The 131,833-nt window shown below is 43.0% G+C and overlaps 5 protein-coding genes across 6 annotated transcripts; 3 read left to right on the top strand and 2 right to left on the bottom strand.

Annotated features, from left to right (window-relative positions):
- Positions 1–45,602: 45,602 nt before the first annotated feature.
- hscb (HscB mitochondrial iron-sulfur cluster cochaperone) lies at positions 45,603–52,451 on the bottom strand. Its single transcript, XM_028413887.1, has 6 exons — positions 51,956–52,451; positions 51,775–51,871; positions 48,818–48,907; positions 48,576–48,720; positions 47,527–47,574; positions 45,603–47,349 (listed from the first exon to the last, which is right to left on the bottom strand). The coding sequence occupies exons 1-6, from the start codon at positions 52,303–52,305 to the stop codon at positions 47,255–47,257; spliced, it is 825 nt and encodes a 274-aa protein (XP_028269688.1). The 5' UTR covers positions 52,306–52,451; the 3' UTR covers positions 45,603–47,254.
- A 2-nt stretch (positions 52,452–52,453) lies between these two features.
- On the top strand, positions 52,454–62,121 carry LOC114441106 (volume-regulated anion channel subunit LRRC8A-like). Its single transcript, XM_028413886.1, has 4 exons — positions 52,454–52,623; positions 53,167–53,290; positions 56,565–58,683; positions 58,813–62,121. The coding sequence occupies exons 3-4, from the start codon at positions 56,572–56,574 to the stop codon at positions 59,086–59,088; spliced, it is 2,388 nt and encodes a 795-aa protein (XP_028269687.1). The 5' UTR covers positions 52,454–52,623; positions 53,167–53,290; positions 56,565–56,571; the 3' UTR covers positions 59,089–62,121.
- A 646-nt stretch (positions 62,122–62,767) lies between these two features.
- Positions 62,768–64,558, top strand: ppil3 (peptidylprolyl isomerase (cyclophilin)-like 3). The gene is made up of 6 exons (XM_028414642.1): positions 62,768–62,847; positions 63,117–63,191; positions 63,372–63,465; positions 63,547–63,614; positions 63,701–63,819; positions 63,902–64,558. Exons 1-6 carry the CDS (start codon positions 62,803–62,805, stop codon positions 64,026–64,028), a joined length of 528 nt encoding a protein of 175 aa, XP_028270443.1. The 5' UTR covers positions 62,768–62,802; the 3' UTR covers positions 64,029–64,558.
- A 115-nt stretch (positions 64,559–64,673) lies between these two features.
- LOC114441510 (3-oxoacyl-[acyl-carrier-protein] reductase FabG) lies at positions 64,674–67,785 on the top strand. 2 transcript variants are annotated; one of them, XM_028414475.1, is made up of 9 exons: positions 64,674–64,762; positions 64,897–65,067; positions 65,235–65,413; positions 65,996–66,089; positions 66,183–66,252; positions 66,325–66,361; positions 66,673–66,736; positions 66,815–66,985; positions 67,682–67,785. In XM_028414475.1, exons 1-8 carry the CDS (start codon positions 64,739–64,741, stop codon positions 66,971–66,973), a joined length of 798 nt encoding a protein of 265 aa, XP_028270276.1. In that variant the 5' UTR covers positions 64,674–64,738; the 3' UTR covers positions 66,974–66,985; positions 67,682–67,785. The 2 variants fall into 2 exon arrangements, with proteins under 2 accessions (XP_028270276.1, XP_028270275.1); XM_028414474.1 differs by lacking the exon at positions 67,682–67,785 and having other exon boundaries at positions 66,815–67,493.
- A 485-nt stretch (positions 67,786–68,270) lies between these two features.
- On the bottom strand, positions 68,271–121,389 carry col27a1b (collagen, type XXVII, alpha 1b). The gene is made up of 61 exons (XM_028414473.1): positions 120,950–121,389; positions 119,700–119,767; positions 113,767–115,070; positions 110,529–110,582; positions 106,447–106,500; positions 104,215–104,268; positions 104,087–104,140; positions 98,330–98,374; positions 96,096–96,149; positions 94,945–94,989; positions 94,290–94,343; positions 93,078–93,122; positions 91,369–91,422; positions 90,680–90,724; positions 90,299–90,352; positions 89,915–89,959; positions 89,730–89,783; positions 89,335–89,388; positions 88,497–88,550; positions 87,982–88,035; positions 87,855–87,908; positions 87,721–87,765; positions 86,772–86,825; positions 86,481–86,525; positions 86,274–86,327; positions 85,360–85,413; positions 85,146–85,199; positions 85,006–85,059; positions 83,398–83,451; positions 83,195–83,239; positions 82,772–82,816; positions 82,544–82,597; positions 82,006–82,059; positions 81,866–81,919; positions 80,924–80,977; positions 80,746–80,799; positions 79,177–79,284; positions 79,036–79,089; positions 78,707–78,814; positions 78,578–78,631; positions 77,366–77,419; positions 76,414–76,470; positions 76,275–76,328; positions 76,142–76,195; positions 76,015–76,068; positions 75,875–75,928; positions 75,687–75,794; positions 75,500–75,607; positions 74,734–74,841; positions 74,607–74,660; positions 73,139–73,201; positions 72,921–72,974; positions 72,788–72,823; positions 72,279–72,296; positions 72,143–72,178; positions 70,607–70,633; positions 70,445–70,510; positions 70,128–70,296; positions 69,924–70,033; positions 69,294–69,512; positions 68,271–68,417 (listed from the first exon to the last, which is right to left on the bottom strand). The coding sequence occupies exons 1-61, from the start codon at positions 121,000–121,002 to the stop codon at positions 68,271–68,273; spliced, it is 5,100 nt and encodes a 1,699-aa protein (XP_028270274.1). The 5' UTR covers positions 121,003–121,389.
- Between the last annotated feature and the right edge of the window lie 10,444 nt (positions 121,390–131,833).

Here is a 131,833-nt window from a genome sequence, read left to right on the forward strand (position 1 = left end):
TGTACAGGAACAACTTTGAATGCAGAAAGATCTGTAGTGAGTGTAAAACTCTTTTATGAAGTGCACTAATGAGGTGAATCTTATTGATTTGCCTTATTAAAGGAAAACAGGTTGATGTAAAGAGAAGCAGGCAGCTTTGAGGAGGATGTTTAATCTTTGAGAAAACCTAGACTGATTAGACTGCACTCACCATAAAGAATGTGTGTCCACTAGCGTGTCACAGCAGGACCTAGTAGGTGGTTAACACTATAAAAACAAGGTGTCATAAAGACGATGGAGATCCCTCACTGCAAAAGACTCTATTCCCTTTCTGCAGTTAATGCAAAGCCATTGTGAACCCATAATGCACTGCAGCACACTTTCTTCCCACGCGTACAAATCCACTGGGACACCGGAACTCTTTAGCTGAGGGTCGGCAGAAACGGGAGAGGTGTTAGCAAGTTTCAGATGAGGCTCGGAGATGTAAAATGCAAACGGGTGGAAGATGTGCGAGCGTGACGGAGATAAAGGCGGCAAACCACTGGAGCAGGTGTTAATTGGATACATCTGTGCACTGTTTTCTTCCATCCTCTTGAGTGCTAAAGCAAGGGAGCCAATGCCGCAGGAGTAGCCGTGGCAATGTGATGGCTGTGAACCGCAGCGGGGCGTTGATTATGCCTGATCCTGGGGGAGACGATGGCTGCAGCAGGACGAGGCTGTATTTAACCAAACGCTCTAAATGCAGGCCCGGCCTGTTTCATGTGGCCGCACTCAGCCAGTGTGTTATTTTTTTATCATGGCCCTAACCACAAATGTTTTTGATGACACTGACTGTGACCATGACGCCTTATCACTGCACAGCTCTGTTGAAAAAAAACATCTTGAACACCATATTTAAGGACAAAGCACATATATAATGATAAAAGTATGACCTAAAATGTCATTTGTGAACACAGTATACACAATTTCTTGATATAAAGTCATTAGACTTTGTGCAAAAATCTGAATCATTAAAGGTAGGGTAGGAGATTTTGAAAAACTCAGTGAGAGTCAACCAGAACTCGAAAATAAACACACGCCCCTTTCTCTCGGAGCTCACCCCGAAGCCACGCCTCCCAATCACATGGACGCGCATTACCTGAAGACGAGCTGCGGTCTGTGACTTCGGCCATCATGCACGTACCTCTCTGGTGCACGCAGAGCAGGAAGAGAGTGACAACCAGCCAATACTACGCGCAGGGTCCACCCGGAGGATTGGCTGATGTTTTTAGTGTTTTATAGCTTCCACAGATGATTCATATTCTTTGTTTTTATCCGAAACTGCCGAACTAATCGGTTGCTGTCGGAGTGCAAAGAGAAGTTCTCACACTAATTTAACAAAATGTGCATCAGAATGAAATCTCCTACCATACCTTTAAAGTCAAAAGAAGGTTGAAGGACCCAAATGCAGACAGTGACAACAGTAACAGTAACAAATTTGGAAAAAAAAATCCCCAAAAATCTCAAGCTAATAAGAAAAGAATCAACTTGAAACTAACATAATACGACCACAAGACTTAAAGCTAAACAGGAACAAACAGGAGATCAATAATCCTGAAACAATAAAATTATAATTATTACGACACACACGAGTGCAGTAAAAACACACTGCAAACCATCCACGTTACTGTGTAAAGGCTGTCGTCACAGAACACGTGGCCAAATCATGAAATGATGAAGCATCAAAAAGTTGGTGTGAGGAGGTGGGGAAGGTGATGAGTGTATAACCGCTCCTCAGTGAGAGTCTGTGGTTCACACTCCCCCCAACACTGTTACTCTGTGTTAAGTAAGGATCATAAAACATCCATTCATAAAGAAATGTGCCCTTCTGCTGCTGCTTCAAGTGACATGTGAAAGGCTAAAAACATGTAAAACAGACAACAGGATGACAAACAAAGGAGAAGCACAGGTATGAACACAGAAACTGACAAAGACACAGCAGGGAGGCGCAGGTTTAAATCAAGCGGCAACCTTCGGGGCTCAGACATGAAGCCCATGCGGAAGTGTCAAAACTTCAAATTCACGCTGCAACCACTGGGGGCTGGCTCCAGCAGCGAGTCATTTCCCATAGACTCCCATGTTAAAATGGCCGACTTCACAGCAGAAATGAACATGTTTACAGCCTGGTACAAAAAACCACTCTGGTCTCAGGTGATAGGTTCTCTTCTAGTGTCAATTGTACGGGGGCTGAATTTGTTTACAACTCACTCGTTTCAATTGTATTCGGAATTAAAATTATGCATAATTATGGGCGTTGACGCTTGAGTGACAGACAGTTGACGTATCACAGCGTGAGTTTCCTGCTTCCACGATCGCCCGCCCCCCTAAACCCCGCTCGTGCCCCCCCTCTTTGTCCATACTTGGAGTTTTGGCGGACGTGACGCTGTCAACATGGCGGCGGTCATCATGTCCCGGAACCTCCCACTGAGCCTCAAAAAGGCTCTTCAGAAACAAACGGGTGACGTCACGGAAGCTCTGTCCATAGTTTTTACTGTCAATGGTTTAAATACACAAGGTGAGGGTGACGACACACACACACACACACACACACACACGTGGTAACAATGAGCAGGCAATTACAGTACAAGGCAGGGAAAACAAGAGGAAGTGAGACACACAGAGACACACAAGAAAACTTGATTTTCGAAACAAAACAGGAAGTTCAACGGAGACAAAACTGATGAGACATAAGCAGACTACCTCAAAAACAACAGAAAAAAGTAGTTAAATTAAACTACAGATCACAACACAGACTCCCAGACATCTGAAAACACACCCAGGTCCAGAATAAGGCATACGTTTTATACATGCTACGTTTTTGTCCCTTCACTTAGCATCTGTCCTCATTCCTCTGGCAGCTAATGTCCATCAGTTACCCGTCCAAACCTGCATCCCCTCCATTCAGTGACAACCTGCAATGACAAACCGTTACAGCACTAATGCCTCTCCCATAGCAACCATTATTTCAGTCTAACAGCAGCACTCTCTCCCTGGATACCTCCGTTATTGTCTGCAGCGCTGCAAGCAAAAATAATCAACGACGACTGTAAGGGTGAAATCGATACTCCTCACTTGCAAGCATGCAGGGTGGGATTCAAACATTCATTTTGCTCTGTTAATCAGTGTGAGTTTGTGCAACAACCGAATCCCATCAGAGGCTCCCAGTTGCCACATGTCATCCTTCAGGCTGCAGGAAATGGATGTGCTTCATTTCGCCGCCCATAATATCTGCAGGGGTAACCGCTGCTCTCCCCAGAGGGCATGTGCTGCTGTATTAAAACTGTCCATCGTCTTAGCGGCCATGTCTCTTGCCTTTTCACGCGACCTACCAGGAGCCCCCGAGAGCCGAGGGAGATAAAGGTTCACTGCGAAGAGCCTGCTCACATATTACTCATCACCACAGCCAAAAAAGAAAGTGGCTGTTTGAGTCAGTTTCTGCCGGATAAAGTCACAGAAACTTGATGAAATGGCACCAGCAAGGCGAGGGATTGAAGTCAACATATGTCAGGAGAAGGAGGAAAGAATTAGTTGCTTTTCTTAACAGTTTTTTTTTTCTTCCCTCTTCTCCCGCTGGGTTTTTGACTTTATTAAAGTTCATGTTTGAGCATGAATATTACACTGATACTGCTTCGCTGACTCTCTGTATCAGTGACAGATGATTTGCTGAGAACATGAAACCGTCTGAGCCGCCTAGGTCTGAGGGATAGAAAATATTCATCTGTCTGAACAGTTTTTTTTAAGGAAAACGTGGAAAAGTATTCAGTGATTAAGGCAACCATGAGCAGGTCACTTTTTACTAATACACGTCAGGTCTCATATCCCTGAGTCGTAACACAACACCACGGGTGAACGCACCACATCGGTTTCCATGTTACACACAAGCAAACGAAGCAGAGGAGGTTATTTTTTTTTATAGGGTGAGAGCTTTCAGCACACAAACAAGGCAGCCTGCCTGGCTCTGCATTCATTTCCAACTTTTAACAGCAGGGTGCACCTCAAATGTTTGCTCATTCACCTCTATTGTTTATTCATGCAAGAGAGCATGCTTCACAAATATAAAGAGAGAGAGAGAGAGAGGCGGCATAAACGCAACAAGAAGAGTGAAAATAAAGGATCACATGGTGCCTGAGTGCATGTATTTAAAAACATGTACCCAGCCTTATTAACAAATGTGTTTTCACTAGAAGGAGTACTGCGGCGCAACACCAAGCGGCAGCAGACCAGCTCAATCTTTTCTTATGATCTCTCCTTTGATATTTTCTCTTTTTATTTCGACATTGTCCTTTGTAAATTTTTTTTTGTTTCATCAATGTTTCCTAGGGAGTAATGGATAGCATCTGATAGTCATCTATAACTCTCACAGCTGCCCTAAAAATGTCATCACAGCACCACCACATCTCCCCACGGGCCCCTAGCTGCACCAGAGCCTTCGTCTTTCGCTGTGCCCGCTCCTCTCTGCCTGCCTCACCCTTTCAACTTGTGCTGGGAGCAGAGGCCCTCCAATGTTTTTTTTTTTTTTTTTCTATCTCTTTCCAAGTGCGGCACACATGATCAGACCAGTTTTTTAAACAAAGGCTTCAAACTGATGTAACTTAGTTCTTTGACTGGATGTTGCCTTTGTTGTCGATGCGGACATAACACAGAGCGTGTTACTGATCCATCACACGGGGTAGACGTTGAGGCAACAAGATTCACAATGACTTCCAAACAGGGATTTATCTTAAGGCTGGTTGTTGGAAGCATCCTAATGAAAGTCCTGTCGAGGCTCCTGATCATATCGCTCAGGATCACTAACCTTTTTCTAACACTGTCCTCCGTCTTATTGTTTTTTTTCTCGCTGCTCCTGCGCCACCAGCTTCTCCTCTGACAACTGCAGCACATCACCCTCTGCAGTGGGAGGCGTCCTGCCTCGGAGTGAACCATCTAATTCCTCTTGTGGTAGCGTCAGGATAGATTAACTGGTAGGAGTTTACCTTTCATCAGCTTCAAAACTCAGACACATTTGTACCGTTTTTTTCAATTCTTTGAAGCAAAAGCGCCACATGTTCACAATTCCCTGAGGTGATCATACGTATTTTTAGCAGAGAGTAACTATTGTTCCCAGAATAGGTTGATGATGGACATACCCCTAATGAGATACCAGCCTCGTTGTGAGGTTGTGTAGTTTTTTTTTTTCCTCCCCTCAAACCGTGTGTGAGGCTGGTTTCCAGCACAGACCCAGTAGGATTCCAATTTATCCTGCGCAGCTTGATGTCATTGTTCGATCAGCTCTGTGAGAAATGCGCCAAGGCTGACTGATTCTGCCCTTCATCAAGATATGCAGGAATAAAGTTGCAGCACACTGAGGGGTCTAGGTATGTCATGAATAGGGGATTCTGTAAATAAACAAGCAAGTTCGGTTAATTCCAGTCACGCTTGGTGGCGCAGGAACGTAAAGGCGTTAGATGTCCGTGGCTAGAGGAGAATCTGGAAGAAGCAAGAAATAGAGAAAGAGAGAAAGAGAGAGAGCAGAGAGGGAAGAAGTGCAGCTGCAAAATCACCTCAGTGGCCCTGATTTGTCTTCCAACCCATCTCTGTGGCTCCCTCAGGAGAAGCCTGTGCTGCAGTCTCTACCCTGGTGTTTGTTCTTGCTTTGTTCCCTTTCTCCTTTTTCTCCGTTTCTCCCTCCTCCTGCTCGTCTTCCTGCGGCTCTTCAGATTCATTTCCATCTCGTACGATGCACATTTTAGGGCATGTGTGTTCCCAGGTCATATTGAAAAAAGAACAAACTCGGCCCCAGAGATGGAGAGCTTTCCTTTCAGGCATGCACACACTTGTTCAGTCACTCATATGAAAGCTAATTAGATTTGGAGAAAAAAAGGCAAAAGAAAGTGACTTCCAGTTTAAATCATTAGTCATCTAATTTGCTAATATTGGATTAGGTTGTAGCATAATGCTGGAACACCTCCCTAGGTATCCCTATAGAAGGACATCTACATCGAGCTATGCAGTTGTGAGCTTTAGCCTCCATATGGTGCATTTCAGGGCTGAATAGGAAGTTGTAGTGCTCTGACGATAAATTAGATGCTCAGTTGGTTTTTTATGTCTACATTTTGTTGTTTTAAACAAGAGTGTATTCTCAAGAGTGTGTCTTGTTCACAGCACATGACAAATTTTCAATTCCCCCTCCCTGAGATGTATGAAGAGCAGATTGAGCTTATCAGTGTGACCCAGATGGATGGACGACAAGCGGTGCAGAGGTAGGTCTTGTTTAATTTCACTGAGTCATGGCCACCAAAGAAAAATGCAGACATTATAAAAGAGATAGATCAGGCTCACAAGACTTCTGGCTCCCCTGCGAATTCACAGATAGCTGAGGAGAATCCTGTTAAGATCCTGGCAAATTACACTTTCAGCTAGCCTCGAGGAATGTGCTGCTCCAAAATAAGAAACGTCTTTCTTAGCATTCAACCAGGATACATGATTCATTGGCAATACAGCATAATGACTCTTACTGCAGGGGACTGAAAAAAAAAATGCTTTGACTATGATGCTAACCTGTCCTAATAGATCTTATTGCGAGCAGCCTCTTTGAGCATGCAACTGAGATGAATGGGGTTTAGTGCAAATTTTGCTTTAGGGGAGCAACACTCCGGCAGGCGGGTGTGTTGTTCCGTCGTCTTAGTTTGCTGTTGTGTGAAGTGAAGACAGGGTTCTTTTGGGAAAGAGTGTTCTTTTGTTTGACTCAGGGGCAAATAACCTCTGACACTAATGATGATATTACTGAGACACTACAAAAGGAACGGTGCAAGCTCACATTCTCCTTATCTGTGCACCACAACTCCCACTGTTTGATCACGGCATATTACAGACCGGCGACAGAATCACTGTGGTTTATTTATTAATTGCACAATATTGCATCAAAAAATAAGCTCAGATGTTTGAGCTAAATAAAGCGATTCCTTCAAATAAATAAAGGCTATTTTTAAACTCCAGTTCTTAGGAACACAGGTTTTATATATATATATTTATGAATGTGGTTAAATTAGCTAAAGCAGCTACAGCTGCACACCCTGTATACATAGCAACTAAAAAAAGTATAACCTTTTTAACTACTAATAAATACACAATAAACAAATAAATGTTATGTACAACTATATATGATAAATATAATGGCTCAATATTGCATTATAACATGTTATTACAAGATGTTTTGTGTTATTACAATATATAAACATGTTATTATAAATAACTTCCTTGTTATAACAATTTACTATTATTCAAGTTCTAACTTGATAAATACTTTGTTATAACAGTATTTTATTGTTATAAACAGTTTGTTATAACATATTTATACGTTGTAATAACACATGAAACATGGTATTATTCTTATTAGCTACTAATCAGCTTAATATTGCATCAACTACTAATTCAAAGTTCTCCACTGATAACTGCTGACAAATGTGTGGCCCATAAACCCAAAACAATTAGCTAAAAGAGGGTTCAGTTTAGGGGGGATCCAAACACAGGCAACTAAAGGCAGAGCTAACACAACAGAAGGCAAGCTGTATTTAAAAGGGAAGCAAGTGAGCACATCTAAAGTTCAGAAATCCAAAACCTCCACAAAACCCAAAAACCCAAACTTCAAGAAACCTGGTACAAACAAAAGAGTGAAAAGTTTAACTGAAAACTAACCACAAAGACGATGACTTAGGAGGTAACACAGAAACAACTTAGGACAAACTGACAGAGACAAAGGGAAGCCGGGACATAAATACAAAATGTTTAACAAGACACAAGTGAGCACAATGAGGGCGAGGCAGCTGCAATCAAACACAGGAGGAAAACACACACAGATACACAAGGAGACGACAGGAAGTAAAACCAAATCAGGCCAAAACCAGAAAACAACTAATACAATCCTCCAAAGCAACAAAAGAAATGAGCCAAACCAGTACACAGAACAAGCCCAGGGATCATGGATTCATGGAACAACATGTGATTGAAACATGAATGAAAATAAATGTACACATTTTGTGGTGTTCCTACTTTCAAAATGTATTATCTGTACGTCTGTGTGGAGGTGTGGAGTGCTTCCTGTGTGGTGTTTGTGGAGTGCTTCCTGTGCCTGTGTGGGTCTTCTCCGGGGCTTTACAGCTTCCTCCCACGTGCTAAAGGTTAACAGGCCATTCTAAATTGAGCGTATGTGTGAACGTGAGCATGAATGGCTGTTTGTCTCTGTGTGTTAGCTCTTTAATGGACTGGTGACCCGCCTCTTATCCAGTGTCAGCTGGGATAGGCTCCAGCCCCCCTGCGACCCTCTGCAGGATGCAGCGGTTCCGGCTAATAGATGGATGAATACTTCTTCCACAACTGGTCAACACAAAATAAAATGTTCAGGCTTATAAATCTATATAGAGAGAGACCCCCGCAGGAGAGATGACGGACGATGCGGCACCAGTGCATTATACTCTCTGATTAGGTTAGACCACAGACTACAGGAGGCAGTTAATTTTCAGCAGAGCTGCAGCATCATCTGCCTCAGCTACACATTTATTTGAATAAGCCAGCACTGCCGAGCAGCATGCAGCACTCAGTAGCAAACACCAGCAATAGAGGTGTGATAATGAAAGTAAAACAGTGGCTGATAATTCCTGTAAATTGTTCCTGATCCCACCAGTGCCTCATCCGCCAGAGCTGCCTTCCATCTCGCTCATCAAGGCTAATGTAATGTACCAGGCAGAGAGGAGCACAGCCTGTCTCGGGACGGTTAGTGCTGCACGGGTAAATATCTGAGTTGCACTGCTCTGTTGACAGCACAGTTACAACAAGAGGAGGCACAATGTTCCACATCTGTGTCACCAGATGTTCGAGACGGGGAGCAGATATTTAAAGCCCAACTCATTTCTGTGATTTTTTTTTTCTCCCATTTGACATCTTTCTTGAAAAACAGGATGGAGTTTTATATGTGATAAGTGATTTTTGTTCAATTAAGTCTTATTTCCTGCTCAGTTTTGATGTCAATGGTCTGATGCAATTGTCATTTCACAACATCCTCAATACACAAAGGTGCTTTATTGAGATATTTTCTTATGGTGACTTTCATTAGGTTTATTGGGAGAAAAGTAGGGGGCCATGGATTAGACCTTGTTGAACACCACATTTGTGCATTGCAAGCAGTGGAAGACGAGCTATAAGTAATAATTGTCCTTTCTAAGTGTAGCCGTTGTGTGTGTGTCAGGTAAGGTGAAACCCTGCAGTGCTGCTCTGTGAATACCAATGCTGCTCTACAGGATTCTGTGGTCAATAGTGTCAAAATAGCTGCACCGAGGTCAAGTAAATAAAATGAAAACCTCGGTCCGTAGCCCACATGATGTCATTAATAACAGCACAAATTATTCAGAGTGAGATGTTGTTGAGTTATTGCTTTAAACTGACAACAGATTCCTTGAGTGTTAAAAAGCCATTTCAGAAACAAAAGCATTGAATTTAGGTTACCTCTGTCAGGTTCTGCACTTTTAGCTTCCTGCTACATTACAAAAGTGATGCTGCCAGTCTGACAGCAATTATCAGCCACAGTGGTGTTGCATCTGAAAGCTGCACTAGCTCAGCACCCAGGGGTGTACAAGCTGGAGATTAGGATTCTCCAGTTTTTAGGGCTTACACGAGTTCTGACGCAGTAATTGAAAGGATGATGAAGGCAAAAAAAGTCTTTTTTGGCAATAATTGATCTTAATTATAGTCTTTCTAAAATGTGATTTCCATTGTGTGTCAGTGAGAGAGAGAGAGAGAGCGAGAGAGAGAGAGAGAGGGAGATCACAGGTGTGGACGCTGGGAATGAAAGGGATCCGGTGTGATAATAGGTTGAGAATGGCACCTTGGCTCCCCAAAGAGCCTGTCAAAATGGCCGTTTTATACTCTGACACTCACACACACAGCTACCCTCACTCACTGCCAATGTATTGAGCACTGAAAGGAAGTCATTAAAACGGCAATCAGTGTTTCTTAATTACTAGGCACTGGTGAGCGATATTTGGTCGGGGGGGGAGCTGAGGGACAGTATCTAAACATTTGGCTCCTTTTTTTTAGTCAATTATGAGGGCACAATGTTAAAGACTTCCCTCCTCTATTTTGACTCTGTTCAAAAACAGACTTGATGAGTCTGCCTGGCCATCCACAAGCCTTGTTAAGTCCAAACACATCAACAGCTGAATCTCACTTTAATTTAAGCAGGGCCTTACTTTCATTTTCTCTTTGCTAAATTGCCATCAACAATTGTTTATAGGTCTAAGCACTAAGTCCAAGCTGCACGCAGCACCAGCTTTGAAATGTCTAGATACGCCTACTCAATACATGCAATAGGCATTGCATTCTTGCAGAAGAGGAGAAATAAGTCCTGACTTCACTTGCAATTTAATGAGCCAGTTTGATTGAATATAGCCTGAAGGATAGCTGCATAATTAGCAGGCATGTCTTAAATATGGAGATTCTGCAGTGTTGCCTCTGTTTCACTCTTACTGATAAACAGAAAATCTCTCTTCACACTGACCACGGAGAAGGAATGCGTGTGTTCACAAGGACGCCATGCACTGACAGTCAAGGACACATTCACATAGAGACTGTATCCATGTCTCTGTTTCACACTTGGTCTGCATCAACAGGCACAGCAGGAAGTGTGCCCGTCCGCACAGTGCTTATGTCCTGATTAGTGGTGGCAGTTTCTGGGAGTGCCAGAGAAGACAGCTTGGAGGGTTTGTTTGGAATAAATGCTCCTCTCCTGAACGAGAGGTTAAGAACCCATTCAAATATTCTCTGAGTGAGCGTGATCTCAGCTGACAGAAGAGATTTAGAGCACCGCTACCTCCAGCCTCAAGGGCAAGGGAGGCGAGGGTGACCACGCCGCTGCGAGAAAAAGAGGCGATCAGGCACACTGAAAACAGACACTAGTGCTATAATTCATTTCTTATCTGGATGCTACAGTGTCAGTTTAGCAGAAGATGGAGATTTCAACAATTACAAGAGTGTGGAATCATTAGCTTTGTTACAAAAGTATATAGACACTCTGCTTTAAGCATAGACTGCATAATAAGATGGATGACATGGCAGAGAGGTCAAAAAACCTGGATTGCCCCCTGGTGGCTGGCAGCAGTATAGGTCATAAATCCTGCCTCATCCATGTTAGTGGATGGGACATGGAGCCAACCACAAACTGAGATGGTTTGTGGCCTATTTGCTAGTTTCTAACACACTGATCTGTGTTTAAATGCTCTATTTTCCCATGCATTTGTATTTAATTGGTTATTGCTGCATTGCTGCAAAGATACAAAACAAGAATAGAGAGTGGGTGGGTGTTTGGACAGATCCACAATGCTGTGGCTTCACCTCCCCACCTCTACTGCAGAGACACTGACTCCAAAATGGCGTCTGCCACATCTGCAGCTGATGTTTGTTTTCATTATTGATTGATTGTCCATAATTAATCAGAATCAGAATCATCAATGTATTTTGACATTTTCTAGTCAAACCAGTGAAAATGTTCCCGTTTCCAAACTAATTACCAATTAACCAATAATTGAAGCTTCGGTGCAGATGCTGAGGATTTGGATGATAACATTGTGTTTTTATCAGCACAAACCATACTGGAAAATCAATGTTTGGAGTTTAGATGTGTGTCCACATACTTTTGTCCATATAGTGTTTTTGCAGCTTATGTATTTTTATACACGCAGGCCTTATTTTCTACAGTAGCAAATCATTTAAACATGGTATTTTTTATAGTTCATTTAAATTAGTGTAGCAAGTACCCTGTGGCGGTGGCAAAAATACACATAATGACCCCCTGCTGCGTATCACGGCCTTACAACACCACAGCTGTAACATAAACTTTGATTTATTGTGGCAAAACATCACAATTTCAGAGAAAGAGCTTGACCTACAGAGACCTCAAAAGAGCCTTTGAACCTCTATTGCCTCTTGGTTTTAGCTCTGCTGCCTGTTGTGCTTTGAGTGCTGCTGCTTGAAGTAGCCCTTGTCTCAGCTTGTTTACTCTCTCTGTCTATTTTTTTTTCCAGTTGCTTCGGATTAGAATGAGCACCAGTCGTCTCTGCACATCTGTTCCCACCATGAGGTCATTTTCACACACAAAAAACAATCCCAACACCTCAGTGTCTGAACTCCTCTGGAGATGAATACATGAATGTCCAAACGCTCTAAAAGATGCTGGGAGTCAGCTCTGTTTTCCTGCCCATTAGGCAAGGTCAAGGTGTAATCTCATGAGGAATAGGAGATGGGAGATTGGAGGGGAGAGGGGGGGAGGTTGTTCCGGAAAGTTTATGAAACTCAACAATAATGCTAATAAGGCGAGGGCTCGCCCAAGGAGACCGACAAACAAACTGATAAACGCCTATCAAGAAGTTGCTGAATTATTTATCGCCTCTGCTCGGCTGTCAGTTTGTTCCTGCCATTTGGTTTTGCTGTAAATGAAATCTGTTTGAGCTTCAGCTGGAATTCACACGATTGCCTCGCAATATAAGAAGAGAGGGATTGTTCCCTTCTTACCAAAGCCCCTCGGCAAATAGAATCATGTCCCAGTGAGCAATTGGCAAACAGCATAGGCTTTACAAGATTTAATTATGCCTAATTGCATCTGTTTCACTGTGGTCCCATCAATCAGTCCGAGACCGTTTTTTTTAGTCTCTTACGCATATTTAAATAGACAGAATCCCGATTCTTTGATAATGATGAGAAGATGGGAGGAGAAAGAAAAGAATTGTCGCTTATATAAGATGTTGCAGCTTCTATACTCGACATATCAAGGCAGGCCTAGCTTTGGGTGAGAGCACCATTGATGTTGTTGTGTTTGATCACTCGCTTCCATCACAAGGATTTCGCATGATGCAACCACCAAGAAAGCACGCCGCCGCCGCCGCAGTCCGCGGCTTAAAGAGTGGCACACCACCAACAACAAATGTCACAGCATCTGCCCTCTAGACTGTTATCTGCAAACCCGTCTCACAGCCCGTGCTCTCCACGCTCCCGGTGTCATCTGTGTCCGCCTGCAAACGTCCCCTCAGACTGAGTACCCCCCTCCGCCACCCCACCCCATCCGACCACCAGATTAGTTCCACCTCCTCTCACCCCTGAAGTGTTCCTCTAAAGGGCTTAGGCTGCCTTATCTCCCCTCTGTTTATATTTACCAGTATATATTTGTGAGTGTGTGGGGTGTGCCAGCGATTGTTATTAAATCCTGGAATTTAACAATCTCTAAAATACTGTCACTCCCGACGATGGATCAACAACAAATGGCTGCTAAAGTGGCACTAATAAATGGAAGATCCGTGACAAATAAGACTGTTATTCTACATGATTTTTACAGTCTCACAGAAGCTCGACATGCTGCTCTTAACTGAGACTAATACTTTTAACTCAGGCCTGGTGAGAGTCATCAGCTGTGGGGCAACAATGGGCGCATGGAGGCGTGTCCTGCTCTGATGTTTAGCCAATAATTCTTCATCCCAATTAAAAGAAATGGTATTTTATAATGTTAGCATCATGTTGAGTCATATGAAATAGATGTAGAATATGGCTTGGCATGTAGGCTATGACCTAATCACCTCACAAAAAGAAGCTTTGAGTTTAACTCAACAGGGAGCCTGCCTGTAGCTAAGAAGCCACCGAGGTCAGGACCGCTGCAACCTCCAATGAAAATTCATGCTACTGTAAATGCAGCTTGATGAGAATTGAGAACTTTTCCATGAGTGCAGGCTTCTTTAGATATAAAACTAATATTGCTTAAAAGGTGAATTTTCTATATTTCTGCATAAATACCAAAAATACCAGATTTTTTAGACACATGTCCTCTAAAACAGACAAAGCCAACCCAATCAAACTAATAAGACGTAAATGTTGCACCTGGTCATTTATTTATTTAGGAAAATGATGAACTATTACACGTCTGTAAGAGGCAATCAGCATCTGCTGTGACCTCCCTGTGCAGCAATCATCCACACCAGCTTGCAGTAATTTTAGTCCATTCCTCGCTACATAACTGCTTCAATTCTGAGGGTTTTCTCACATGAACCACTTGCTTCGGGTCCTCCCACAACCTTTCATCTATATTCAGGTCAAAATGTTGACTTAACTATTCCATCTATCGCTATCTATCTATTAAACTATTAACTCTGCTCCTCTTTAGCCATCTTTCATGACCCACTTTCTCTGGAGACTCACAGACAGGTCTTTTATTCACTGGTATAACTATAAGAATTCATTGTTTCATTAATGATAGAAAGCCATTAGGTGCAGATGCAGCAGATGCAGACAACAGGCCATTGTACCTCCACCGCCATGCTTAACAGAAGAGTGGAATGCAGTGTTTTCCTCTTTATAAACATTGCATTGAATGAATTGCTAGTAGTCAGGTTCCGAAATATTGGAACAATGATAAGGTTTTGTTGGCATTTGTCCTCTGTATAGCATCCATTGAATTTGAAATGAAACATTCAAGACATGAGTGAAGTCAAGCCTTTCTGTTTTCAAGAAAGTCAATGGTTTTGAGAAGTGTGGCACTTTGTATGGCTAGAAAAGATCCATTAAAACTCCCTTTAACTCAAAATTTGGGGTTTAACCGTATGTCTGCCAGTGAAACCGGGTCACTACTTTATTTATTGACGATGTGACTAATGACAGAATGTGAGTGAAAATGGCTAAAATCCCTGAATGCTTAATGGGACCGACCACTCCAGATTATCCTTATGAAGCCACAGGAAGGTTTCCACCAATTTCTGTCCAAGTACCACTCACAGTAGGACCACTCAAAACAACTAATTTTAATATTTTAGGTACCAACATTTCTCAGAATATGAGAAAATGTATGTGAATGACCAAAAGTCAAAAGATCAGCACAATTATTAGATCTCATCCTGAGAGGATAATGGATATCTGAAATAAATATTATGCTAATTCACCTAAAAACATCAGCCTGGTCAAATTCATGAAAATGTTCTGTGCTTAATTGGTTAAATCTGCTGTCCATAGTTCATAGTACTCACTCCTGTTTATGCATCAGTGGAAGCTAATGGTGAGCTGTTTTCTTAAGGTTTGTTTTGCCCCCTGTGAGCATGTTTCAGTTTATTACACCCTCTGTAAACCAACAAGACGTGCAGGCAGCAGAGCTCCCCCCCTCAACCCCTGTGCAACTCTACAGCGTGTATGAAAATAAGTCCGATTTTAAATGAAACATATATTTGCACAGAACTGTTTCAGCTTCAGTCCTCTGCATAATAAATGGTCTGTGGTCACATGTCGGGCCACATCATACAGAGGTGGCATTTGAAATGTAGTGAAATGCTGCAGTGGGCTAATGATGCTGCCATACTTATCCTGTCATATTTTCATTTACTGACATTACAATAAGAGGCAGCAGAGAGTAAACTTTCATGTTTCATGTGCACGGAAAGTGTGTGTGTGTGTGTGTGGGGTGGGGGGTGATCTGCAATGCAATGGAAACTGATGGCCAATGTGATATTTCAAAAGGTTACGCTGCATCTTGCTCAGCGATTGTTTTCCGCAGATTTATATTTGTTTAAAGGGGGGTTGTGGTTGTCAGCGATAACAAATGCACTGACAAATAACTGGGCAGTGTGCCATTTGAAATTCATTTAGCAAGACAAGGTAGAGATAAAGGCGCCACCCTGACTGTCTGGGAGCGACACTTCGTAAATCAGAGAAACAGCGTGGATGAATTACACCGGTGAGAAAGTCTCTCAACTGAAGGACAACAGCAGTGAGTCTATTTACAAGCAGCTGGCCTGCAGCACAGGTCAGCGCTCACTCCTTCACTTGCTGTCCTTTTAAAAATGGTATAAAAAAAAAATAAAAGTTCAGAGTCACCACAGCTTCTTTAGAGCCAGGACAGACAGTATTTTAGTGTCTTATCACTCATTACTGTCCCAGATCTCTTAAATTAGACAGACAATAAGCTTGCCGAGGGTTGCTCTGCAATAAATGTCTTAGTGATGGATATCTGCTATAAATCAAATCAAGATTTACAACCCAGTGAGGTTGTTATGTGGCATCTTCTTGTGGTTAAAAATGAATTGTGGCATTAAGATTTAACTAATAAAAGTGGTATTGTTTTACATCAGTGGCATAGATGAGTAATTGGAAATCTCTCTGTGTGGATCTGCCTTCCTTAATCCATTCCAAGAATCTTATCAAAGGATGAGAGCAATATTCAAATTTATTATCTGAAATTTGTTTTTCAAGAATAGAGATAAACAATATAATAACATAAACAGCTGGTCTTCACATCAAGCTCATTTTTTTCTTTGAGTTTTCTGAGTAGGAGGAATCACAGTCTCTAATTTCAAATGGAGACACTGTATATCAAAGCTCGTCATTCAAAACGGTCACACAGACAAAAATAAGGAGCATTGAGCAATTCTGATTACAGCAAAGGAGAGACTTGTAAATAAGAGGTATGTGTTTGTGTACAAAGCAGATGTTCTGCACAAATAACATGACCCCAATCAACTACTGTATAGAAAAATGGCTTCAAATCTATCACATAAAAGACTATAAACGCTGAATTTCAGAGGCGTATTTGTTTACCAGCAGAAGCGGATAAAAGCTTTTATTCACTGCATTTAAAAATCCTGTATGTATATGTTAACCTTGGGGTACAACTATGAGGTTTATATGTGAAACTTTAAAAGCTGATGAACTTTAACATAAGCTATCACATAAAAGCAGATAAATAAAGGTGACACAGCCATCTGGGGTCGAGGTGAAGGGAAACCCAGACCTCCCTCTCCCCGGTCACCTCCTCCTCCAGGCTCCTCAGGGGAGATACTCTACATAGTCCCCCCCCACCATCTTCTGGTTCAGCCCCAGGATCTTCTCCTGGCTGGACATGCTTGGAACATCTTACCAGAGAGGCATCCTGGCCAAAGCACCTCAACTGGCATGTGTCAATGTGACTCTACCCTAAGCTCCTCCTAGATGACCAAGCAGGGAATGTGATTGCTTATATCTGCGATCTTTTGATCATAACCCACAGCTCGGGGTCATGTTTGAGGGTAGGAATGTAGATAGACCGTTAAATTTAGAGCCTTGCTTTTTGGCTTAGCTCTTTCTTCACCACAGCGGACCTAAGTAGACTCCCTATTAAAGTATAAGCCACCCTGATCCACCTGTTAATCTTCCTCACTGGTGAACAAGATCCTGACATACTTGAACTCTTACTTGAAGCAGTAACTCCTCTACTATCCTGAGAGGGACCCTTTTTTGGCTTAGGACCATGGCCTCGCATTTAGAGGCACTGACTTTCACCACCGCCACATCACACCTAGCTGCAAAACCGCTCCAGTGAGACCTGGAGGTCTCAGGTCGATAAGGCCAGCAGGACCACATCATTAGAGAAGCAGGGACATGATCCTATGACCCTCAGACTGGACCCTGTCCCTCTCTTGGCCAGGCCTAGAAATTCTGGCAATCCTGACTCGAACCTACACCTGAAATGAGTCCAACCTATTCCCGGCAGACTCCTTCAGTGTTATTGTTGCTAAAATCCAATTTGAAAGCCGCATTCATCTACATATGTTTTAATTAATTTCAATGGGAATTTCCTAACATGTTAAACAGGGAAGATGATTTGTGCATTTAGCAATACATACAACTGCAGTGCCCAATTATAATTCATGCATATTTCATACAACACATTAAGTTATGTAGAGAATGTATCTACATATGTGATCACATTCCACCGCATGTCTCATGATAGGAGCATGTTTAAAATGGGGGTGGAACACTTCTGAAACACTGATGCTCTCATGACACGATTCCATCTCTGATAAGATAAAATGTGGATTATTATTATTATTATCATCAGTGGCCAGCTTCTCTAGAAAGCAGAGAAAGAGTGGATACAGAGAGACAGAGAGACATGATTGATTCACATTCCTCCCCACTGTGTGTCTATATTATGCATGCAGAGTCCAATATTTAACCATGCTGGGGGGAAGAAAAGCTGAGATGTGCTGAGATATGCAAAAAGTGCAGTGCAGCTTGTAATATTTGTGACATGATTTATTTCAAAAGATATATTTGGAGGAGAGACACGAGAAATTAAATGTAATTTTTATGCAAAGAAAAATGGCCTCAGTGTTACCATTTCCTTATCTTTTATCATTTTGGCAGCACTTTGAGCGTTATTAGTCAACAGAGCATGTTTAATGTATTATTCAAAGTCACCTTACCGCTGGTGTTTATAGCAGCTGATTCAGTTTGACACACACAAGTGCGATCGGTTACACAACTTGTCAATATATCACTGTAAAGCCACCGGCCAATGATTTAGTTTCAGGACATGTTTCCTGCTTCCTCTCTGTGCGTTTGATAATTGCTGGCAGCTTCCCAGACGTGAAGCCTTCAATTTGCTCAGTACAAAGCTCCTAATTTGGGGCGAGTGAAATCTTTAATTTTGTCCAATGAAAGCATCGATTGGTGTCACGCAGGACTCGGAACAGACTGCCAACTCAAAAAACATTTGTTTAAGGTGAACTCTAAAAGGACCAGTGTGAGGAATTTAAAACCATCCACTGGCAGAAGCAGAACTCTTTGTTTTTTGTCATGTTTACACTTTCTGAAAACACCTCTATGGTTGAAATACGTATTTTTGGATCTTTATTCTATATTATTCATGATTCAATACTGTATTGTCATCAGGCAGGTTCAGGCCATCATCAGGTGGAGTGGGGCTGCTATTATACTATAAGTTAGTAGCTCTGCCGTCGCTCTACTGTCATAGAGCTGTTTTCCTGCTTCTTGCAGCAGTTCTTTTTCACTTTCCTTACAGCCTTGGCAAATGTGTACTTCACTTTCTATTTTTGTTCTGATTGCTCTTTATTGTCCTGCCTGCTGTAACAGATCAGGGATCAATAAAGCATCATTTTATCTCACCTACTTGACCTTCCACTGAGCTCTGTTAGCTGTAATCTGTAACTTCACCACTAGATGGCTCTAATTCTTATATGTAGGTCACTTAAAACAATAATATGGGGTAATTAAATTGCATTTTTTTCTTCCTTGTTACTGGTCTGCTCATTTTTAGACACAGGGGTGTACCACTAACTTTAGCAGGTCAGCAAGATCTGTGTGGTCTAAAGCCAGAGTTCAGTAAGCCAGGGTCACAAAGGTAGCTCTACTTTACATCGCCATAGTAACGTATGCTGCAGAATTAACCCGGTCAGGAGCAGGTTATGTTCTTTTTTTACAGACCATGCACCGACTTCATCACATTATTACCATTCACAGCCAATCTGCCAGACCTAAAGGAAATGGGTGATTGATGCACAGTATTCTCTGACCGCCAAGCATCAGTCCCAGAGGCTGAGAAACAAAGCTCATCCTCATGTGTTAAACACTGCAGTTCACTCCACAACCTCTAGGAGAAGGCTCCAAAAATGAGTCAGTCCCTATAGACCTCCATGTTAAAATGTCCACCTTTACAGCAGAAATAAACATGTTCACAGTAAATCATCATGCCTTTCTGGTCTTACTGTTGTGTTGCCTGTTTATGATGGTGGCAGTCACATATTTTCCATCTTTCTTCACACTAACCACAGTTTCTTCCTGAATAAAGTTTAACAAATGCTCCATTTTCTTGTGGGAAAAGAAAAGAGTCATATGATGTACCAAAATACCCACTTTTAATGTGTACATGCACAGAGCCTGAGTCAGACTTTGTAATACCAGTTATCTCTCATCGAGAGCTTTGTCGTGCCTGCTCACTCAAAGAACGCCTGGCTCTGTGCGACTTGCTTCATGCTATACCTCAGCTCACTGCTCTGTTTGCAGCCACTATTCTGCTTTTTCTTCTGCATCTTTAGTTTGTTTCTAAATTTGATTCTAACATCCCCTCAAGTTTCTTGATGCATGCTATGTTTTGGGTATTTTTTTTGGACTCTTCTGCCCCTTGCTTGTTTTGCCTCACTGACTGTCTGCTCGTGCATGACCTGAAGTTTGCTCAGTAAACTTTGGATATTTTTTCGGAGAGGCTACAGTATGAGAGCAAACCCGGTGAAACTGGATTAAGTCCGACTATGTTGTAAATCATACATCGGATGTAAAGAAATGAGGCCAAATGTGAGGAAAAACACTATTCATGACAAAAAAAATACAGTTCACATGAATCAGGTCAGACTCTTTGAAGGTTACCACGAGTGTTTCATGTAGGCCAGGCGGAGTGGCCGGCTTTATTTCCCGAGCTGAGTGGCAGATACAGTACGACGCTTCATTGCTCTCAGAGCACTTTACTCCGGGCCCAAGCATGTGGCCTTGATTTAGGTGAATGAGCACATCCAATTTATATTCAAGCAATCAGCAATCGCTCACAGAGACACATGCACGCACACAATTGCATTGACTGTGTCTCTCTCTCTCTCTCTCTTGCCGGCAGTGCTCATTACACAGCTTGGATGAGTGAGAGGAAGAACAGCAGAGGCAGAGGAGAGAGACCCCCGGACACAGGGGAGATCTGCTCCCACACCAGGCTGCTCACTCCACGCCAGCAGTCAGAGAGTCAGTGATCCTGGAAGCAGCTGCATGCTGCTCACTCACTTTGCTCCCTCTCCTTTCTGCCAGGGAGGTCTAGAGTGACAGGCCCCGAGACCCCAGACCTCCAGGCCCCACAGCTACCTGTTCATGCAGCGTGCACCAGGTGCCGAGCGAGGGACTTCAAAGGAGCGGGATGGAGGGAATAATAAGGACGGTGGGGTTCACGAGGAGGTAACATGAGGACAAGCAGCACAGCTAAAAGACAGCTCAAAGCTAGGAGATAATTCTAATTAGACCTTATGTGAATTCGTTCATTAACCCTTTTTTGTCATATATACACAGACACTTGCATGCTACGTTTTAGGGGTGATTGATAAGTTTGTGGCCAAAACAAAAGACCCAAGGCCTCAGCTCACTGGGTCTGATGAATGTCATGTCATTGGCTATGTAGCTCAATTGATTTATGTGCCAATATAGCGTGTTTGCTGTGTTAAGAGCTGCAGGGTCGGTTCGTCGTCCCATTTGACAGTGACCTAGTCTAAATCTCCTCTTTGTTTCTCACGATTCCTTATGTCCTTTTACTTTTGCATTTATTTATTTACAAAACAGTATATTTATGCGGCCGGTACACACGTGGCCAGGTGAAAAATATAGAAACACACACAATTAATTTGGTTTAAGTTGCTGCTTATTTATAATACAAATAAATGTCAGGATCTTTGTTTTGTCTTTTTCTTTATGCCCTTTATCCGTACTGAATAGGAGGGAGGGAACATTATTGAACGACAAGTAAAAAGTAACAAAATACACAGTTACCTAGAAAAAAATACCAATAAATAAAATGCTCAAAAATACAACAGTAGTGGCTATCGCTATAAGATAACACTAACACTTCTGAACATCCAAAAACACACACGTGTGCACCACAGTACAACACATGTCAAAAGACAATTCTCAGCATACAACACAATTCAGTATCAGTATGTGAATAAACTTGAACTCACTTCACAATGGCGGACAACCAATCCAGATCCAAGCTAACAACCTGCTGGACAGCGCAGTCTCCTGTCTGCACAAACCGAACGTAAACAAAGCTAACATTAGTAACACAGCCCAGAGGCGGCTCACAGTCATCATCAAGTACTCACGCTGACGCGTCGCTTCCGCATCCACGCCGTGAATCGCCGCGCTGCCTCTCATTCCACCTCGTATTCCGCGTCGCGCGTAAACAATCAGCCATACGGACGAGCGACTGTCGCGCCTTTCTGACGTCACACATGCGACTCACAATCAGCGCAGGTAAGCGCCTTAATAACACAAACGCAGTACTGACACCTGCTGGACACCCAGCAGAATAGCACCAGGCTGTAGAAGAGACATTAATAGCTGCTATGAATGTAAATGTAGGAGTGAGTATACTCAGATACTGTACTTAGCCTAATTAAAAGGTGGATTATCTGCACTGAAACAACAGAGTCCTCCTGTTAGCCATAATGCTAGCACTTATAGCAAATAAGCACAACATGGATCAGATGATTATGTTAGTCACACTGTTAAATTGCTGTGACAAGAAATCCGACACGTCTCCCTGTGCGAGACCCATCCAAAAACCATCCCCTCCAAATAATGCTCCTCAGTGGTTGCTACGGGTGAAACAACAAAAGAAGACAATCGTTCCCTGGTTGTTGATCCTAAAAAAGTCTTCCTCTACATCCAGTCCGTCCAGCACAACAATACAAACCTGAGCTCACTCATTGTAGGGGTGTCACCGTCTCTGCTAGCTATGGTGGGAAATGTGTAAATAAAATGCTAACTACGATCCTTTTAAAGCCACAGACTAATTCAGAAAATGGACTTTAACTGTGTTGAATTGTATTGTACTGTACAGGTGCTCATGGCTGATACACAATACAGATGTTGCAAAACATGGCCGTGGCGAATCTTTTGGACGAAGTGTCCACAGTGCCACGCAGGTGGCATTTTAACAAGGAGGCAGGCAGAGCGTCAGAGCAGCTCTGCTGGGAAGCTGCAGGAATTAAAAGCTTTTGTGCTTCTGTAGAGTCATTGCTGTAATTATTTTTGGGGCAAGAGAATGTGATAGCAGCAGGATCAGAACCTATTTTTCATCCTTTTCATTTGACAAAACTCGCTCCAATTCCTGCAGCTGTCTCTCAAGATATGCACTTCACTCACATACACAGGATTATTATAGGGAGCTGTCAGCGTGGAGGATTATGTTAACAGCTTAATTAGACTATTGCATTGCTTGCAGTGTTGATAACAGTCATTACTGTGTGTATGTAATTGTAGTGAATGATCAATTAAATCATCTATTATGTAGTAAATTGAATTTTTATATAACATTCTGTATTTATTGGGGAAATTAGGCTTTTTCTAATCATAGGTGTGATACAATGATATAATTTACTTCACATTAGACATGATAATGACACAAGCGCACATTTTTCAACACAAATTAAAGCAATATGGACGATACAGAGGATACGGAGGATGGATAGGCGGGCGGGGAGGATGGAGGCACCTGCAAGGCTTGAGCTCGCCTCAGGGTCTTATCTAAAAATCAATCTGTGGTTGTCCACACTGACATACAAAAAAAAAATGCAACAGCACAACACCTGACAAGTGTGCAGTAAATAATAAATCGCATACTAAATGAACAATAGTGTGATGTGGGGTGTTTCTCGGACAGCAGGAACAGCTTGCTGATATTACACCTGGTATTACAGCAGCTGCAGAGAGGTGTAGCCTCCTAATCTGAGCACTTTAGATGGAGATAGTAAGGTCATTTGTTGTTGACAGACTAGATTAACATCAGCAGTCGATTTCAATAAGTGGACCTGATTGCATTAACTGATTGTTTCGAGTTTTATTGCCATGCCAACAATGAAATTCAGAATGATCGCATCAGCAAAATTGTATTGTTCATGTATAGAAATGTAGTATAAAGACAGATAAGCCTGCATCGACCGAGCTGCGAGAGGTCATGTGGGATCAACCATGCTGGGAGGGGGGGAAAAAAAAAACATATATCCTCAAACATATTGGTCCCTGCGATGTTCCTGCTGCGGCTTATACAGGCGTACTACAGATCTCTGGACCCCCCACAGAGGATATAGATGGGAGCACATGACACTTCCTGTCAACACTGTAACGCATGTCAAAGATGTCAACAGCGTTACTATAGTCACCGATAGAGGAACTGCAAAATACCCACAGAGGTTTTCTCACTCTGCAGTGCCGTTACTCTGCACACAACACTTTAAAGAGTTATTTTCACTGCCACACAGGAGCTTTCTTAAATGGTAATAAGACTCATTTGAAAAAAAAATTCATGTGTGTTATTCTTTTGGCCCTGAAAAGTTCATGCTGGGTTTTTTGGAAAAACTTTCCTCCAAAGGCTTCAGAAAGTGTGGCGCTGAAACTCTAATCTGCATTGTCACATCGATGTACAGCCTGGAGCTGCTCCATTAACTATGATAACAGGGAGGAACAAACTCTTTTCTCTTGTTTCTGTCTATGGCAGACAGCACTCTGTTACTAATACAGGCTGAATTCTCCTAGGGCAACAAGATGACATATTTCAAACCTCAATACAGTGGTTCTCCTCTTTGTATTTTCACCACCTCCGAGGCTTTAACACTGTGGAATTTTATTATTTTAAGAACAAGGCAGGGATTTCCAGGGAAAGAGAAAAAAATCTGGCTTGAACGCTTGAAATTTTTTTGCGAGCAAGGATTTTCTAATGAGCATGATTCAAAGTAAACTCTCCTACCCAGAGAACGCCTCGCTGGGAGCTTCCACAGTAACAACTTGTATCTAATCTTCACTGAAATTATTTGTCCCAATGCCCCCTCAGAGAGGATGACTCAGCAACGCAACCTTTTATTCAACTCTTTCCTAATTTCCTCTGTCTTTCCATGGGCACAAGTGTGTGTCATAACTGTCCTTGTTTTTTAAACAGGAGAATGTCTGAAAGATGATGCAAAGTTAATGTGAGTCTACACATACTTTACACCCTACTACTGAAAAAATCCAGGAGGTTCCATCTGGGCGGAGACCCATAGACCCACCAAGAGCCTTCGGAAGGGATTTCATCTCCTGCTGGGCGTCCCCCAGGAAGAACTAGAAAAAAAGAATGGAGAGGCCAAAGCTGAACATGGTGTCATTAACAGCAGCCATTACTTTAAATCCATGGGGCAGCTCAGGTAGGAGAGCAGCTGCCCACTAAACATAAGGTCAGTGGCTCAATCACCCCACCCTGGCTGCATGCAGATGTGTCCGTGAAGAAGACCTCAGTTGCTCCCTAAGTTAGACCCATAGCCCAACCAGAAGACCCAGAAGGAGCTGGAGAAAAGCAGGTCTGGGTGTCCCTGCCCTGCCCTGATAGCAGTTAGAAAATGCTGGTCATGGCTGGACCTATTATTATGGTAGTCAAGAAAATGGTGGAGAAGCTTGTTGGATTATTTGTGTTGTTGTCTCAAACTCTGATCCTGAACCTGGAAGCGACAGGTTTTGGTGTTGAAACCAAATCACATAATAAGAATGTAGGTCAGACACAGTGACTAAAGCTAAGCAGTGCAGATGTCTGCTGCTAACCACTGTTAGCCAGCTGTAAGCAATGCTGAATACTCAGATATTATTATTGACAGCAGCCGTTATTGTAAACACTTGGGGCGGCTCAGGTGGGGGATCGGCTGCTCACTAACTATGAGGTCGGCGGTGTGCTGTAGACCATTTACCACTAAAGACCACCTGACCTGCTCTTATACCTGCGTCTTTAACCAGTGCCAGCTGACCTTGTGGACGTCCCCACGCTGGGCTCAGGCGTTTGTTTTGTAGCACATAGCTTGAAGAGATCCGCACTAATCCCAGATTCCAGGCCTGCTGGAACAGACATGAATTATTCTGATAAATGTTATAAAAACCAGTAATGCTGCACCAATGTGTGAACCTGATTTAAATTAAAATAAAGGTAGATCTGAAAGTACAGGAATCATGTCTTCTGCCAAAATCCTCTGAGCTGCAGGGCTTAAAGATTCTCTGTATGTGTTGCTTTTTTCTCCTCCTCTGCCTCTTTCTCCATCCCAGCAGTCTTTATCTCCTCTTTTCCCAAAATCTATCTCTAACAGCTTGTTTTTCTGCTGTTTCCTCTTGCTAATGCCTGATCTCTTTTACCCTCTTCCTCTTCTTCTTCTTCCCTTATCTTCCTCCCTGTTTTCCTTCAAGTCTGCATCTTCAGTCTATCGCTCTTTCAATCCCTCCCTCTTTTAGTCTTAAGCGAAGAAATCCTGGCTCCCATCTTATCTCCTGCTTCCATGTAGCTGCGCCAACCATGACCAAAAAAAAAACTGTGAGGACTTACATTTCCCTGTCTGGTTGCCATGTTCCCTGCCTCCCTCCTTCCTCACGGCTTTGGAGGGGTCATGTATCTGCTTGTGAGGAGAGAGTTGCAGGCTGGATAAATTAAAAAAAACACACACACACAGAGCAGAGGGTTGGCTTTACTGTGCCGTGAATTGGCAGATTAACACTTTTAACACGTTATCTCTGCAGACATTTGAGCAGTCGGCTCAGCTATCATGGAAGTGTCAGAATAAAAAGGAAGTCTTTGACTGACCTGAGGACAGATTAAGAGTTCAGCACAAAAACTTCATAAAAAGAGACTTTTCTTTTGTGTAAGGTCACCTCAGAGCGGGTCAAAAATGAGCTGGATGTGCTGCCGGGTTGACCTTTCCACTGTTAATGGCATTTGTGGAGTCTGAACATGCTCATAATGGTTGATAAGGAGGCTAATCTGTATCAACAAATGCATCCTGTACACAATAGCTTCAAAGGCTGTGCTCAAAGTAACCGTAACAAAGTGACAAAGCTGAAACTGCGCCTGCATATTGGTGCATAACAAATTATCTGGTGGGTTTGTTGCAATAGTGGAGATAAATCAATAAAAACCACAAACATCGGCCTCAGAGGAAACTCGGAGGATCACCTTGGCATTTCTCTCTGTCTGTCTTCTGCGGTCTCTCCGGATTACATTCAGAAGGACAGTTGAAGGCAGCATGTGGTTAAGGTTAGGAAGAAAATGTGGTTTCGGTTAAATGTAAATAAACACAGTGTGTCTCAAGCAATTCTCCCTGCAGCCTCTAGGGGCTGGCTCCAACAGTGAGTCAACCCCCAAAGAACCCTAACATTAAAACATGCAGTTTCACAGTAGAAATAAACATGTTATTTAAACCTGCTACAACAACATTCAGGTCTTCATTGATAAAAAAAATACTACAGCTTTGTAATCATGTAGTTCTGAACATGACCACCGCTGCACTCCCTGCTACGCCTACTGCCGGCTGCTTTGCCTGGGTCTCCAGATGGTGCTAACATCGCAGAGGGTGAAGCCCCCCAACACAGACTCAGACCTACAGACTACATGTACATGAAGACATCATCTATATACAGGATGACCTGAGGCCCCAAACACACTCCCACGCTGCTCCCTCAACATTCTGCATAGCTTGGCTGCACAACTTATTAAATATAAACATATTGAAAAAAGCATTTGAACACAGATCAGTGTGATAAATAACTAACAAGCCATAAACAAAAAATCTGCTTGAGGAGTACTTACATACAGCAACAGGTAGAACAGGCTGACTAACTTACCATAGCTATGCTGCTGTAGGCCTACACTGCTGGGGGACACAAACAGGATCCACCCAGCAGTTCCACCACCTCCACCATCTCTATTCCCCCACCTCCTCTCCTCCTCCTCTTCTTCCCACCTCTCCCCTCACCAGGCCGACGTATGATCCATTATTTCATGGTACTGTGTGTCCAGGTTTCCTTCTCTCTCTCTCTTTCTTCAGGTCTCTCTCCATCCGGATCAACATGCTGATCGACATCCAGCCCTCTGAAAAGTCCAGTGTCTACTCTCAGCTCCTGCCTGTGTCATTCTCCATGTAGTACTAGTATAATTAAGTTGAATAGCTAAAATACATATAAATACAATACAGTTCCTCAGCATTTCTATTATAACAGCCTGTCATGTTTGTCCTTGTATGATGTTTATTGCATGTATGTCTCTCTCTCTCCTTCATCCTCTCTGTCCTGTCCTACCTCTTCCTCTCCTCCTCTACCCAGCCAACTATCAGCAGGAAGGTTCTCCCTTATGAGCCGAGTCCTGCTCAAGGTTTCTTCCTGTTTAAAGGGAGTTTTTGGCTTCATTCTGCAGCATAATGTGGAAGGTTTAATTCCCTGATGATCTTCTCTAAACTGAGTCTATTCTGAGTTCAGTTTGAAGCAAAAACACACACAGCTGTAACAGTGGCACAGCTACAGCATATAGAAAACGACAAAACTTCCTCATTTAATAGTTGCTTTAAATTATAACATAACACCTGATTTTGAACAATTTCCCACCAAAGTGTAAGTCTGGGACAGTGTGTGCGTCAGTCTTAGTGATTAAAAATGTTTTCTGAATGCTTCCCCTCACTCCACAGATTAGAAAACTCAGAGACTTAACTTTAGAACTGCAGCTTATTATTTTCTGCTTTTCTTCTTAATGGGCCAGTCAGAAGTTCCTGTAAAACACAAAGCCTCTTAACTCCGTCTGAGATGGAAATGTTGTTAAGGAGTCTCATGAAGCTTTAGACATTTTTTTAAGCAAATACCTACAGGAAGCAGAGACGGGAGGAAAATGACTCCAAACTCTGAGCTCTGTCATTAATGCCGTTTCATCCTCGGCTTCACCTGAGGTGTGCAAATTGCAAGCCAACAAATTAGTATTAATGGATACCCTGCTGTTATGTTGTGGGTGTCAATGATGGGACACATTTGCATCATTGCCAGCCTGCCTTTATTAAATAACTCTATTTGTGCAGCCCTTTTTTCCACCATGTTCGCCACATTCCAAATATTTAATCATCGTAAATATTTAATAAAGATAGATTTTCATTTCTGTGAGAATCACAACAGCGGTTTAATTGGATTCATGTGCACATTCATGAGCGACTGAACGTGTGCTGAGATGTCTCGATCAGACTGAAACTCAACAAAGCACCTTGTTCCATTTATTTAAAAACAATTATGCAAGCTTGCAGCAAACGTCTTTATGAATATGGCATTTAAAAAGTCATAACCATATTTATGGCTGCCAGAGAAACACTATATTCTTCATGATGATGTGGTTGGAAGGCGTCTGAAGATCCATGGCAAGCCGTGACGATCAATAAATGTATTTACCATGGGTGCTTAGTGACTCATGAATTTAACATAGATAAAAAAAAAGTCTCTTTCTAAAGTCAATATGTCATCATGAATAATTCTTTGCATGTGAAATCTGCCTCACAGAAAGAAAAACATGAATGGAGGAAGCAAAATGAATCACTGCCTAGCTGGACAGTGGGAAGACAGGGGTGGGGGGTGAGATGATATATTGGCAGATATGCATTCCAGGACAGTTACAGAGTGTTTGAGAATCACGTCTGTCTGTTATTGGTGAAATAATGCAGTCTGCAGATGGCGGGTATCAGTTTCCGAGACACAAGGCAAACAAAATGTGTCTGACTGGGCAGCACCGGGTACAGAGACGTCCCACCGGTGATACCTTTTTCCCTGCGTGTCTGTATCAGAAGATAATTATGACACCCACACAGTGATATTATTGCTACCCATCTTCTTTCTAGCTTTACCCCACAAACATTGTGAAGCTCAGCATAATAAATAATAAACAAAAAAAGTGTGAGGAGTGGTGGGGGAAAAAAAAAAAGACATAGAAAAGCCAAACCATATTTGCACTGGAAATGATGAATAATTGAATCTGGGAGGCATACACACAGCTGTAGACACAGACGTGCCTGCATGTGCTCCACACACACACACACAGGCCTATGCATACCGGGGATATAGTCCACTGGGTCTCCAGTGCCATCTAGAGTTAGTTTGCAGAAATGTGCCTTAAAAATGCTAATATCAGATTTATGATTTTTAGAATGTTCATATTCATATTATTCAGTGGCATTATATGGTCACTATAGCAACAATCACTCACATGAGAGCTATAAATGAAGCTGCAGCCCTTCATGTAAAGGGAGAGACAGAGAGAGAGAGAGCCTTGCACCCAAATGTTATGAGTATCTGGAGCTCCGTATAATCAAGGTTGTTTTAAATGAATTAGGACTTTTCAGTAGCGCCCTGCTGTGCCAGCGTGAACCTGCCCTGCCTCAGCTGCACCGGCGAGCAGCACAGCGCCTGCCTGAGGGGCAGCCGTGGCCCCGTGTCTGGCAGCTGTGCAGCTCTCCCATATGTTCTCCCACATTAATGAGTAGATATGTCGTTCTTCCGGCTGGCCACTCTTGACAAAGCGTGAAGCCATGCATGAAGCTTTATCAGCTTGTCGACACTAGCGGAATGATTATCGCTCAGCGCATTGGTGTTGTTACACCGGCTGACGGCAGGATGTTAACTTCCACTAGCATCAGTTGACACCAACTATTAGAGGTCGACAAATATTTCTGAATGTGTTTGTCATTTCGTATTATCACACGAAGAAAAAAGTAAAGTTTCTTGTCATCATAATTTCAATAATGTTCAGTAAGATGTATTTTCCTTGTGGAGCATTTGTACATGAAAAGCAAAGGTCCTGTCCCTACATGCTCTTATTGCAGGGAGCGCACACATTCCAGAGGACCTTCACCATCATCATACCTGACAACCTTCGTCTCCCTATGGGCACTGGCACAGAAATACACAACATAAGCAGCTGTTGTTCTTTCCACCACTATAGACGTTAATGTTGTGTTTCCCATTGGCAGCGCTTCAGATGCCATTGGCAGGACCTGTGCTCTGGATGTGGCACCACTCCAGAGCCTTTCCATCCCTTGGCATGCCTGCTCTCTCAGGTCAGGGTCACACACACACACACACACACACAGGAGATCGAACACGCTCGGCGAGAATAGAAAAAGGCACAAAGAGGCAATTTTAGCTAGTTAAAAAAAAATACTTTGGACGCCCTCCTCCATCTTTTGATCCTCTTCCTTGCACAGTAGAGTTGAGACTGAAAAAGACAAAAAACAGCCAATACTGAGAGGCAAAGAGGTGGAAAGGAAACTTTTAATTGGCTACACTGAGCACAGCTGTGTTTTGTTGTTCCGTTGTTCCCCCCCCTGAAATTCCATTTGTCAGAAGTGCAGAGTACTGTAATAGTGAGGCAGGCACCTGAAACTAATACTTACAGTAAACAGTGGTGCAGAAGGACGGTCACCTTCGAGCTAACTAACCAAACACAAAAAGATTCTGATCGTCATTTTGACAAAGGGATGAGTGAGCCTCAGAGTGGCTGACCCAAAATATCTGCAGCAGCTGCGTTAGCACGGAGCGCAACATTTACTTTGATAATGTTTTATTCATTCTTCTCCAGAGAGGGGGGGGGGGTGTTGGGAATCCGACAGTGTTTCCAATCAGCGACAGTGTTGCCTCATTTCACTAATCATTATTCAAATGAGAATGATTTGCTTCCCCGCCCCTGTTACTAGTTCTTAATGTAGAACAGTTTACAGTGGAGCTGAATGCCATCTCCACCTTCACCTTCCCTGCTGAATTACAGCTGAATGATTCCCAAGTTCCCAACAATAAGCTCATGAATACTGAAGGAGCATTTTATTTTTCTGTGCCTAGCTCGATTCTATTCACTGTCATGAAAAGAAATGAAATCCACTTGAAAAGGAGGCCTTTTGGATCATTTGCATGCAAGCCAGGCCTAGTAATGGAATGAAATATGACACACCAATTTAATTACAGCTTCAGAATTGTCTCGCCTCACAGTATAAATATTGATTCAGGCTTCTCTCTCCTCAGATTCCCTTTCACTATCCCTTTCCCTTTTTTCTTCTCCTGCTTCCATCTTCCTCATATAGTATTCCAAACTCTTGCTTTCTTTCTCTATGACACACACACACACACACACACACACACACACACACACACACACTCTGCTGCTTCCTCCTCAATTTCCCCTCACAGTCTGTCCACCTCTCATCTCCATTCCCAGCTGCCGGCTCCCCCAGTCTGTCCATTCCTTATTCTGCGAGCATCAGGTGATGCACCACACGTCGTGTTGTAGGGCCAAAAGACTGGCAAAGAAGGGGCGAATATGAGATTCTGCCCTGGGTCATCCTCTGCTGCGGTATGATGATAGCCACGCTACGATATGCACACCTGCACTCTTCACTGTTAACGGGCCCTGAAATTACACACAATTTCCATAGCAATAGGCTTTATAGAAGGCAAATGGGTCCCTGAGGGGGTCCCAGCCACGCCTTTACACGGTGGGACAGTACAGAGAAAGAGAAGATAGGCAGTGTGTACAGAAGCACAGATGAGTTGGTAGGACGGGTAATTTCCCTGCAGGCATCTCCCATGCTCTTTGGCCCTTGACGCTTCATCTCGGGTGTGTGATAGGTCAGACTTATCTCAAACCTCCGCTCTCGGTGGGAGGGAAAGCAGCCTAGTGATGTGGTCCTGACTGTGAGTTCGTCGGCTGTGTTGTGGCTGTCTGCCACCGTCACGAGGCAGCAGGAGAACTAAGCAGGAACTGCTGGTGAAGTCAAACATAAAGAGAGGCTGTAATGAATTAAACACATTGAGCTAAAGATGCCCTTTCAAGCATTTAAATGGAGCGGATCAGAGAGTGTTGCTCTTAGCTCCGTGGACCTTTTTTCTCCCCCAAAGCTTTTCAAAAGGAAAAAAAAAACACATGCAGCATCCTTAAAAGCTCAGGCATTTTGTAAACAACAGATCCTTCCTCACAAGGACTAAGTGTTTCTCATGTTTTCACTGAGCTCTTAACAGGCTGAATGCCTAACAGGGCTGTCCAAACAAGAGATGGAGAATCGAATCCTTGTCAGAGGGTTTATCCATGAAAACTGCAGCCTCAATACCACCCTAACAGCTCCTGTTGTATTATACATATGAGGTAGATTCAGTCTTTATAAGTCATACAACAAAACAGCCTGGTTAATGAGTCAGTCACTGAAGACAATTAAAAAAAGATGCGTTTGTCAAATGTGCGCCTCACATGTGTAGAGAGGCTGCATGCCTGCCTCTCAGAAAGCCTGCACTATCAGCCCACTTGCTTGTCTCCTCACAGGGTCATGAAAACATCCATTTCCTAATGCCTCACTCACATGTGAATCATCGCAATATAGCCTGAAGAAATGGTGACAGCGTTGCCCGGGCTGATGCATCGTTAACACCGTGTAGCTGGAGCAAAAAGGGAGGGCAGAGACAATGACCTGCTGGCACATTAATCCACCAAACAATGAAGTTAAGGTCAGCGCCACTGCCGGGGACACCGGGCGCTAACACAGCTGTAAAGCTGAGAGGCAGACAAACATAATGGTGACCATGTGAAATGAAACAGAGGTGTGAAAGCAGAGCGAAGGGAAAGCAGATGTTTTGTGTGTGATTTAACCCTTCAGCATGCAGATGTGCCAATGATTAGGCAACGACCGCAGTGCACAAGGTTCCTCCTCGAGATCTTTGTGCAAAAAAAAAAGGATTTTAGAAGCTGATCAGTCCAGTTAAACAGCACTTCAGTTAGTATCTATTAACTGCTGGAAGTAGCAGTATTTGTTAGCACGGCTAGTCCGCTAAAAGACCTTTACCCAAAAGCACAAAAGGGTTTCATTCGTCTCATCCTGGATGGATAAAAAAAGACTTTCCTCACAACAAAACAGAGCGACTCATTAGAGACACCAGCTATCCCTTTAAGGGGGTAATAAGTACGGCTTTTACTGCCCCATAGCACAAAACGACTGTAATATATCTGCAGAGGGCTGATAGGGTTATGTTTTTCAAAACTCATTTTCTGCTTTAAAGCAAAAACTTTAAGGTCACTAGAGGCTTAGCTTATTCTGCTAACAGCTACACCGTCAATGACAAAGTGTACTTTATAATATTAGTTATTAATTGGGGTTTATTTTCTGGATTTAATTGTGAGCCCTTATCAGTCCCTGCAGAGTGCGGGTGGGGTGTAAGGTGGGGTGTTGTCAGTCATGCTGTAATGCTGTGCGTAAACCCCTTTATTACAGATGTTCCATCGATTTCTAAAAACATCTTGTGACTCCACTCCCAACGCGCCACATGAAGAACCGCATGACGAGACGTTTCCTGGCCACTCATTATTATTTTTACTCTATTATGTTTACAGGATGTAAAATGTAACTAAGGGCAATTATATGGTTTAAGTGGGTGTGTAAAATGGTGTACTAAAATTGAGGATCCTACCCAACCTTGAAACATTTCTAATTTGTATGCTTTCCATACGTTTGAAAGTCCGCTGGGATGAATTTATTAAAATCCTGTTTGATCATTTAAATTTTAATAGAGGGAAGGTGAGAGCTTGCATCATTTTGTTCACAGTCCCTCAAGAGAGAGAGAGAGAGAGAGAGAGAGAGAGAGAGAGAGAGAGAGAGAGCAGAGAGCAAACATTTTGAGTTCATAAACTGGAACAAATTTAATTCTGTTGTATTCTCACATTGAGACATAGGGCCTCTTAACCTTGATGAATATTTAATGCCTCTGCTCAGACATACTGGTGAACATGCTGCATTACAACTTGCTCTTATAGTCACAAAATATAGAAAATGAGATGTTATGGCTTCATTGAATATTTTCATGTTATGTTTTTACTGCAAAGTCGTATAAGTAGACTGAAGTAGCACTTATTTAATCCACGGAAAACAAGATTCTTCACTATTTGAAGTGCGAGCCTTTTAAAACCTTCTATATATTTATGCATAAAACATCAGCCTAAGAGGATGGGAAATGGGCTTTTATTTGCTGAAAAAGGATGACATAATGTCATGGTCAGGAGAAAGCAAGCTAAAGTTGAGGGAGAGGCGCACAGACATGGGTGGGTGTTTGGCTAGAACAGCAATGATATGGCTTTATCCCTCAACCACAACTGTGCTCTGACTCCAAAATTGTGTCTTTTTCAAACATGGCAGCACTTGTATACGAGATGTTTTGGGCAGAGAGGGAACTATGTCATCCATCCATCCATCCATCCATCCAGCCAGCCACCCACCCACCCATCCATCCATCCATCCATCCATCCATCCATCCATCCATCCATCCATCCACCAATCCATCCATCCATTCATCCATCCATCCATCCATCCATCCACCAATCCATCCATCCATCCATCCATCCATCCATCCATCCATCCACCAATCCATCCATCCATTCATCCATCCATCCATCCATCCATCCACCAATCCATCCATCCATCCTTCCATCATCTGAACCTGCTTTGTCCTGCAGTGCAGGGTCACAGGGGGCTGGAGCCAATCCCAGCTATCTATGGGTGAGAGGCGGGGTACACCCTGGACAGGTCACCAGTCCATCGCAGGGCAACATGCAGACTCAGATTCACGAGAACTATGTCGTCTATTTCTTTATACAGTCTATTGTCAGGAGATCCTCACCAGGAAAACGTAACATGAAGTTGATATATTTTAGTCATTGAAAATGGAAGGTGCATATTTTTCTGGCCACATTTTAAAGTGTTCATGGGGACAGGGACATGCCAAAACGGAAAAAGTGGGATGGGAACAGTTTTCCTTGTAAAATGTACTTAATGTTATGATTATGTGATTTCTACCTAACCCACTACCCTGTTTTAATCTCTAAAGCTTTTTATTATGCCTAATCCAGCCACACATAAAAACCAAAGCTATAACATAAAATTAAACTGAACAGCAAGTGAAGACAAAACAGCCTGCAGTGTCAGGGGGACTCAAACCCAGACTCTTTGGTTAAAGTCTGCCCAGTTGTATGTACCCCCTCTATCTTCACGCTCGCTCCTAACATGGATTTTAGCAGCTATATCAACATTGGACAACACCATCATATTCTCTGTTAGTGTGAACTTAACATCATCTTATATTTGTCAACATGTCCGTAGCTAAAATTCCTCCAATCTGTTGAGGAAGACTGACCAGAAGCCTCTTGTTGCTGTTAATATTTCACACATATACGTAGTAATAGATCATTTCGTAAATAAAATGACGTTTAGTTTATTATTTGTTTGATTGTTTTCCCTTTGCCTGCTCCAGAGCCTGTGTGAGAATGTGCTGACGTTTTGGGTCATATTTATGCACAAATAAAAAGAAAGTGCTCGCAAACTTTCAAGCACCACTGCATCAGGTCATTTTCTTCCTGCACACCATATTACACACAGCAGGGCCTCCTGCTGCTGGAATGAATAAATGCCAAACAGCCCAGGCCACAGAGAGCACAGTATATGTCAGTGTAACATAAAGCGTAGCCCTGAGACCTGCCAACAAGTGTTTAATAGTGGATTAAACATCCTGGTGTTGACTTTTTAGCTCATTTCTCAGTTGGGAGAAGCTTCAACCTATTTGCATCCTTTTTAGATACCACTAAGTTGACAGCTAGGTCAACCCAGGTAGTCAAATTGTGCAGATTTTGCAGGTTTTCACACCTGGACAAACCGGCACTATCTCTCTCGGCCTTAAAATACATGAGGGCAGCAGGCAGGAAAATACACTTTGGCAAGTCAGAAAGCTTGTCTGGGACATAATGAAGCAAGCAGCATCCTTAAGCCTTCCAGTTACCAGTCAGTGCAGAGCATTTCTCTCTATCTGAGCAGCATGTTGTCCCACTCAGGCTAATGTCAACTCAGCTGTTACATCTGCCCGGGCTCTCCAAATCTCCTTAATTCCTGCAACAGGCAGCTGAAATCAGCCGAAAGATGGAGAAGCAGTTAGCAGCCCTGCAGCAATTCAGAAGCTTTTATGTAGCTTCAAACAGTCATCCCCTCTGAAAACCTTTTTTTTTTTTTTTTTTAAGTAATTCCTTTTTTAAGGATAACAGGACGCTATCAGTGATTTTAATGGTTATGAGAACGTGTGACTGATATGGCTGCTGGAGCACATGCTTTTGCTCCTTCGGTGTTAGAAAGTACATCAGCTGAGAGGAACACTGAGGAGATTTAAAGGGAAGAGCAGTGCAGATAAGCATAATGGCTGTAATAGTATACTAATCCAATTACAGCTATTCCATTACATTAAATTACAAAATTTCACTTTAATAAGGTATTACCAAGGGAGGGGTCACAGTGCAGCGGCTGAGTTTCCATGGCTACAGTCAGAAACTCACAGCTGAATGAGACACAGAGTGAAATCTAACACCCACGCACTCTACACCGCTTCAACACTTCAACATATTTCCCCCATCAACTGGCACGTATATGTCAGGCAGCAAAAAAAAACAGACGGAGTCACCCTCCCACAGTGGGAATCCGTGTAATTGATGGATAGGTAGAAGATGAGATTTGTCAACAGTCGAGCAGCAAATGAACAGGTAAGACAAAAAGAAATAAACAGACGTTTTATTGAAATGTTATGCAGGAGAGGAGGAGAAAGAGAGACTAATCCAGACCAGAGACCATCAGCTAGGGGGGGGCAACAACAACAACAACAACAACAAACATTACCCATGACCCCACACTGTCACAGATACAGCTGTGATCTCACATAGGACCCAGAGGAAACAGTAGCCATCTATATCTGTCAAACAAGTCAGACATGTCTAACTTTATTTTTCATCTTCCAACAGAATGTCCATTTTAAAAGCAACTCTGACATGTTGCTCTGAGACCAATTATACTGGGCAGTGTGCAAACACTGAGCTTATTACATTATCAAGTGGTGTGAGGGGGGGGGGTTTGTTGTTTTAAATGTCTTCTGCGGCCAAAAAAAAAAAATCCGAGTTTTAATTCAGAATACCAATTAAATGTAATAATGACGCCAATTTTTCATCCTGACATATGCCTGCATCAAAATAACAACAGAGTAATGTCCAATTTAAAATTCCACAGTTTCCCACTAATAGATTCAATAGTGTAGAAGATAACAGTCATTAATTTCCATTTAGCCCACTAAAAAAAAAGAAAGAAAAAAAGACCACATCCAGGAAACCGGTAAGATTCCAAGCTGTCAAATGAAAAAGAATAAGATATCCTATAAGAGTGTTGTTTACCTCTCAGGCAAACCCCTCGAGAGGCCTTGAAGTAAACATCAAGTTTGTCCAAAAGAGAAATCAAGGCGAGGTGGCGACGTGTGGAACGACACCTGCTGAATGGGCTTCCCTGTTACAGGTTTGACAAACTATCCTGATGTCTTCTCTTCCTGGCTCAACTTTTTTTGTGTTTTGTTTTTTTTTTAGCGCACGCTCAAATGAACTTTGTTAGCTTGAAATGTGTCACTGGTTTTTGCTTAAGCAGCATGACTACAGCTGATCTGAGGACACAGTGAGCCAACGTGGGCAAACAATCTACAGTGCTGCTTCATAACTATAGCCTGAAATCAGCTGCAACTTTCTGACAACACACTGCATCCAAGAAACATCCACACACAGCGCTGACAGCTCGCCAAGAGTTTAAGAGCCTGCTATTTATCTGTATTGTCTTTGTTTGTTGTTTTTTTTACACAGAACTAATCATTGTAAATTTTGAGGGCCACAGAATTACAGGATAGAGGCATCATCAATCTGTCACTGTCTCTGAACTCCTGCTCTCCTGGCACAGATTCAGGCAGTGAATTAATCAAAGGAACCGTTATTGCCAAATTACTGACATGGGTTCAAAGATAAATGTCTCCTGGCCGATGCCAGCTGACAGTCCTGAGAGTGATTCATTTCACTCCACTCGGGTGATTGGCAAACTGAGAATGGTGCATCACCACCATCATCATCATCATCATCATCATTGTGGTGCCACGGATCATCACGTCGCTTGTGTTTTTGGTTTTGACTTCCGAGCTGAGCTGAGGCAGAAATGTGGAGCCGGAATACAGATTCTTGGGTAAAAAAAGAAGGAAGCCGAAGGGTCAATGGCACAGCTCTTTCTTAAAGGTCTCAATTTGAGCCAGCATCAAGATTGAGTTATGCTGTCGCTGTCCTGTCAAATAAAAGGGAAAGCAAAGCCCAAGGTTGTCCTCTTTTTCGACCACAGCTCCATTGGTTGTAACTGCAGGCTGTAATGCAGTTATGTTTTCATAACACTGGAAGATGTGTCTGCATCTTTCTCATTTAGGGGGAGATATGTGGCTAGATGTGACCTCTGTGCATAAATCCAATGGCCAGCTTAGTTAAGAAATATTCAAAAGTAAAGCAAAGGCATCATCACTTCTTGATGTTTGCATGTTAGCCTAAACGCCTCTATCAGTCTTGATATCAGCCCCGTGGAGAGACACGAGATCAATCAAATCCATTATCTGGCTTTTGTATTTATCACGTTTTAAAGTTGCAGCAGGGGCTCGTGTTGTCATAGAAACAGCTGCAGTAGAGAAAGGTTAGATTGTTGTTGAACTTGGTAGGATGCATGGAGTAAAGAGAGTCATCATTATGTGAAATATCAGCGGCGCCGGCAGTGGAGGGGGGGGGGGGGGGGGAGGGGGAGGAGGAAGAGGAGGAGGGCGGACTGTTGCTTCTTTTGTTTGCTTAAAAAGCAAGGCCTTACAAATTAATGTGCGCTGGTGCCTGCAGATTCTCCTCCCCTATATATGAGAGAAAGCAGGGGGAACACAGACAATATTGAGTCAAGGCAATATACTTGGCTGAATTCCTGCATAGTAATAAAACTCAGTGACAGGATTTTGTTTTCCAATTGGTTTGTGCCTGCGCTACAATGCAATCGTCTTGTCTCCCTCCTCTTTAGAAATGAATCCTGTCTGGCCCACCTGCAGTAAAGCTGAGATGTGATGTCTCTTTACCTCAAGATTGCACATTAGCATTCACGCCCTCCGTGGGAAGCTTACAGAGCATCCTCAATGCTGCTCACAATCTCGAAAATGTTCGGCTGTGTTTGCACTTCAATTTAGTTTTTTACAGAGACGAGAGACAGGAAAGCTGTGATGTTTCCTCACATCCTCTAAAACCCTCACCGGGTCCAGTTTTATGTAAACCGTCAGTTTACTTTGTGAGGTTCTGGAGGATATAAGGTATATTTTGATCATAACAATGGAGGAAAAACCTACATGTAGCAAGCAGACACTTGATGATTTATCACCCAATTAAAAGAACTTTTAGTGTCTTTTTGCCTGCAGGCAAAATTTTTACTTTAAACTGGCTGACATAAGTCTTGTCCCATACGCACATAGTACCTTCATCCGTTAATTATTTGTATTTCTAATCACTTATTTGTTATAATTAATGGTTCATTTTAATGCCAAGAGACTTCACATTAATAACAGGGTGCAAAATGAAACCATCAAAAAGTGCCATGGACAAAAGTCTTGTCTCATTTTCATATGACTCAACCAATCACATGTTAGAGCTTCACCTGTGACAAATGATGTAATTAACACATTCTCAGGCGTGTTTAAAAGGACCACTAGAATACTAGACCTTCATATGAAGGTAACAAATTGCTGATCATCAAGAGCCTGAAGACCAAGTCTGCTACTGTGGTGGCAGAAATCTTAAATGTATCTAAACAGCAAGTGAATAGGTTATGAAAAAGATTTAAAGTAACTGGTGATGTTCATGACAAGCCCAGGTCAGGAAGACCCTGTAAGATAACTGCTCGAGATCACCGTTTGTTGGTTCCACTCTCCAAGGCCAATCCTTTTTTCAGGCCTGGACACCAGAAAGTCACATATGCACAAGAACAGTTAGTCGAATTCTTTTACACATCTCCATAGGAAAATTACTGCTAGGAAACCAGCATGACAGATGTGACAAAAAAGGCATGTTGTATTTGCCACAGCCCACAGCTTGCATAGAGGATGGACAGTGGAAAAGTGGCAGAAGATTGAATTTTCTGATGAATCATCAATTGAACTGCATCCCAATCAAATCACCACAAATGTTGCAGAAAACAGTCAAGTTTGGTGGAGGGAAAATCATGGTTTTAACACACCAAACCACAAGAGAATGCAAATTTGGGACAAGACTTATGTCAGCCAGTGTATTATCTGCAGAATCAAACCAGGATCCACAGTAAAAGGAAAAGTCATCCGCATGTGCCACAACAGCAGAAGGTGAATTAGACTATGTGTATTTTATAGATGAGACATGCAGACAGGATCAAAATGTAACTGTTGTTTTGTTTTTCATTCAGACAGGTGAGCTGTCACGCTGCAGTTTTAAAAGACAGACAGAAACATTCTTCTGTTTGTCTCCCATCTAAAAGATGGCCACTCTGTGAGGATCTGCGACCTTTCTTGTTGTGTTTTGTGGGATGACATGACGTCCTTTCCTGATGGTGCAGTGGATTCAGTTCTAAAGAGGATCATAAAGGAAGCACCGAAGCTCCTTTCTTAGAGCCCGAGCACCGGGCTGTTCTTTATTATTATTATTTTCCTGCCGGTCTGCACTCCTAAACCTCCTGAACACTTGCAAAAGCTCACCAAACTTTTCAAAGTTTACACCCTCTGGAAATTATAGTCTGACGCTGCCTTGTGTGTAGACCACAAGTTATCAAAACCTCCTGTATCTTTTTTTTTTTTTACAGTATTTCCCCTACATACTTCATCCGATGTGGCCAAAGACTTGGCAGTAATGATGAGTATGCAAGTCTGAACAGCTTGGTCTGATCAAATGATGCCACACATAGCGCCACCTACTGGGAGCAGGATACCAGGCACAGGTAGAAGCTAATGCACTACTAGAAAGCCAGATATTTTTTCAGCTCGTCTTCAGCAAGAAAACGTAACATGAGGATGACATTTCAGTCCCTGAAAATGGGACGTGTGTGCATTTTAACTTCAGCTGTGATTAAAACTTAAAAGTGAGTGAAAACAAAACAGCTTGTGGTGTCAGGTAGACTAAACCCTATGGACAGCTATGGACAGGTCTGTGTGTCATGAGGCAGGCTGTAGGCATCAAGTGAACAGAGAGGCTGCTGATAACAAACAGGCATTCAGCATGTTTACTGTGTCAGTGTTCCTGCTGTAGAGTCATGTTATGATTCATGTTCATCAGACATTAATGGATGGACCTGTGTTAGCAGACAGCAGCTAACTAGTTAGCTACCTGAGCCAGAGCACCGGCATCATGATTAAGGCTCATTATAGAAACACAGCAGGCAGCGTGACACCACCTCCATGCAGAGTCTGAGCTCACATCAGTCCAGCACAGCTGTATGAACACAACTGTATTCATAAATGTACTTGTAACAGAGGGTTAGGGTAACAGAGATTGTAAAATTTGTAGTGGAGTAGAAAGTACAGATAATAGCTGCAAAATGTAATGGAGTAAAAGTATAAAGTATGCACTACTATTTTTACTTAGGTAAAGTACAAATACATAAAAAAGTACTTAAGTACAGTAACAAAGTACAAATACTTAGTTACATTCCACCACTGCTCCTGAATGACAGTCCTCTGCACTGCCAGTACCCAAACCGTTCCCAAGGGAATATTAGACTTGACAAAATGAATGCTTTGACATAAAGACCCTTCTCTTCTCTTGTCTTTAGTATTAATCCAAACTTGAATGCTTTTCTGATGACGTTTCTGCTGTTATTTGCCCCTTAGATTATGAAAGCAGCCACACTTTGTTTAGAGGACTGGATACAGCCCTCCAGAGTGATCCAAGCTGCATCCACAGCAACACAGTCTGTTGTGCAGAGAAGAAGCTGCACCTACAGGGAGTAGCCACTTCAGAACATGATTAGGCACTGACAACACAACGCTGTCTCAGGTATTCAGATGAAATGAGGAATGAACAGGCCAGATTTCAGCCGAGGACAATGTGATTGCTGTGAGATAGGCAGTGGGGAGTATCTGTGCAGCTCAGTGTAGGAGATAAGGTGGGGAGGGCCATCTCACCAGAGGCAAGTGGTTTGAACTCCGCTCAGCTGAAAGTGAATGGCTGATCGCCGTTTCCAGATGCATACACCTTGTTTTAAAACCCTGGTTCTTCTCCTTCAAAGGATTTCCAAAACTCAAGAACCACAAAGGAGCTGTTTGAAGCAATATCTCCTGGTGTTGCAATGGGACAGGCGAGCGCCACAAAAAAAATAAAATAAAAAAAACTTCTAAACTCGCAGATCCACCCACAGCCTGCTGCTTCACAGATGTTTAATTAAAAGTGGACTCTGCCTTTCCCTTGGAGATTACACTCCTCTGAGCTGGGAGAATGTTGTAAACATTACAGAGATTTGATATTTGTTTTTATTGGATTATTTGACTTTGTAGTTCCGTCTTTTTTCCCCCAGACTTTCCTTTTTTTTCGCATAGCTACACCTCCATCTGCAGGAAACTGCAGCATATAGGATATCAAGACTGGCTGAGTTTCCTGCACAAGTGCTGAAATCTGCTTCAACACCTTTCCATGCTTAAAGTCAGCTGAGAGAGTTTGAGCTGGGGGAAAGCAGCGACCCAATTACTAGAAAATATACTATAATATAGAACATATTCACATCTAGAAAGCATTAAAACAGGGGCAGCAGCACACATATACATCCTGATGTGGGCTACGAGACACGCAGCAAGTGTATTTGATTGGTGCAATGTTCCAGATCAAACCCAATATCATTTAGAGGAGCGTATGTGACAAGAGGTTCTTGGAAACAGCAATGGATAAGGGGATTACTTGACAGCTGCATACACCCTTTCTTAGAAGTCAAAGGGATTTAGACATACAAGCATGTGTGCACAAACAAGCAGTGTCTGAATGTGTGGGCCTTTTTCTCCTCATATTGCTGAGCAGAGAAGAGAATTCCTCCAGATTCTCTCAGCAGGGCCCATATCAAAAGCTTATAGTCTGCCACAGCACGGCTCGCACCTCTGGGAATTCTCCCCGCTAACATGTAGCTGAGAAGAAAGGCAGTTAACGTCAAAGTGTGTTCCGATTTGACTTCTAATTACGCTCAATGGGGAAATGCGATGTGGAGTGTGCTTGAGATATTACACCCAAAGTTTTAATGAACTGATTTCTTGTTCAAGTTAAAGATAAGTGATGAGACAATCTACTTTGTATCATCCTTTGTATTATGCTGCCAGCTTTTCTTCCTTCCTCAGAATGTTCTATCAACACGTCCTCAATGTAAAAAAAAAACCTCATTTCATCAATAATACATCCACCAGAGACAGCACATGGTTACGTTCATGCCTATGGAACATATGGACATATCCCCAACCCTCATCAGATCATGTGACTGATGCCGCCACGAAAGTTTGTCAGAAAGCAGGTTTGTGACAGTGGGGGGTACATGCAGTACAGAAGACTTTCACCCAACAGTCCAAGGTTCGAGTTCTGCAAGTGGTTTTGTTTTCACCTGCTTTTAAGCTTTGGTATTGCCCTTAATCGCTCCTGGTTAAGGCTAGGCATCAAAAACAGGGAAAGGGGTTCGGCAAAGATCATCTTAAAACACACAAATTCATGACATGATTGATGCGGCCATTTTCAAGGACTGAAAAATCGACTTCATGTTACGTTTTCCCAGGGAGGATGGGCTCCAATTTAACAGATGTTATCACATTATCTATTACAAATTCATGTTTAACATACGGATTATGTGTTTGACTCATCGCAACTCTTGCTAACCAAAAAAGGAAAAAGCAAAAAGCTGCCAAGTGCCAACACCATAACTCACTGTATATCATAGCTACGACCACCTCTCAGCTAACTCCAACTCCCAATGTGGTGAACTATGCAGGATGATGGAGGAGAGGAGCATGTTGTTTGTATTGTCTGGTGTGGCAGACACTTTTGATCATCTTCTTGCGGACTGGGCCCTTTTAACAAAATTCAAAAACTTCACACTGGTTCTCTAACATTAATATGCATTAGTGCTAACTATATGACAAAGCCAAAGAAAATAGTAATTCTTCAAGGCTGAGAAATAACGCCTATGAAGAAGAGCAAAAACTGCAGTTCTGCTCATGGCCTCCAGACATCAGTTCTTAAAGGTGGGTCAGTTTGCAGGTGACAGGTGAACAATTTAATATTGAAATATATTAATACCTTTGCATAGCTTAGATTTTGAACAACACTGAGGTACCAACTCACTTCCTGCTTTCACTGCCTTCCAACCTCAGCCTCCCTCACGCTCCACCGCTTTGCCCAGGCTTGGATTTACTGATGGTTTAGGCCGACGCAGACAATGTCAACAAACAAAAAACAGCTGTTGTTTTAAATATGGATACCACATTTGATCCTTTGTCATGGTTTCTGTGTATCAGAAGGAATATGAAGACATATCTTGGTAAACAGCTGAGGGAAATAACACAAAAACATAGATTATGGGTGGGAAGAAGGCCTAATAGCAGTAGATTATAATGGCATTACTACCTGGAGAGACACAAGTGCACGCAGCAGGCTCGAGACGTCTGTGGGAAGATGGGACTGACACTCAGCGACTGACTCACAGAGAAGCCGAGCAGAAGGGCGAGGATCATAAAGACTGCAGCACGGCTGTGAGGTGGGAAAGCGCGCAGCTCCAGTGAGTCATCCTCTACTATGTCAGTCACACCTTTCACTGGCTACTGTGTGCATCTGGGGATGAAAGTCTATACGAAACCCCGGCTGTCTGTGCTCCCTCATTGTATGTCAAAGATCCTGTAACAAGGCTTTTCTTTTTCCATTAGGAGCGCTGCGGCTATGTTTCAGCGGCCCACCAACATTTAAGTCTTGATGTGATTATGAGAACATTATGATTAAGACATGGGTCACGAGAACACATTAATCTTGTTATGATATTTATGTTAAGGTCACACGGAGATGATTAATACTGCAATTATGACGTTGACTCTCAGTCACGTTGTCGAAGGCTTATTTAAACCGTTAATGCCGGTGAAATTGTTTTAAATTACAGAGATTAATTAGACGTTTCACAGGCCTGTAGGTGCTGCTATCAGTATGCACACATATAAAATGAAGATTCATGGAAGTATAAAGCTGAAATATTAAATATTTATCATCTATAGACAATTACAGAGGATGTATTCAGGTATTAAAGCTCTTATTAAATGCATATTTGCTTTCTTGGCTTCTGTTTTACATTAGACTAAAAAAACATATATGTACTAATACACTTTAAGCTGAGGCCGGTGGATGGTTAGCGTAGCTTAGCATAAACCCTTGAGGTAAATAAATTGGCTTTTGTCTCACAATATTCACAATATAACCAAAAGTAAATGGAAATAAAAAACTTTAGCGAGCTGCCAGTCTGTTTTTCATTGTGATTGTTTGGAATATTGACTGATTGTAAATGATCAATCAATCAATATAATGTGACCATTGGGACAGGGGGACCCGTTTCCTGGCTCACGTAGACCTGTATAGAACATTTGTATTAACCCTGTGCACCGTTACCAGTAAACTGCAGCGGTTAATTGTGCCCGACGCTGACACAGCCCATTCCACAAACTGCACGGTGGTGATCACATGTACCTACGTCTTCTGCCAAGCTTTTCCATCCAAGTCAATTTCACAGCTCGGCTGTACCGACTTTTTCCTCCTCTTCCGTCTCTTTCGAACTCAATTTCAAAGAGTTGTGGGAGACGGCGGTGGCCTCTCTGTCGGTTGATCACATTTTCTCATTAATTTAAAGGCACCGTAGATGCCTTCCGATTACAGCATGAATAATAAATAGGCCTGTTAAGTCTCCTTGTGGTGAGAGAAGCAGCATTTAATTCACTGTCTATCCATGTGTATTAAGGAAACTGCTTCTCCGTAGTGAAAAAGCCAAACAGCCTCAGACATATGACATTGTTATTCCAGGCTTAATAAACATCCAGTCACAATGCGTTACAGTGGGATGTTCCAGTGTCAGTGTGTAAAGCCACTAACACACACACACACACAATGGCTCACTGTGTGTTTCTAATGCGTCATAAATGTCATTATTCATATGATATGCGATCTGGCGGTTCATTTTTTGTGATCAGATTAAGTGATTCCCTCCATATTTCAGGGCAGTTACACCTCTATCCGTTTCTTGGATAAAAAGCCTTGACGCAATTTGAGCAGCAATTTGATAAGTAATTACATCTTCTGACAATTTCCCTTTATGGTATCTTTTCTTCTTTTTTAAAATGAAAATGAGGTGGATGAATTTATAACCTGATGCATCTATCAGCGTGCTGCAGGCACAGGCATACAGGGTTAATGTGCATCAATTTATGAGCTATAAATGACAGAGATCACAGATCTTTGGCTCATCGAGTCATCACCATTCATTCGGGGTCTTCCTGATTATCATAGCATTAATGCTACACATGAAGCCACCATTAATAATTCAATAGGTTGTCTAGCTCAATTCAGGATATCCTTATGGTCTCATATCTGGTTTGTATGACATGTAATGCCTCCTCCGCATGATGATTGTCGAGGTGTTATGTCTCCACCTAAAGGTAACCCGAGGAACTGAGCCTGCCTGCCTGCCTGCCTGTGTGTGTGTGTGTGTGTGTGTGTGTGTGGAAGCCTCACATGACAAAATGCTGAACCGATAGGCAGGATAATCATATAAACACTCTGAGCAGCACTTTAATCAGAGCCGATTATAGACCTCTGTCATATTTAATGACACATTAGCTACAGGTGGATAGGATTAGGCTCGTGACATCATTAGAGACCCTATGCATCCAATTAAAGCCACGTATTTACACAGTTTTAATCAAATATTAAATAAAGTGACAAAATGTTGGAGAATTACATGAATTCAGAAAGTTTTTCCTTCACTTTCTCTTCAATGTTTGCATAGTATTTCATTTGCACCAGTAGCGCTTTGGCAGCTTCGAGCTCTCCTAATAATTAAAAAAAAAAAAAAAAAAAAAAAACAGAAGAAAAGAAAAGAAGAACACAATCAATGACTCACTCTGTGACTTAAAAGGGAAGCTTCAGCATAAATTACAAAACAAAAAAAGGAATGAGTGGGAGGAACAGACAGCTTCTCAGTGCATAAAAACATCCGAGTGTGATACCTTTACGAAGGGTAGTGTCTATCTGCTCTGTCAGGTCTGCCAGCTTTCCTGCAGGTGAGAAAGAAGAAGACAAGTTCCAGTTCTGCATGTGTTAACAAGACAAAGCACATATGGTGCTTTTTTATTTATTATTATGCCTCAAAACTCAACAGCACACTCGCCTCTGCAGAGTAGCAGCATGATTTGAAGTAAAGAGACATACTGTGAGGTGTGCACCGTGCAGCACGAGGCTACACTGAAACATTTTACAAAACAAGACATGAACAGGTAAAGGCAGGGATGAAACTCCACTCATGTTTTGTTAGGTAGCCTGTAAGCATCCTTAAAAAAAAGCTTTTCATGGAATCATATCCCATTTTTATTACTAAATCATGGCAAATACGGTTTGCAATTACCCATTCATACATTGTGCCACTCACATCCTTTAATTCAGACTGTCCACACGTGCATCTCCTGGAGGCTGCTTTGTTTGGCTGCACTGTAAATGGGCACAGCAGCTTCTCTTCTGTCGTATTTCTGACAGAGTAGCCCCTGGAGGAGTGCTGCCTGTAGTGTTATACTGCACTTGATGTTTCCATGGTTACCACAGGTATTTTTTCTTTCTTTTTTTTTTGGTCAGATCAACATGAACATGAAATCTTAAATTTTAAAACCAAGCATGTCTCAGGCTTAGAGCAGGTCAGACAGCGGTGCTCGTTTCTCAGATTGTTTGATCTTTGCAAGTCGAACTCATCACATCCACCGGCTGAAAGGACTGTGTTTCATGTGAGAGCCTGACGGATGCTGGATCCTTTCATTTGCTCATATTCTTTATATATATTATCACACACACAGCTGTCATATAATGTATATTGAAAATGTATTTAGCTATTTATTGTTACCACGCTTGTCATCCATACTCAGCTACAAGAGCTCAGACAGTTTTTTTTTGCATGTTCCTTAAAAGTTTTTGTATTTTTCAGCCAATATTAACCTATTTATAAGCCAAGCTGCGACACCCCTTCTTCCTCACTCAGTGCTTCACTTAATAAATCTACCTTTTTATTTACCTTTTGTGTCTTGGCCGATCCTTTCGGCTGCTTCTGCCGTCTGTGCTTCATCCAGAGCTTCATTGATCTCCATCAGCTCCATCAAGAAGTCTGAATCAGCTCCAGGGTCGGTGCCTTCTTCAATGCGCATGCCCTCTAGCTCCAGCTGAAACATACATGTCAGTCATTACCTCTGACTGCCATGCTGAAGCAATCAGACAAACACAGATTGCAGTTATGAAAATTTAGAAAAAATAACTCACCATATACAGACCTCTACTCAAAGGCTTAAGCAGAGTATTGTATGCTTTGTTCACGAGAGCCGACTGGCTTTCTGAATACTCCTGTTCTTTCTGCAAAGACAGGGTTCTGTTAACTTTACTTGGAATAATGTCAGGTTCAGCCCACAGTCATCTATTGGAAGAGAAATCTGTATTGTTGTGTTTTCTGACTACATATCTGTAACACTCACAGCATCCACAGTTTGACATCAAACTATAACAGAAGGGAATCTGAGCAATTTCACACCCCCAATCTATACCACTGTCAATTTCTAAAACACCAAACCATTGGTAATACTGACAATTAGGTGTATGACATACAGCTACTCTTTTGTAGTCTAGCAGTTTGGGACCTTTCAAAAGAACCAGGTGTAAGTTTGACACGACAGACATGTGGGAAAAAAAAAAAAAGACGGCGAGGAAAATATCTTGGTAATGCTTGGCAGATCCCACTATATTTCGCAGCTATCAGGTTTGTCAGCTCCTGTGAAAATCAATAGTCTCCAGCTCCAGCCCATGGGCCTGTCGTGTGAAGCTGTTGCTGTAATAACAACCAATGCAGTAGATGGCTGCCTTGTAGTCTTGTATAAGTAATGAGTTTTCTATATATGATGAAGACCCCTGAGGCTGCTAGATGTTTAATTAAGAGAAAATGGCCAGAGGTGGTGATAAATAAAACAGAATCAGTCTCATATTGGACGGGTTTTGTGTGAAGAAAACATTTAGGCAACCTCTCCTCTCACACATTCTGCTGAATATGAGTTTCATAAGATGACAACACTCTGCATCGTGCTTTTCCACCTGAGCGTGCAGAATAAATTACAGTCGCTGCAAAAGAAACACACCTCCTCCCCCATTCTGTATTCATAATGCTTCTCCTTCTGAACTGCTGTGCATTTTTCTTAACGATCAACAAGGGGGAAAACTGGATAATGGAAAAATTTACCACATTGTAAAATAACCTATCAATGCATTCAACTTCAGATGCACTGGGACAAGTCTCATTTCTTTCTGTGAAAGCTTCACCGGTTGAAATCTTTATGTAAAATATAGGCCTAACTTTCTTATTGGCTCATCACCTGCGCTGTGGGATGAATTTATTTTACAACATAAACAGAGGATAAAGAGAGAATTCAAACGAAGAGCTATACGATGGAAAAATAACATTACAACGTGCAGTCATTGGTCATATCTACAACATGTCCCATACTGCAGCTTTAAATACAGCCTCCATCTTTCCTAAATGATGTGTTGCAACTGATGCTGTATGTTATAACATGTCTGTGGTACATGTCTCTCACATGTCAAAGCAACAGATGACGTTACCCCACCGTGTTCACAGCTTGACTGCCACTATCACACTTCATTAACAGTTTCTGTTTTCTGTCAGAGGTATTGACATGCAAAGTTACCTGATGAAGCTTTAGTACATTATATTTTTAATGGCAAAATCTAACTTTGTATAATGTGTGAAAGTGAAGACACTGAGACACTGAGACGTACACTACCGTTCAAAGGTTTGGAGTCACCAGGCCAGTTCTACAGCTTCTCTGATCAGCATAACAGTTCAGCTGTGCTAACATCATTTCACAGGAGTTTTCTAATCATCAATTAGCCTCTTTAACACGATTAGCTAACACAATGTAGCATTAGAACACAGGAGTGATGGTTGGAAATGGGTCTCTGTATACCTTTGTATATATTCCATTAAAAATCAGCCTTTTCAGAATCAGAATTACTTTATTTATCCCCGAGGGGAAATTCTTTTTTGTTACAGACAAATAGAAATCAAAGATAAATTGAAATATATAATAAATATCTAAATACCTAGATAGCATTTAAATCCCTGAGTTGTATCTAAAGAACATATTTACTACTGTATAAAAACCTTTACATAGTAAAGAGCATAAACATGAATGTACAGTGTCTGAGTGTCTGTTACAGTTCAGAGTTCAGTAGTTTGACTGAGAAAGGCAGGAATGACTTCCTGTGTCAACTCAGTGGTGCATTGTGGGAGTCGGAGTCTGTTGCTGAACGAGCTCCTGTAGCTGGTCAGCACGGTGTGGAGCGGGTGAGAGGGACAGTCCAGTATAGTCTTTATACTTCTAACTAGAACAGTCATTTACCACATTAACAATGTCTAGACTGTTTGTCTGATTAGCTTAATGTTATATTAATGTTCATTAATGTTCATTTGAAAAAATAAAGACATTTCCGAGTGACCCCAAACTTTTGAACGCTAGCGTATGTCATGATAGAAATGGATATTTTGGGTTTATATAGTGCAGTTTCTGGGAGATTTTTAAGGGTTTTTTTTCCTCTGTTTTTTAGTGAAAACAGGTATTCTGTATCATCTATCCAAAAAGGCTTTAAAGTCAAATCTTTTCTGCTTTAAATCAGTTAATAACATGCATTTATTAAAGCAGACACAAATGTACAAAGTCAGTCTTTATTTACATATTCTCATTTTTTTTAAATGATGCTATTTATTCCACTTTCTTTTCAATACTCAGTTTTTTCCCCACTAGACATCTAAACAATGCCATAGGTAGAACAAGCAAATGTAATTACCAACACTATCAGAGGCTTTAGGTGAACTAGCTCCTGAAGCTTACTGCAGTCGGGTGTATTTCCCTCTGGTATTCAGTTTCTTTAAAAAAAATAAATAAAAAAGAACTTTTTAATCTCCCCAACTATTTAGTTTGTGCTTCCTTCCGTGCCCTAATTTGTCAGTGTCTTTTAACAACCTTATCTTTCTTAGTGTGCCTGCCCAGACGTATTCCCTCGGATTAAAATATAATGAATCATACTAACAAAACAAAAAAATGCACTCTAACAGGGACAAAGGGACAGACCCACTTTCCTGTCGACTATATAATAGATAGGAAGGAGTCCAGTGACTCACGCTGCTGACCTCCCCTTCCCATCCCCGTGCCTACCGCTGATTTCTGGCTGAAGTTGTCCGGATGCAGAGACCGCTGCAGCTGCAAGTATCTTTTCTGCAGCTTCTGTGTGTCCACTGTGAATGTGTGGTCACTGGGGAAAAAAGGACAACACAGGACACCATGAACATGTTTATGCACTAAAATGGGATCTGTTAATGGGATGAAATATACTCACCAGTCCATGAGCTTGAAAAAAGATGTGCTTTCTTCAGGGGGCTGGACTACATTACAGGACATGCAGAAGAATGTAGGTGTTCTCTCCAGGAGCTGCTTACAGTTCCAGCAGTTCAGCTTAACCTGGCTTGTAGAACACTTCCTAGTTGTGGACACTTGTTTAGTGTAGTTAAAGAGTTCTCTTTCCTGTCCTCTGAAGTTTGTTTTACTGTCCCATGTGTCCTTGTTATGACAGCTGGTAGACATACATGTAACAGCTTTAGAGACACACAGGCGGTTCGTCGTCAACCAGCGTGGATGCACAGCAGCCCGGGAAGAGCACACAATCCGCAAAGAGTTCACGCAAAACATTTCTGAATATAAAAATCTGCTGTTGCGCAGTTTATCAAAAGGTAAAAGTGTCAAAACATGAACAGCTCCTTTCCGGAAAAGCAACGGAAGAAGTAGAAGAAGAAGCACTCACTTCTTCTTCTTCTACGTTCCCATAATGCACCACACTGCCACCGCTCGGTGTGGCTGTGCAAGAAGAAGAAGAAGAAGAAGCGCTGTCTCGATGGTGCTGGAAAAACAACCGCTAGCTAGCTCGCCTGCTAGCAATAGCTAACACAGTTTGTTTACTACTGTTGATATTAACGTAGCTTCAGGTTTGAACGCAGCACACCTTACGAAGTAAGTTGGACATCCCGGTAGTATCGTGGCTTGTTCACATTGCACCACTGGCCGTAATAAGTGCAGCATTTGCTAGATGCAAACTTCCAATGTCAGAAAAAATGTCAATGGACAACATGTAGCTAGCTCACTAGCTAATAGCGGCGTAGCTCTGCTTTTACATCAATATTCTAGTTTATGCAGTATAATGAGAAGTGGCCTAGCGTGTTGTTAGACACCGGTGTGTAGTCTGTCAAACGTAGCGTGTCATTTTATTTAGCGATATACAGAAATAAACGTCGCGGGTCAACTTTGAGTAGCTTGCTCGGATGCTTAGCTGGATGACAAAGGCATCCCATGCTAATACGGGCAGTGGCTGATTGACAGTCGGTGCGACCATCTGAATAACACTTGTATCTTAAAATAGAGATTTTATTTGACATATTGCGTCAAACAATCATCAGGGTTGTTTAGGAGCGATGTGTTATTGTTGAAATAGAACTTATATAAGAATAAAGGTAACTTTCTTGTTAAGATAGCAAACAGTATCTATGTGTTTTCCAGATCTGTTAAAACTGCATGGCGATGAGAGGAGCAATGGTTCATTACGAGTTTGGGATACACACAAAGTGGCTGGTCCACCAGGGACATCATCAAACACTGGAGCACAGATAACACCTCCAAACTGGTGAGTATTAAATATTAAGGATGCAACATGCTACTGCTACATCACCCATCCTTCCATCCATTCAGACTGTACTGTTGGTGCAGTTGCTAGGTGTGTGACAGTTGATCTGAACTGCAGCCAATGTAAATATACTTTTATGGCCAAGGATCAGACTGGGCGTCTCAACTTCTCGTCTTCCTGACAAAGTACAAGCTGTGGTGAATGCCAGCAGTTAATTTTTGTTGTTTGTGTTTTTTGAAGGGGGGGGGGGTGGCAGGGGTGCAAAAGGTGACGCTGAAGTATTCCAATGAGACACTAGCTGGAGACAGCAGCTTCTATAAGATAAACAGGATCTCCTCCTGAAGGTCGAGGGAGGTGCTTCTCAAGGCCCCCACAGACAATACTCTGGGTATTATTAACGGAAATGGCTAAGAATAGAGAGCAGGGGAGCAAGGTGGCTCCGCTGGCGGTCGTGTTGTTTGGGTTAAACAAGCCAAAACGGAACATCATCTTTAGAAGGGTGACTTCTCAAGTTTGCATGCAGGGTGTGTCACACTCGCACAAGGCAGGAGGTTGATTTAGAGGGCTTTAACTGGCTCTGATTAAAAAAAAGCAGAAGTGAGGATCGCTCTTCGCCTGTTTATATATGGGGAGTTTGTGCTGTAAGTACCCTAGTTAATGAAAGACATTAAGAGCATTTTTATCTACCACTTTAATTTTTGAGTAATTCATTTCAATAGCTAGAAGAAGTATCTATACAGCCTATTGCTTTTTGCATGTCTGGTTAAATAAATACGTTAAAGACTTCACTTGCTAGCAGTAGACATAAAACTTTTGTTACTACTTTTTTTTATAATTTATAATATAGTTTTGTAGATAAATAACCAGAAAGAAAAGTGTGATTTGAAATGTAATGCCGTACAAACAGATGGATGCATTTTTTTTTTAAATACAGCTTTGTTCATTGATTTTTAAGCTCTTGAAATAAGTGAGTGTAACAATCAGCATCAGAATATAAAGGTGTCTGTCCTTGCTGATTAGTCTGTTGATGAGAAGCAGACAATTTTTTTTCTTGATTATGCCATGGTGAACTAATGTTTATCTTAATTGGTTTGTTTATAATGTTTATACTCTGCACACACACACTTACCTCTCGCTTTGCCTGTATGCTGTCAGTCTTGTTTTCTATTTACTTCTTAGAAACAGTCTGTTAAATCTTCATCTGAATCTAAGGCAGAGTAAATCTGAAAGGCAGGTAACTTGACTTAGGCTTGTGCAAAATCGTATCGTGTGCAATTAATCGTCAGAAAACCTGTCACAGATTAATATTTGCCACTTAGTGCCTCGTCATGATGACGCATTTTTGTGTGCGATGTACTCTCACCATCACCCGCAAGCGTGCAGATGTGAGCCCGCAATAACAATAATGGCGGAAGGCAGTGGTGTTCAGTTAAATGATGCGGAGCAGCACGTTCCTAACAGAAGTTCAACGTCTGATACTATAAGTATGAAGAAAGCCGAAGAAAGCACAACAAGGCCACAATGCCGGCTACAGCTGTAGCATATAGTGCCGCGCATGCATATGTGACATGCATTAGGTGTGAAGCGTGGAGCGTTGGTTGTTGCCATAGTAACTGGATGTTTTTTGTTATTAAAAGAATGAATTCCGACTGGAGAAGCTGCCTCCCGATCTTTATTTACGGACTCCACAGCAAGAAAGGAAAACATTACAACAGCGAAGTCTCCTCCAGCAGATATTGGAAAGAATTCCACTCAGCCGAGAATCCGCGATACGTTTAGTCATCGTGCTCCTTACCACCAAACTAAGCGTTGGAAGAACATAACAGGTTGATTTGCACAGACACACATTTAAATGTGGAATTGTCCAGTTTGTTTGTAATGTTCTTTCTGCTGCTGTTCTCCAGTATGAGTGAAACATGCACTAGTGTGGGACATATTCCAGTCACAGGTTCATTTGCACAGACACGTTTTTTTTGACTTGAAATAATCACGGATGTGACTTTTCTGAACGTATTTGTCCTGTTTAATTAGTTTGATTGCTGCAAAAAAATATAAAAGGAGTTTAACAGTTAGCTGTGTGTCCAACTTAGGTAGGCAGGGCTGTTACCGTGGTGACAGGCTGACACACAAGAAGCATACAAAGCAGCCATATTTGTAGTCTTTATCACACTTTAAGCAATATATCTGTCACATTGATCATCCTTCAGCTGTATACTACTTTTCCACATTCAAATCACACAGCGTGTGCTTCTTATAATCCTATGGTATTATTCCAGCCTCAGACCTTTCATATGGTATATTCACAGGCTATTCTTTAAGGTCAGTGACTTCATACTGTTCTTGTCTTCAGTTGTTTCTTTTTCATATCTTCCTTAATATTCAAACATTTTCTACTTTTCAAAAATAGGAGCTTCATCTTTTTAAATTCTTAACCGTGTTTCAGCAAATTAAATTCAGATTGCAGATTCTCCAGCAATTCAGAAGCAATCCTTCACATCAGCATTCAAAGCAACGCTTCAGCTGCAGCAATCAAAATTGCATTTTCCTCAGGAAATGCTTTTCTAGTTTTAATGTTGATATGCACTCCTCTGTGACCTTAAGATAATTTGAAGGACAAAGCTACTTTAAATGTTTGCTTCATTATTATTTTGAAGCAGTTTGTGCATCTGTTATCAATACATATTTCAAACATGGCTGGTTGGTGACTAATCACTAATCACATCATCAGCTGAGGCTGTTAGAATGAAGTAGTTAACTTGACTGATGATTTGTCAGTATCATTTTAGAACAATGTGGTGATTTAGAGTCAAAAACATGTCAGTGCAATTGTCATCAATTAATCATTATCGGCTAAATGCCACAATTACTCGTGATTAATTTTTTTGCCAATATTGCCCAACCCTAATCCGTATCTGGTTGCCATTTGTCCAAAACATTTGAAATGCCGTGTCCATTATTATTATGAGTTCTTCTGGAAGCAAGATTAATTACCCCTGCTTAACAATAGTTAAATCAATAACATGGTGCCTTTCTCAGTAATGTCAAACAGGAAATTCTTTGTCACCGTCTGTGTTTCTTTACTGCTGGCAGCCTTCAAATTAAGCATCTGTGCTGTTCTGATGTATGAGCTTGCTAGTTAGTGATGTATTGATTTACAGACTTGGTATTGTGTTGTGGGGTTGGAATTCAGCACGGTTTTTTATGTTTAACAATGCTATTGAATTTAATATATCTCTGTACAGAGTAATAATTCTCTTACATGTTTTAATCCTAGAAAAACCATGATCCCCATCACCGAGCTGCGGTACTTTGTGGACACACAGCCAGCGTACCGCATCCTGAAGCCATGGTGGGACGTGTTCACCGACTACATCTCCATTGTTATGCTCATGATTTCTGTGTTTGGAGGGACGCTGCAGGTCACACAGGACAAGATGATCTGCTTGCCCTGCAAATGGGTGGTCAATGAGACCTGCAAGAAGAATTTTAGTACCGCTTTCTCCACATCGTTGTACCTGGAGCCCAAAGGGATCCAGTATGATCTGGACCGCCACCAGTACAACTATGTTGATGCTGTGTGCTATGAAAACAGACTGCACTGGTTTGCCAAGTATTTCCCCTACCTAGTATTACTCCACACCCTTATTTTTTTAGCTTGCAGCAACTTTTGGTTTAAGTTTCCTCGGACTAGCTCTAAACTGGAGCACTTTGTATCCATTTTGCTGAAATGCTTTGACTCTCCGTGGACAACCAGGGCACTATCAGAGACGGTGGTTGAGGAAAGGGATCCAAAACCAATGAAAATGAACGGCTCAATGGACCACAAAGAGTCGGTAATAAGCGAGGATGTTGAAGCGAGTGTTCCTATGCTCCAAAGGACAAAGACACGCTTTGAGCAGGGCATTGTAGATAGAACAGAAACAGGAGTTTTGGACAAGAAAGAAGGTGAACAGGCAAAAGCTCTGTTCGAAAAAGTGAAGAAGTTTCGTATACACGTGGAAGAAGGAGACATCGTGTATAAGCTGTACATCCGTCAGACTATTATCAAAGTCATCAAGTTTATTTTTATCATCTGCTACACGGGGTATTACGTGCATGATATTAAATTCAGTGTTGACTGTTCTGTAAATATAGAGAGCCTCACCGGTTACAGCGTGTACCGTTGTGCTCACCCTCTGGCCACACTTTTTAAAATCTTAGCCTGTTTTTACATTAGTTTAGTGGTGGTGTATGGTTTGATCTGCATGTACACGCTCTGCTGGATGCTCCGGCGTTCTCTAAAGAAGTACTCTTTTGAATCGATACGAGAGGAGAGCAGCTACAGTGACATACCTGATGTGAAGAATGACTTTGCATTCATGTTGCACATGATAGATCAGTATGACCCTCTGTACTCCAAACGCTTTGCTGTGTTCCTCTCAGAGGTGAGCGAGAATAAGCTGAGGCAGCTCAACCTTAACAATGAGTGGACACTGGACAAGCTCAGGCAGAGGATCACTAAGAACTCTCAGGAGAAGTTGGAGTTACACCTTTTCATGCTGAGTGGCATTCCAGATACAGTGTTTGATCTGATGGAGTTGGAGGTTCTTAAACTGGAGCTAATCCCTGATGTTACCATCCCTCCGATCATCGCCCAGCTCGTCAACCTGCGAGAGATGTGGCTTTATCACACTCCAGCCAAAATCGAAGCTCCAGCTTTGGCTTTTTTGCGTGAGAACTTGAAGTCCCTGCACATCAAGTTCACCGACATAAAAGAAATTCCTCTGTGGATCTACAGTTTGAAGAATCTCAGTGAACTTCATCTGACGGGGAACCTCAGTGCTGAAAACAACCGTTACATTGTCATCGACGGGCTCCGAGAGCTCAAGAGGCTCACAGTTCTTCGTCTGAAGAGCAATCTTACCAAGCTACCTCAAGTCGTGACTGATGTGGGCATGCAACTCCAGAAGCTTTCAATAAATAATGAAGGCACCAAGCTGATCGTGGTCAATAGCCTGAAGAAGATGGCGAACCTGACAGAACTAGAGCTAATCCGTTGCGATCTAGAACGCATACCACACTCGATCTTCAGCTTGCACAACTTGCAGGAGATCGATCTGAAGGACAACAACCTGAAGACCATTGAGGAGATCATGAGTTTCCAGCACCTCCCTCGGCTGGTCTGCCTTAAGCTTTGGTACAACCAGATTGCCTACATTCCAAAGCAGATCGGCGCCCTGATCAACCTGGAGAAGCTCTACCTGAACAGGAACAAGATCGAGCAGATCCCCAGCCAGTTGTTTTACTGTCGCAAGCTCCGCTACTTGGACTTGAGCCATAACAACCTGACCTATATTCCAGTAGACATTGGCTTCCTTCAGAATTTACAGTATCTAGCAGTGACAGCCAACAGGGTGAGTACATACGAGATAACTGTTTTCTTTGTTGTTGATTATTTCGTTTTCTTTGGTGATCATACCAAAAAGTTGCACCTGCAAATTCTAATTTCTTCCTTTTCCACTCTCTATTCCTGTGAAATAAAGATTGAAACCCTGCCTAATGAGCTGTTCCACTGCAAGAAGCTTCGCACTTTGAACTTGGGGAACAATTGCCTGCAGTCTCTACCGTCACGCTTTGGAGAGCTGACCTCGTTGACACAGCTAGAGCTGAGAGGAAACCGTATGGAGTGTCTGCCCGTAGAGCTGGGAGAGTGCCGACAGCTGAAGAGAACCGGCCTGGTGGTGGAAGAGGACCTGTTCAACACGCTGCCCACGGAGGTCAAGGAGCAGCTGTGGAAAGCTGACAAAGAACAAGCATGAACACATCTGTGTCAGTGAGTAAACGCTGACGCCGACACTGACCAGCTGGGTGTGGACGCAGGATTAACGCCCATGCTGTCCCAGAGGTGTGCAGATGAAGCGGGCAGCAGTCCTGCTGCAGTGTACTGCCAGTAAGGTTGGGCACTGAGAAGCAACATGCTGATCCTGGTTGTTCTCTTTATTTATTTCTTTACAAACAATTTCACAGGCCTTTACATTATAACCCATGTACTCATGTCATGATGCTTTTTAGCAATAATGTAGCAGTACTGATCACGTGTTTACATTTTAGGTTGTCGTTTCATATGTCAGAAAAACTGTAGGCCAGCTTTGCTTAAAAAAAAAGAGACAGTACTGAAAGTGATCAGCTTATTAACCATTCGAAAATTAATCCCTAATAACCCAAACAAATCCGGGAAAACTAATGTTGTCACGATAGGGTGAAGACTGAGACTTCGGTGTCGGAGGGTGTTGTACCAATTAGGATGAAGAAGGTCACTGAGGCCTTGATCTTGTTAATAGTACAACATGTGATATTAGACCATTGGAGAGCATGATCCTGATAGAGTTCCATTTGGCAGATTTAAGGGCATGATGACATTTGATGGGGGAAAATAAGCAATTATTCTACTTGTAATGAGTACTGGTGAGTCATCCCTTCAAGATACCCAACCCTTACTGCTAGTATTCAGTGGGGATTGAACACATTTATTTAATGGCCATGTTGCATTTATATGTTGTTTTTTTCCCTTTGCAATAATTGCACAAAAAAAAATGAACAAATCTGAGGGAACTGTAGAAAACAGATGATCAGCATCTTCATGATAACACCAGTATTGGTTTTTACCTTTGTTTAGGTGAATATAATTTACTGATACTCTCCTGCGCTAACTGTTATTTTACCATGGTAATAGGGGAGTTATGTTTCTTTAATTTGATTTAACCGCATTAAAAAATCCTCTGTTAAACTTTGTTGTACAATATGTGGGATCACAGCCAACTTTAGATCTTAGTGTGCAGTGAGGTGAATAATTCAATGAAGTATTTTATGCTGATGTAGGATATAAGAAAACTGCAATAATGGCCATTTCTAAAAGTTCATAGTAGTGACAATTGTAATTGTACTTTGCGAGCTGCGTTCCACTGAATGAGAAGTGAACTAAATCTATTATTATTATTCCGTTACTTTTAAAAGCCATGTCCTACAGATTAGTTGCCTTAACGTTTGTGTTCTCCTTTCATTGTTTGTATTTCTGTTTGTTGTGGACCATCTTTGGATTTCAAGCTGCAATGATTACTCGGCTCCAGGTGATTATTTTTTGTTGTTGTTGTTGCTCTAATGCGTCATTTCATCACTTCCTGTGGACATTTCACAAGTGACAATACTTGACATGGAAATTCACTTTACACACAAACATTTGGTGTTTTATATTGATGAAACAAGGTTTTCTGTTCTAACCTTATCTTGTGTTATCGGCTGTGCTGACTTTATTTTAATTCTAACCAGTGTCATTCTGCACTGCTGACAAACACAAAACCTTCTGCAAGCCATTCTGAAGTGGGTTTAGGGTAACTTGTCAACAAATGGTGCAGTTTTTGTTCATGTGTTTAGTATCAGATGCAATCCTTGTAAAAAAAAAGAAAAAAAAAACATGTTTAAGGAGATAAAATACAAGAATTGTTGTTTTAAAACCCAAAATTACAATATAATATCTGACTTTTATTACATCTGAGTTAGCTGTCTTGAAAAGGTCCACAGTGGGGAAAAAAACTTTTTTCTATCATTTCCTTAATTATTTTTCTTTTAAAATGTGTTTACCTGTAGAAAGAACTTTGTAGTTTTTGCCTGAGAGCGACTTCTTCTGCGTGTTTTGCTTCTTCTGATTCAGCACAACAAGGGTGTTTGTGTTTAACCTGAGAAAAAAAAAAACAAATCAGTATTAATATAATTTAATAAGGGCGTGGAAAGCTGGACAGTAGCAAGATGCCGTATAGTAACTTGGTTTAAAAGCATAAGAAATGCATCCATTTTAGTAGTTAACAATGCTATGTTGTGCAATGTTGCCTTTATTTACATGATATTAGTTGTGTAGTTTTCTAATGCATTGGCATTCCATCGGTGTTACTACAGGCATGATGAGAACTGCAAGTACTGAAGTAGATTAGAGATTCGAGAGTTGCACTATAGCACCTCTCTCACAAGTTACACATAGGCGAGTAATTATATACAACACATGGTTTGTGTGTTTTTTGTTTTTTCAGCATGTGAAGGTTAAACTGAAAAACTGCCAGCTTTGAGATTAAAATGGCTTTAGGTTAGTATGTATTTATAACCTGCTCAGAAAAAGTTAAATTCATTTAAAGTCCCAAGTGGAGCGTTTTTTTTAAAATGGCACCCAGAACACATCAGCAATACGCCTCCGATTAAGACAATCAACTATTCTAATTAAGAGTGTTGGAGTGAGTAGTGTGGTCAGTTACATAGGAGTTGGTTTTTGTAGGTTAGGTATCAGTAAGTAGATTACAGTTACATTTATGTGTCATGGTGAAATATGTTTGTCCGTTTTCCCCCCACTCCTTTCTTTCTTTCATTTTTCCCCAATTTTGACAGCTATTAGTATTATTATAGGGCAACTGAATCTCTCAGGAAACCAGCTAGTACTCACTTATTTTATGAGTTGATTGCCTATTTTTTTATTACACCTGGTATTTTTATTAATTTAAACAGTTGTGATAACATTTTTATATGCATTTATATACATTCTTTTCTAGTTTGGTGTATTTAATATTGACTGCTGGTTTTAAAAAAATACAACAACAATATGTGTTTTCAAATACAAGCCACCTCTGTTGTTGTCAATAACCATGTTATTAATTGTGTTATACCCAGCTAGTGTCTTTGTTGTGAGTAGTACAGTTGATGTGTGTGTGAGTTGGGGCACTGTATGTTTGCATGATAGGACTTTCACACTCTGATTTCCCTGTTTGTTGTTCGTTCCTCCTAAAAATCACCACTTTGGGTACAAAAATCATTTACCACTACACTACACATTTACAATCATGAGTGATATGCATATCTGGTTTTGTGCAGTGGTTTCTTTTTCTTTTTTTTTGCCAAAAATGTATTTTTTCTTTTTCATGTAAATCATCAATGCAACAGTATTGACATGCAAAAGTGACTGAGTTTTCTGTTTGAACATGTCTCATCATGTTCTTGTACACCATCCACTTGGATAAAATAAACTTGATAAACCATATTTATCTGAGTTTGTTTGGGCTTTTGACTGAAACATTTGTCATCTGGCCAGATGTCAGATAAAAAGGTTTTAGCAACTAATGCAGAAGTTCTGAGTTGTTTTATAGACTTGTGCAAAAAATATAAAAGCAAAGCTGGATTGTCTCATATTAGGACAATGCACTAGTTTCTTCAGTTACTAATTTTACCATCTTATGATGTACTGCTGTCTTCAAATTGATGGAGCATAATTATCTCTTTTTACTTAATCGACAATCAAACAGCTGTACAGCTAGCTTGTCATGTACATGTAAAAGCAGTCAACTATATTGTTTAACTGTATATCGAGTATGTATTTCACATATGAGCACTTTCTAATTACGTGAAAAACGTCTGCCCGCAAGTTAATTTCCCCGTGTACAATATCTTTGAACTCATTGCGGAACCATTGAACGCCGTTCTTGAATTCCTAGACGGACATGTTTCTTCGACGGACGTGGAGACGGACGCAACGTTTAAAAATGGTAAATTTCATTGTAGGACTTTCTTGTAGCTTGTAGTCACAAATAAATCAACAAACCGTAGATTAAAATATTGCTTGATTTTGTGAGTTATCAGAGCAAACGTAGATACTTGCTAGTTAGCTAACTACGCTAAAATATTAGCATAATGTACTATTTGCTACTACAGGCTAAGCTAAGCTAGGACGGCAGCAGCAGCAATGAGTGCATGTTACTGTGCTTCTTGAAAGATTTAAAGACTTCTTGGTGCTTTCTTTTTATTTCTTTTATAGGCTGTTACACTCCACACAGACTTAGGAGAGATTAAAATTGAATTGTTCTGTGAGCGAACCCCGAAGACATGCGAGGTGAGTTTCATGCTCATGTTTGAATTCTGTGTGTTCATGTTACAATGGAAGAATTTACATTACTGTTATTAATGTACGTGGGCTGACTGGCCGACACTAGTGTTCACACGAGTGTCTGCTGATAGAAATCTCCACTGTAAATACAAGACTATGTTATATCAATATTATTTTATTTTTCAGAACTTCCTTGCTTTGTGCGCCAGTGGGTTCTACAGTGGCTGCGTCTTCCACCGAAACATAAAAGGATTCATGGTTCAGACTGGAGACCCTACCGGTGTGTAGCTTCCGGCCCTGCACCTGATCAATACCTGAAATTCTAATGCTAACCTCATGTCATTTCTTTTAATCGATACAGGCACAGGCAAAGGAGGAACAAGTATATGGGGCCGCAAGTTTGAGGATGAGTTCAGTGAACATTTAAAGGTCAGCAGATCCTCTTCCTCTTTGTAATATTTTTTAATGAGCAGTAAGAACTGAATGTTGTCCGTCCTGCATTCTTCTGATTTCAGCATAACGTGAGAGGAGTGGTCTCGATGGCAAACAATGGCCCCAACACAAACGGCTCCCAGTTTTTCTTCACCTATGCCAAACAGCCACATCTGGACATGAAGTACACAGCCTTTGGAAAGTATGCAACGTTTTAATAAGAATAAGCAGCTATGCGACCCAAAGTGAGCATGTTGCACGTGTAATCTTACTCTACCTTCTAGGATAATTGATGGCTTGGAAACACTGGATGAACTGGAGAAGCTGCCTGTGAATGAGAAGACGTTCCGACCGCTGACTGAAACTCGGATAAAGGATGTGACCATTCATGCTAACCCCTTCGCTGGATAGCAGACGTACAGGCCCTTAACGCAGACATGGACTCTTGCTCCTTTCAGTCGGCAGTCTGCGGTGCCTCGCCAAAGTGAATATGGATAACTTGTCAGAGGATGGAGATTTTTAGTGGAACCTCCAGATATGATGTGCTGACAGTGAAGCTGCTGAGTTGTCTTAACAAAATTCATTTTCTTTATATCAGCATTTTCTAGTAGGAATGATACAGAGTAAGTTCTAATCCTCGGTAAAGTTACTGTCTGTGGGCCAGATTTAGCAGCTTGATGCAAAATTCATGAGGAATTCTTCACTTTTCTCAATATGCGGTATAATTATGAATGTAAAGGGATAGTTCGGTGTCTTTACAGAGGGGCTGTACGACGTCTCTGTGTTACAGTTACAGTACATGCTGTGGACTGGTCAGCATAAAATCACTGTTTTGTCAGTGGAGTCTGGTGGCTGTAAAAAAGGCAACATAACTGGTGACACGAATTCTTGATGTAAATAATTTGACAGTGTTTTGTACTAAATAAAACTTTCATAATTAATCTTTTGTTTTTTTTTTAACCCATACGTGAATTCAAACTGTTCTGTGTGTAAATATTTCATATTTGAGCTGTTTGAACTACAACTCCACGCTTTCGCGCTGAGTGACGTCATCAGCAGTGGACGAAGCATGTCGCGCTAGCATTAGCAGGTCCATACAAACAGCGCAGAAAGAAACTATCATGGCCTCAGACGATGCGTGTAAAGTAAGTTTACAGTCCTGCACACGCTGCAGGTATTTATTGTGGAGTTTGAACCAAGTTGGTTAATTTATGCAGGTGAATATACGTTATACACACTTTATGGACTCTGAAGTTACTGACGTGTGTGTTTGCTGTAGGTGTCTTTGCTGAAGGGGAAAGTGGTCCTGATAACAGGGGCCAGCTCGGGGATCGGGGCAGGTACGAGCGTCCTGTTCGCCAGACTCGGAGCTTTGCTGGCTCTGAACGGCCGCGACGTGGAAAACCTCAACAAAGTGGCCCAACAATGCACCGAGTGTGGAGCAGCTGAGGTGCACTGCGATACCGTCACAGAGTGCAACAAAATTACTGTTTAATGTGAAGGAGTGATCTAATTTAGTGATATAATGAAGAGTCTGTACTTTGATATTCTTTGGACAACCTGAAATATTTCCGTGCTTTCATGAGAATGATGATTGTTTTGTTTGTTTCCGTCCAGCCCTTACTTGTTCCTGGAGACCTGACCGATGAGGAGACGGTGAAGAAGACGGTGGAACAAACCGTCGCTCGCTTCGGCAGGCTGGACGTCCTGGTCAACAGTGCCGGCATCCTGGCGATGGGCAGCATCGAGACGACAGACCTGGCTCAGTATGACAAGGTCATGAACATCAATGTCAGGTAGGACTGTAAAGATGTGCAGAGAGTGCAGCAGCCTTTTAAAATGATGCTACAGCATAAACAGGTAAATGCACCAGCTGGAGTAAACTGAGGTGCAGACAGAATTCGTGGGTCGGTATCAGGCAGACTTCCATTGGATAATTAGCGATTAATTGCATTCAGCTGGCAACAAGTTATTTGCAATGAGCAGCTTCTCCTGACTTAAACAACATCTCTGGAGGGAAACGGTTCAATTATGGGCCCGCATTAAGCAAAGAAAACAACTAAAACAATTCAAATGGGGAAAAAAATCAGCAGTTGTGCTCATGGTTATAATTAACAGAACATTTCCACAAGCACGATGGGGAAGAAAACCACTCATCTGTGAGACCAATAAAAAAAAAGGCTTCAATTTGCTAGAGAGCATAAAGATCATCATGTCACAGAGTGATGGGTGGGATGAGAGGTGGGTGAAGGGATGCTCCCATCATGCCGAGCGCCTACTGAACAACCCAGTGGGGGGCTGAGTTATGTGTCAGTCTGTGTCTGTATGTGTTTAATTTGTTTTATACATCAGAATTAAAGGTCGATTCTTATTGACAGATCTGTTTATCACCTGACTCAACTCTGTGTGCCCCACCTGATCAAAACCAAAGGCTCCATCGTCAATGTATCCAGCGTCAATGGACAGAGATCAGTGAGTTTTACACATTTGGCTTTAATGGATGCTGTTTATAATGAGGCACCCTGTGAGAAGTCTGTTTTTTTTTACCCTCATCTCTCTGTGTAGTTTCCTGGTGTGCTGGCTTACTGCATGTCCAAGTCAGCCATTGACCAGTTCACATGTTGCACAGCTCTTGGTGAGTTGAGACCGCTGTGAACGTCACATGAGCAGCACAGATTCAAATATTACTGCTTTTTTTTTATTTCAGAGCTGGCATCGAAGCAGGTCAGAGTGAACTCTGTGTGGTAAGTGTAATCTCTCTATGCACAAAAGTATGTGGACACCCAGCCACCATGTGCGCCTCTGGTTTTCTGGCTTTCTTTGCCACCTATTTGTAAAATTTAAAGGCAGGCGATGAGGTCAGGACAGGCAGGCTCCTTTACACAAAAATGAGAGGATCTTTCCTTTGAGTTCCTTTTTGTGATGACAGACACACAAAGTTATCATTTTCCTCTGGCTTCTGTGTAAAATATTGATCAATAAATAATGCCAACTGCTGCATAAAGATTTCCGTCCGGCCACCAGCATACAGCTAAAGCTGCTTTTCTCTCCTCAGCCCTGGCGTTATCATCACAGAAGTCCACAAGAGAGCAGGACTGGACGAGGAACAGTACGCCCAGGTATGTACTCAAAATAACGTGCAACTCCAACGTGAAGTCATCCACATTTTTTTACCATCTTTTTTTTTTTTTAACCAGTTCCTTGCCAAGTGCAAGCAGACCCACGCCCTTGGACGCCCAGGTGAGGTGGAGGAAGTGGCACAAGCCATCGCCTTCCTGGCCTCCGACGCCGCCACCTTCATCACTGGAGTCAACCTGCCTGTAGACGGGGGTCGCCATGCCATGTGCCCCAGATGAGAGAGAGAGCATGTATGTTATCATCACATAGCACTCTGCTAATATATAGCACCTTCAAACTTTAAAAGTCTGCCTGTGTTTTTGTATTGCGCGGTACCAGGACCTGACAGCTGCAAGGTGTGAAATGAACAGAAAGGAGTGGGCAGTTTAAATACATTTTATTTTTCTCCTTTTCTTTGATGAACAAGCTGCTGCTGAGTTACCTGTTGAGTCGACCTTTATTCACGCAGCATAAGCTGTCTGTACAGACCAAACACTGTGACTCCATGTACCCCTTATAGTTGAGTTGAAAAATCCTCTGAGTTTATGGATGGGTGGGATTAAAGCTTCAAAATGACCACAAGCTGGGCTGAAAGATGACACCAAAGCCTGATTTTAAGCTAGTCAGAATTTAAATAATCTTTAAATAGAACCCACTGATAATAAAGGCTGCATAATTATACATTTGGACAAAATCATTTTAACTTATCGTGCCAGACTTGTACAAAGAGTATTGAAAAATAAAACCATGAAAATTTAAGTTAAGAGTTTTGGCCTGTGTGTATGTACAGCCTTCCCTTTTAAAGCACAGATGTAGCTTTTGCTGAGAGCTGACATCGCACGAGTGTCGACTGTTGCAGCACCCGGTGTCACCTCTGTTTGCTGTGAGACAAGAGGTGGAGGACGAGGTAGCATCTTGACTCGCTTTTTTTTCTTTTCTTTTTTCAGTTCACACGGTCTTTGGCCCCACGCAGCAGTTGTTGGTGTGATAATATCTGTTTAAACATGGGGCCTCTCAGCGTTGGACACTCTCATAAAAGACCGGACACACTGGGTGTGTGTGTGTCTGAGGCACGCAGTATACCTGAATGAGTGATATTGTACTTTGTAAGGCTGTGAAACAATAACTATTGCACTTTATATTACAATATACAGTACATATACATGTATAAATAATACTTGAAACAGGAGTTATTGATGGAACTGGTCCGTATTTCGGTGCAGACCGTGAATAGAATATGATACAACGTGGTCCGAGAGATGTCAGACATTAGAAGTTCGTGTTGCCTCCTTCCAAAAAATGCGGATCCAGGTCTTTAAGCACAAACAAGTGTCCCAAAAAAGGAGCTTATTATTGTTTTCCATAGGCTGATGAGTGCCAGAAGTCCCGTCTCTGGGCCCTCTTTATCCGGCACCCCTCCTCTTCCTGCAGTCCAAGCATATTTTGTGAAGAAAACATCCCCCCCCCCTTAAAATGCACCTTCCATGCAGTCACTCCTTTGGAGAAGAACTTCCAGCACGTCCACAGTGGATCCTTTTACAAGAAGCACACAGGTCCGACCTCGAGGTGGTAGTGAGCACCGGGCTCTGTGGTCAGCAGGTTGTACAAGTCCACTATGGGGAGTAGATTTGGGTCCTGGCTCTGGAAAATGAAGTGCGTCTGATGCCAGCGCCCATCTTTGATCTGAAAGTAATGATTGCATTGTGTCACATGACATTGATGAACCAATGAGCAGGTTCTGTGGACTTTTTAGACCTGGCTCTGCCTCCAGAAATCACAAGCACTTCAGTTCCTATTATGTTCAATGTTTTGGGATGGGGGCAGAAATATTAACAAATATTGAAAAACTAGGTCTGTTCCCTTAAAGGACGCTTTAAGTGCTGAGGGTATTATATTGTTCCAAATATAAGACGACCCCTTTTTTAAGCCTGCTAGGCTTGAAGACCAGAATGCTTTTATTTTCAAGTGTATTGTTCATATTTTAATTTTTGCATTGGAAGTATGAAAGAATAATCCATTACACTGCATCGTTCTTCTGCACCAGCCAAGACTGGCTGGCTTTGAACTGACTGATAATCCAGTGCCTTCAGCTGGATGACGGCTCCGGTTATGGGCAGCCGCTCGTTTCTTTTTTTAGGTTATGTTCTGACACGCTCGCCCGTCAGTCTCTTTGAGGAGACCACTTTTAGGACTGCAGTGAGTTTTTCCTTAACTACATTTTTTCATCACACCCTGATAGTGTATGTCTTGGCTATTTGAGAGTTGTTTGATGATGCGATTATCACTATGAGCTTTAAGTTGGCTTTAAAACCTCCTCAGTTGTTGGCTCATGTGTCCCGTCTTTGAAACTGTTCTGTTCGGGGTGATTGCTCGCCATCATGCAGTCTCCTACACTAATTTACAGGGTTGGGCAGCTTCAGTCCTGGGTGTAAATTTTAAATTTAAATTTGTTGCAGGTGTATTATTAATATGTGAAAATTTAGACCCTGAATAAAAGATGACCCCTTTTGTCAGCTGACATCGTCTGATATTCAGAACAGTAATACAGTGAGTGCTTACCCAGCAGTCGTCTCTGGCTATGAGCGGCTCTAGGAGGTCTCCGGCCTGAATCTTCTCCCCTGTCCAGGCTTTGAAGCTCACAGCCCTGGATGAAGGTTGCATGGAGGGTCCTGCTGCCCACACAGGGGTGTTGAGGCAGTGAATGGTGATGTGCTGCACAGCCTCAGTGCTCAAAAGGTGGATGAAGTTCATCTGGATGCGACCTACTCCAGTCTCCAGCTAGAAAGCGAGAGGCAGGTCCAAGATCATTTAATCAACACCACTGCAATCTATGACTTCTGGATATCCCAAATTTTCCAGCGGGACCTTCCCAAAATGAATAGTAAAGTATATTCTATATAAACCTGAGCATAATCAATGTGAGACTTCCAGGTCTGCTCTGACTTTGAAAGAGTTGCATCTGGATCCCAGATTTTGCCTCTGGTTGGTCTGTTCATCCCTATTATTTCATTTTATGGATTGTGCAGGAAATGAGTCCACACTGTGTGTGATGTGATGTGATGTGTTGCACTACATTGCGGCTCCAAAACAAAGGAAAGAAGAGATTGTGGTTTTGTGGAGCAAATGTGATACTTTAAGATTCACGGCTGGTATGATCTGTCAGTCTCTAAGTAATATGTCGAGCCAAACCTTTGAAACCGTCACAGGCTTCAGGCAAGTCTGTCCTCCACCAGTGAAGTTACATGCGACTTCTATGGTGTCCGCAGCACAGCCAAGGTTTGGATCAATCCAGTAAGTGCCTGACAAAGATAAGAAACGACACAGGAGGGAATGGCTTGAATTGAACGGAACAGTTCATATGTGCACAGAAATGATCTTTAAACGTCTCCTCACCATCGAACATCCGATGCTCACAGTTGTACAGGTCTCTGCAGATCCGGGCAGGATTGTCTCGGGTTCCCAGTGGGTTCTTTAGGCTCTGGATCAGAGTGCTGAGGTGCTGCAGTGTCTTAAAGATCTCTGTGCCCTGGTCTAACATGGGCAGGTCCATACTCTGATAATTCTGGTGATATGAGGTGTTAAAATGGCATTTTATATCATTAATTTACTCGTTAGATCTGCTGTTTTAAGGAATATATCTCAATTGTTCTATGCTTCTGCATCACTATAGATGATTCATTGCAAGTAGCGGGGTGTTCCTCAGAACTGACCTCTTGCTTCAGTGCAGTGTGGGAATCAATGATGACTTGAAAGGCAGCACCAAGAGCCTCATTTCTCTGCAGAAGAAAGACAGCATGCCAGTAACAACTACCAGGATTATGTGCACTTTGTTTTTGCCACGTCTGCATTTCCAAAAAGTCCACATTACTTACAAGAGAGACGGCCGAACTGGGAAGACCCTACAAACAAACAGGAAGCAGAGTCTGTATTATTTAAAGATTGTTTTCATGTCCACATTTTCAAGAGCCACACAATGCGCTCATGACGCAGGCCTCTGAATACTAATCTGCACTGTTGGTGGTGTTCATTTCTCACCCAATATGCAGACAATCATGAATGCACAGGAAATGAGGCGTGAATGCACAGGAAATAAAGCATGTCAAATGCAGAGAGGAGCCGCTGGCTAAAAGCTATTCAAGGTAGAACACAGAGGGAAGAAAAAGACGAAGCAGGCCTGACTGGTGGATTTTCTTCTAAATAACACAATGTGCTCACACTGTCACTGCGGTGTGAAAATCAGCTTCTGTTCTTCAAAGGATTTTTTTTAAAAATCCTTAAAGGTGGGCATGAAAATATCCTTCAGCTCGGCCCACCACAGAACAAAACTGTTCAGGAACACAACACAGAGCTCAAAGTGTTGCCTTCTAAACCCCTCTGATCACCGTCTGATCTGGACACGCCTGATCCATGAAAAGCCCCACAGACAGGGTCTGGGGTGGGCATGATCATCTGTGACAAAGTTTTTCAAATGCCATAATCTGATTTGGAAACAAGAGAAATTCATCTGTATGAAGAACTGCATTCTGACTCAAAGGAAGTCAAAACAAGACTGACACCTCCTGGACTGCATATCGCTCAGAATGCGGCTGCAGGTGTTCCCTCCTGAACATGCTGCTCTTGCCTGAGAACCAACTAAATTAGCTGCATCTGTGTGAAAACTCCCAATTTAACCAAGCAAGTTTACACATACCCGAGTATTTTAAAAAACTGAGACTTTTCCCTTCGTTTCTGCCTTTCATTTACACATAAACAGAGTTTTCGCCTCTGAAAACGAATCTTTCTAAAAACTCAGACAAAAGTGGAGATTTTGGAAAACGCCATATTTATGTTTGAAGGTGAACTGACAAAAACGGAGAAAAACTGTTTTCGGCAGTCTGCGCGCCAGTTCGTGCGACCTTTTTGTGTAGTACGGCTGCCAGAGCAGCTATAGTCTAGTAATGGAAGCAATCCCAGTAGCGTTAGCATTTCTGTTGCTGTCAGCACTTTTTACATGTTTGCATTTGATACAGCTCCTCTTACTGTGTAGAGGAGCAGAGACATGTTAGGTCTCCAGGTTCAGCAACTTTGAAACAACTTCTGACACAAAGAGCCAGACTGCGATGAGGGTTCTGATTGGCTTGCTCGGCTTTCTCCTTCTTCCTACACTGCCACCTACAGGCTCTGCGTAGTCGTGATCACTCTTGGGGGCATATTTATGCGGGTTAATGTAAAATGAAACTTGTTTGAAAACGATGATGTGTTCATGATGTTATTTTGGAAAACGGAGGGAAGGAAATATTCGTTTTTCAAAATATCCAGCTATGTGTAAACAGGGTTAATTCGTTTTCCATTTGTTATGACACTTAAATCTAGACACTGTGAGATAAAGTCATGTTTTTTACATAAGATATTCAACAAGAAAAACTCACTGGTGGTCCGGGTGGTCCACGAGGACCAGGAGATCCCTGGAAGAAAAAAAAAAATCCATCGCAATTCAAATTATTTATGATACAGTCGACTCATTTCTTCTCATACTGTGCAAAGAATATAAATGAAGCTACTCACTCTTGGTCCTTGCAACCCCTGTTGGAGATGAAAGAAGATAAGTATAAAAGGAGAATAAGAGAAGACCAGATGTTATTTTATCAAGCGGACTGTAATGCCATCTCTGAGCCGTCTTCTACTGTATTTTGAACGGCTCTCTCACGTCTGTGCGGGCCTACACTCAGGAATCTTATTCCCACACAGTAAATCCTGTTTCCACACAGCGGCCCATACATGAACGTTGGCGTTTTAACAGTGAGGTTGTGAATTATGCCTGTGTGTGCGACCGCTCAACAAACCTCTTAAAAAAAAGCTTGAGATGTGCAAGCAGCCAACATTTATCACCCTGACAGGATTTCCACAGCAGCTAAGTGTCACTGAGAGTGTAACAACAAACAGTGGAGCACAATAGGAAATGAAAAGCGCTGAAGGCAAAGGAGGCTGAGCAGTGTGCTGTCTCCATACTAAGTATCCTATTCTGTGCTCACAGTACAGACAGAAAAGGATTCATCAAAAACAGCACCACGCACCATCTCCCCCCGACTTCCTTTGTCACCCTGGGGTCCCTGATGGAGAGAAAGAAGACAGAAGATCACTCCATCACTGCCAAAAAAGAGAAGTCACATACTGCTTGGCAGATAGGATGAGCTATGAGGTACATACAGGATGACCGCTGGGGCCGATGATGCCAACGGGACCCAAAGCTCCCTCCATACCCTGAGAAGCAGGAGAATGTTAGTGACGGAGGACACACATGATGGAGCATCTGATGAAGCTGTTCTTATTTTTCATGCCAAGGTTGCAGTTTGTGAGAGCTGAGTGCCAGCAGCATTGGCTGAAATACAGCAGAGTTACCAAACTACCATTAATCTTCATCGTACCATCAAACCACGTGGTCCTTTTGGTCCCTGTATCCCTGCTGGGCCAATGTCTCCTGGAGGTCCCTGCACACACACACACACACACACACACACACACACAAACAATTCCTTTATTAAATAGTATATAAGATACGGGAAGTTAAAGGTTAAACAAGAATTATGCAATGATTTGTATTTGTTGACCTTTACTGGCTGGAAGACAGAGTTGTTACACTGACAAACGGCTCAGTGGTTTGCAAGTGGCAACCACTCTCATAAAATGCTAAAGCAGCTGAGGAAATGTCTTCAGCTGCAGTTCGTTAGTGTGCAGATCTAAGAGAACTCCCAATGTCCCAGTCCCACACTGCAGTATATATCAAATACATGCACTGCCATAGAAGTCATTTAATATTAACAACAAATGATACCACACTCAGACTATTTTATCCTTTATCTTACCTTGTGTGCTTTATTTACATACCCTGGAGTGTGTTGCATTGTCATGTGCTCATCCCATTCTATAGTGAGGGATGTTGTTATGGCAACATGTTTGACACGTGGATGTAAACTTGACTGGTTGGTGGAGCCATAAAACAAGCTACATTGTCTAAACTGCTTATCCATCGGGGTTGTGGTAGTAACAGGAGGAGCAGAGATGCTCACATCTCCCCTAGGGCCTAGGCCAAGTGGGAGATGAATCTCTCCAGCGCCACCTGGGTCAACCTGAGGTTCTCCACCAAGAGGTTGTAGAGATGTAGAGAGAGCGACTGGTTCAGTGAGCGCTTCGCCTTCTGGCTCCCTTCTATATATAAATGCAGCGCTGCCTACTTGAACTCCTCCAGACAGACTTTCCGCTTCACCTGGAGGAAGTTTGGGATCCTTTCCAGAACAGAACCAGGTGCTGATCCTCATTCCAGTGACATCACAATCATTTATGTGAGTGCTGTAAGCCCTCTGGTAAGCCTTTCTGTGATGGCGCCAGACGGGCAGCATCATCAGCAAAAAGCACGACCTGATCACTTTCCTCTATTTTGCTACTGGTGATATTACAAATACAGTCCTTTGCCAGGACTTGATATATTTTCAAGACTTACTACTGCATGTTAAATCTGATAACCTTCCTAATTATCCACAGCTTCTGAGTTCGAACAGCTCTGCTGGACACAGAGCTCATCTGCGTCACATCCACTGCAGGAAAGTGTCCAACATCACTCCGAGCGCTTTCAATTAAAGAGTCAGACTCTAATAAAGGCTGCTCTGTTTCTGCAGCTGGTAATGATCTACAGTGCAGTAGTGCTGTAAGACAGACAGACTGGTGGTGTAGCAGATGTCATCCTGGGGCATGTTACAGTAACACCTAACAGCTTTCATGCCTAATCTTCCCAAAGAAAATATGCACCTGACAATTAAACTTGGTAAAAGTCCTTCAGCTAAAAGTAGTTTTCAGATCATTCTAATGTCTCTTTTCAAAACCTGCATGGGAACTTACCTTTGGTCCAAACAGACCAAACACCCCTGGAAATCCTTGTCCACCAGTGTCCCCCTGATTAACAGAAGGATGTCATCAGAATGTCATCACTGCACAATTACAGACCGTCGTCATATAAAGGACTCACTGGTTGCCCTTTAGCTCCTAGATCTCCTTGCTTTCCTGGCAATCCCATTCCACCCATGGAGCCTCTCTTTCCTGCTGGACCAGCTTCACCCGGCAGACCCCTCTCCCCCTGGAAAACAAACATAAGAGAATCCTCCACATATCCGCTGCACAACAACAACAAAAAACAAACTGCATTTACTGTGACCCCCTAATTTATCCAGAAGCTCAGCAGTACTGTGCTTTTTCTTCTCTTTAGTGCCTCTTTAAAATAATGCAGATTTACATTTCAAGGCTTCAAGCCCAAACTCTCCAAATCTAATAAATGCTTACATTAGTACAATATGACCGAATCAGAGAAGAAGTTAACGACCTAAGCACAAGCAGCGAGGTGTAAACTGCCAACAACCACATATTCAATAAGTAAGGCCTCTGTGTTTGTCACAGTCAGGCGTGTTTGTGTTTTATAGATTATTGGAAGGCCATGCAAATAAAGCCTGTGCCAGCTCATTAATATTTTGCAACAGTAACTACACAAAAAGACTTCAGTAGGATAGGAGGCCTTATGAGAGATGGTATGAAGACTTTATGCAGAGTTTGGCCAGCAAAATCAGAATTAGCTCAAAATATAAAGGCAGCATTTTAGCACGGTGCCAAGGGAGGAGGGTCCATCAGATTAAAGCTTTTACTGTAGTAAATCTGCCTGCATTGTAATCTATAAAAAAATGTGTTTCTTCCTCATGCATAAAAGTTTCTCAGCACGTCTAAGACAAACTGATCAGCCTCACCTTTGGACCAAAGGAGCCTTGACTTCCAGGAAGCCCGGTCACACCATTTTTACCCAGCGGCCCAGATTTTCCAGGTAAACCCACGGCGCCATCGTCCCCCTGCTCCCCCTAAACACAAAAGACGCACAATAAGGACAGCTGTTCCGTCTGTTCGCTCTCTGACAAACAGCCCTGACAGAGACTTCACCTTGACTCCTTTACTTCCGTCTGTACCAGGGAGACCATCCGTACCAGGTGGACCCTCAAGTCCTTCCCTGCCAACAACCCCACGTGGGCCAGGAGGCCCCTCTGGACCCTTAGAAAAGACGATCAGAAGTATTATGTCACAGCTCGCTTTGGTTTGAATTGTATGGGACAGAAATGCATCCGACTCACTGGTGGTCCTTTGGCACCTGATGCTCCTGTTGCCCCTGTTTTTCCTTTCTGACCCTGGAGCATAAAGAGGTCATGTTCCACAGATCGTGACAGAAAATCAAACACACACACACATATCCTTCATCTGTTTATGTCCTTACTTGATCACCTTTGGATCCTTTCAGCCCAGGTTGTCCCTTTGGCCCAGTATGTCCCTGAAATGATTCGAATTGTTTGGTTTGTTTTGGGCAATTTACAGTTGAGTTTCTGATTTTATGAGACACTTACAGGAAGCCCGGGAGCACCAGCTTGGCCTCTCCCTCCATCCAGACCTATTGGACCCTGAAATATGTAATTGGCTGTATGGTAACACTGCTTTAAGCCCATTTACACTAATGTGAAAAACAGGAGCTTGTCTTACAACGTATCCGGGCTCTCCCGGCTCTCCTCTCTCCCCTCTCTCTCCAGGAGGGCCCTGGGGTAAAATAATCGATACATAAACAAACAATCCAGAACATCGCTAACAAACACAACAGCACTGGAACACATTTGAAACTCACTCTGTCACCTTGGGGACCCGGCGGACCTTCTACCTTGCTGTCGTCTCCATGCTCACCCTGAACAAGCAATACCGAAACACACCAGCAACCACAGTCAATGGAATTTCCCTTAAATTCAATGGTCTGTGCAAAATCAATGCTCCTTTTTTTTTTTTGTTTGAGACACACGGCCCGCTCCCTTTATATGAACAGCAAATTATTACATGCACAATTACCCACAGTGATTCCATTTCACAATAATGGCGCTGCTTCCACAGTCTTTATGGGAACCACTATAAACAGAGCCAGGGATGTGTGTGTATAATGTTTATGGTTATGTGAATTAAACAAATGAAAAACCCAATGTAATGTAAAGTGATGCAAGCATCACTGTGATACAGATCTATATTTATCTGCAGTTTTAATACCAGGCTCTTATATTGGCCAGTACTAAATTTTACACTGATCCGTGTGATAGCATGATATTGATTTAATTAGAGAGCAGGCACATCGAGGAGATTGGCAAAGGGAAAGTAACAAATATTCACATCCAGATGGCTTCTGCCCAGGGACTAAAAAAAATGCAAATGACTGTCTCACTAAACAGATCGTGTGCTGTGTGTTTTATTGTGTGCCGCTCCTGTCAAATAAACACAAATTATGTGGCTAATATCTCCACAATCATGAGCTGAAGAGTCCAGGTGCTTGGCTAATTATACACATCTGACAGCACAGAGTTAATTGAATGTGTCCTAGTTCATATCATTGATCGAATTAAGGGAGGACTTTGGGAATACTGCGAGAACAACAAGACAGAAAACCAAGGTGCTAATTAGAGACAGTCCAAATGTGTCAAATAACAGAAGACGCACTTAAAGATGATGAGCTACGCAACAGTTTTACACCGTTACAGGCCAGCAGAGCTCATCAGGGACAAAGTGCAGGGACAGCTAATAAACAGTGAGGAGCGTACCTTTTCACCTGGCGGCCCAGGGGGCCCGAGTGGTCCCTGGGGTCCCATGTGACCCTATGATGAGAAAAAGACAAGACACGAATCTCATTACAGTTTTCACTCCACTTTGCTGTGTGACATATGCACATAATATACAGAGTGTATCTGAATAGTGTCATCAATCACGCCGTCAGGCGTCACATATCCGTAGATTACACTGTGGTCTTGAAACTTACAGTCTTAAATCTGTTATGTGCACGCACAGGTGCAGAGCAGCAATATTTGTAAAAGACATAAATGCCTTATTTATACTGGTATATTTAGATAGCAGTATGGCTGCAGTGTTTGAGCCAGTCTCAGCCAGATACTGATCAGTTTCCTGTTCTCCCAACAGTCGTCCTCATTAAGCATAAATCGTGGTGGTGTGGTGGTTAGTGCATGTTCTTCCTGTGCCTGCCTGGGTTTTCTCCAGGTTTCCTCCCACATACCAAAGACACACATGTTAATCATGTGAGTGGTTATTTGTCTCTCTCTGTGGTAGCACATGGTGAACCATGCCTGTGACCTTGTACTCTGGGACAAAGATGAGACGAGTTGAGAAAATGGATCGCCATGTACGAAGTGTTGATTAATTCTAATGGTATTAATCATGATGGGGGATGATGAGGATTTTTTTTTGTGACATCTGTAGATAGACTGCAGATTTTGATCATCACCATGTTGGCAGCATCTTTAATTATGCAAAATTTGCATATGCATTATATAAAAAATATATTTGTCATAAAAAAGTAACTTATCAATAAGACCAAAGTTGCTTTTGCACCCGAATGTAAACGTGTTTATTTCTGCTGTAAGGTTGAACACTTCAACATGGGCGTCTAAGGGGTTTGACAGTCCCCAGAGGCCATGGGGGGAACTGCAGTTCTCTTCTCAGCCCAGGAGGTTGCAGCTTGGTTTTAACAGGGCTGAAAAACAGAGGTGGTGTTCTTTGAGGGGCCACCTGAGGCTGGTTCCAAAAGCGCGACCTCACAGCAGAAACAAACATTGACAGCTTGGAGTGGACACTCACCCCTTTATATTTATATCACAGCTGAAAGTTATGCATAATAGATGACACAGCCGCTTTGAGAGACAGCTGATTGACAGTGGATTTTTCTCGGTTTTTAAGTGCCGCAGGTCGCTCACTTTTCATTACCTCCTGAAATTAAGTGCCTGAAATGAAGAACTGCTCACCTCATAGCCCGGTACACCTGGATCTCCCTGTTGACCCATTCTCCCTGGAGCACCCTGGGGAAATATATATAGATTTAGCCCGCATACGGCAACTAATTAAACCCTTCAATCCTTCTGTGGAGAACCTACTGGAGGCCCAGTGGTTCCTCTGGCTGCCTTCTGTCCAACAAATCCCGGCTCTCCCTGCTCACCAATTGGCCCGGTCTCACCCAGATCACCTTGGTGACCCTTGTTCCCCTGGAGAAAGGCCATCAATGAGGACAAGTACACAACGACACATTCAAACATGATCCTCTATTTGACAAGTAACTCAAACTGTGCGCTTCTGAAGGGCCGCTGGCCTCACTGTTGGTTTACAGCTGCAGCAGGGAACTATTCAACTCCCAGTGCAAGTGAGTAAATTGACAGGCATTCAAGGATAAAGGTGTATTTAGCTCCGAGCAAGTGAACTGACAAACCTTTTCTCCTGGTTTTCCTCTCTCCCCAATTTTGCCAGGTTTACCCTCCTGACCCTGGCGAAAAGAAAATCGAACAGGGTAAGAGGCGGACAAAGCGAGCTGTCTTTTTACCGGAGCTGAATGAAATGCGGAGACACTCACCCTCACCCCGACCAGGCCGGGAGGCCCAGGTGGTCCTTCCTTTCCTTTCAGGCCAATTTCACCCCTGTCTCCTTTAGCACCCTCGGGACCAAGTTCCCCCTTCTCACCCTGGAAAACAGGAGTATGATGAAGTCCCAAAAGTATTTTCAAAATATAGATGATAATTCCATTTTATAGCAGAAGTATGTTTTTTTTTCTGTCCAATAACAGCTTAAATCTTTGATTTTTCCTGACTCGAGGGACACAGGGTTCTGCCTGCAGTGTGTGGAGATAACATCAACCAGTTTGTGAGCAGTTTGATTCTGAGAAATGCTGCCTTTGATAAATAAAACCCTAAATTGTATCCAGGCCACCAAAGAGACAGTAAAGATGAAAGTACTGCTGCAGTTCCTACAGTGACAGCTCAGGCATGTAAACAAAGGGTTACAGTAGTTTAGCTAGAATGACACACAAGCATGAGTAATTTATGAGTTAGACACAACAAGCTGTGCAGGATGGAAGAAAAAAAAAAAAGGATGTCATGGCGGCTTGACATTCAAGCTGTGTCACAGCATAAGAATCCAGGCCGAGGCTCAGCTGTACATTTAAGTAATTTCTAACAATGCATGATATTAGCCAGTTATTGACAGATATTTTAGCCACATATTTTATATATTCTCTCCTTGGTTGGTGCCACAGTTTACCCAGCGAGCCCTCCCGCTGACAGTTTGCTGGGTAAACTTTGCTCGCCGTTAACTGCTCCCTGGGGTCAGGCAACGAGGTGAGACAGTTTTGACTGTAACGCGTGCTATGTAAATAAGATTTAATTGAATCATAAGAGCTCTTTGCTCAGAACTAATGAGAACAAGAACTGGACTTGCATTCTTCAGCGTCACAGACCTTGCAGATACCGTAAGTTGCCATAATTACACAGCCTATGTTTATTTATTGAGCTCTTACTTCGCCAATTAATTCAACAATGAAGCACTTTTCATTCCAAAACAGCTGACAGCAAAAGCTGCAAATCCCCGACAAGCTCTCCATCCAGGAGCGGCGCCGTGTCCAGGAACCTCTCAGACCTGGATAACAGAAGACGTCCTGTACAGCATGAAGCCGAGCAGACACTCAGGTTGACAGTATTCTAATCCTCACTGTTCTCTGCACTCACATTTTAACCACCTTACTCTGAGCCAAAAGCAGTTTGTGGGTCTGTCAGCCATCCTTCCAGCAGTTTGGCTCTGCTGAAGAGTGCTTTCTTTCCTTCTTTTCTTTGCTGTCATAATACTTGCCAGACAGTAGAGCTCTTAAAATAGCCGAGCTATCTGTTTTCACTAAGCGTCAACACAATGCAGCTCTAACTGTGCAAAGGCCAGTGTTTCACAAACAATACTTGCTCTAATAATACGCTGATACAGTAAGCAGGGAAGTTCAGCGGGTTCGCAGACAGACGGCTGCAGGATAGAATTAATCAGAGCTGAAATTAGTGGTCAACATTTGCCTACAGGCCAAACATTTCTGTGGGAGCGACGCAATTAAAAACGGCTAATAATGCACATTGTGTTGGGTCACAGCACGTCTGTTCACACTTGCCTTGGCTCCATCGGGTCCGCTTAGTCCAGCCTCCCCATCCATGCCTGGCTCGCCCTGATGGACAATTAGAATTATAATGGTTTGTTTGCATGTGACAAAGACAGCAAACCAGGAAGTAAAAGCAAAATGCAAACCACACAGTGATGAAATCACAAAAAAGGAAACCTGGGACACTCACCCTCTGGCCTATCAGACCCTGCTCCCCAAGGCTTCCAGGTGGACCAATGTCACCCTGTCGGGCAAAAAAGCAAAGAGAAAAGAACAACATCCACTGATGTTAACATCTTGTTTAAACATACTTTTAAAATGTAAAATAAAACACACCAATATCACCAATCATTCAACTCAGGCACAATAAGAGAAGCCCCACCTGTACCCCACCTCTCACCCATTAACAGTGTAAACCTACACACATAATGGTAATCTGCATGAAAATTGTGAATGCGGGGATGATTTTGTTTAATAGATCTCTGGTATTCTCCTTTCTTTGATTGTAGTAAATGATTTTTATTTTTGTACACTGTCCCTTTTTAAGTAGACAACACAATACAATAGAATACGAATGTTTTGTCCACACAAAGGCAGATTTAACCATGTGGTGCTTACTATGGGGAGTTGCATGACCCAGATGTGTGAGGAACACATGGATTATCATTTTAGTCAAAACAATAATTAAACTCAATTATCCTCTCAAGTGCACCATAACCTTATAACCATATGAAATTTTCACTTGTGTCATGGTCGCCTCTTTGCACTGATGGCTGCTGGCTGTAAGAGTGACAGCAGTAAAATGCAGCATCAGCGGTGTGTGGCGTGAAGAAAGTCTGTTTTGGACTCTCAAGTCTTTGTCGTATAATCGATGAACTAAAACGGGTTCAAGAGTTCAAAAGGGGCAGAGATTATTAGCGAGGAAAACAGCACACACAGCACATCAAGGGGACTGAGTCATTTCATTGTGTTATAATATCTATAAAAAGCATGGCTTTAAAGACACTGCATCAAGACACAGTACAGTATAACTCCAGTAGGTTGTGCTCCCCCTGTGGTCATAACCAGCGATTGCAGGAAACGCTGCGAAAGTTCAAAGGTGTAATTTTCCACAACATATGATCATGTCCACCTTCTCTCCAGGTTCACCGGGCGGTCCTCTCTCTCCAGTCTTCCCCGGCGGCCCCTGTCAGACACAGTGACAGACTTTATTATTGTGTGCTAATGTAAAAGTCAGTGGGACGTCTCAGCCAAGCTATGTGATCAACTCACCCCCAGTCCCATCTCCCCAAGTGGTCCAATCGTTCCCGGTGGCCCCGCTGGTCCCTGTGGCAGCAAAGCGGAGACATCAATAAAAAAAAAAAATAAATGGTTCGGAGCACCTTCTAATCTTGGACAAACACCTCTGAAAGTGACAGTAAAGGAGAAAAATGTGTAAAGAAATAAGAACTAGGGAGAAAGTGTGGATTTGTGGAGATAAGTTAATCTGGCGGGGTAAGAGCCTTCAAAACACAGAGCCAAAGCTTCACCGAGACTGATGGAGGCTGGTCTGCTGTTATAGAGACACACTCAGGCTACAATAAAACTGCCTCTACAGAAAGGAGGTGGTGTAAATCAAATTGTCTCAGACTCTTCTCTGCTTGTGTCTGCGAGACTTGGGCAGAATGAGAGAAAGAGGATTAGGCTGTTGAGGGCTGTTTTGCCGGGATATGAGTTTTAACGAAAAGTTTCAAAATGGGAGCACAGTCTGTGCAGACAAGGACACGAGGAGGACGTGAAGGTGACACACACAAAAAAAAAATAAGCTCACTGGTTCCCCGACAATTCCTTTGGCTCCTGGAGGTCCAGAGGGGCCGTGGACACCCTGAAAACAATACAGTCATTTGTAACACACACACACACACACACACACACTACTGGCTAAAATGCTACAACGCCCACAGAAGGAGAAATGCCTGTCTTATCTGCTTACTGCCCGCCAAAACCCCCAAATTCATGACTGACCTAAGACAGAACTCTGTTAGCCTCATTCACTTACTGGAAATCCCTTCAGCCCGGCTTCACCTGGCTCACCAAGCTTTCCCTGCAGCAAAAACAGACAGATGGAAAAATAAGACCCAACAAGTCGATAATCAGAGTCCTAGCCCGACTCCAGGTGAAAGTTTAGGCATCAAAAATACTTGGATAGGTCACAGAGATCTTAATGAAGACAAAAATGTGTTATAGTATTATAGTTTAGTTTGTGCATTTTCCAATGTGTTATTATGGAAATGTTCCATGAAAAATTTGATTTTTAAGATGATAATGAGGACATTAATGGGTTAAAACATTAACAAGGGTTACAAAGTGAATGTTTATGTCCAGGAGGTTTTAAAAACCAGGACCGGTGTGCCAATTCTTATTATGTCATTCATTTCGTGAGGGGAGAGCAAATGAGAAATTCTTAAGAATGTTTCCTCACCATCTCTCCAGGGAGGCCCAATCTTCCTGGTGGACCATCAGGACCCTGCCAAGGAAAATAAGACGATCAGAGCTCTCTCTATCAGAGTGTTTAAGACCGCCAAATACATCCATTAATCAAAGACTGTGTGTGTCACCTAAAGATACTTCAGTTGTAGAGATTATGTTCGGAACATGTGTATTAACCTCTGGCCATGTGCTCACCTTTACTCCCGGTGACCCTTTCTCCCCCACTGGGCCATCAGGACCACTTGGACCCTGAATACAAACAAAACAAAACCGTCACTTGACAAAACGTGTCCCTTCATAGACCTGGGGCGTATGTTGCTCAGCATATTAAGTCAATGATTTCAGCCACTTCATCTTTATTTCTGCTCCTTGAACAGAGCATTGCTTTTGGTTTTATTGACATCATCAAAGATTGTGGGTGTATTTAAAATAGTTGGCATCTTCATCAAATTACACTGTGTAGACTTTGTCCCCATTTTTTCCACTGTCACACACACACACACACACACACACACACACTGACAGCGGTACTGCCTGCACACTGGGGTTATTGTCAGGAAGTCTTGGGAAAAGGTCACAGATCCTGGAGCTGATTCATCCTCGACCCAAGCCGCTCGCTTTCAGAGAGCCGTGAAGGCCTGACAGCTGTTCCTGAGTGCATCTTATGTAAAAGCGTAGAGTAGAATATAGCTCCTACCTACATGGGGCCTTGAGGTTTCCATTGTTGAGTCATTACCTAAATAAAGCTGATTTTTTTTGTTATTTGAACAAGCAGCCTGTTTTTCAGCATGTTGTTTTATAGAGAAACCAAAATGAAGCAGAGGCTGTTTGATCCACAGTAAGAGTCATTCCACTTAATTTAACGGTCTATTCTGTCTTATACAAGCACAACAGGAGGGATCATTTAACCAGGTTCCATTCCATGATCCTAAAAATGCAACTGAAATTTTAGTTTTCGTATTTTTTTCACGACTGAATATTCTACAGTGCAACCATCCTACTCTTCTATATAATCCCTTTTTTCAGATCCATTCACCTTGACTGAGCACATTAGCCCGAATCTCGCCCACTTTCACTGGCGTCTTTTAAAGTGCACCGATTCCAGGGCTTTTTACTGAAAACACCGCAGAGAAAATGGCCGTAATGGCTTGCTTGCAAATAGCAGAAAAGCATCATATGAAAAAGTTCACTTGAGTGAACTTGAGCCTGAGACGAGATTGAGCTCTCTTATATAAAGCTGAATAACACAGTGATGTGATGCAGAGGAGAATCTGAAAATAAAACGTTTACAGCTCAACAAGATTAAAAAAAAAAAAGGGAAGGAAAGAATAGCAGGTGGAAAACAAACCGGCTGGACGTCAACAGCACCGTGTGGACGAGCAACAACGTCCTTTGCAATAAGGAATAAATCATAGATGATGAGAGTTCAAGCTGTGTCGCTTTATGTGATTCAGTAACGGACATGTTAGGTTGAAAAGTGCTGCTGCTGCACTGTGAACGGCAATCAGCTAGTTAGAAACCCACTCTCTGTCTCAGTGATAGTGATGGACTTCTCCACCTTTGTCTCTGTGGAGACTGGGCTTCCTCCACCTCCGTGAAAAAGTGCATCTGCTTCACCTCCACTCACCTATGTGAGTGCAGGTGACTATAAACAAGTCAAAGCTGCAGGTGGAGGAGGATCGATGTTTTTTTTTCGGCAGCTGTTGAGTTATTTCAGGCTGCAGTTCCAACCCTAAAATTCATGTACTCGGTGTAAACAAAGCCAGCAGACAGTGGTTCGCTGTCATCTGATCGGTTACTTACCCTCCTGCCTTTGGGTCCTCTGATGCCGACTGCTCCCCGTGAACCAGGAGGCCCCTGTATGGGTGAAAAACAATCCTTTAACTTCAACTGAAGGTATCTAAATTACCACTGACACGGTTTACTAACACTATAGAACTCACTGGGATGCCTTCCAGCCCAGGTGAGCCCACCTCTCCGGGTATTCCGGTGTGACCCTGATGGAGAAAACATGAACTACAATGACTTCTGGCTAAGCTGGACAGCCTTACAGAACATTATATGCCAATTTAGATGGTCCCGCCACCCAAACCCCTTACACATGTAGATTTGAACGCCCCCCTGGTATGAGAGATGGGGTCCAGACTTACTCCTTACCATCGGCCCCGGTTCACCTGACGGCCCGGGGGCACCCGTGTTCCCACGATCCCCCTGAGGAACCACAAGTCCCAATTACCAAAAGACATAATACGGAGGGAAGCAGTAGAATTTCAGAGCACTGTGACAGAGAAAGGACTTTAACACAGTTGAAGGTTTGTTCTAAAACATGTGCTTTGTTCTCCTTTTTGTAGACCCTGTGGGTTTGGGGTCGTTGTCCAGCTGCATGACCTGGACTTATATTCAGCTCACTGACGGATGTCCTAACATTTTCCTTTAGAATTTACTGGTATCATTCAAGCTCAATTGTTCCATCGATGATGACAAGTCGTCCTGTTAGGATGCAGCAAAACAACCCATGATCCTACCACCACCGCTCACTGACACCTGAGTCATCTCTTAGGCCCCGTTCACACTGGAGAAAGTCATTCCAGCTAGAGTAGGATTGAGTCCAGACAGCCTTTAAGCTGGATGCGTTCAGACCTATTTTCAAATCTGGCTAGCACACACTTCTGTCCGCACTCAATCCGGCTTCATCCAGCATGTTTGCTGTCTTCCAAACCACTAGGTGGCGACTCGTAATATACAGACTCTGTTCAGGCCGCGGTAGGACCGCGTGTGCGCATGCGTCATGCGTTTTTTTTGTCCCGTGTCGCGCCCCGTGAAGAAGTAGCATGTCGCTAAACGGAAGTAGCATGTCACTAGCCGGATTCGCTAGCCACATTTGCGTTCACACTTGAGCCACATTTGAGCTGGATACTGCGGGATTCGAGGTGTTCACACTCAGAAAAAACACATCTGGATAGGCCCGAATCCCGCTTTAGCCAGATTTTTTTCCCCAGTGTGAACGGGGTATTTATTGGCTGAAGACAGGGAGACACAAGAAAATATGACATTATAGCAACCGTAATAACCTTTTCTCCGGTGATGCCCATCTCTCCGACGGGTCCGAAGAAACCAGGCAGTCCCTGAAGGGGGGAGAACACGCTGTCTTAACTGTCTCTTATTTCTCTTGGTTCTATGAACTCATAATAAGCTGTGCAGCTGTGGGGCTCCGACAAAAACAGTCACACAGTGAGCATCAAACAGAAATCAGCAGAAAGAAAGAAAAAATCCTTTACCCTCTCGCCAAGCTTTCCGACCTCGCCAGTTATCCCGGTCTCGCCCTACAGCAAAGCAGCCAATTAGCATATCACAAACTTATTCATGCTTTTCGTTTTTTTTTTTTTTACTTCAGTTCAGCTGAAATGTGCTCGGAGGCCATTTCCCCTGTGGTAACGGAGAATTAACATCAAATTTACACATATTCAGATGATACATTATCATAAAAGAGAACCAGAGAGAGAGGGAGAGAGTGTTCAGTAAAGGATGACACAGGTTCGGCTGTGAACTGTGCCACTTTTGGGCCTGACCTTGGGTCCATCTGGGCCTGTCAGTCCAGGGAATCCCTGCCTCCCAGGCCTGCCCTAAACAGAAAGCAAAAATGACAGAGAGAAGTGTACTGAAGCTCCACAGGACGAACAATAAATCATAAAGGTGTAGTCTGCAGTCCCTCTGGAGGGACAGAAACACACCGGCGATGGATGCCAAAACAAAAACATCACTTTAAGAAACTTAATGATCTCGAAAACAAAGCAGTTTCCAGCTTCAAAGGCTTCTTATTACTCACACAAGTCTTTGGGTCATGTGTGTTTGTTTTCTGTAATCACTTGTGGGTTACACTTTTGGGAGATGGCAGACTGAAGTCAACAACGACAAAAATACACACTTTCATTGGAAATGTCTTCTCTATTGTTTAACCAGGGATGAGTCCAAACAAACGATAGTCGCTGTGGACTTTTATTTATACTGCCAAACAATTCAAAGCATCTTTATCAAGTTCTACACCCTCTTTATCCACTAATAAAATATAATATAAATCTACATAAGAGGAGGATATTTGGAAAAACAAACAGCACAGGGGACCCATGTGACCTCTGGAGCAGACATCGCTATAATGAAATATTAAGATTAGAATCTATAAACACATCAATCATCAGATACAATTAGATCGGATAAAGAGCTCTATGCTAAAGAATAGCTTTTGTTTGTCACTGTGTGTGTGTGTGTGAAGAGGATAGCAATTTGCTGACCAGTCTGGGTGATACGAGGACGCTGCGTCCAAAAGGAAGTCTTTCAAAACAGCTTTAGAAGAATGGAAAGAGCAGAGCGCCAAAAAAGCAACTCCCCATAATTGTTGCTAAATTTAGGCAGACACACATGGTGCACTTGTGTGTAGTGGGTATTGTGGTGCTGTGTGTGGATCCTCAGAGAACTGTGACTGGTCTTAAGAGTTATGGGGCCGATCCAATCAGCGCTCACCTCGAGTCCTGCAGGTCCAGCTGGCCCGACCGGTCCCTCGTCACCCTGATGAGAGAAAACGGTCACGAACAGTGAAGAAAAAGAAGCAGTTTGTTTATTATAAACTCATTTTCATGATGCATCATCAACCCCACCTGGAGTCCGGGCGTTCCTGTCGGACCTGGCAGACCTCTGGTCCCCTGTTTTCCCTTTGGACGCAACACAAAGTGTGAACGTTCACCTCATTTCCCTAAGTGGAGACTAATTTCTTATGCCACCAACCTTTGGTCCTTCAGGGCCATTTTGTCCTGGTAGGCCGATGTCACCAGGGAAACCCTGTGGAAGTGACACACATTATAAACCACCATAGAGTCCTGTCGTTCAGCTTTCATGCTGCAGGGATGCTGCAGAACGTAACCAAGGATTAAACCATCTCACTTCCTCACTCTGTCTTAAAGCTTTAGTAATATCGATAAGAAAATCAACAACAAGACATTTCAATACTTGTGGCGGCCGATGCAACTCAATCCCATCCCCAGTCATCAGGGAGCATTTCATCCATGACAGAGGGAGGTCAAAAACCATCTCTAGAGTGGGCTTTATTGGCAGGGAGTGTGCTTGAACATTCATTGAGGAAGCATTTTTGAGGAAAACACTGCTAAATAAGAGTCACTGAGTAATTAGGGGATGTTAATACGAGCTTAAAGTTGTGTCACATACAGTAATTCAGGAAACAAACATTATTGGAAGCATTGCTGTGAAAAACCCTAAATGAATTTCTTTGTGTTCAGTCTTACCTCTGGGCCAAGAGGACCAGGTAAACCATCAGGACCCTTTTCACCAGGGATGCCCTAGGAAATGAAAAAAAAAATGAAATTATGTTTTCTTTTTTGAACAGGAAATTCCTTGTAACTTTAAAAATGAGAAAATATCTTTATAGCGGCACTTCCGGCCAATAGAATTTCTGTTTTCATAAAGCTATATGACAAATCCCTCAATCAACTGGGGCTCAGCTGTGATCCCGACAGGAAGAAGAACACTTCTCAGAAATGTCTGCTGTCATTGCCGCCGCAGGATGTAGAAATCTCACAGGCCGCCGGGCGTGCAAGAATCTCAGATCAGATCAGAGAGCAGTGAAGATATTAGGGACACTTATGATCACATGAGGGCCAACCGGTGGATTAGTCTCAAAGCTCATAGAGCGCCTGCACCGGGAGTTTGGAATGCCTCCGCTTTGCTCTTTGAAGGCCTGTTTGTCCGTGATTAGTATAAATTCCTCAGACCAAAAATTGTCCTAAAAATACACGAATGCCTGAGGTTTACTTTTGTATCCGTTTGAAGTTTCCACCCATTTTCCTTCAGAGCACAAACATTTTATCTCTGAGTGCATCCTCAGACTTGGAGCACAGAGCAAGGCTTTTATCTGAAGCGAAAGAGGAAGAAGCTGCCTTCAAACCTCATTTTGAAGAAGCAGTTAAACCATGAAAGCCACCAAGGCATGAAAAGGAAATGCTTAAAGAAGTGTAATCTCTTCTGTTAACCAAAAGGTGGTATCAGCTGTGTTGTGTGGAATTTCCCTGCCAGACTCTCTATATGTTTTCCCTCAGTCAGTACTCGGGATGAAAGAAATAATACCTGTGGTCCAGGTTTCCCACGAGGACCGGGCAACCCAGGCGAGCCACGGCTGCCCTGTAACATAAAAGCAGACTCAGTGTAAACAAAGACAAACAAGCATATAAAACAGAAGCACATGCAGAGCAGTGCAATGGCCTCCAGCTCCTTTCACATTCTTATCACGGTAAACCATCTGGGAGGCAGAGATCCCTTATGGAACACAGACTACAGCACGTCACAGCAGGTCTCATTAACAATAATGTAAAGTGACACACTGACAGCGGCAGAAATGAAACACAACATGTTCTAATAAGAGGCAATCTGTCATCCTGAAGGGGGCATGAACACAAACGGATAACAGATACAAGAACAAACACATCAAACCACCAATCAGTGTGTATGAATGATCCACACACCTTGTCCCCTTGGAACCCGCACTCCCCCGGCTCTCCTGGTAAACCAACATCCCCCTGAGAATCAAACAGAAACATAAAAAAAACATCAACACTTCAGCTCCTGTACGAGCTGTGCATGGTATCGCCACCGTTAGCATTGTTATCTATAGAAGGTTAATGGTTTGAGGAGGACATGTGCAGATCACCTTATCACCTTTCAGTCCTGGTTCCCCTGCATTTCCAGGAACTCCCTTAAAGATAACAAATAAAATAACAAAGAAAAGATAAACATGATGAGCAATCCCTTATAGTGATGGTTTAAACCCTGCTTATCCCACTGTGAAGCACGGCAGTGGTAGTATCATGGTTTGGCCTCATTCAGTGCTGGAACAATAAATTCTGAATGAATGTCAGGTCATCTGTTCATGTTTTTGAAGTCAAAGTCCGGACCGTAATCTGACTGAATGGTTGTGAAGGACCTGAAACAAGCAGTACAATTGTAGATGTTCTGTCCAATCAGCAGACACCAGAAACATTTAGCCAGTGCTGCACAAGCTTAAACTGATGTGTCGTAACTGCAGAGCATTTACCTTGAGACCTGGTGGTCCTGGTAAGCCCATGATGCCAACAGGACCCATGTCACCCTGCAAATAACACAAAGTACATAATATGCACACAATCCAGCATAACTAGGGCACAAAATAAAATGTAAAACCACTGACAGTTTTGAGACGCAGACTTTTGATGAAAAACAGTCGAAGTATTGACATTTTAAATCCACGCCCGGCACTCAAGACACATGAAATAAAAATGTTCTTTTTGAGCCGAGATGTGGAGATGTGTGAGAATAGCAAAGTGAGTTATCAAACTTTGGAAAACAGAGACACTTTCCACTAAAAGGGACTTTTAGACAAGAATCAAAGTGAACAAACACAAAACAACATCAGTCAGACTGACGGAGCAACACTCACAATAAGACCAGGGACTCCACAGGGACCAGGAGCTCCCAGCTCGCCCTGAGAGAGAGGGAGGGAGGGAGGGAGGGAGAGGACAGTCAGGCGGGCCTGTAGAGCTGTATGATCAACATGACACCAGACACTTTTTACATTTTGTTTGTTGATTAGTTTCCCCCTCCACTTCTAGTCTCACTAATGTTCAGCACAGAAAGCTTGGCACGTGGCACACAGAGCAGCTTGTTGTCCAAATGATCTACACCGCAGCCACATGCCAGGCCAGCATCCAGTGGAGAGATGGATGACACACATGGATGAGGCCCAGTGTGGCCTCCTCTTCTCCTTCGAGAATGAAAGGTAGAGAATTCAGCCAAATGGAACACCCCTGCCCTCGTCCCTCTTCTGGAGGGAGAGGAAATGAAGCCTGGAGGAGACTCTCAGAGGTCGGCCAATCACAATCTAGCCGTGACCCTGTCAATCATGAGCAGTGAAGGTCAAACTAAAGAAAGAGGAGTCAAACTGCTGATGCTGCCCTCTTATCTGTGTGGATTATGAGATGGAGACTGCAAAAACTCAGTCCTAAAAAAGCTCCTGCTATGAAACAATATGCAAGACAAGAAACTGTTCAAGTCATGAAGCGTGAAAAATGTCAGGTGTGATGTTTGGGACACTCAGGAATCTGCAGGAATCCAAATTCTTTCACTTACTGGGTTCCCATCAGGGCCAGGAGGTCCCCGCTCTGCAGGGTCACCAGGAAACCCCTGAGCAAACACAAACAAACAGGACAGGTCAAGTACTGAGCATCTTCATCACAGCCACACTGTCACACACTGTCCCATTATGATGCTGGATGTATTTAGACATCACATGATACACATGTCAGTGAAGTTATTACACCAAACACAGGGGATCGACAAAGTGTCCCCCAAAACAGAAGTTTGCAGCGTAAAGCCAAGCAAATCCCATCAAATGCGCTCCCAGCACTTTCATTCCTGGGAGACCGGCAGGAAATTCCACGGCTGAGTGTTTCCAAGCGACGAGTGTCTGTGTGTGCACGCGCTGGCAGCGAGCGTTCGGCGGCGAGCGAACCAAACCCCGAGGACTTTGCCTAAATGGCTGAATAAAGCTGCTTGGCCCAAGAACTGCTGACTGCTGCCTTTTTTCTGCACGGTGCTCGTAATTCCATTATAGAGGCAGAACAAGAGGCGTGATGCAGCCGCGAGGCCACACGCTCATCGTGTGCTTGTCAGCGCGCCAAGGTCAACATCCAAGCCCACCGCACACAACACTGGCCTATAGACAGCGGGTACTACAGGTCGGCTTATACATGGCGGCACGATAAGAAGGATCTGTCCTTCTGTGTGTGCAGAAAGTCATTCCATGAAAGCATGGACGACCTCAAAGAGATGGCAGCAAAAGGACCGCTTGTGTGGCAATAGCGGGCAAAAGTAATAAGCAATAATCGGTGCGACATGAAGCCAACAGGAAATGTGGAAAATTTGCTCTTTCTAAAAATGTCAATAAGTGACTCAGAGTGATCAGAAACACATGCACGTCTTTGTTTTCACTCCGACAACAACTCTCACTGTCCAAATGCAAATCAGATTCTCCTAGATTGAAACAAGTAAACAGAAACGTTTCCATCTGTGCAGCAGAAGATCGGATACATAGATGCCCTGTTGCCATTTTTATTAAAGTGGTTGAAGTCATGTGAAACATGACATTCCTATTTGATAAAACATGCAGTCTGTCTCTCTCTGCTGAGTCAGGACACAACTGAGCTCACCACAGGAGGAGGAGGAGGGCCTGGCTATTACAAACATATTTTACAACCTCAGCATATGTCACTGACCAATACTGCATAACAACATTAAAAAAAATCATGTACAACCAGCCTGAGTGTGGGAAAATGTCTGATTTACACCGGTGGTTATGTGCACTGCTTGTATTTTCCATGTCAGCCTGGAAGGATGGGAGATTTTTTTACTTCCAGGCGCCGATGACGGTAGACTTCCCCGCTCTGTGGGCAGAGACTCCAGAGGGCCAAACCCACAGCTGACGCATCAGATCATCATATTCTTCTAAGTCTCTGGAAGTGCTGTTTAACAAGCACGGCCCCCAATCAGCCAAGAACAAAAATTAATCATAAAGAAAGTCATTGAAAGGATCTGCTGACATATGGGTTATTATTTTTTAGGACGCATATGTCTCTCTGTGGCGAGCTCTACAATCCCCACCATCGCCGTGCCACATATTTAGGAGGACAACCAGGAGCAGCTTCACTGTGATATCTGTCAAATTAAATGTCATTTATTATGCTTTTAAGTAGATCTGCCCCACAGTAGATCACAAACATCACCTCTCTAAGGTTGCATTAAAAATGTTGTCTGAGAAGTATGTTGAGAGAAAACTTTACCGGCCTACCCATCTTGCCCTTCTTCCCATGAACGCCAGGAATTCCCTAGAAACATGAAAGAACAAGAAAGAGAGAGAGAGAAGGGGGAGAAATAGGCAGATTAAAGGGCATAAATTAGAAATTATTACAAAACTAAAAGGTTTCAAGCCGTGTGAAGTTGTGATGACTCCTAAACACACAAACAAAATACAAATCTGGAGGCACATGAAACAGAAAAACATCATCAGAGGTGCAAACATGTAAATACTGAGGTTCAATGTGGACCCTCGCCGTAGCTACCACCGAGTTACTGATGTTGATATTTTCAGTCAGACATTAGTAATCTACTTTGGATGATTGGAGGGATGAACTGCAGTCAAGTGACCCGTCATCTTTGAAAGCTTGGTCCAGCTTGCTAGCATGAGGGTTTTAGATGCACATCTATAGGGTATGTTACAGTATGGTTGCTCAGAGAGGAACTGTGATGCACCAAAGCGGTGGATAGATTACTGCTCCTGATGATATTAAAATAGAACTTTTCATGAATTAAAACTGTTTATATCTGATATTTGTTTGCACCAAGCTCATTTTTTTTTGGACATTTTGGAGCCATGACAGCTGTTCAAATGATTCAGACGGACGAATGTGTGGATTGGGACCTTTGACCACCAAATTGTGTTAAGCTTATCCTCGAGTCCAAATGAACATTTGTGCCAAATTAGTAGAAATTCCCTCACGGTGGACGGAATGGACCACCTGAGACATAATGTAACCCTCCTGGCCAAGTTATCAGTGTAACAGCGGTAAGCTTGAATTCCATGTCAGTCTAGAAACAACTGTTTCATCAAAGTCAATTATCTCCTGTCGCACAATTTCAGGTCAGACTCAGACTGACAGACACACACAGTGAGTGCCCAGAGCGATACAAAATAGTTGGCAATAAAATCTTCAGAAATTTCAGGTGCCTGGAGGTTTATGGAATATTTGCATTCTGTTAAAGCAGAGCAATCGTCTCCAGTCCCTCCAGGACAGTCAGCGGGTTTACGGTGTGCAGCTACACACTGTAAGGAAGCCTGCACTACTTTAGGTTTCCAATAGTTATTTGGTTGAAATTTGCCTCGAGTGTCTCATTACTTGAAGAATGAAATCCATTTCTATCTCATCATTTTAGCCCGTGGACAATCATAATGTAGCCCAGCAGGCGTTTACTCTGCAGCAGCCACTAATACTCACTCTCTCGCCATCAGGACCAGGAAAGCCAAAAAGTCCAGGGATGCCAATGTGACCCTGGAGAGATGAATAAAAGATGGGAGTGTGAGGGTGGGCGAGGGGTGAGGGAGGTGGGGACAGATAAGGCAGACGACATAGATGGAAAAGCACAGAGAGAAAAAAAAAACAGATTGGGGAGGAGAGCAGGAGACAATGAGACTGCTGAGCTTCAACAGCACACATCTAAAAATCTCTGTTAGTGTGATGTTACTGTGGCGATGAAGAGCCAAGCCTTGAGGCAAGTGTATATGCCCATGGACTGCATGGTGCTGGCTTCCACGATGTAGTCCAAGGGCACATACCCTCACATCAGGGATCTCTGAAGAACCTGCAGAAAAGTTCACATCTGAATATGTCACGGTCACACTCTGCAGCAAGGGGCCATCAGCTTTTATCATATCTGGCTAGCACCACCTAACGCTGACAAAAGCATCTGTCATCATCATCATCTCAGAGTTAACAAGAGGCGTTCATGACTCCGGCCTTTTTTATGTGCACACACACTCTGGTTCAGGGTCGTTCACTTAGCAGGCATGTCACCGTCCATTTATACAAGTCAGTGAGGAGAACACAAAAAAAAACATAAACATGAGCTGCACTGTTCCCAGCATCTACTCACCCTGACTCCTTTTGGACCCATTTTTCCTACAGGCCCGGGTAAACCCTGAATGCAACACATGACAAAACACATTTCTGTGGTTACAAACAGCTTCCATCAGGCTCTGCATACAGTATCAGTCTTTAAATTCTAATCATGGCTGCAGTGCAGCTGGATCCCTCATCAGTTTCCACCTAATTCAACGGCGCACAAAAATCTCTCCCCTGCAACCACAAAGATGGACTCTCAGCTCAGGAGAACTCCCCACAGCACGGTGACATAAACACATCAGTGATTCACAGCCCACAGATGGTAGGGGGTGCTAAAACCTAATCCATCACACACTGCTAAGTGTCTGTGGGGATCAGAGTCCTGACATAGTAAGTGTGCGAAAGCTTAGAGGCAAAGACGGAGACCCGTGCCTGAACTCTGCGTTATCTTAAACATTCAGGGGGAGAGAGTGAGCGAGCAGACGTCCAGCTGTTTTAATTTGTTAAGAGGAAACAGATTTTTAAATGCAGAGAAACAGTAATGCTCCCCGGCTTTGACTTCTTAAGTAGTTCCTAGAAGAAGTGGGGCGAGGAATGGACGCTCGCCGTTTAGAGGGACGGGGGAAGCTTATTTGTACCCGGAGAGCCAGGGCATTAGTCACACTTTTATTACCTTTTCTTTCTCCGGGGGTAGTGCTTACTATGGAAACCTTTCGACATTTTATTTCTTCACTTAGACCAAGGGCTGAAATTCCACCATAGGTGATGCTCAACACTTTAATCTGGAGGGAGGGGGGGCGGCTTTCATTCAAGCTGCTACAAACTTTTGATTTGGATCCACCAAATGAGGCAGTCTGAAGCTGCTGCGGACATGCCGGTGGCTCCGAGATGTTTCATTATTTACCAGCATTCAATATCTTTAAATTTAATCATTTCCTCGCTAGAGAAACATACGAAAATTTAATGTCCTCCTACAGCACCTGTAAAATTCATCATTCTGACAGTAAGTACTGGATAAAATCTGATTTATCAAAAAGGCCCAAATCACCCTATTTATATTAAAAAAAAACAGCTGGACTCACATTAAAGACAATATCTCAGCCTTCATTTACTGTTTTGTGTGTATTTGTGTGTGTGTGTGGCCCTGCCCAACCAGCACCGCAACACTTAGATTTACTGCACCTGCCTGCCAGGATAGCCTTTGGCCCCGGGGCTTCCATCATCTCCACGTTCACCCTGTGGAGACAAAGACCGCACAGGAGTCAGGATTAAGAGACTAAAGGGGAGGGAGTGAGAGAAAAAAAAACTCTTATTGTAGCTCTGCTGATTGCAGTACTAAGAAAGACAGTAATAAAAACTGAAAGGGAGCAGTGTATTTGAGCAGTAATGAGTAACAGTCCTATAGAGGAATTTAAATCTTCATAATAAAGAGCTTTTGTTCAGCGCAGGGTTGCCTGGAGGAGAGCGGCGCCACTACAGACACTGTCGTTCAATTAACCGGGCAGTAAGTGTTATTATAATGTGGTCAGCCACATGCCGCTGCTGAGATTACTGCGAGAGCAGTATGTTTATCCTCATCAATGCACAGTAAAATAATACGTGAGTCATTCCTTCCTTGCGGTGAGACCAAACCAAGAGAGAGGAGCGTTCAATTCTGCATGTACGGGAAGAGTTTAGTTAGTGAGGGCATGCAAGAAATGACAGCACAGTGTACCGAAAAACAAAGACACGCTTATTGTATGATGTTACGTTTCCACATTTGCAGTTTTATGGGTATTAATTAAGATGAAGATCAAAAGAGAAACAGTCATAGCTGCAGATGTTAGTGGGCCAGTTATTAGGAACCCCCTCCTGTAAAGCCAAATACAACAACCCTGTCATTACATCTGTAGTTATGAAGCATGTAATGGTCACACACACACTGATGTGAGTGTTAAGAAGAGGGCAGCGGTGCAGAGCAGGAGCGGAGCTAATGCTAACCAAGCTAGCCACTGCTAGTTAAATCAGGTGCATCCTCCGATAAAAAAACAGTGCTGATAAAACTGATGTGAATGAGCTGCTAAAAACAGCAGATGTGATTGGAAATCATTGATCATTGATCGGGCTGATGTTTGTTGGTCCTCAGTGGCCCTATTGCCGCCTGCCCTGTGTGGTATGGAACAGTTATTAGATTACATTAAACTCAGTGATTACATTCAAATCAATAGACCAGACCATTTCCCCACGGGGATTATTAAAAGTAATTCTTAATCTTAATCTTAATCTTAAAATACACTGCACTAACTACAAGCTTCTGTTGAAAACAATAATTAAGTGGACTTAAAGGAACAGAGTGCAGAGAAAGTAAAATACACCAAGTCAGGGAAATGCAATACATTCCATCACATTATAAAGCTTATTATCAAGCTAACAGGCACACGTAATCATGGCGCTAGGCATCCTATCAACAGCAGAGGGCAGTATTTCAAATATGCACTCAAGATCGGAAACATGTTCCACCAGATTAGCAGTCAGGCAGGAAGGTCTGATGAGGAGTAGCATCTTCATCGTCACGGTGTCATCATTTGAAAAATGAACTGTACTAACAAAAGCAACAGAAAACATGCTGAAGGCCAAAAGTAGCAGCTCAACAAAGCTGCATGTTATTCAGAAAATGGAGTCTTATCTCCAGAGAACAGCAGAAAAGCTTCTTCCCTGTGACGCGGCACATTCTTCGAGAGATATTAGACAGGATCTAGACTCAGGAAGGAGGGAAAGAAGGAGGAGGAGGAGGAGGAAGAGGAATGACCTCGAGTGTTCAAACTATTTAGCCCACTTGTACATCTGCCAAAATTTTCTCGCCATTTTCCCGCCAATGACCTGATGCCTGTTTCCTAACGTCCCTGTGTGTCACAGTGTTAACGCTGCCGCTCTGTCATTCTCTGCCTTCCTCCTGTTTTGTAACTATAAATGGAAAGACGTGCCGCAGACTTATGGGAGGACTCCATTCGATAAGTAAACACATACAGCTGACACACATACACTGAAGCCACCAGGCAGAGCGGCAGAATGCAGCATAATGTTAAAGCCAAACAGGCAATCAATCAAACTGTTTTAGGGTCAATAAGCCAACAGTGATCATGATACAGTGAGGACGAAAGTGAAATCTAAAAAAAAACAAATAAGAATTAAATCAATAAAAATGTGACAAAAAGAAAAAAATACATCCAGAAACATTACAAACAGATACACAGGAACAACAATAACAATAGAGACAATAGATCAATGCAATAGAAAATCTGTAGGAAGTAAATCTGGGGTCAGACAGACAGCTCCCTAATGGCACCACATGACGGACAACAATCTAAAGTGCCTGAAGCACAGCATGGCAACATCAACTGTTGCCATGCCGACAAGATAAAAAAAAAAGTACTCACAGGTTCACCTGGGAGTCCAGCAGGACCGGAATGACCTTTCTGTCCCTGTGGATGCAAAAGACAACAAGCAGTTATGGAGGTTTAAAAGTCCGACAGTGAAACTACAGCAGGAGTCTCAGTGAAAACACTCCGGCTCTTCTCATTGACATTCCAGTCACCACACCACGAGGAAGTACAATGCTAACTGATGAGCTCCAGAGAAGGAGATTATGTCGGCCATGGGTGGAAAATATTTAATGGTCAATGGTCAAATTCAATAAAACATTTTTTTGTTGTTAGAGGGTTTATCACCTTCTGTTCGAGAGCATCTGCAGGACATGAAATTATGCTGAAGGATTTTTTCCAGTTGCCTCAGAGAGACTCGGTTTCCTTATAAAAAAAAGTTCAATAAAATAACTTAATAAAAACCCTGGAAGGCTCAGTTTAAAAGGCTCCACAGCAAAGGCAATAGCTGTGAAACTATAGAGCACTTATCAGCAGCACTGGATGGTTAACCCTGAACAAAGCTTCATTATGATTTCTACACATTTTGTATTTGTCTCTGCAGCACAGCTACACGTCTCCACCACGACAACATGACTCTGGACCATCTTGAATTAATTACTGCAGCACAGCGATTAGGCAGCAACACATGAAGCCCCAAAGGGTGATTAATGGTCACCTTCATGCCCTGTGATTTCTAATGAGCAGGCCAGCTGGTTACAACATGTATTCATCTTTTTACCATCAGGACCTATAGAGGAGCAGGTAGAGTCATGAGGCCCTGGAGTCTATCCTCTCAAATGTTAAGGCATCAGCCAGCAACAGGTAAACCACACAGGCCGAAAGGTGGATCCCAAAAACGACATCACGAGTCGCCACACTTAAACGGTTGATGTAACGGGGGGTTAAATGTTAATTAATGCAGAGATAGCTGCTTAACACAGAAGATGTTAGCATAGCTTAGCACTTCTGCTGACCTTTTCTAACCACCTCAGGTCCATATGTAAAGGACATGTAATTGGCTGTATACAGAGATGGATGACACAGTCCTGCCTCCAGTGAGGCCAAAATATATCACCAGACGCCATCTTGGAACCTGCAGGGTAAAGGTCAAGGGGTGGAGCCACCTCATGCACTCATGCACTTTCCTGTCAAGTCAGCAGCTTCTCTGCCCTGCTGGATACTGACTGTGATGTTCCTTCCTCCTTCTTCTTTTTTTAAGCCAACAATAAATAATTTATATGTGATAAAAGCAAGTCATAACCCATCACTGGGAAAAAATATTTGCGGAATACGTTTTAGTATTGATGGAGGAGGCGAGGTTTATGACTTATTTACTGCAGCCAACCACCAGGGGGCAGTTCAGCTGTTATGGCATCAGTCTTTCTACAGAGTGTGGGACGTGTTCAGTCTGCTGGAGTCTGTGTGAACATGGTTCATGACAGTAAGTTCTGTGGTGGTTAAGATCAAGAAAGGTTTGTAAACCCTTGAAACCTAGAATAAATAGGGTTAAAACATGACAAAGAAAAACGCAACAGCGAGCTCACAAAGAATCACATGGTAACTTCGAAGCAGCTCTCATTTTCAGTTATGTTCATGTTTTGTGGTCAGAAAAGACCAAACTAACTGTTTGGAGGAAGGAACACCCTGCATTCCAGCAGAACTAACCTGAAGCATGGTGGTGGTAGTATCATGGCTCGGGCCCGTTTTGCATCATTTGGACTAAAATGGAATATTTCTGAGTTATAAGAGGGAATTCTAAGGAGAACTCTCTCTCACTCACTCACTCACACACACACGTCTTTGTATTTTTGGGTCATATTTATGCAGAAATATTGGAAGTACGACCTGCTGCAGTGTTTCTCTTTTATTTCAAAGTCAGAAACAATCATTGCAAACTGCAGTCAGGTGGAGTCTGTATCGGCCTGCTTCACAGCAGTATTTAAGCTCTCTGCTGCTTACGATCAATAAAACATCACAAGCAGAGAATTTCAAAACAGGAATATTCTATAGATTGTGTGTCACACGGCTGATGCTTTGCAGTAATGGAGCCTGACACTCTCACAGTGTCCTGGGATTCTCTGGGCTCTAGATTAGAATTTGAAATGATCTGTGGGTTTGGAAAGACTGCACCAGTTAATATTGATGGACCCGTGGCCGGGCCGACTTTGCGAGAGGGGGGTTGGGGGGACGGGCCAAGGGAGACTGACAGGCCTGCTCAGTAGAATCTTGCTGACAGGCTGACATCTCTCATTGAAGCCAATATCAGTCCAGCATCAACTTCACTGAGAAAAGCGCGTCAATAACAAACGTCGTGAAAAATACGACACAATCATCCCACAGCTACCAACCAATCCGCTGAGAGCCCTGGCTGTGACCTCATTATAAACGTGTGCGTTTGTAGGCAGGGCTGCTCATCTCCTGCGGCCCTTGGAGCTGGCTCTTGAGTGCCATAAGTCCTCACAACAAACACACATCTCCTGCAGTTTTGTGGATGCAGACTGAGGCCCAGATGTCTGCCCATTAGTCCTCTGTAATTGTCTAAAACACCGGTTCTGTCAAATGTCTGATTATTTGTCTCTTTATCTGCAGACACACTGCGTGCTGGAAACATTGAAAACACAGCAGATGAGTCGCCCGCAGGAGCCACAGCCACAAATGGACAAAAGAATGTGTCTGTGCCTTCCAGCGCAGCTGATACAGCTGAGTACAGTAAAAAAAATATGGAAAAGATGTGTGTGAGAGAAAAAAAGCTGGACGTCTTTCATAGTTCTTTAAATCTATTGTGTGACACAAAGATGGCAAAGCATCACATTTTCCATTGGCTCTCCCTCTGCGTGAAGAGCAAACAGTTTTAATTAACTTGCAGCAGATCAACCCTGCAGCTACGGCGCGAGCGGCGGTGTCTCCCCGGCTTAACGAACACACTTCACCTGGCAGAGAAAAAAAATGCATTGTTTTTTTCTCCCAGAGATTTTTTATTATGAAACAAAAACTTCCTCCAAAGTAGACTCAGCAAATAAAGAATGTCATTATATAAAAGCCAAGAAGCAGGAAGGGGGGGAAAAATCCTGAGGACTGCACACCTAATAAAAGTTTGAGTGTTACACCAGTGTACCATGAGGGAGGCTGGCCGTGTACGAGGCACACTGGTCCAGGATTGGTAATACTCTCCACAGTGTGTCAGGTTTGACACACACACACACACAGAGACATAAGTCCCTTCTTACTTTACAGTGCAGACCGCTGACTGACTCCCAGACAACCTTCCCATTACATCCTTACACGTTTCCCACAGCGAGGAAGGCTTTGTCTGGCAGCAGGCCAGCGCCGGAGCAGCAAAAAAAAAAAGATTGATGGAGCTGCAGCGGGTCACCGTTTCACCGTCTGGGTTTGAACCTCAAGCATCATTCAGCAGGTGATGGAACTTCACTGTAATCTGGACACAAATGTGTGCTGTAAAATCTGGCTTCTAAAACTGGAAGAGCGTCCAGAACAGCTGCAAGCAATGAGGTGCCTGGTGGCTCGGAGCAGAGCCACGCTGATTGCCTTGTTTTTATTAGCTGGATACGGACTTCATTTTTATACTTATGTATGGCTGTCAGCAGTTACTTGTTCTGAAGCAACGTGAGAACCGGAATCCCACCTGAACCGATCGGATGAACAAGAAGAAAAGATCCGTTAGGAACATTTAACCTCTGCTGGGGTGCTGATCCACCATTACCACAAGAATATGAGCTTTTTTTTCCCATGACTCCATGTTCCATGACTCACATGACAAAAAGAAGAAGTCTTTTTTTAAGTCCTCCCCTCCTCTGCAGTGAACGCAGCAACACCAGATGGTTTTTCACAGTCAGCCCTGTCCCATTGCATAACAAACTGCCGGAACTCCCGCCAAGGCATTATTGCACTCATACAGAACTATTCTGTCCCCACTGAGGACGGAGTCAGTGTGAGAAGCTGCTTACCAAGCTTTTTTTTTTTTGCTATCCTGCAACAATGGCGCTTTAATTAACATCTATACTCTGACCTCACTCTGACCTTTCTGATACGCAGTTTTTTCTCACTCCATTAAAATAGTGATTTAATCCGCCTAAATGTTCCACCCCAATGAGCATCTAATATATGACATATAGTATATACCCATACATCCTGAGGGATAATGGAAGATATGCTACCTATAAGGTGACATATTGGTATGAAGCCCACAGTTATATTATGAACAACATGATGTTTTTATCATATGTTGCAACAATATATTTAAGTAAAGGAGTTAAAAGCTGGCAGGTTTAAGTCATGGCCACACCCTCTTTGTGTCATTGTTAGGAGCCACAGATATTATATTTTTGCTTTAATGACAATCTGGTGATATTTTATTTAACAAAATCTAGTTTGATCTAATCCAGGAAGAGGCGTAAAAGACAGCATGGCGATGTGCAGCTTTGTGGTCTCTACATGCACAGACACATACATATTTAATACATGAACTTGTTCCAGTTTTTAAAAGAGTTTATATATTATATATTATGCATGAATACATTTTACTTTGTATGTCTATATATTTGATATAACTGGACCTCTAATATATGTACACATACTGCATATTTCTGTGGAGTTTAAAGGCTGTTACTGAACCTTTGTTGCTTGTTCAGAACATACAGAGAGTGAGAAATCTGAATACTATTATTAAATATAAAGAAACGGAAACATAATGGAACTCCTCAGGTTCTTCATATGGATGGGTTAATAAAAGTGAGGGCTTAACTCTTAGCTGCTCTTCAGTGAGATGCACAAAGAAAGAGTTATGGGAATGAAAACTTTTGGATGCTGCCATCAAGCCAGACAAGTTCATCTCCATTCATTCACCACAACATAACTGTGGTTAAAAAGTTGCCACAGAAAAAAAAGTGTGATATTACATGTAACTTATTGTGCATGCTTTTATTTTATTTTATTTCGTGGAACTTGTCGGGGATCTACTGAACATAGGTGTTTGATGAACAGCAAAATATTAAATACATAACATATTTAAAAATGCAAAAATCAGTCGTGTAAAGCTACATTTAACAAGCTAAATGTAACAACTGAAGGAAATCCCAGCGGGCACTAACCCACTGGAGACGTGTAATTACTGCGAGGGGCTTGGGAAAAGGCCAAGGATAAAATGCACAAGGCCACGGAGTGAAGAAGAAGAAGAAAAAACACTCTGCAAACCATCACTCTCTGTCAGCACAGCCCAGCGCTGCAGTGTGTGCACAGAAAGTCAAATAATGCAGATGATGAGCAGGACCAGATCCCAGCAGTAACCCACATTCATAGCTCGTCCTACTTATTTAGAGGAGCCGCCTCTCCAGAGAGTGACTGGATGACATAACTTCTGGAGACGGCTCGTAAAACTTCTCACCCAGCGATCTGCCTTTTCCCCCCTCAACCGCCTTCATCATACTGTGATGATGTAACAGGCCTGATATTCAAACCTTTAATACTTCAACCACACCAGAGCGAGAGCCAGAGGCCAGGTGCGCTCTCTGTGACGCCTGCATTATGTTAGGCCGCTTTCCAAACGTCCATGTTTGGCTCGACTCTCTAAACACGGAAATTTGACAGATGCGAGTTAAGAGGGGGCAGAGGTTGAGTGTACATTTGATACACACATTTCTTTATGTGTCTAAAAACGTATAAAGAACACACACACACACACACACACACACACACACTGAGCCAGTAAACTGTGACAGCTGGAGGATTTACACACAAACAAACTGGTTTTTTTACCTTCCGTCCTGGCTGGCCGGGCAGTCCGAGGAGGCCGATGACACCGCGCTCCCCCTAAAAAGAGCACGAATAAGGTCACATTCCACATATTCACATGCCTGCTATAATCAGGATGATAATGTGCGTACTTTCTGTCCTTTCGGGGCTTGGCCGGGTGACAGTCCAGGATCTCCTTTATGTCCCTAGAACATAAACAAACAGAGAGGATGCAGTTTTCTCTGCTGCAGATGTGTTCTACTGTGCACCAGTCCTCACTGCATATTTCCAGCATTCCACTTCAGGAGGCACAGGCGCAGCTCACAGTGCATTTACACTATCTAAGAGAGTAATGAGCTCATCCTGCTTATTTGGCGAGCGTGGATGTTGTATTTACACAAACGTGCGGCTCCATTTATGCCCTCCTGTGACTCCCACTGAGCCGGCGAGAAGCTGTGGAGGGAGCGACCGCGTACATTCTTCTGCCTTTTGAGGCAGTGGGAATCCTGTCAGCAGATTTTGGGTCAGCCTTCAGTGTCCAGTTTGAAAGAGCTGCCTGGCACAATTACGGCTGGGTGTTAAGAGGTCGAAGAGGAATAAATCATTTCCCGTGTTAGTGCTTATCATAAAAAGAAACAAGAACAGGAATCTAACAGGACTGGATTGCTGGGAAAACTGTTATCAGGTTTGGATTAATTGAAGTTTGGAGTGAAATAAATCATCATGGAAGCCATTTTTTTCCTCCACATCTCTTCCTCTGACACCCTAACAGTGGAAAGATGTGCAGAGATGCGTTTTATTTGACCTGGTGAACACAAAACCTAAGGTTTTCCTAAGAAGTAAAAGAGTCATTTTTTTAAGTCATCTCATTTTAAAATCTAATAGTAGACTAAGAACAGGTAATATGACATGACATGACATCAAGATAAGGTAACAAAATGCAGCTATAGTCCGACCAGACAGTCTGCTGTTCCGAGTTTTGCACAGGTTTTCTCTCCAGCTAACACATATGTACAAAATAAGAGCTTTTATTCCCTGGTTGAAGCCTGGGCCAAAGCATGGTATCAATTATGTTTCTTCAGTGTTCGAAGACGGTGTGTGTGTGTGTGTGTGTGTGTGGAAAATGCTGAAATCCAACGCATTCAACTAGATTAAGTCCAGGCCTGAAATACGAGCAGTTTTCCATTCTATTCCAGCACAGAGAGACCCCGCTAGTAATAACGCGCTGACGTACTGTTGAGCTCAGCAACCCTCTGTGTTCGGCGATTGAGATCAGCTGGAACACAGACTGATGTCAAGTACATGCAAATTTGTGAGACAGGAAAAGTTAATACTGCTGAGGGCAGACAAATGGCTTTTTAAGAGGGAGGAAGAAGCCAAGAGGATCTGAAGGCAGACATGCAAACTGAGTGAAATCACAAACAAACGCTGGACCGCGAAGAAAGAAGAAAGACACTCACTCTTCAAACTTCGTTTGTTTAAGTATCCTCAGACAGAACTGAATTGTGTTCCCTCAGTTTTTAATTGCCTGCCTCGCCTTAAGTGTTCCCACCTGTGTCTTGTTATCCTTCCCCTTTGTCTTTGTCAGTTTGTCCAAGCAAAAAACTGAAGTTAAAGGTAGGGTAGGAGATTTCATTCTGATGCACTTTTTGTTAAATTAGTGTAACTTCTCTTTACAATCCGATAGCAACCGATTAGTTCGGCAGTTTCACATTAAAACGAAGAATATGAATCATCTGTGGAAGCTATAAAACCCTAAAAACATCAGCCAATCCTCCGGGTGGACCCTGCGCGGAGTATTGGCTGGTTGTCACTCTCTTCCTGCTCTGCGTGCACCAGAGAGGCACGTGCATGATGGCCGAAGTCACACACCGCAGCTCGGTTCTCCTCAACCTCAACCTTATATTCACACATAACTTCATTTGACTACTGTAAAGGAATATGAACAATGTTTATTTCAGCTTCTCCGTGCATTGTGCTGCCATCTCTGCCTCAGTAAACACCAATTTATGCCAAATTATCAGACCTGTCTGCTGTTACTTGACCACTTTCTGCAGTGGACGGGGGTCAGAACAGGCTCTCGGACTGATCTGCAGGCTGTGATGCACTGTGTGTTTTCCATCCGTCCATCACAGCACACAGAATTATGGATTTTAAACTTAAGTAGACAGTAGCCTGGTGACCTGCAGTTCTGAAGATGCTCTGTCATCTATACCCCCAACCTACTATGACCCTTGTCAGAGTCACTTCACACATACCTGATCCCATCCATTGATCAGTTTTTATACATTTTCTAAAATAAGTCAGGATTAAATGATAATCCAGAGTAAAATTATAGTTGTCCCTATGTGAGATCTGCCTGGGAAAAAAACTAGAAGCTGTACCTTCACTCCAGGAGGTCCAGGGCGACCAGGATTTCCATGAGGCCCGGGAGGACCCTGAAAACAGAGACCCACATGATTAGGGAGACACAGAGTAAAGGGTATCATGGGGGTCATTAAGCAGAGCTGCATTTCAGCAGCTAAAGAGGAGGGGGGGGCATGCTGTATGTGAGGTATTCACACATGTTGTCTGTGTGTTATGGGACGGGTCAGCGGTGCCCCCCGAGGTCCCTCAGTGTTTGTGAGACACACAGCGCCTGCCTGCCTGTCTATGCTGTGACATGTGGATGTGATTTTCCTCATCCTTTCTCTTGCTTTCACTGGGCTCCTACAAAGTGAAGGCCACTCATCCGTCACTCAGTCGCTTTGTGCCCCCAGACGCTCGGTGTCTGTGATGTAAAGCGTGCTTCAGTGTAATACATTGAGCTATCTGTGCCAAATATTTTATCAAAATGGACCATCTCCTGAGAGCAGGGCCAGGTGGAAGACGCACAGGAGCGGAGAACCAGGAGGCAAAACCCAATTTTTTAGGCTAAACGGGGCCGTAAATTCAAGCAGTCTGCAAAGAAGGATTGTTTGGAAAATGAAAGCCTCAGCTTCCCGAGGGACCCACGTGAAAAGTCCGTACTTGTGTGGAGGATGGAAAATCTTCCCCAGCACAAACCGAAACATGTTCAGACGGCCCGAACAGGAAGCTACTGTATCTTCTGCTCGTTCTTTGACGGTTCAGAGAACCTCTTCCCTGCATATACTGGAGGTGAAAGCTTGGGATCGGATTACTCTGAGTATAACAGACAGGGGCCAAGAGGTGTAAGTGTACAGCTGGGTGATCCAGCCGGTCTCTGTCTCTGTTATTTATCTGTACTCCATTATCACACTGTGGAAAAGAGTTCCTCTCCCCTCCCCTCAAACCGACCAGACCTCTACACTCACGGCTGGACATATGGAGACATTTAACAGAAGCTCATCTACAGATTTCCTCCTCCTTCTCTATTCAGACCATTCTCCACTCTCTCTCTGTCTCTCTCAATATTAAAATGTATGGAAGTCATTATCTCATGATAGGAATCAAAAGGAGGAAGAGAGGCGGAGAAATAAGGAGATCAGGACAGACTATTACAAATCACATTCTTGCAGTACATAAGGTGATGAGGTGGGCGGGTGATGTCCCAGTGGGGGCGGGAATAATGGGGAGAACGGCTCACTTCATCCATCCATCTCCATGTGGGTGAGAGTAAAGACACATTTACCTAATTGCTGAAAAAAGCTTCTGACAAATAACCATTCAGAGACCAGCAGCGTATAAACACACACACACCTAAGGCCTGCACATGAAGGGCACCTGTGTGCCAGAACTGCTCACAGTTCTGCAGGTTTACGATGAGGGCCAACGACTTTTACAGGTGTGACGTGTGGAGTGCTACTGTTTTTATAGGCTATTAACCCCGAACAGACCTGCTAACACCTTCGCTAGAGTGAACCGGCAGAAACACTGTAGTCTGACGCCCGTGTGAGGGTTGGTGCCACGGACTGTATGTAAGGATGGAAAAGCTCAGCGCCTGACTCCACGTAAACATTGGCTAGTTCAGGTAGTGACAGGCTGCATAAATTTGAAGGTTTACCCAGATAAGCATCTTCTAGCACCACTCAGTATCTCTCCAAATTCCGGCTAAAAGGTTAGAAATGTTAAAACTGACTGAAATATCATCATCATAACCATACAGTGGCTTCCTTATACACTACATTTTTGAGAGTTTAACATCCTTCAGGCAGCCTCAAGCTCAAGTCTGCACGACTTTGAGTATTATTACATTTTAAACAGGTGAGTTATATCACAATGAACTGGTCATAAATGGAAAAATGTACCTATAAAACCCTAAATGCAGGCTGTAAACATATTTAGTAACGTTCGACATTCTAACAGGGTGGAGACTGACTCACTGTTGGATTTTAAAACAAAGCAGCTGGAGATATAACAAGCATCACCTCCTCTGCCCCAGTGGCAGGCAGATGCAGAGCACGTTGAAAGCAGCTTTAATTTGATATTGGTTACAGCATCAATATCCATATTTTTTAGTAAGACATGGAAAAGGCAACAACTCCAGAGGCTGACATGTGCTCAGTGTCACTTAAACCCAACTCTAAATGTGCTCTTTGTTAACCTAAGTACACACAATAATGTCTGCATAACCAGTAACGACAGAGCAAAATGTAATAAAGTGTTGTAATAAAGCTGATTACTCAGCCTGCACATGTGGTTCGTTTCAGACGTTTTGAAACCTCCATAAATTAGCCGAGTTTTCTGCACCAATCAGCCGGTGGCAAAACTGAACAGGTCCCCGCAGACTCATTATCTCACATCATGTTGTGTCAACCGTTCTTAAAGCAATAATGCGAATGTTTTCACAATTCTCAGAGACCCGGCGTCACATTCTGACGGCGCCCTGGCAGGTCTCTCTCTCTCTCTCTCTCTCTGTTTCTCTGCACAAAGCCCCTCTTTGATCCGCTTTCAAGCCTCCCCCCCCTTCAGCGCTCTGCTGGGCTTACGGCTGCGTCGGCGAACGTGGACGCTCTCACGTGTCAGAGGTGCTGCTGCAGTGTAAGCAGCAGCGAGACTGTCTGCTCAGTCAGACATGACACCTCGCTGTCAGAGAGGTAAAGCCTGGACCGCTCCAAGTTTTTGTGATGAGTGAGAGCGCATGCATGTTTCCAGACAAGCTGGGCTGTTTCATGGTGTTTCTCCATGCAACCAAACAGGGTGTGAAATGTGAGGGTCACCCACAGGAGATTGGAAATGCACACTAAGAATTAATTCATCATGATGTCGACATTTCCAGAGGACCTTTAACTTCACACAACTTCTCTCTTTCAGCCCCACATCCTTAAAAATTACACAAAATGTATATAACACATGTAAATTAAGCTGTGTCAAGCTGTAATTTTAAGACGCCTACCTCTGAAAGTCACTTATTTCAACATCAAGTCAACAAGTTTGTGGCTTTTTCGACAACAAATTAGGGCAAACACTGTTTAAACGAGCTGCAAATAAAGTGAACGTCACGTTTAATCCAGACGTTTGTTCAGACTTTGTCCGCTCGCGAGCTTTCTGCAGGTCATGTGTGGAGCTGTGAGTTTTTTTCCATCTAATCATGTGAACTCTCCAGGAAAAATGATGACGGTAAAAAAAACCTCAAGTGCAGCCCTCACATTCTGTCAGAGTCAGTGTGGCCTGCAGTCGGGTCTCAAGAGTTTGATGATGAATGAACTCTACAGAGGGTTTGGTGTACCACTGGATAGAGCTACTGAGCTCCAGACGGGGTCTTAAATGCCTTTAATAAGATGGGGACAAAGCCCTCTTTCTTCCTTGTTTAAAGAGATTGGGTTCCCACAACCCACCCCTGAGGCCCGACTGCAGGGCGCAGTCTCACGGGCTGCAGCAGGTAGCTCACACACACACACACACACACACTCCTCGGTAGCACAAGTGCTCTGCAGGAATTCTGCAAAAGAGCTTGGGTTGGGGGGGTGCACGAAGCAGAAATCAGAATAACAAACTGAACCTTTGGGACACATCAGCAGCCCCGGCGTTATCTCGCTCCTCTGAAAACATGAGCTTAAAACAACATCTGCACCTCTCTCTATGGTTCCATAAGTTGTGCAGCCTCCAAATGAGGACTCCTGTACTTGAAGGCAAATATAATAACACAGGACCCGTGCCTAATTTAGGTACCAGCACGGTTTATATAGGAAATATAAAGTACTTGTACTGGAAATGTACACACTCAGAAGTTACCTCCATGTCTATCTAATACCAACCTTATGTGTTCTATTAATTTTAAACAGGCAACCCACAGATTTGATTACAGCTGTTTGCTCTCTGGATTTACAAATGGACCTTTGCAGAGCAGAAGCACAGCTTGATCAAATCCAGAGCCAGAGAAACTGTCTGGATCCCCATAATCCAAATATGTCACTGATCAAACAGGTCTTCTATATCAGTGCACAGCACCCCAGGATTACGGCGTCACAGACATGTAAATAAAAAAAACATGTCTTCAGTTAGACGAGAGTGGGGGCGTGCTCACCCGTGGACCCCTCTTGCCCGGCTTTCCTGGCAACCCTGGAAGTCCTGGAAGGCCCTAAAAGAAAAAAAGAAAAAAAGATAAAAGACGTGAGGGGCAGGGAGAAGCAGGCCTATAAATACAGAAGTAGAAGAAGAAATAAGAGCTGCTGCCTTTTGTCGTGTCATTTCAAAGAGGGGCTTGAATAATAAACGAGAGCAAAGTGTTCAAAGTTGAGAGAAACCCTACAGAAGTCACTCGAGCTGGATATTCAATCATCATTTTCCCCTGACGATTTGCTGAACTTAGCTGCAGAGCTGTCTTGTCAGAAGCTAATGCAGCACCTCTCCCTCCTTTGCAGCCAATATTATTTCAGCAACGGCGCATAGACTGCACGTCTGACTCATTGTACTGGCAGGGAGGCCGGCGCTGGTCCCAGCCACAGCCAATCACATTAATTATAAGCATCAGCTAGCTTTAAAACAATTTCATACATGGATTAGCAAAGCTCTGAAAGGTCACATTTAATGAGGGGTCAATCTGAGGAACCCGAGTTTGCTCGAGACGTTAGGAGTGTTACTTATTTTCCCAAAGCTCCAGAAGTTTCAAAGAAAATGGGCCTAAAAACAGGCAGCCCAGCTGAAACTGGGCTACTCTAATAATGTCAGATGTATAGAGCACTTCTGTCTGGCTCGGACTGGACTACCAGCTATAATTACACTCTCTGAGGCAGCACAGACTCTGAAAAGCCAAAAAGGCTCTCAGCAACTTTTGAATTCTTTAGATTGTAACCATCGGGCTGTTCACACATGATAAGTAGCTGCAGTCGCTGCTGGGGTGGGTGCCAAGGTAGCACCTCAGAATTTATACAGTCCATAAATAAAAACCATTCCTGGCTGCAGTCTGCAGGTTTAACTCATAATCTGATTTGAGATTACTTTATCACAAACAGATATTTCATTCAAGCGGAATCATTTTTCAATTTCGCTCGTATTTTTCTCCCTGAGAACTCAAATACAACTCGAATAAGCCGCTTTGTGGCTCGGCGCTAAATAGCAAGATTATACATCTGTCTCAGCTGTCTTGTTCAGACCAAAGCAAACCACAGGGAGTTAACAGGGATTAACAGTCACTGGTTACTTCCCACTCATAAAAACGGTCTCTGCGGTCTGAAGGGCACACAGAGCTGTGGTCCCTGCTGCCAAAGCAGGAAGGCTTCGCCTGAAAGCTGTGTGTTTGGACAAACATGTTCGGACAAATAAGTCACTTGGTGTGTTTACATGGGGCAGAACCTGTCGCCATGGAATCAGAACATTCCTTGTAAAATGTGCTTATTGTTATGAATTTGTGTGTCTTAAAGGTAGGGTAGGAGATTTTTTTGAGTGAGAGTCAGCCAGATTTTGAAAGTAAACACACGCCCCTTTCTCTCGGAGCTCACCCCGAAGCCACGCCTCCCAGCCAGTCTGTGACTTCGGCCATCTTGCACGTACCTCTCTGATGCGCGCAGAGCAGGAAGAGAGTGACAACCAGCCAACTCTACATGCAGGGGCGCCTCGTAGGATTAGCTGATGTTTTTAGCGTTTTATAGCTTCCACAGATGATTCATATTCTTCCTTTTATTGCAAAACTACTGAACTAATTGGCTGCTTTCGGATTGTAAAGAGAAGTTACACTAATTTAACAATAAGTGCATCAGAATGAAATCTCCTACCCTACCTTTAGGACAAACAGTCATCATGGCACCTAACCTCAACCACTAGCTTAACCACCTTAGTGAGTGAAGGTTCAGCGCTCTGCACCTCCTATCACAGACCTCTGTGGCTGTGTTTGTCCTCTGATTGAATGACATCAGCAACGTGACCATGCCTCATATCTGGGGGATACAGACACTACCGTCCAAAAGCTTGGGGTCACTTGGAAATGTGTTTTTTTCTTTTTTTTAAAAATGAAGATAACTAGTAATCAGACATTGTTAATGTGGTAAATGACTGTTCTAGTTAGAAAAGGCTGATTTTTAATGGAATAGGAGAGGCCCTTTCCCAGCAGCCATCACTCCTGTGCTCTGTGTTCTGAGACATTGTGTTAGCTAATTGTGTTAAAAACGCTAATTGAAGATTAGAAAACTCCTGTGACATGATGTTACCACAGCTGAACTGTTATGATCAGAGAAGCTGTAGAACTGGCCTGGTGACCCCAAACTTTTGAACGGTAGTGTATGATCCTGTTATTAAAAACTATTATGAGCTTCAATCAGATCTTTTTAAACCTGAGAGTGAACGACTTTTAAGTCTGATGTCTACGACTACAATCCCACTCTGACCAGTCGAGAGGTATGATGGCCGACGGCTGGTTCTGATCTTCCAGTTTTAAAAGAATCTTGTTAATAGGAAGGACAAAAGCCAGCCACAGCATGTCAGTCATGTTCACAAAAATACACCAGTCCTGTAATCCTGAGGGCCAGAACATGCCACAAACACACCCACTGGGACTAATGGGTGACACTTTTCCAGGTTTGGGACTTATTCCTGCAACCTGTCACAGGTAAATCACTTGCATACGTCATACTGGTGTGTCAACAGTGTTTGTGTAATTGCTCTCACTGCCAGAAGTGGGCGACACACAACATTCTACAAGTGTTGCACTGTAGCTTTAAGGATGGTGTGTGCAGTCAAGCTAGCACTGAAATGCTAATATATCTCCGAATGACTGTTTGGTGGGCCTGACGCCACCCAAGTTTTATTACACTCCTTGTAAATGATGTTAACATTCGTATAGTGTGGTGTATAGAATAGAATAGAGTGGAATAGTGTTTACTAATGGCTGATAAAGTGCTGCATTCTGGGCCTTTGAATATTTACTCTAAATGGTTAATTGTGCAGCAGTGTTTTATCCCTGTTTACCTTTGACCCTACTTTAAAAGTATCCTTTCTCCGGGCAGTCACACTCCCTCTCAGAGGAATCTAACACCTCACCGCCAGCCTGCACCGCTAAGACAAATACTCACTGGCAAAGGCCAGCTATGAACCTGACTGTTCCCAGCTCGGCTGCTGGACAGAAAACCACACATTAATCAGCTGGAAACAGACTGACGATAAAGACAAAACAAACACTTTCTCAAACATTTTCAGAGACACATCAGTCATCTAAGACAAACTAACATTTAAACTGTGATCCATAGACCTACGAGGAGACTGGACCGAATGTGGAAGGACATGTCATGTCACTTTTTTGTGTTGTGTTTGTTTGGAGATGACACACTTACTGGAGGTCCTGGTTCTCCCTTTAGTCCAGGTGGTCCAGCCAGCAGTGAGAACTGGGTCGGTTCCAGGTCAAATGTTTGGAAGCCATCTGTTGCAGCTGGAGTGACTGGAATGAGCAAGGTGGGTTCGACATCCTGCACGTTGGTCAGTTTTGGCTCAGGTTTCTTTGGAGCTTCTGTGGTTAGCTGCTCTTTATGGGGAAAGTAGGCGTTTGAAGGAGACCCTTGTGTGGAAGCAGCTGTGGTCTGGAGGTCTGGCTTCACCTCTGGTGGTCTGGTGGAATCAGGTAAATGTATGTTTTTCCCAAGAGAGCTAGTATCCCCCCGCTCTGCGGGCTCTCTGGTGTCTGAACGCGGTGTGGAGTTTGGTGGGGTCACGCTGATCCGGAGAGACGTAGTAACAGTCTGAGTTGGAAATTTATACGGGCTTTCCAACCCTGGATGAACCGGTGGAGAATCCGACGCAGCAGCAGCAGCAGGGTTTGGAGGACTCACTGTTGGATGCATGGAGGTTTTGTTCCACGTCAGCAAGCGTTCAGTTGGAAGAAGGATTGTAGTCCTGGTCTTTCCCCCAGACCAGGCCAAAGTAGGTGTCTGGGCCTCTTTGGAGATCTCCGTCAGTGACGGCGGAGTGACAGTAAAGTTTGCGTCTGTGGAAAACAGAGGTAGCAGGGGTGGAAACACGGGCCGATACGTGTCGGCTTCTCTGCAGTGTTTCTTAATGTAATCACAATAGTTGTGAGCTGCCTCCGCAGAGGGATAAATGTCGAACTGACAGATGGCGCCTTCAAATGGCACCGAGCTGTGGTTCATTTTACCCAGCAGGAAAGAGCCCTCTGGATCCAGGGCCTCCTCTTTTTTTAAATGCAAATCTGCATGTGCACTTTTCTCACCACAAGATGTGCTTAAGAATACTTTCTGGCCTCGAATGTCCAAAGCCAGGCTGTGCCAGCGGCCATCGTAGACATCATAGTCAAAGCTCACAGAGCTCCTCTGCCCCACGTGGACGACCACCTTCCCCAGAACGAACTGCACCCCCAGCTGCACTTTCCTTCTCTTAGAAAGAACTGAGAACAGAAAAGCGCCGTTGGTGCGATGCACAGACAGGCTGAGGATCAGGGAGAGGCTGGTGGTGTTGTAGGCAGGAGGGATAACGGTGCGCAGAGGTGCCTGGATGCGTGCCCTCGGGGTGAGGATAACACCAGACTTGAAGGGGATGACGCCATTAGGGATTGGTCGAGCGTCCGAGGAGGACGACCCGCCTGCCCTTCGCCCAGACAGTCCAAGCTGCTGCAGAATATCCACATCTGCAGAGAAACAAGAGGGAAAAGTCAAAGTCTCATACCTCTGTAGACTTAAAGCATATGGAACACCAAACGTTTTATTCAAGTAAATCTGCAGAAAAGGATAAAAAAAGGAAAGTGCCGTAGTTTCTGTTGTAATTTAATGTTATTATGCCATGCTGGGAGTTTAACGTCAGACTAATGGAAATCCTGCAGCAAAGGCAATAAAAGGCTGCATGATGTTTCCGATAGTGGGTCACACATCAACATTTACTTGTGGGGATTGCTGTGAATTATGTAATAGTTACATCAGTCTTAATTAGAAGAAGGATCTCAGGAGAAGAAGGCTGGACGAGTCCCCGGAGCGGACGCTGGTGGGGTTTTTTTAAAAGGTGCAGACACACACACAAAAACCAGTCATCTCACTTTATCTGCTAATGTGTTCTGATTAAAGCAGACTGAACCCATGCTGTGGTGTTTTCTGCACGCTTTAATTGCTGCTTGCATCTCATGGGAGGAAACTGTTTCACACATTAAAATGTGTGTGTGTGTGTGTGCGTACTGTATATCACTCCTAATTGGATCCATACCATTGTGCACCACTTTCAACAAATCCATGTTTCAGTGGAGCAAATCGCAGCCTTTACTTCCAGAGAGTTCTTTAAAGTAAATCCACTTTCATGATGTATGAGTGGCTCCCAGCCTTCTGACACCACCGCACTTTCCCTGTGCAACTTATAAGGTGCTGGTTTTGTTCATTTCTACATCAGCATGAGGATCATCGGCTGGATGATCATCAAGTAATTTAATTTGAAAAATCACATTATTGCGTTTACCTCCTCATTGTGTTTACTTCCTGTCTATTTTCTTCCTCTGATGCTGGAATGAGGGTAGACTGGCTGCTAGCATGCTATCAATAGTAAATACTATAACATAATATACAGTATATACAAGTCTGGCTGCGTTTGTTGCCACTTACAGCAAGAAGGATCCTGGCTGTCTCTGGCTTTCTCTGGGTACTTGGGCTTCCTTCCACATACTACACTATGTGCATGTTAGGTTACATGGGTGTCAGTGGTTGTTTATCCCTCCATATTAGCCCTGTCTATAGACTGGAATGGATCATGGGGGGTCAGGAGCTGATGTCTTACCAATGCATCCCAACAAGGGTTGAAAAGACTTCATTACCAACAGATAATGGACATAAAATGAGCTCTCAGCCGATACGACGGCGGCTGTGGCACTGGTAGAAGGTAGTTAGTTGTCCACTAACTGTGAGGTTGTTGGTTTGATCCCGCGCCCAGACTGACGTGTCCATGGGCAAGACACTTAACCCTAAGGTGCTCCCAGTGGTTGCACCACTGGTGTGTGAATGTGTGTGTGCTACATTTGCACAGACCATTTATGATGAAGATGGTAAACTGACACTTGAGGATGTCCATGTTGTCCCCAGTGGACATGTCGGTAGCAGCATGTTAAAGACACAGATACTGTATGTCTGCAGCGTGGAGGTGTTTAAAGAGTCAGAAACTGCTGCTGCTCCCTGCTCGTGACAGCTCTTCATTAGCATTCCTTCAACATTACAAGATTAATTAGCCAGTTTAACAAGCTAATTGCGCTGCAGGAAAGGCTTGATATGTCTCTGCAGCTGTAATCATCTGTCACCACATTGGACATGGGTGCATCCCTGATTTGTTCTCAAGACCAGTAGACCAGTTAAACAAAGAAAGAAAAAAAGAAACGACTGAACTGACTAAAAAAAACAAAAAAAAGACTTTTAACCTCAAGTCCAAACACTGATGTGCACCACTTGTTTGACCCTGAAATCTAAACCTGAAGGTTCCAACCCCCCCAAACCAAAAACCACTAAAAACAACAGCTCCAAGGTTATTTAAATCTGGATATTACTTTCACAAGAATAACACTGAGCTTTTCAAAAGTCAAATCTGTTTCAGATTGGTTTAAAAAAACAGATGGAAATGTTCCCATTATCATACTATTGTCCATTGTTAAGCACTGTCCAAGTCATCAGTAATGTCAAACAAAGGTTGTCTTGTTTGGATCAGCAAGGTTGGAAAATAAAGACAAATTTATCATCTCGAGCCGATCAGCACGTTCTAAAAATACAGACCATCAATCCTCCCACTGCGCCAGGACCTTAAAGCGTACATATAAATCTCAAATATCTACCATTTCTGGATTAATACAAAACAAATGTGAGCTTGCCTGAAATAAACTGCTACATAAATGATGAACTGCGCCTCAGCAGAGGAGAAACAAGTATAGACACAATTCCTGTTAGGAGGAGGGAAACCCGGCACAGTGTGTGCAGGCAGCGGGGGGTCAGATCCACTGCTAAACTCACACACGGATAAAACAAACTTCAAACAGAGAGTGGAACGAGAACAAAGACGATCTGCGGTGAAATGTCTTATATAGCACTGATTTGAATTGTTAATGCAGGATAAGGAAAAGAAAAACGTTCTTTTATTGTTGGGCTTTCATTGCAAATCTAAATCTGAGCGCACTGCCTGAGGCTGCTTCATCCCAAAGAGAAGCACAGTTAACATTATAATATCACCTATAATATTATATTGTGTATTGATTTATTCAGTGAAATGATGCAATATTGCATTTAAGGTCAGAACGTTGTGTGTTTAAGGGTTATTGTCTTGCTGCATGACCCACTCTCTCTTGGGATTCAGAGGTCCGGATGTGTTTTCATTTGCAATTCACTGCTCAAGCTCAGAATGAATCATTGATCCGTGTATGACCGGAAGCCGTCCAGGCCAAAGATGCAGCAAACAGGCAAAATCCATGACACTACCACCACTGTGCTTCACAGTTAGGATGCAGTTCTTATGGTAGAAAGGAACGTAGGGATAGTGCTAAATCTACTGCTTCAATCTGTGTCCTCTCTATCTGCCTCACCCCCTCTATGCAATTTCCCCATTGTGGGACTAATAAACGTTTCTTAATCTTATCTCCCCATCTCCTCCCTTCTCTCACTCTTCCTTTCACTTTCTTGCTCTCTCACACCTTCCTTGCCAATCAGCTGAAGCCCTCATCTCTCCCGCTCTCCAGCCTTCTTCACCACCACCAGCACCAGGTCTAGACACCAGGGAGCATCTTAATTTCATCGACCTCTCCTCCTGCACTTCCCCCCTTGTGATGAGGACATCACCTGAGTCTCTCCTGGTTGATATAATGTACTGAATACTAGCTTAGCAGTGCTTTCTGCATACCGAGTGCTGCCTACTGTAGGTGGGTTTGGGGACGGCCATGGTGTCCACTGTCCCTTCCATCATCAGCACACAGATAACTACAGGCTGCACCTGTGTGAGAGGAAATACCTGTCCAAATCAGCAGGTGGCCGAGAAACTGGAAGAGCTACAACTCACATGGGATGAGATTCTCATGCTGGCCAGCGGACATGACCAAAGCACTGTGAGTTTTACTACACCACATTAAAATGCATGAGGGACAGCCTAGAGACGGCTCCTTTCATCTTCTTTACATTACTGAGAGCAATCCCAAGATGTCCTGTCTTTCTTCTTCATATGAATGATTTACCATCATCATCATTATTATTCAAATGGATTCCAGGTAGAAGTAGATAAGGGGGGGGTTAACCGGTGACCTCCAGGGACACTGGATGTATTTATGGCCTTGACAGATGAGCTGTCATCTGGAGGACGGTGTATTACTGTACAGTGTGTGTGCAACTTACAGGTCTGCGCACATCAGCTTCCCCCAAGGAACCATGTGTGCATGAGCTATTTAACAGTTGATAAGCCGAGTATTTTTCAGCAAATATCTGTGCCAGCAGAGTCCCAGGTTTATATATAACCAAAGTAACACATCCTTACATGTGAAGAAACACTGTGCAGTCATCATGGGTAGAAAAATAACACCATCGGATGAAGACAGAATTACTGAGAATATCCCAGGAGCTGTTATCAGCAGCTGGGATTGAAAGGCAGATTCTGATTGACAGCAAAAACATGCATCTGTCTAAGATGTGTGAGAGAAATCTGACAGAAACAGACATCAACACTGAGCTGAGTGTGAGTCAGAATAACAAAGAGTGCTGGGAGGATTCCGAGCTGCTGCAGACTGACGAAGGTCTGCAAGTCCATCAGGTCACTTTCAATTAAAGTAACTGAAACACTGTTTGTGCAGAGGGTGACGCTCTACTTCCACCATCCTCCATCACAATCAATGCCAAATTCTAAAAGGACATAATGCACTAATGCAGTTCAAGTATTTAGTGCATGACTTCAAGAAAGAGGCAGAAAAGGACAAACTCAACTGGTGACAAATGACTCACCAACACATGGGGCTGGACGCTCACATCATGACTAAAATGTTTGGTGCTACACTTGTTACAGATCTGCTGTAGTACATCCTGGTACCTTTGGCACCTGTCATGTTTTTTCTGGCACATAGGTACCAGCACAGTATTATCTACAGGTATATATGCACAATAAGGTGCCACATAATAACCCCCACTCTAAATGATCCAGTGCAGTGGAGACTCCTCAAAGTGTCACTGTAACCTCCTCAGTCTCACACTGGTTCTGATCTGTTTTACAATGTGTGTGCATGAAAAGACAACAAACAAAACAACAAAACAATCATCGTGGTCCTTACCTTGTGCTTGCACAGAGAGCCTCAGAGAGCAGGTGTAGCAGAGCAGAGTCCAAAGAATCAGAACTCTCCTAAAGAGAAGAAACGTATCAGATTATCAGGTAACCCTTTATGTAGTCTGATCATCAGTCTGTGAGATTACAATCCTGAATTTAAAGTTGCAACTCCTACATCCACCTACCGCCGTGATCAGAGCTGCTGCTTTGCTAACATCTGTTTCCAAACAACGAGCTTTGTCTTATCTCACCGTCTGAGCAGATAAGCTGAGCGGGGCTGCAGGTGAGCGCTCCTACAAGGCCACCACCGACCAGAAGAAACACTGCCTCAAAGCCTTCACATGACAACAGTGGCCTTTACTCTCACACACACTCTCCAGTGACATTTATACTTCAAGACAAGTGATGACAGATGATGTGATTTCTCACACACAGAGCTGGGAATTGCTAATGATCTCAGATGAGTGTCATCCATCACGGGATGTTTGGGTTTTTAGTTGTTGGTGGTTTTTTTCACACTTCACACAGCAGATAAAACTGCTGAACAAGTGTGGCTCTGAGTGGCGCACGCTCTGTGACATAATGAAAGCAGCTACAGGAAATCTTTTACATTTGTGGTTTTCCAGAAAGCCGCAGTTAAAAAACCACTGGTCAACCACTGCCTGGAAGAGCTTTCACAGCACAAACAGAAACGGAGAGGAGGAGGAGGGGGAGTGTGTGTGTGTGTGTGTGTGTGTGTGTGTGTGTGTGCAGCTTGTGACTCTCATGTCCAGCAAGAATATATGATGCAACATTTTGGCTTTTTATATCCCCTCCCATTGGGACAGCAGGCCAACCAGCTGAGTGAGATGCACAGCAGGGAGGAGAGAAAAGGAGGAGGAGGAGGAAGAAGAGGAGGAGGAGGAGGAGACTGTCTCCTCCTCTCATACATCTAACCTCAAATCAGTCCCAGACCATTTGGCAGCTCATTCTGATACAAGCTGCAAAGACACAACTCCTAGAACAGTACAGCAGACAACAGCTTTCAGTCAACTGACTGAAATGGTTTCCATACACTTATCTGCAGCCTATCAAAGGTTACCACCTGTTACAACTTATAACTGAGTGTTTTTTTTTAAGAATAAACTCTTAAACATCACTGATTACACAAGTACTGCTGGAAAAACCCACTAAACAGTGAATCAGCGCATAAGGTGCCTGATAACGCAGGAAAAAAACAGAGAGAGGGACTATTTTCTGTGTCATTTATCAACTCACCCCCCGACTCCAGAGCTTTTGAGTTTGGAGTACGGGGCATTTTCCGGCTCCATAGCGGTTACTTCATTCTTTTTGGAAGTTGTTACTACAGTCCAGAGGAGGCAGATCAACTTTTTCCATCCCAGGTGTTCCTCGAGGTTTACGCACGGGCTTAAACGTGTTAAAAAATACCACAATGCGGGATTAATAAATAGTGAAAATGCTTCTGTCTGTCATTGTCATCTTCTTCTTCAAGCCTCTTTTCACAAGTTGACAAACAGAATGTTTAAAAATTAGACAGAGACGCTGCGCAGAGCTCCACCTGTGCGCTTCCTATATTGTTCCCCCAGTCTTCCATTCGCGCGTAAAAAGAGCACAATCCAGTTTTCCAAAGAGGGAACCGTTGCAGGACGAGATGACGAGCGCCGTTGTGTATGCAGCCCGTGTGTGTGTATGTGTGTGTCGACTTTCCAAAATGAAAGTTTATTGTGGACTGAGGGAAATCTTGAGAACCGGGAAGAGAGAGGGGGGGACACCTCCCTCTGTCGCCCTCAGCTGACATCCAGGGAAACTAATTTGCAGCTGAAGGTGTGTCTTTCTCTGAGAGCAGGACCTCTCAGATTGCACGGGTAACATGATGATTATGCAGCGTGAGGTCAGTGAAAGATAGTGATGATTGTGATGTTTTAGTTGGATGCATTTGGAGCATTTGCAGCACAGACTGTAGAAGTCAAAGCCTCCCAATCTGCAGAAAATGTTGCAGCTCTTTGTTTGTTTGTTTTTTTTAACTAAACGTTGACTTTCCTTGAAGTTGGACAGATTTGGACAGCTGATATAACCACGGATGTCCAACAGGAGGCGCTGAAGCTTTATTCATCAGAACTGTAAGCAAATCCGTACCACGGATCTGAGACTTTTTAAAATGTTTGTTAATTCACTTGATTGTTCAGCTGCTATAGTTGAGAACATAACTGTGTGTAAAGTTGGAGGAACCTTCTTCGACAAGCCCATTGACTAGTCACCATCTTAGCTGCCTAAACACTTGGTCAATCCAAATACGGGCAAAGACATGAAGCACCCAACACTCAAAACACTTACACCCTTAATTATGTATACGTGCACTTTGAGCTAAGCTTCCTCCACGACTGAGAAGTGACACCTCTGTTGTCAAGAACTGCAGTTCTCCCTTTGGCCTCTAGGGGCTGTGAGTCATTGTCCATTATCCTCCATGTTAAAATGTGCAACTTTACAGCAGGAAAAAAAAACATGTTTACAACTTTAGTGCTTCCATGGTTGGCGGACGGAGACGGACTATGACGCTGCCAAAACATGACAGATGGAGCCTCCTATGATGTCACAAATGGTTTAAACATAGTCCATATCCGGTCTAAATCTGTTATTGAATTACTTTAGTGCCAGCCTCAAGTGGCCAAATTGGTAACTGCAGTTTTTGGGACTGGATTTTTCAGACTTTGTACCCATAATGAGTTATTTGTTAGTTTGACTGGTTTTCTGTTTCTATACACATAGAAACAAAGGCAATTTTCCCCTCATACATTCATTAGAAAAGGAGGAGCTGTATGACTGAACCTTTATTTTTTTTAGCATCACAAGATCATTGTGAACCAAATGATATAATCATGTTTAAATGGCCTTTGTTCTGTGGATAATTGGACACTGCTGCTTCTCAAGAAGTGGGACCCCGCAGATCTCTTGGACTGTTTTCATGGATTTGTGTAATCCCTTCACATGAACTTTTTTTTTTTTCCAGAAATTTATTTCATTCCTTGAGAGCAGGGCGGCTGAACTTTGATGGTGTAATCTGTTTGACAGTTAAAAATTTGCAGTATAAACACCCCTACTGTTTGCACTTGACAACTACTCCGTCTGTGTCAAGTTCCATCAAACTACAGCAAACATGATGGACGCATTTTGGCTGCAACAAATGACCAATTCAGTGTGAAAAGTGAAATTTAAACCGGCTTTTTGTGACAGCCTTTCTTCACCTCCTGCTCCACTTCCGTTCTCACCAGTGTACCAGGGATCTGTGTTGCACTATGTGTGTGTGCGAGTGTGTGTGTGTGTGTGTGTGCGCGCTGTCGTGTGCTGTGAAATTCCTCTGCCAAAGAAAGTCCTCATTGACCTGCCTTCAACAAACACGCTATGACAGTGTCCAGGGGAGACCCAACAGAGCACCGATTCAGCCGCCTGCAACTGGATCCCTCCTCCTCACACAGAGCCCCCTCACAGTTCATCCTCTGAAGGCCAGGAAGGAAGGGAGCGCAGCACCTTGAAAGAGCACTTCCCATGTACCTGTCTGAGCAACGTCGGATGTGAGCTTTTGTTACCGCGACTTTCAGCTCATACACAAGAAGGGCAATGTCCTCAAGGAGAGCCCAGAGGAAGCTCTCCGATCTGGAGTGTAAAGTTTCATGAGGTTTGTAATGATTATTGCAGCAGCCCTATGGAAGCGCTCCTCGGTCCGCAGCCCAGGGACTGCCAAGTGCTCTTGAAGTCATGCTGAGGAAAACACATGTTTGCTTTTCTGCCTAGAGTTAGATGAGACTGAAAAGCAGCTGGTTGGCTTAGCTGATAGACTGTTTACACGGAAACATGTAGCTTGTCCAAAGGTGACAAATCGGCCTCACTCTGTTATTTCAATTTGCTGTTTTTACAATTCGGCCTTTGTGTGAATAAACAAGCGAGCTTCAGAGATTTATTGTGTGATCTTTAGACTGAAGATGTGCGCTGCTAACCTGATACAGGATCATACGCCGTTGCAGGCTTTGTAGGATATGTTGTTCAACACTACAGATACTAAAGGTGTTTTTGGACAGCAGGAACCACCAATCCGTTACGCAGCGGACTGCAGCTACACTGTAACATCCCTGTAGGAACTCTCAGAGGGATGGTTGGTGTGAGATTGTAAAGCTGCAGGGCTGATTGATCAAGAAAGACCATCAAAACAAAGGAGTAGTGATTGGTTTGTCTTTTCAAGATTGTTTATTGTTTACAGACTCATAGTTGCCATTCCTATGAAGTTCCTAATGTTCAAATGCTTCGGATGTCAACATCCAAAGCCTATGGTGTATTTATCGCCCTCTCAGTTCTACAAATTCTTTCTAAAGACATAATTTTTGTACATAAGTCAGAAGATTTGCAGTTCCCTCTGCAACCTCTAGGTGCCTGCTCCAAAAGTGGGTCAAACCCCATTAACTTCTATATTAAAGTGGTCACATATACAGGAAAAATAAACATGTCTACAGCCCGATACAGCTGATACACAGTGTTAACTGCCTGCTTCCGCAGCTCCACTCACGCTCCAGCTGTTTGCCTGTATTTGGAGTTTAGGTGGACTGTGAGGCTGCCAACATGGCGACCATCAGAGACTCAAAACAGCTCACAGAAACATACAAGTCACTGACTCTTTATCCATGAATATATATTGTCTATGGTTTACAGCAGCAGAATGTGCATAATATAGTAGTAAGAAAACTGTCATCCTCTCCAACCCCAGTTCCATTCGCCAGATTTTCTTGTCTTGTTGTTTTTCCCATGATTTGCACGGCCACATACAGAGAATGCAGAAAATGGCGGCTGATTTAGTGACAAAACAGTAGGTGGTCATTGAAAGCTTTCCTATGGCTATAAAACATTATGTAATTCTTATGTAAAGTTGTTCCCTGGGACATATTGGGGGGGTTTGTGGTCTGATGCATGCTGGTGGTCCTTAATGTACTTTAAATGTGAGCCGTTTGGGCCTGTGTGCAGGAGGGCTGCAGTTTTATCACTGATTTCCTACCTGACAGCAGTTCAACAGGAGACTCCTTCCAACCAAAGCAAAGCCTTCCTCCATTCTTCAGCTCAGGCAAAAGCTTTTTTATTCATGGAAACCACAGAAGAGCTCTAATGGAAAGAGAAATTAGAGTTTTCTATTAGTTTTTTTATGAGTTGATTTTCCTCCACTCATCATGTATGGCTGCCATCCTGGACCCCATCTATAACCACTGTCAGGTGTGGATAGGCGCTGTGACTGCATGGGTAATAAAAGTCAGCTGTATACCCTGACAAAATGACAATACAATTTCCCTGTGGGGATTAATAAAGTTCTTCAGATCCTGATTTTGATTAGGAGCTCAGTGTCTGCAGGAAATTGGTGGATTTTCCTGCAGGCGCAGTGTCGATGCAACGAGCATCTCTATATGAACCATATCAGAGCACTCAGATTATCTATGAGCAACATTTGGTGGTGCACAGTCCATGAATGATGCTGACGTGTTGCATTGAATGGGGCCATAACTGTTCAGATTAATATTGAACCTCCCTGAGGGGCTGATTGTGAACATTTCTGGTTATTCTCTTCTATTTTTATGACAAACATGGAAAGATGGACTTCCTGTCATGTCATGTGCGGGTGATGGAAACTCTTGTCTGATAAACACAGACTCTTTTGTTGTACTCCCATGTCTTGGGGAATTGGGGCCAGCTGAAAGCAGCAACCTCTGTGCAGCCACAGCTGGATCCAATAAGAGCACGGCCTGGTGCTCTGTTTACCCATTCCATACATTACAACAGGAAATTTAGAGTAAAGAGTCATATAATAGCATCTTTCTTCTTCTAATGCCCTCAGGATGAAACAGTGAAGATTCTGATTACGGAGTGTTTTGAAAGGGACAACAGCTACCTAACTCTCACCTAACAGAGCACATGTTTGACTAATAAATAATCAGAGCTGCGTTTATTTTTTTTGGTGTTTAAGGTAAAACATCAGTTTCAGTATGTTTGAGCTTTTTTTTTACAATCCAAACATCTTAAATCTTAAAGAAAAGAGATGATAAGGATTAGACCAAAACCATTTAAAGCATACAATGTGTAGCATACAGCTGACAAAACCTTATATATTAATATTATTTAATGATTATTATCCAACTTAAGTGAATACTTGCTGATCAAAAAACAAATCCACAAACTGTAATACTTCAAGTGGCCAGTTCACGGCTGGCTCCAAAAGTCAGTCAGTCCTCATAGAACATAACGGCAGAAATAATTATGTGTACAGTCAGGTAATTGTTTAGAAAGAGAATTTTCACATTAATTATATCAAAACTTACTGTGAAATGAGTGACAGCCTCAGCCCCGAGAGGCCGCAGAGGGAACTGCAGGGAACTGGTCTTTATTTTTCACCCCAGCTGTGGCTTGTTGCCTGATATAATATGAAGCAGAACCAGCTCTCAGCCATTATAAACAACAGAATGTGTTGATTTCCAACAAGTACATGATCATTAGGTCTGGCAGGGGTTTATGTCCTGTGAGTTTTCTCACCTTAGCTTTGTTTTAGGTTGCCGTTTGCTCAGTTATTGGCATCCAAACCACTTGGGTTAGGTTTAGAATAAGATGCTGCAACACGCCCTTTTCTTAGTTACCATGGAGACAAGTCCTTGCACTTGTTCACACGATGACAGGATGTCAAAACCGCTTTAAACATCTGCTGCTGTACTGTTAAAAAATTAAGTACTGTTAATGTAATGGAACATTTTACATGTTAAGAGCCAGATATTAACATCAGATATAAACATGTACATTAATTGCTTGTCTGCTTAATTTGTTGCAACTTTTCCAGAGCAAATGAAGCACATGAAAAGCTTTCATGGAACAAATGAGCTTTTCAGCTGTGACCAAAGTTTCACGAGGGCCCTAATAACAAGCGATTAAATATCAGGGGGTATTTAACCTTTGCATGAATGGCAGGTCTGCACAAGAGCTGATTGGCAACATGTTTAAGGGTCAAGCCGCATGTTAAGTAAATTCAGCTGATATTTTCCTTGTGGCCGCCGGTCTGTTCTGACCATCAGACATCATGCAGTTTGCACATTTCCTGCACCAGGCCTCTTTTACAACTTATTTACAAAGCACGCTGCACAATATTGCAGTGATGTGGTGAGCCAAGAGTTTCCTTCTCAATAAAACGGTCATTATAGTTTCAAAAAGCAAAAGTGCTCGAACACAAAGTCTGGAGGCCGCATTAGATGTGGTAATTATTGCCAATTCCTGATCCTGCGGAGCTGCCGAAAGACAGACTCTGCTGCCAAGTCAGAGGTATTGTTGTGGTGACATTTGAGCAGAGGATCAAACCGCTGATGAATAATCCATATTGAAAAGCTGCTCTTTCTGCCAAATGTCAAACAGCAGCAGGAGCCATTGTTCAAGGAGCAGACTGTGAAACTTTTCATTCAACATCGTATTAATGCCGTGTCACACAGTGTTTGGCAGTGCAGTGAAATGTGAACGCAGGGCAGAGTTACACGTGTGTGACTTTTACTGAATCATCATTTTCTCAGCTGACTCTAGTCTATAAATTGCACTTGTATTTGGATGATAAAAAGGAATCTGTTATGGATGGGCCCCACTAAGATATCTAACTTTAAACCCTGCCTCTCATCCTCCGCCAGGCTCTTCTGCATTCATCCTCTGCTGCGCCTCTTGCTGCCAGTATATGAGCCAACATCAACTTCCTGCTCCCCTCTGACTGTTTACTGCAACAGCTGAGAGGAAGAGTTTTTTTTTTCTTCGAGCTCTGGAACTTTGCTGATTTGCTTTTTATGATCATAAACTGGCAAACTGTTCTAATTATCCCAACACAATGCCAGACAATATTTCAGGGCTTGTCTCCAGTCCACATGAAAAATTAGAATTTACAACAAACTGCCTCAAATTGGTCAACAAATGATTGTGTGATAGAACAGAAGGGCTTGGTTTTCTTACAGCTCTGTCACCCCCGAGCTTCCATAAACACATACACACACAAACACAAACATGTTTTACAGCTTTGTGGCCTAAGAATAGCCCTGAATCTCTTGAAAGATTCCTGCACAGTTTGTAACCATAGATGAGACTTGGGTCCACTTCTCCAAGAAGTCTTGAGAGCTTGCGCAGTGCGGTGTTCCACCCATTAGTGTTGGGAAGTTTGACTCTTTTTACTGACTCAGATCTTTTACTCTCGAACACTGAATTGAACGAATCTTTTTGCGAGTCATTTCATTCATTTTTACAGCAGGTGGCGCTGTATCCCTCTTGTCTGCGTTGTAAAAAAGACCACGGTTCTCAAACACTAAATACTGAAGACAACATGGTTTGCATCAGCATACTACACAACTAACACAAGCAATTCAAACCACAGTGTTTAACAGTGCAACAGTGACTAGGTAGCTGTCACGTGACAAAAGAACGAGAGACCGTACTGCTCGCCGCACAGCCTGAGCTGTGAACGAGAATGAGGAACAAATCTGTGCAGCCCGAGCAGCCCGTCACGTGACAAATGAATGAAGACCCGAGGATGAACAAGTCGTGAACTAATCATATCCCGTCCTACCGACTGAGCTTATGCGGCTGCCTGACGTGTGGCGAGAGAACGAATCACTCACCCAGGAGACTCATTACTCCCGAGTCATATAAAAGCATAAAAGCATATAGATTCGTTCACTACTATCCATTTTTACATTGACCACAATCCTCTCTCAACGTTTTGCACAGCTTTGCTGCTCCACTGGCTGCTGACTGTGATGTCACGTCCTCCTTTTTAGCCAACAGTAACTAAATAAAATATACATATGTTACCAGCGAACACTTTAATGCAGATTAGGGTAATGAAAACAAACTAACAAGGAGTACTTTCAGTCTTAATTTGATCTGTGTCCCTTCCACCAACATGAATGTCAAGTTATGTCTGGTTTAACTTCTCAGCTGGGCCGACACTCAAGGATGCAACTCACACTTCTCTTCTCCTTTTATTTAGAAGTAGGTTGAAAGGGATTATAGGTTGATAACCTTCAAACAAAAAGCAAAAGACTGATATTAAATATTTTTTAAACTAAACACAACTAGACTTAAGGCATGACAATGTAGCTCTAATTAAATAATTAAACAACCTCCACTTCATTTTCAAACATTCAAACTTAAATTTCCTATGTATGCATTTATTTTCGAAAGTCCAGTCTTTACCAGTTGCGTCTTGCCCAAAGCTGAAAGTTCTGTTGAACTGAGGTTCTGCTGTCAGATCCTTGTGCCTTTCCTTTGTTCACAAACATTTCCCTGTAGGTAGCAGACCAGAAAAAAAACACAGGAAGTTGAGTTCAGGAAGTCCAGGGTACTCTCCAGCAGTGAATACATGCTCTCACTGCCCCCTGCAGGTTCGGAGGCTTGGTGTGAGACACTTTAATTAGTAGGAACTGACGCGACAATGAAGGAAGCTATACAGCAGCCAGCCACCAGGGGGCAGTCCAGATGTTGTGGTCTCACCTTTGTAGAGCTGTCATGTCATCCATCTTTATATACAGTCTATGGTGTAATTTACTGAGTCTATCAATCACTTTAATAAATTTAATAAATTTAATAAATTGACTTGTGTGTATCCACGGACAAAGCTAATGGACTCTGACAGACGAAGTGATAAAAAAAATGTGAGTGAGTGAGGTGCCAGGACCTTTCTGGTTGTATCAGTTGTATCTATGCTGCCTTAAGTTAGCCTTTGGGTTTTAATAAGCTCATCTTTTAGCAGTATTCTTATCAACAAAACCCTGACGAATGATGTGTTTAACTCGACTATTCCAGGACTACAAAGGCCTTACAGCGCCAAAATATACAGTGGTACACAAAGAGCTGAAAGGGGAAAACTGTTCTGTGAATTCCTGACAGATTGAGCCTCTGTGATTGAGGGCTGTGCAGCTGAAAGTAGCTTGTAACTGCAGGATTTCTTTCAGGCCAAATACATTAGCAGACGTACAATAGGGGTCAGTGATCTGAGTTTCTCTTGTAACAGAGAAGCACAAAGTCCTGCGAATTACAGTGCGGCTCTTGTTTGCCAGCTTATGCTCAGCCAGGCATGATGGTGTACCACTTAGATCTGTGTCGGATCCCCTACAAATATGAAGGAAAAAAAAGTGCTGATAACAAAATCGCAAAACTAAAATCTTTATTTTATTTTATTTTCAAGTACAACAACACACACAGAAGCTTATTCAGTCTGATAACTTGTGCAGATGTAATCTTCAGGAGCGCCAGACTCATCCATCTGTCATCCTCCTGGGGATGGAGTGGAGCGTCTTTATCAGGCTTCCATGGAAAGGAATTTTTGCAAAGACTGCAGATGAAATACGGACAGGTTGGTTTCAGCAGAATGACTACTGGCAGCGCTGAGAGGAGGAGATAATTAGCACTTTGACAAGCTTTGATCACAGGTACAGTTATTCTCAGAATGTCTGTGTTGATAGAACAATGAAATTCAGATGAATTTGCCCCAGTTTTAGATTTTTTTTGTTGCCCCTCCTATCACACTTTGAATAGAAGCACTGTCTTCAGACAAAGACAACAAAATGAGGGTAGTTTACATGGCATGGCTTCGCTGTCCATAACTTATAACACTCTTTTGATTTGGAGAAAGAAGATCCGATGGGGAAAATGTGGTGGCTAAGTCGTCCTCTTGTAAATACTGTGGGTGGAATGAATCACTGTGGCTCTTTTTTATTCTTATTATTCAATAAAACTCAGAGGGAGTAAGCAAAGTAGGTGTGGAGTCATGAGAGGTAAAGGTGGTGGGAAGAAGAAGAAGAAGAAAAATATCAAGGTGAAGATGTCACCTCACCACACAGGAGAAAGGCTCCGTTCATTGATATCACTTTGAAAATGCATCCAGACCGCAGCCCCAAAGCAAACATGCCTCCCACACTACCTGGGCTAAACTGAGATGCAGCATTTGTCAGAAGGGCCACCCAGTTATAGGGAGGAAGAGATCTGTGAGTGTGTGTGTGATGGGTAAATGAGTCAGGTTTTTCCTCTCTGACCTCAGAATGTAAACAGTTCCTCGTGGTTTGCCTGTTTGTTCTTCCGCTCCTGCAGGATTCATTTATGTTTCACCTCCTCCTGTATCCTGCTCATTAGTCCTGCACTGATGTTGTTGTCCTCAAGGCTCAGGAGCGTCAGTGGAACCTGCGTCCTGCACAGCAACGCCGCCATGATGTCGTTTCCTCCCACGTCGCTGATGCCGTTCCCGTCCAGATCCACCTGCTGCAGACTCATGTTCTCTCTCAGCGTGTCGGCCAGCAGCCTGACCCCGGGGTCGCCCAGGTTATTCTCATCCAGGATGATCTGATTCAGCGAGCTGTTGCTTCTCAAGCTGTCGAAAAGTTCCTTCCACGCCGCCAGATCGGCCCCGCTGGTCTGTGCCAGTCCTAAGTACCGAAGATACGAGTGGGATCTCATGTACGATGCTAACACCTTCACCCCGTCGCTGCCCAGGCCGTTTCCGCCGATATCCAGCTCCAGAAGTGTAAACACCCTGAAAGAGCTCCACCCAGCGGGAAGCTGCAGCAGCAGGTTCTGCTCTGATGGGAAAAGCACGGCCTGCTGGATGGTGGCGGCAGCTCTCGCTGTTTGCTCCTGCAGCTCAGCTATTCCATTCAAAAGTGTCAGCACTCCGTGGTCACGCAGTTTGTTTCCAAACAAGCTGTGGAGGGAGAAAAAAAAGTGGTAACCATGGAGATTATTTGCAGCCTTCTGTGAAATGCATGTACTCATACACATCCTGACACTTAAGTTACAAAACAATATCAGTAATGTGTAAAGGGGCAGGTTGTAAAGATTCTTGGCTGCGACAAATGCTTCCAAAGATTTTCCTCCCAGATGATCAGAGCCGGGTCCATAACAACAGTTTGTTCCTTAAAGATAACTGATAAGTATTGAGCAGTAGCTTGAGTTGCCCATGGTTGCCTGGCAACTGCTCAGAACATGTGTGCTAACCATCTGTTGGCTGTACTGTATAGAGAGTGGTGTGCTGTGATGTCCACTTGGTGTCTCTGTCAAAGCACACAGTGACAGAGAGATGCCCTGGAACACCTACTGCACTACAACTAA

This window comes from Parambassis ranga, chromosome 9, assembly GCF_900634625.1.
Source record: "Parambassis ranga chromosome 9, fParRan2.1, whole genome shotgun sequence".
Lineage (NCBI taxonomy): Eukaryota > Metazoa > Chordata > Actinopteri > Ambassidae > Parambassis > Parambassis ranga.

What these genes read in the sequence shown, in the direction of transcription:
- hscb (XM_028413887.1), bottom strand. Translation starts at nt 52,305, where the DNA reads ATGTTTTGCGTGAACTCTTTGCGGATTGTGTGCTCTTCCCGGGCTGCT. An exon ending in ACTTCAGCCAGAAATCAGCG is followed by an intron (nt 48,908 to 51,774) that starts GTAGGCACGGGG and finishes CTGTCTTTGCAG; the next exon opens with AAAGAACAGGAGTATTCAGA. An exon ending in GATCGGCCAAGACACAAAAG is followed by an intron (nt 47,575 to 48,575) that starts GTAAATAAAAAG and finishes TCTCACCTGCAG; the next exon opens with GAAAGCTGGCAGACCTGACA.
- LOC114441106 (XM_028413886.1), top strand. Translation starts at nt 56,572, where the DNA reads ATGATCCCCATCACCGAGCTGCGGTACTTTGTGGACACACAGCCAGCG. An exon ending in TAGCAGTGACAGCCAACAGG is followed by an intron (nt 58,684 to 58,812) that starts GTGAGTACATAC and finishes TGTGAAATAAAG; the next exon opens with ATTGAAACCCTGCCTAATGA.
- ppil3 (XM_028414642.1), top strand. Translation starts at nt 62,803, where the DNA reads ATGTTTCTTCGACGGACGTGGAGACGGACGCAACGTTTAAAAATG. An exon ending in AGTTCAGTGAACATTTAAAG is followed by an intron (nt 63,615 to 63,700) that starts GTCAGCAGATCC and finishes TTCTGATTTCAG; the next exon opens with CATAACGTGAGAGGAGTGGT. An exon ending in AAGTACACAGCCTTTGGAAA is followed by an intron (nt 63,820 to 63,901) that starts GTATGCAACGTT and finishes TCTACCTTCTAG; the next exon opens with GATAATTGATGGCTTGGAAA.
- LOC114441510 (XM_028414475.1), top strand. Translation starts at nt 64,739, where the DNA reads ATGGCCTCAGACGATGCGTGTAAA. An exon ending in CCGAGTGTGGAGCAGCTGAG is followed by an intron (nt 65,068 to 65,234) that starts GTGCACTGCGAT and finishes GTTTCCGTCCAG; the next exon opens with CCCTTACTTGTTCCTGGAGA. An exon ending in GCGTCAATGGACAGAGATCA is followed by an intron (nt 66,090 to 66,182) that starts GTGAGTTTTACA and finishes CTCTCTGTGTAG; the next exon opens with TTTCCTGGTGTGCTGGCTTA.
- col27a1b (XM_028414473.1), bottom strand. Translation starts at nt 121,002, where the DNA reads ATGGAGCCGGAAAATGCCCCGTACTCCAAACTCAAAAGCTCTGGAGTC. An exon ending in CAGGACTGAAAGGTGATAAG is followed by an intron (nt 89,784 to 89,914) that starts GTGATCTGCACA and finishes TTTGATTCTCAG; the next exon opens with GGGGATGTTGGTTTACCAGG. An exon ending in CGGGTCCCCAAGGTGACAGA is followed by an intron (nt 76,329 to 76,413) that starts GTGAGTTTCAAA and finishes ATTTTACCCCAG; the next exon opens with GGCCCTCCTGGAGAGAGAGG.